This window comes from Mytilus edulis, chromosome 13 (assembly GCF_963676685.1).
Source record: "Mytilus edulis chromosome 13, xbMytEdul2.2, whole genome shotgun sequence".
NCBI lineage: Eukaryota > Metazoa > Mollusca > Bivalvia > Mytilida > Mytilidae > Mytilus > Mytilus edulis.
In genome coordinates, this window is record NC_092356.1 from 50517621 (window position 1) to 50633832 (window position 116212).

At 33.6% G+C, this 116212-nt stretch overlaps 5 protein-coding genes across 5 annotated transcripts; 4 read left to right on the plus strand and 1 right to left on the minus strand.

The window, feature by feature from the left end:
- Nucleotides 1-4291: 4291 nt before the first annotated feature.
- Nucleotides 4292-25318, minus strand: LOC139501547 (uncharacterized). Its single transcript, XM_071290661.1, has 10 exons — nucleotides 25217-25318; nucleotides 21672-21712; nucleotides 16849-16879; nucleotides 13977-14161; nucleotides 13554-13705; nucleotides 11637-11782; nucleotides 10770-10857; nucleotides 8459-8612; nucleotides 5572-5863; nucleotides 4292-5083 (listed from the first exon to the last, which is right to left on the minus strand). The coding sequence occupies exons 1-10, from the start codon at nucleotides 25218-25220 to the stop codon at nucleotides 4476-4478; spliced, it is 1701 nt and encodes a 566-aa protein (XP_071146762.1). The 5' UTR covers nucleotides 25221-25318; the 3' UTR covers nucleotides 4292-4475.
- LOC139501548 (vitelline envelope sperm lysin receptor-like) lies at nucleotides 25259-43902 on the plus strand. Its single transcript, XM_071290662.1, has 10 exons — nucleotides 25259-25402; nucleotides 28087-28135; nucleotides 29323-29359; nucleotides 30031-30218; nucleotides 33738-33889; nucleotides 37145-37290; nucleotides 38094-38178; nucleotides 40312-40465; nucleotides 41791-41974; nucleotides 43568-43902. Exons 2-10 carry the CDS (start codon nucleotides 28097-28099, stop codon nucleotides 43867-43869), a joined length of 1287 nt encoding a protein of 428 aa, XP_071146763.1. The 5' UTR covers nucleotides 25259-25402; nucleotides 28087-28096; the 3' UTR covers nucleotides 43870-43902.
- Nucleotides 43903-49069: 5167 nt separating this feature from the next.
- Nucleotides 49070-89156, plus strand: LOC139501531 (uncharacterized). The gene is made up of 15 exons (XM_071290644.1): nucleotides 49070-49192; nucleotides 55179-55265; nucleotides 69652-69750; nucleotides 71630-71728; nucleotides 72230-72328; nucleotides 73363-73488; nucleotides 73743-73758; nucleotides 77148-77393; nucleotides 78348-79100; nucleotides 80085-80191; nucleotides 81158-82378; nucleotides 83580-83625; nucleotides 83918-84174; nucleotides 84615-84657; nucleotides 88558-89156. Exons 1-15 carry the CDS (start codon nucleotides 49154-49156, stop codon nucleotides 88851-88853), a joined length of 3534 nt encoding a protein of 1177 aa, XP_071146745.1. The 5' UTR covers nucleotides 49070-49153; the 3' UTR covers nucleotides 88854-89156.
- Nucleotides 89157-93747: 4591 nt separating this feature from the next.
- LOC139500650 (tyrosinase-like protein 2) lies at nucleotides 93748-107277 on the plus strand. The gene is made up of 4 exons (XM_071289406.1): nucleotides 93748-93787; nucleotides 95368-95781; nucleotides 104073-104191; nucleotides 106223-107277. The coding sequence occupies exons 2-4, from the start codon at nucleotides 95368-95370 to the stop codon at nucleotides 107151-107153; spliced, it is 1464 nt and encodes a 487-aa protein (XP_071145507.1). The 5' UTR covers nucleotides 93748-93787; the 3' UTR covers nucleotides 107154-107277.
- Nucleotides 107278-112879: 5602 nt separating this feature from the next.
- Nucleotides 112880-115270, plus strand: LOC139501935 (E3 ubiquitin-protein ligase TRIM71-like). Its single transcript, XM_071291240.1, has 2 exons — nucleotides 112880-112936; nucleotides 113222-115270. Exon 2 carries the CDS (start codon nucleotides 113259-113261, stop codon nucleotides 115035-115037), a length of 1779 nt encoding a protein of 592 aa, XP_071147341.1. The 5' UTR covers nucleotides 112880-112936; nucleotides 113222-113258; the 3' UTR covers nucleotides 115038-115270.
- Nucleotides 115271-116212: the final 942 nt, after the last annotated feature.

The window sequence follows — 116212 nt, forward strand, 5'->3', positions numbered from 1 at the left end:
TCGGCAAGAGAACATGTTTAACCTCGCCATATTCTGCATGTATGTGCCTGTTCCAAGTCAGGAGCCTGTTATTCAGTGATTTTCTTTTGTTGATGTGTTACATAAATTATTTGTTTTTCTTTCATTTTTTGAACATAAATTAAGCCGTTAATATTGGGGGGGGGGGGGGGGGCATTATTATTTCATTTATTTTACATTTGTCATTCGGGGAGTCAGGATGACTCGTTTTACATAACAAAATTATCTGACCTTAATGTAATACGTTATTCCGGCCGAAACCACCAGGGACGGATCCAGCAGTTTAAAAAAAGGGGGGGGGGGGTCCAACTAAAATTTATTGTCCTCATTCAAATGCATTGATCTTCCATAAAAAGGGTGCTGTACAGTAATTCAGTTATAATTTTAGGTCAAGAGGGACTGTAATATATACAAGTTATAGCAATATTGGAAAACAATGACCTCAAAATTTTGTTCGCATGAATTTATAGCGCCAGCATATCCTCTTTTTATTCAAAGTATTGAATCGTAAACAAATATCAGTAGTTTTCATACTTCAGACTGAGTCGTGTAATAAAATCTTTTGACCGCATCAATCTAAACTGACCTTATTTGCTCTTTCTTTCTGCAAATCTATATAGCTGTACAGCAATTCAGTTATAATTTTAGGTCAAGAGGGACTGTAATATATACAAGTTATAGCAATATTGGAAAACAATGTCCTCAAAATTTTGTACGCATGAATTTATAGTGCCAGCATGTCCTCTTTTTATTCAAAGTATTGAATCTTAAACAAATATCAGTAGTTTTCATACTTCAGACTGAGTCGTGTAATAAAATCTTTTCACCGCATCAATCTAAACTGACCATATTTGCTCTTTCGTTCTGCAAATCTATATAGCTGTACAGTAATTCAGTTATAATTTTAGGTCAAGAGGGACTGTAATATATACAAGTTATAGCAATATTGGAAAACAATGACCTCAAAATTTTGTTCGCATGAATTTATAGCGCCAGCATATCCTCTTTTTATTCAAAGTATTGAATCGTAAACAAATATCAGTAGTTTTCATACTTCAGACTGAGTCGTGTAATAAAATCTTTTGACCGCATCAATCTAAACTGACCTTATTTGCTCTTTCTTTCTGCAAATCTATATAGCTGTACAGCAATTCAGTTATAATTTTAGGTCAAGAGGGACTGTAATATATACAAGTTATAGCAATATGGGAAAACAATGACCTCAAAATTTTGTACGCATGAATTTATAGTGCCAGCATGTCCTCTTTTTATTCAAAGTATTGAATCGTAAACAAATATCAGTATTTTTCATACTTCAGACAGAGTCGTGTAATAAAATCTTTTGACCGCATCAATCTTAACTGACCATATTTGCTCTATCTTTCTGCAAATCTATATAGCTGTACAGCAATTCAGTTATAATTTTAGGTCAAGAGGGACTGTAATATACAAGTTACAGCAATATTGGAAAACAATGACCTAAAAATTTTGTTCGCATGAATCTATAGTGCCAGCATGTCCTCTTTTTATTCAAAGTATTGAATCGTAAACAAATATCAGTAGTTTTCATACTTCAGACTGAGTCGTATAATAAAATCTTTTGACCCCATCAATCTAAACTGACCTTATTTGCTCTTTCTTTCTGCAAATCTATATAGCTGTACAGTAATTCAGTTATAATTTTAGGTCAAGAGGGACTGTAATATATACAAGTTATAGCAATATTGGATAACAATGACCTCAAAATTTTGTTTGCATGAATTTATAGTGCCAGCATGTCCTCTTTTTATTCAAAGTATTGAATCGTAAACAAATATCAGTAGTTTTCATACTTCAGACTGAGTCGTGTAATAAAATCTTTTGACCGCATCAATCTAAACTGACCTTATTTGCTCTTTCTTTCTGCAAATCTATAAAGCTGCACAGTAATTCAGTTCTAATTTTAGGTCATGAGGGACTGTAATATATACAAGTTATAGCAATATGGGAAAACAATGACCTCAAAATTTTGTACGCATGAATTTATAGTGCCAGCATGTCCTCTTTTTATTCAAAGTATTGAATCGTAAACAAATATCAGTATTTTTCATACTTCAGACAGAGTCGTGTAATAAAATCTTTTGACCGCATCAATCTTAACTGACCATATTTGCTCTATCTTTCTGCAAATCTATATAGCTGTACAGCAATTCAGTTATAATTTTAGGTCAAGAGGGACTGTAATATACAAGTTACAGCAATATTGGAAAACAATGACCTAAAAATTTTGTTCGCATGAATCTATAGTGCCAGCATGTCCTCTTTTTATTCAAAGTATTGAATCGTAAACAAATATCAGTAGTTTTCATACTTCAGACTGAGTCGTATAATAAAATCTTTTGACCGCATCAATCTAAACTGACCTTATTTGCTCTTTCTTTCTGCAAATCTATATAGCTGTACAGTAATTCAGTTATAATTTTAGGTCAAGAGGGACTGTAATATATACAAGTTATAGCAATATTGGATAACAATGACCTCAAAATTTTGTTTGCATGAATTTATAGTGCCAGCATGTCCTCTTTTTATTCAAAGTATTGAATCGTAAACAAATATCAGTAGTTTTCATACTTCAGACTGAGTCGTGTAATAAAATCTTTTGACCGCATCAATCTAAACTGACCTTATTTGCTCTTTCTTTCTGCAAATCTATAAAGCTGCACAGTAATTCAGTTCTAATTTTAGGTCATGAGGGACTGTAATATACAAGTTACAGCAATATTGGAAAACAATGACCTCAAAATTTTGTTCGCATGAATTTATAGTGCCAGTATATCCTCTTTTTATTCACAGTATTGAATCGTAAACAAATATCAGTAGTTTTCATACTTCAGACTGAGTTGTATAATAAAATCTTTTGACCGCATCAACCAAAACTGACCATATTTGCTTTTTTTTTTATGTGAGTCTATATAGTTGAACAGTACTTCAGTTATATTTTTTTTACTGTAGTATATATAAATAACTGCAATATTGGAAATTGAACAAACATGACTAACTTATGTCTATGGGCGCTGATAACACAATAACGACAGAAGACCTGTTACATCCAAACTTAAATTATTAAATAATGAACCGTCACAAAAAGTGACTTTTTATTTAGTCAGTAGTTCATGATGGTTTTTTTTTAAACAGAACTATTTAACGGCATCATCCAACACTCACATCACTGATTCATATACTTTATTTTAAAATGAAAAGTACATGTATGAGAAGTTCTCTTCTTGGAAAGGTATACTGACTATACTGTTAATATAAATTGAAGAAGGAAAATGATTGGTTTTGTTTGTAGCCTTACGTCCAGTGGCAAATATTTCATTCATGTTCAGATCGAGTATATTTTTCTGACGTTCCAGACTCCCAGATATTATTCATTATCGTTATGGATAAGTTTGGCAACGAGATAATGCAAATCTGAGACCTCAGTGCAAATGTACATAGTTTTCTTGCGTTTAACAACACTGTGTTCATTACTATGATATCCCATAATTCATCCACTGTTCAATTTTCGTTTGAGCATTTGTCGAAACAGAATATTAAATCATGAATGTAAATCCAAGGCAAACAATGTAAATTAAGATTAAATTAACTTGAATTAAATGCAGAGTTATATTTACGAAGAGACTGTTAAAAACGGGGAACGAAGAAACGTAAACAATGATGTTTCATTTGCAATCTCATAAAAATATTTCTCCGATGAGTTGGATAACCTCCTATCCACTTCGATATTTGTACATGTAAATTTTGATCAGTAAAAAATATAAAAACATCTGTTATTATATATAGTAAAGTAATTGAAACTGATTTTTTCTTCTAAATTCTAAATTTCCCTTTCTGCAGTGACGTCATTTAGAACTGTTCTACAGTCCTGACTGATTTAGTCAGTTCTGCTGACAGTTCTACGGTTAGAACTGATTTGGTCAGTTCTACCAAGAACAGTTTTAGACAGTTCTACCCTAGAACTGATCCTGACAGTTCTACCTAGAACTGATTTAGTCAGTTCTACCTAGAACTGATCCTGACAGTTCTACCTAGAACAGTTCTAGGGTAGAACTGTTCTAGCTAGAACTGTTCTAGGACAGGTTAGAACAGTTCTATGACAGAATATTCTGACAGTTCTAATGAGAGGTTAGAAGTGATCTCCACTGTATATGTCAGTTGTGTACGTTTGTTCTTTTTATCAATGATGTGTATAATTGTCAAATTAAAATTAAATAAATACATCAAGACAATCTGTATTTTGCTATTTTACCATGCTGTTCTGTTTATTCAAATACAATAAGCGTACATCACCTCACCCGAGAAAATAACTGAAAATTATATCGCTAGTTAACAAAACTTAACAAACGCTCAAACAATAAAACAAATGTAAGAACTGTCTATTGCTATTTAATCTACAGTTCCAAAAATATGCCTTATTATGCAAATATCACTAGTAGAGAAATGATAACTGAAATAGAGAGAGCATGCGCAGTTGGGAAAAATTGTATTGATGAATTTAAATTCTTCAGGCGGCGTTTCATCTCTGTCGATTTAGATTTTTCCGAATTTTGGTCAATATCAAAAACGTTCAAGCGAGATGTTTTGTGAACAAGTGGATCAGCCGGTTTCCCATTATTCGTGTCCTTAGCAGATAATAAAGTTTTGGTCTCTGATGACTCTTTTTGATCTGAAGATGCAAAAGACTGTTTTGAATTAATGTCATTTGTTGCTTGGTCTACTGTTCTCGTTTCTGTTGATGTTATCCTGTTTTTCGGGAATAGGCTGTCTTTGTTCATATTGCTGGGTGTGTTTGATTTAGTTTTTGAATCAGTAGGAATTCCAATGATTACGTCGTTTGTTCCATTTGGAGGTTCAGATTTTTCAGGCGAGTCAGAAAGAGTTACTGTTCTTGTCGATACAGATTCAATAACTCGATTAATTTTAGACATTTCTCCAAGTGGTATTCCAAAATCTTCATCACCAACTACTTGGATATCATTAGAAGTTCCTACATAAGAGTTATCTCCCTTGAATTTACCATTCTCTGTATAATATAAGCAATGTCAAGGTATCATAAACATCTAAACATAAAAGGCATATAAAAGAAGCTCACAAATTGAATCAATTACACTTCTAAACTTGTAATGTATGTTATGATTATAGCGACCAATTTTGACGTCCACGAAATCATCAATTAATAGCTCACTATTGTTTAAAACGTACTCACGTAATTTTCATAATAGTATTTTCAATAACATTTATATAAAAAAAACATTGATAGTGATTTTTTTTAATCCAAATTGTATGCAATTGTTAAACTATAGTCGCATGGATTTAGTGGGAAGATTTTTTTTTATACTAAAGAGACCAAGTTCAATTGTTCAAACATTTTAGAAATCTGTTCATGATGTGAATTTTGGAACGATACTTAGAACATTGGAGAAAAACTGTACAGAAGAAACTGTATGTGAGAAAGTACGTTATTAGAATAATTTACTCAAGTTATGCCCTTGTTTTCAATTTGAAACTTACTGGATGGTATATTTATAATAAGTCCTCCACGTATTAACTTTACGTCTTCTACACTGCTCCTGGAAATGTCATCAAGAAGAACAGGTAATAATTTATCAACATCTATCTTCCCTGTATGGAGCTTCGGTTGGTTTTCCGGCACTTCAATGACGCTCTGGGAATTACGGTATTTGTTTGTATGAGAATCTATATGTCGCCGGTTTTCATTGGCCAATTGTTTATCCTCTAAACTAAATTCCAATTCACCGTCAGCCTCACGTTTGCGTCGTTCACTGCTGACTTGACAGGAATTCTACAACGAAAACGTAGAGACGAATGAGGGTCCGGATATAGTTTACAGAATTGAAAAGAATGGACGGAAACAGGCAAAAAAAAAAGAGGGTATAGAGAATAACGGGCAAAATATATGAAGTATAGAGAATTTCCAACATAGTGTGCATACTTGAATGGAGAGTTGTCTCATTGTCACTCGTACCGCATCTTCTTATATATCTATATTTATCTCAGTATTTTTAAATCTCAGTGTGTAGTAAACAATTCTCAGTTCGTGTTTTTCAATTTATTTCACATCAATGCCTTTTTAAAATCTCGTGTGTATTATTCAGTATTTGGTTTTCTCAGTGTGTTGAATATAAAAATCCCAGGGTGTGATTTCTATTTTTCAGTGTGTTATTATATGTTTTTAAATCTCAAGTGTACAATTTTAAATTCTCGGTACGAATTTTTTTTCTCGAAAGTTTTGACGAGAACTATTTCCATAGTTTGGGCGTTTACTGTTAGAATATTTATGCCCATTAGATAATAATACAGTAGAAGGAACTGTACTATTATACATTGCGTGATTCGTTACATAATACATATAATTGAACAAGATAGGGTGTTTCGTCACATAGACATAGAATTAGATAGGGTGTTTCGTCACATAGACATAGAATTGAACCAGATAGGGTATTCGTCACATAGACATTATCATAGAACTAGATAGGGTATTCGTCACAAAGACATAGCATTGAACAAGATAGGGTTTTCGTCACATAGACATAGAATTGAACAAGATAGGATATTTCGTCACATAGACATAGAATTGAACAAGATAGGGTATTCGTCACATAGACATAGAATTGAACAAGATAGGGTTTTCGTCACAAAGACATAGAATTGAACAAGATAGGGTTTTCGTCACAAAGACATATAATTGAGCCAGATAGGTGTCATGGTTTCTCTCGGGATAAAAAAAGGACAAAGGAGCATATATTTTCAGGTAAATTGATTAGATACCGGAAGCTTTTCTTTCAAATATTTTGTTTAAGAAATAATTCCTTCATGTCATGCTCTTTGCTCATTTTAACATGGGTAGGCATTATATTTGTCGATATTTTACACTGAGCGTTAGCGAGGTGTAAAATGTGGTCAAATATAATGTCTACCCATGTTAAAATGAGCATAGAGCTTGACATGAAGGAATTATTTCGATTCTAATAGGACAAATACAGTATTTTTATAGGTCGAAGCGTACGAAATTACCGTAAAAATGTTTGGCTGTTCCCGTTTCCTCCTCGAGGAGTCTGTGCATTGCATTTCATATTTGATAAGTTTAAAAGCTACGAGCAGGGTAAATATGTGTTGTCTCATAAAAAAATATAATAAAAGTTTATGTTAGCTGCTTAAATGTATATATTTTAAAGGATAACGATGGAAATAACCTTAATATAAACAGTAAGTTCGTGCACATGTGTCAAACATATTTTGTTCTCATTAGAACACGGCTTTGTTTATAAAGCGTAATAAGGTTTCATTTTAGAATTTAATATTTAGAACGGGAACAAGTTAACATTTCTTCTGCCTTTTGTAGAGGACAGTTGAAATGTGGATGAGAAAAACTTTAACTGAAATAAAAGTTCTCAATTAGAAAAATTAAAAGTTAGAAAGATATTTTTACAACAGTTCCCCTAAGAAGAAATTAACATCTAGTTAGACCATTTTAATTCCATATTTTAATAAATTTAGGTTAGATTACATAACTAAATAAAAAAAAAATATATATTAAATCGCAATAAATGATGTATCTATCTTGGGGGCTTTCACTCATTTAATGATATTAAATTCGCTTATTTGGCCATATTAATTTCGGGGAAATTATTTTTTACCCCCAAGTCAATTATACATCAGTATAGTATATATTCTTAATTATCAGTTCCAATTATTATTGTATAAGTAAGCATGGGATTATTTTGCATATCGTGCTGCTGGTATCCACCGCAGCCGATACCCCGCTGCTGGTATCCACCGCAGCCGAAACCCCGCTGCTGGTATCCACCGCAGCCGAAACCCCGCTGCTGGTATCCACCGCAGCCGAAACAATGTTGCAGGTATCCACCGCATCCTATAGTTAATAGTTTATTTTTAGAATAATGTTGCAAATTATTGTTTAGATTAGGTAGATTTTTTATAAAGTGAGTAGCCCCCGAGAAAGCCAAAACATAGATACATTTATTGATTATATTGTTACATTTTTTATATGTTGTCATGTAGTTTTAGCAATTATATAATGGAAGTAGTATAGCTTTTTTTTTTATTAGTCTAGATAATAAATATATATACCACTATGCTATATTATGATGTTTGTTGTTTTGTCGTCTTTAGATATCATGAGAGGTTAAGAAGGGATCGGAATAACTATAGACGATAGCTTTTACTGATTGTCATTTAGAGACATGTGTGCTTATATACAGTCATATAGATTTAACATTTGGGTTGTCGTAATTTGTCTTTGGTTAGTCGTTTTTCAAGTCACTGATACTAGAAAAGTATGATTGTATAAACATCTAGTTAACGTACAAGAGCCGAACTGCACAAAACATCTTTATACTGACTAAAATGCACATACCTCTGGACACTCATCATTACATATGACGAAGCTGCATTTAAATAAAATTCCTTGTGCTCGTTTGATTCGAAACATCTGGAAGCTTGGACTTATAGCGGACAAACCACGTAATGTAAAACCTTGTTTTTTCGTAAATGGATGTCCTGTTCCACATCTAAAATTCAAGCAGCCATTATTATATATCTGATTAGAGAATAACCCGAATAATGTCAGTCGTTATATTTTGCCGATCTCCGTCTAATCTCCGATTGCTACATTAGAGTTATCTCCCTACGATAGGCTATATGCCGCTAGAGGGCGCAGAATTATTCTGAGAACGACCATTAAATCTATAAAAAAAAAAGGGTATGTTTTTTTCTGATAAAAATATTCTAATCTGATTGCCGCCGATATATCGTCCAAGAATTAAAAAATATCTAACATACAAAAAAACATAGCCCCCTTGAAGTTAAATGGTTGCTCTCTTAAGGTACAGATTATGTGTCGATTCTATTTTCTATTCTGACCAATGAAATGACTACCTCCAAATTTTTGAAAGCGTGCACCATGACGACAAACCCTGAGGATCCGGTATTCCCGAACGGTCGTTACAACAGGAAGTTGAATAAAGCCTTTTTAGATCCTTGTAAGGACTGTAAGCGCATACCACATTTTCTTGTATCTTTTAAAAACCGTCTACATTCGTTCACACAAGTCTTTCCCTTTTCACGTACAGGACATGTTCTTTCACAGTCTCTATGAGTAAGAATGTGTTTAATAGGATATTAAATACTTTAAAATTCCAGTTATATTCTTAATGCGTTGTGTTGCTTTCATCTTCTTTGCATGTGCTACATATATAACAAGAGTGCACACACTGAAATGTCTCGCCTTCTTCACTAATCATTAATATAAAGCTTTATCACAACTGTTACATAAACTAAACATTACAAAGAAAACTAAACATTGACCAATGATGAACCATGGAAATGAGGTCAAGGTCAGATGGACCATACCCTGCAGACATGTACAGCTAACAATTCTTCCATACAGCAAATACAGACCAAAACACAAAAACTTAACACTGAACAATGAACCGCGAAAATGAGGTTAAGGTCAATTTAAACCTGCGCAACAGACATATAGATCATAAAATATTTTCATACACCAAATATAGCTGATCTATTGCATATATATATATTATAAGAAAAAAAGACCAAAACTCAAAAACTTAACTTTGACCAATGAACCATGAAATTGAGGTCAAGGTCAGATGAACCATGCCCTGCAGACATGTACAGCTAACAGTTCTTCGATACAGCAAATATAGTTGACCTATTGCTTCTACTTTGAGAAAAACAGACCAAAACACAAAAACTTAACACTGAGCAATGAACCGTGAAAATGAGTTCAAGGTCATTTTAAACCTGCGCAACAGACATATAGATCATAAAATATTTTTTTACACCAAATATAGTAGACCTGTTGCATACAGTATGAGAAAAACAGACCAAAACACAAAAACTTAACTTTAACCACTGAACCATGAAAATGAGGTCAAGGTCAGATGACACCTGCCAGTTGGGCACTGATGGGCACCTTACAGTCCTTCCATACACCGAATATACTAGACCTATTGCTTAAAGTATCTGAGATATGGACTTAACCACCAAAACTTAATCTTGTTCACTGATCAATGAAATGAGGTCGAGGTCAAGTGAAAGCTTTCTGACGGGCATGAGGACCTTGCAAGGTACGCACATACCAAATATAGTTATCCTATTACTTATAATAAGAGAGAATTTAACATTACAAAAAATCTTAACTTTTTTCAAGTAGTCACTGAACCATGAAAATGGGGTCAAGGACATTGAACATGTGACTGACGGAAACTTCGTAATATGAGGCATCTATATACAAAGTATGACGCATCCAGCTCTTCCACCTTCTAAAATATAAAGCTTTTAAGAAGTTAGCTAACACTGCCGCCGGATCACTATCCCTATGTAGAGCTTTCTGCGAAAAAAGTCGCAGGCTCGACAAAAATGTAAGGTTTCAAGCATTTAAGAAAGTCTTGAAAGGGAATCCTTATTTTTTTGTTTAGGTCTTTTTTTTCTTCTTTTCTATATATTTTTTGCCCATTCTTCTCTCTTCTTTATATTTGAGCAGCACTGTAAACTCAGTCTCTTCTTGATTTATTTTTCTTGGGGGGGGGGGGACTTATTTTCTCTTGTTTTTCTGTAGTTTTGCCCGTTTTTTTCAATGGTGTAAACCCCATCCGGATCCTCATTTAACGGTTTATGATATGAAATACATGTCATTAAAGACTTACCCATCAATAAGTACAACTGATGTCGCATTTAAATCTGTTGAGTAGGCGTTGCAGTTTGTAACATGAAATTTGGTTTCATTTACAGTTCCTAAAACATTAAAATACAAAGATCATGTTCAAATTGAAGTATCGTGAGTTTGGCAAAAAATAATTGTGCGATTACTTGGACACCCCCATGAGAGGCCTCAAGGCATTAAAGGTAATGCAGATTTTTCAATCAATTAGTAAATTCGCATTAGAAATACGTTTTTGTTAATATGAATTAAAAGTTGACGTGGTTTGGACAGTAAAACGAATTTGACGCGCATTTCAATTCGAATTAGAATTGACGTTAGGACGTTTCGAATGCGAATTAAACTAATTCGAATTAGTTCATGCTAATCGAATTCGATTTACGTGTGAACTCAGACTTTGTGTTTGAATTATGCGGGTAATGCGTTTTGGATGATAACTTTTTTACTTTTTATTATTACCTTGAGAACTAACTACCTTCAAATTAAACGGTCTGAACTTCACTATTAGCTGGATTGGGTTTACAGAGTAGATTATAATGGACCAAATCTACAGAAAATAGACATACAAAAAAGAATAGAGAAAAATACCGACAAACAAGAATAGATACAAATAAGAAACTAACGTAAAAAGAATTGATTCTAATAAGATTCTAACTTATAAAGAATAGATACTGATAAGATACTAACGTATAAAGACTAGAGAAAAGAGAAAAAAATAGAGAAAAAACATTAATGAGTACTACCGTATAAAGAATAGAGAAAAAAATAGACTATTGGTTTTTTTAAGAATACAGAAATGAAGGACCCCTCATTCAGAACCTATTCAATAACATGGTTGATCAGACATACAGACCTGTCATTGTAGCTTTCAATTTCACAATACGTCCCATACGAATTTTATTGGTAAATGGTCGTTCATTAATTTTTACAATTGAAACAGTAAAATTAGACTCGGCTACGCTTCCAGTATTATTGACGATAATCTCAGGACTCTGTATCCTGGAGAAAAATGAGAAAAAAATAATTAATATTAGTATGTATTGTGGGCGGTAGTTCGAGATTACTCTGACGTCCAACGGCTGATTTTCAAGACAAGCTGGGGCTGGTAAAACAGCCGTTGGGCGTCAGAGTAATCTTGGACTATGACTTGATTTGACTTTTGATGTTTTAACGCCACTTTTAAGCACCGCATTTAGGCTATTTCGTGGCGGTCATTTTTTATTGGTGGAGAAAGCCGGAGTTCCCGGAGAAAACCACCGACCTTCGATAGGAAAACTGGCAATCCTAGTCAAGTAAGATTGGAGTCGAGTGCACCCGCACAAGCGGGGTCAGTCGAACTCACAACACCAGTGTTGACTGGTTAGTGATTACAGTATTAACTCTTTAGACCACTCGGCCACCAAGGCCCCTATTGGACTATGAGGGAGGTAATTAAAACCAAAAAAATTATATGTCAGTACTTTTTATCAGTTATTTACTGTACAACATGATATTATGACCTCTAGGTCTTCATAGCCTAAGAACAGATACGTTAAAAATCCAGCTTAACGTGTCGGTCTTGTACAAAACAGGATTTATATTCATATCGAGTTAATATGTTCTCGTCCTAGAATTCCCTCAAATGCATTTAATTTGTCATCGACCGTTATCATGGTCATACAGACTTTGAGACAAATCTATGAACATTACTTTGACAGCTTTTATTAAACAAAATTAGGACAGGTGTTTACCTGATCCTGGTTCACGACAAAAGAGGGGGGAGCACACAACTTTCGAATGAACATAATATGCTAATTTTCAAACATGTTTACAATAACATCACATTCAAAGGCCAGACAGATTTCTTTTACCTTTACGTTATTGATACTGACACGGAACAACATCATCATCGAATCTTTCAGCTATTAGAATATATATCAAGGACAATAGGGCAATCTCTTAAACCGCATCGTAAACCGCAACTTTTGGCGAAATTTCACATCCGTTATCAGTAATTTAAATGCGAGCTAAGGTTCCGTGTTGAAGACCGTCCTTTGATCTATAATGGGTTTCTTTAACAAATTGTGACTTAATTTGGATGGAGAGTTGTCTAATTAGCACTCATACCACACCTTCTTATATCTACATAATGTAAATTGGTGAAAACTTGCTGATCTGTCGATTCGGAACCTCCGTCTATTTCAACTTACTGATCCGTCAATTCGGAACCTCCCTCTATTTCAACTTACTGACCTGTCAATTCAGCATCTCCCTCTATTTCAACTTACTGATCTGTCGATTCGGAACCTCCCTTTATTTCAACTTACTGATCCGTCAATTCGGAACCTCCCTCTATTTCAACTTACTGACCTGTCAATTCAGCATCTCCCTCTATTTCAACATACTGATCTGTCGATTCGGAACCTCCCTCTATTTCAACTTACTGATCCGTCAATTCGGAACCTCCCTCTATTTCAACTTACCGTTCCGTCAATTCGGCACCTCCCTATATTTCAACTGACTGATCTGTCAATTCGGAACCTCACTCTAGTTCAACTGACTGATCCGTCAATTCGGAACCTCTCCTAGTTTAACTTACTGATCTGTCAATTCGTCACCTCCCTCTATTTCAATTGACTGATCCGTCAATTCGTCACCTCCCTCTATTTCAACTTACTGATCCGCCAATTCGTCACCTCCCTCTTTTCAACTTACTGATCCGTCAATTCGGAACCCCGCTATTTCAACTTACTGATCTGTCAATTCGGCACCTCCCTCTATTTCAACTTACTGATCTGTCAATTCGGAACCTCCCTCTATTTCTTCCGCATACGTCATATAGCTACATTGTATCATAGCCACAACGTCGCCTTCTGATGGAACATATTTAATAGTTTGCCTTCCCTGGATCAATATTTGGTACACTTCCAAATCTGGTGTTTTCTGATTATAGAAGAAAAGAATTTCATGAAAATCCACGTACCAATAAAAAAGAAATTAGTATACAATTGTTTTAAAATTGCTATTGAAAGAACCATTCATTTTAATTTTCCAGAGAAACATAGCACTGTTATGAAATTTATTCACGGGAAATTGGCTATAACTATTGAACGAACCCCTACCCCTTACAATATCATATAATTGAAATTAAGTTTTCAAATGTTTTCGCCTAGTTAACCAAAATTAAGTTAATTCTGCTCGTTGTTTAACTTACATCAAAAGAAGGATCAGTTTCCGAATCTTTTTCTAGTTTTAAAAGCAATGTCCATGAAACGCCCTCACCCAAATTTTCTTCAAATTCAAATTCTTCAGCCTCGCTATTGACAGCATATACGGCCACGGCTTCACCATAGTATACCACTTCGACCAGGTTATCACCATACAAACAATCAGTTTTAACTATGTAGACAAAAAATATAAAATTATCACAATATTTTCGCTGATTTTATTTTTTTTGGTGGCTTTGTTTACATTTTGTATGTTTTGTGAGTGACCAATTTTCTTGTGAAATACCGTCTTTTCTTTGAATGACACACTTTTTATTATAAAGTATTTTCCTTTCTTTGAAGGACTTTTTCCCACATCTGTGGGCACTTTTCATATGTAAATATCGTACGCACAAATTTCATAATAACAGTAATTCCGTCGACACAATTAACTGTGAAATAGTGTCCGGTGGACATAATTTCATGGCGGACAATATTTAATCCTACACTCTGACTACGATAAGATGGGGTCACTACAGTTATGCTTCAGCGATTAATTACATTATCAACCAAATTTTCCTCCACGATAGGGGGGTTCGATCCCTCCAACCCCATTGGTCGACCTATGCTATATACAATACATTATTTAAAATGAATTTAATGCTGTGCCTAAAAACAAGTCCTGCTATCTGGCTAGTTATTCGCTGTTGTTTGGCTTCGTTTGTGCATCTGTATATTTAAAGAGGATTCGGTTATTGAGTGATGATACGGTCTGTTATGCTTCCCAATATTGTTCTTTCCTCTATTTGATGCATGATTAAAGAAACACGCTTAAGAATTTTCTAAAGAATAAAACATGAAAATTAAACATGTTTCTTCCCTTTCCTTCCACTGATGTATTAGTAATTATGATTATCTTTATTTCTTGTTGTTCATCCACAATTAAACTATGTTACCATGATCTGTTTTCTTTTAAAAATTGATTCAATACACCTAATCGCTATTTAAATCTGGAAAAATAAATTCCCCTCCTAACGTGCTGTAAAAAATAGGGTAGGTAGGAAGGCAATATCATTTTATTTTACAAACACTTTTAGCTGGTTACTACTAGGGAATAAGTCTGACTTTAGCAGTGCTTGTTCCAAAATGGAATAAAAAGTGTTATGGTGAGCACTAAAAATTAGGATAGGTAGCATAAGGGTTAGAGAAAACACATGTATTATTTTTTTGCCTATGGAGAGAGTATGAAATTGTTTCCTTTAGGCATATGATCCAGTGGCAAATATTACATCCACATTAGAGCTTATTATTGTGAAATGTACATTAGAGCTTATTATTGTGACATGCACAATAGAGCTTATTATTGTGACATGCACATTAGAGCTTATCATTGTGACATGCACATTGGTATATAATAGCAACTAAGTGTTGTATTGTTAATTTGCAACCTTTAAAAGACATTTATATGACAAAATAATGATTATAACAAAAAAGACAACATAAAAGTCGAGGTAAAAATATTTTGTTTTGTACTTGAATTTCTTATATTGGTCACATCTCAAATACTTCTGATTTGTATGTATGTATTCAAACACAAAGCGATAAAGCGTTAAAACGTTTCTATATTTTCTCTATAAATTAAATCAATATCAAATAAAAAGAATATATTTGTTCAATGTAGATATGAAGTTTTTCATCATGGAAATGTTATAAAAAATAGTAAAAAACCCGTATTCATCGGATGACGATATCAGGTTTTATTCATGTATTGAAGACATTTACAAGAAACTAATCTTTTTTCAAACATGGTATTGTGTAAGGGTAATACGATAGTAACCAGCTTGAAGTCACTAATTCCCGTTTTTTCGAGTCCATAAGCAGTATCAATTGATAATTTCATATTAGTCTGTTTGACAAGCAGTTAAACCTAAACAGTCTTCCATTTGTACTGGTCAAGTTTTTTTTTTATTAAATGTGGGTGGATGTTCTGCAAAGAATCGATGTGAACAAAATAGGTGTGTTTGTCAAAAAGCAGGACAATTATGTAACAGCTGATGTATGTCACCCGAACTTTGCAAAAATAAGTGAATTGTAGTTTTAATATCAGTTCATATTCTTTTGGCAATATTTTCAGTGATTTTGTCAGGGATTATACAAAATCACTGAAACTGTTTATGATAAAATCACTAAGTTATTCCAGGGGCGGGATTTTACAATTCCCTGATTTTACAATTCCCTGATTTCACAAATTCCTTGTAACATATATATATACTAACTGTCTTATTCTGAACAGTTGACATTTAATAGCAATGAGACTAACAATTTCCTGTTCCGACCGTGGTCAGACATCTATCGAGTTACAGAACTAACAATTTCCTGTTCCGACCGTGGTCAGACATCTATCGAGTTACAGAACTAACAATTTCCTGTTCCGACCGTGGCCAGACATCTATCGAGTTACAGAACTAACAATTTCCTGTTCCGACCGTGGCCAGACATCTATCGAGTTACAGAACTAACAATTTCCTGTTCCGACCGTGGCCAGACATCTATCGAGTTACAGAACTAACAATTTCCTGTTCCGACCGTGGTCAGACATCTATCGAGTTACAGAGCTTACACTACCCCATTCAGTTCATTTTGTTATGGCTTTTTTCAGAACATTTTTTTCCCTTCAAAATTTTATTCACATACGACAGTGGAAATTTGCACAGCTGGACAAAACAAGACGTGCCTATCAACTAACCTACATCTAATTCGTATTCTTAACTACCACGGGTAAAGCCAGAGTGTGTGAAAGTCGTCAGATCTGAATGGATAAATTATTGGAATGTTGTTAATACAATTTCAATTTTTGTACGACGAAAACAGGATACTTACTCTCGAATTCAGGAGTTTCGGAATGGCATACCTGCAATTAAAAAAAATGTGCATAGATAATATTTAGCTTTTTTTTTTTGATATAACACGTCGTCTGATTGGCTGAACGTGTTTTTTTTTGTCTATCAGCTCATATAGACATAATTAAGCGGATTATTCTGGGCGAACCACACTTTTGGTGTTAATTCTTTACAGACAGACATTTTTTTTACAGCCATTTCTTAAATAATCAATCTAAATTAAAGATAACTACATGTTATATACAAATGTGTGATAGCATTCTTAGAATCTATAAGTATTACGACAAAATAGTGTAGCGGCTAGCTTCACACTAAGGAAGGTAAAACGTAAGCTCTATATTTTGGCCCTTTGAATTCAAAAATTAATTGACAGTAATATAAAAGTGAAGCGAAAGACACCAGTACGATAATAAACTGACAAGGACATGTACATGACTTAAAAAGATTTGATTTTTAGATTTTTGGTGTTTTAACGCCACTTTTAAGCACCGCATTTAGGCTATTTCGTGGCAGCCAATTTTTATTGGTAGAGGAAGCCGGAGGGCCCGGAGAAAACCACCGACCTTCGATAGGAAAACTGAAATTCCTAGGCAATTAAGATTGGAGTCGAGTGCACCCACACAAGCGGGGTCGAACTCACAACCTAGTAGTAACTACTTAGACCATTCGGCCACCGAGGCCCCGACTTAAAAAGAAATAGACGGCCAGATAAACAAAAGTACACAACACCAACCATAGAAAAACTATAGACTGAGCAACACGAACCTTACCAAAAACTGGTAGTAATCTCAGGTGTTCCGCTAGGGTAACCAGATCCTGCGCAACATGTGGCACTCGTCGTTTTACTCATGTTAGTTCAAACCCGGTAATAAGCCTAATAACGTTGCGCACGCTGTTCCTACAACCCCTAGGATTTGTAACACAATCTTCGAAATTTCCTCCGCAAAACAAAATAAAAATGTTAGCAAACACGAACCACTATAAAACAAATTCAATATATGTTTTAAATTATGTTTTTATAGCTCTTGATCATATACTAAGTAATATCTAGTATATTTGAGGATTAAAATAACAAAGCTATGTGAAAAAAACGGATGTCCAACGTTACATTTATGAAAAACTGTTTTGACTCTTATGTATAGTGATCATATTTCTTATTCTCTGATCTTCCGGATACCGTTGGCAGGAACAGCGGTATGTGTCGGTTCTTTGTGGCGTTAAAGCCGTTATTTTGCCAAATTTCATTGGACTCGGTGGCCGCATATTAAGCTTGAATAAGAAAATAATTCTCAAGCCAAGATTCAAGAAATTGAAGGGGTGTATTTCGACAAATTATGTGCCAAGAAAAATACAATTCTATTCAAATTAATCAGGGTTAAAAATGTTTCGATTTACTTGCAGAGTGTCAGATATATTTGTATTAGGGTTGAATTAAGATATAGAAATTTTACAATAACAGATGATATGCACCATGAAAGTTAAACATCCTATGATAAAAGTTTTGCACATTATTTATGGAAACCGTATACATGTACTTCCGTCCAATTTTTCCTTCCTACATTACTTGCGACAGAAAGCACTGCATTTTTAGGTGAAATAACTTAAAAGGTAAACATTATTAAATCGATTTCCACAACTTGAAGTAATTTATGATAAAATGATATCACAAAAAGAACATAACCAGAATCAACCAACAACATATAAAAAACCGAATAAAACTTGCAAAATTAATCAAAGTCAAAAACCCTCTTTGACGCCGCATTTTTAGTGTAACGTCGTGTTGTAGGAACATCGTGCACAACGTTAACACAGAAGGTCACATTCGGAAAATCGGAAAATGGGGACAGGATTCATACGAAATTAAATCTACCAAATATCATCCTATGACATAAGTTTGTAACAAATTTATTTTATAGTGGATTGGGAAACAGGTTATTGCAACTTATATAATCCCTTTCCACTTTGCGGGTGCGAGTGCTGTTTTGTATCAGCATTAGCCAGCCCTTATTCGAAATCTACAAGGGTGTCTTTTACGTGCTAGAGATATGGGTCTCTTTTAACACGGGTCAGCCATTTGTCATCCCCTTCCGACGGACTATCATCGTTTCTCAAGAACATACTCGCAAATGGTGTCAAGGACATAAGTCTGTAGGACATCATAATTTATATTTCAAAATTGTGTTTTACATATTGGCATTGATTCCGAACTTAATTCTACTTATGAAACTGCAAAAATATCCCCAATAAGAGATTTGATTATCAAAATATTAAGTTATAAGCAAGAGCTTTACCCAACAGACATTTGCTACAAATTATAAATTACAAAGAAATTACTGTGTCAATGTTAAAATGTATGTTTATTTTAATTCAAGAATATAAAAAAGATGTGGTATAATTGCAAATGAGACAACTCTTCACAAGAGCCCAAATGACACAGAAATTAATCTATTTTCAAATGACACACACTGGTAATATTTTACCAAGCAGAAGTATTAGGCATACAAAATGTAAAATAAAAAGGACGGTATGGTATGTTATTTACTCTACTTTTAGTTTCAATAATATCCTATCCTAAAGATTATTTGTAACTTTTCATGTGTCAAAACGACACGAATGGCCCCTTCTCAAAAAGTTGAAAAATCTGCAATTTCAAATAATACATGTGGACACAAACATGATGGTAGTCTCACATATCAAAAATCAGCTGAAAATGTGGAGGCATATATAAAAAAAAGTCTGTATAACCATGATAACTGTAATTTTCAACAATATTAAAAGTTGTAAACCCTTAATTTTGGCAAAAATTAACAGAGCGGAACAAAACTTAAACTTGATCTGTAACTCATCATGTGTAACTTACATTTCAAAAATCAGCCCAATAACTGAAGGCGTTTAGAAAAAAAGTCTGTATAACTCAACAATTTATCAAAGTCCATAACCCGTAATTTTGGCAAAAAAAAGCCTAGCAGAACAAAACTTAAACTTGATCTGTAACTCATCTTGGTTAACTCACATGCCAAAAATTTATTAAAGTCAACAGCCCGTAATTTCAGCAAAAATAAGGGGAGCGGAACGAAACTTAAACTTGATGCATGGTTACCTCGCATACCAAAAATCAGCCCAATATCTGAAGGCGTTTAGAAAAATACTCCGTATAACGGTTTGTTGCGGAATGACGGAATGGCGGAATTTCGGAATTATGGACAAGGGTAAAACTATATGGCACCGACAACTTCGTTGCGGCCTTTGCGGGTCCATAAAAACAAGAATGTGTCCGTAGTACACGAATGCCCCACTCGCACTATTAGTTTCAATGTTCAGTGGACTTCAACTTCATCAAATACTGTCTTGACCAAAAACTTTAACCTGAAGCGGGACAGACGGACGCACGAACGAACGAATGCAGGGACTAGAAAACATAATACCCCGGTCTCTACTATCGTAGGTGGGGCATAACAATCAATAAAAGAAATCAATACATACCTTCCCTTTCTATTGTTTAGATGTAACTGAAACCACACATACTACTTTATTTGTCCTTACCACCGATGACATCAGAATGTGTCAACTATGAAAGCTTTAGGACGAATGGTCTTGGAGTTTGTGTGGATTATTACCATATCCATCGCGCCGCAACCCTAAATACATCTAGAACTACTGACAGGCGGAAACCCATTTGAAATAGAACAAAAGAATTGAAGCTCTTTGTTATAGAGAAGGCGACAAATTCTTACTGTAATGTTTACTATAGAAACACAAAATTTTAAAGTTAATAGAAACAAAAAAATGACCGTTTTCGACTAAAAAGTATTTTATCATAAAAACATCTTTTGCATAAGTTCTCAATTTATCTATTATATAATAAGGCAGAACAATTAGATATCAAGTCGACGACATGGGTGTCTATTAAGTTGGATCTACAACATGCATCACCTCCGATTTTTATTTTGTATTAAAATTACCACGTACGGAGAACTGTTACACATCAATCTATTTGTTCCCTAATTTTCGTTTCTGCCCTCCCATTATGTGACTCAAGAAAAAAATCCCCAAAACATGGGTAATGATTGCATCGAAAAGTGAAAATCGAGTGCACCTTTTTATGATAGGGCGTGTTTGAGTTGAATATTTTGTCTTAAAAACGTAAAATGCAAAAGTATTGGATACATCATCTCGCTTCAGATTCTATCATTTTTATATATCAAGGCTACAAGTTAATTGACTTGATAACATCGACAATTCATGGTTCGAGTGAAATACCTCTGTAATGAATCACAAAAACAGAGTAGGTGTGTTCGAATAGCAAATTTTAACTAAAAGTACATGACGACAGACTTTTAAGTTGGATCTTGAAAATGCATATCTTCGAAACCACTTTATTTTGTGTGTGTGTGTGTGATATCTACGGTTTATAGTCTTCAACCAATGAAAGTTTTTAGTCTGCCTACCACGAAATATTGAATTAAATTTTTTTTTTAAATGTTAATGATTTTTTTTCGAAAATTCCGACTGTCAACCGATCAGACAATAGTTTTAAGTTGACTAAATGCAGACAAGTACATTAACTGATGCGCATTATCTAGTAGATACATTTGTCTTTTAAAATACAACTGGCATATAAGGATCGTATTAGTGCTATGTGGATAAATTAATCGGTTTTCAAGAGCTTAATTAGCAGCGCGTCATCCCTACCAGGGCTTCCATTTTACTATTGTAAAAATGAACTGTCGTAATTGGGAGATAATTTTGACGAAGTAGAATCATGAGTGTGACAAGGTACCTGACTGGCAATACTTCACATACCTGGACCAAGGCACACACTAGGACTGTTACCAATCTCAGATCTACAAAAAAAAAGATTTTTTTATTGATATAACTGACTACCTGGAACTAATCGGAAAATCTTAGTTTACGTTAATTATTTTATATCATTGAAGTAATTGAAAGGAACCTTCCATGCATCCAAAGCAGATTTAAACCGTTAGGTGATATTAAGGTGTAATACCACCATTGATTTCCCCCTATTAGTCTTTGTTAAATTTGCACTTTTCAAAAAAATGTGCAGAATGTATCTTTGATTCAAATAAAGAAATACTTGGCATGAGTAAAGTTTTATCCTGTCCAGTACTATAGAAGAAAATTTCACATATCATTTCATTGCATATAAGAAAATAACCATCACTGGAAGTTAACCAGTCAAATTTCTCCTCTTACTTTATCTGTGTACAAGGTTTAGTCACCATGTAACCTCAAGATTACAAAATATTCTATAGAAGTCCCATATAAAAAATAATGGTGCTTTGAAATACCCAAGACATATCGGGATATGTTTATGACACTGAAATGTTTTACTGCAATAAAATGTAGGATTAATTACCTACAACTGTCAAATTCAAGGGAATATTTTTGCCCTATTTTCGTATACAACCGGATGTGACACCATGATTTGATGGTATTACACCTAAAAGGTTTTTTTCTCAATTCAATACATTGATTGGTGAATTTCTTAAAACGTATTTTGAATATAACATAATAACATAATATTATAAAACAAAAATACAGCTCAATATTTGAGACAAATTGCAAGGTTTAAGCGGTAACCGTCAGAAATATTTTCAGCCATTCATTTGAACATTCAACTTTTCTCTCATACTAATGATAATACCCCTTGTATATCAGTTAATTGAGACCAGACAACTTCGTATGAACCAAACACTAATTGGAAATAGAGTCGTTTCATTTGCACTCATACCACATCTTCTTATACATGTATGTACTAAAAACAAATTAAGACAACATTTACTTCAAAATTCATAGTTCATTTCAGATCATTTCACCAGGTTACTGCCATAAGTAGTACATTTAGCATATTTTGCGTTAAATCAAGTCAAAACAAATATATCTCTATATTGATTATTCATCCCTCTATACACGTATAAACTATGGAAAGCCAACGGGGTCAAAATTCTTAATTCGTAACTTGTCAATTCGTAACTTGTAACTGTGTAATTTCTAAATTGTTAATTCGTAAATTGTTTATTTGTAACTTGTTAGTACTGTGAAATTCATAATGCTGTAACTTGTACCTTTGTAGTTTCAACATTCTTAATCGGTAAATTGTCAGTTTGTTACTTGTAACTGTTCAATTTCATAATGCTTCATTCGTAAATTGTCAATTTGTAACTTGTATCTGTCGTAAACATCATAAAAAGGGTTTGTCGTCAACCTGTTCAAAATGATTAGCAAATTAATCAAATATCGAATGAAACGGCCAAATTCATTAAACAGTCTGCTCGACTTCTCGGTTTATATCTATATCATAAAGAATAAAAGTCATACTAGTAAACTAATATGCGAACTTTAACCTAAAGAGTTAAAAAATCATTTTATTGAGATCAACTATAGACAATGCGTTTATCAATGACCGAGAACTCAGACTTTTAATACGCGTATCATTTGATAAAAACACCGATATTGATTGTATCTTAAATTGCTGTAAACCAAATTTTTTGTATATAGGTATACTGGATTTAGTTTCTGCTATTGGTTTGCATAGGTTGGGACATCCGGCCAAATGTGAAAACTTTGATAGAGTTAGGGAGCTACCATTTGATTTTTATGGGGGGGGGGGGGGGGGGGGGGGGGGGGCTAGGATGAAATTTGAAAAAAATAGGCAGGACAGGAGTTTTGAGTAAAAAAAAAAGGCAGGATGGGACAATTGCCAAAAAGAAAAGTCAGGACAACAATTTAGGTAAAAAAAAGTCAGGATAAACTAAAAAAAAAAAAAAAGCAGGACCAAACAGAGTGAAAAATAAAAAGGCAGGACAGAGATTACAGCAAAAAAAAAAAAAATGCAGGACAAAATTTTTCATCCAAGCCCCCCATAAAAATCAAATGGTAGCTCCCTTAGTAACATTTTTTTTTATTTGAGTCCTTATTTTCTTGTGTTGCATATTTTTTTTTTGGAAAATGGAACAATGTTTTCAACAGTCCTACAGAACCATATTGATCTCATCATTTTAGGTGTTGAATAAGTTACAGAGTAATTAGCAGTGAAAGTTGACACTTTTTAAAAAAAATGTTGATGAATATGTACCAAGAGGCGGATTTAGAGGGGGGCCAGGGAGCCCGACCACCCACCCCCCTTTTTCTGGGAAAAATATGGTTGGTCATATAGGGAATCATTGAAGCATGACCAGAGCGGGCATCTTCTTAGGCAGTCAGTGGTCCCCCAGTTATGAAAATTTATGGATCCGCCACTGGTGCCATTTTAAGTTTGAAGTGTGGATGAAAAATATGATTATTTAAAACACTAGAAGAATATCATTCATCTAGTTGCTTATTTCGGAAATTTTTCTCCTTTGGAAGTTTGCACCAAACCTGTTGAAATTTCCTTAAAAAGTGAAAAGACTTAAACAAGGTATTGTTGAACTACCCCAAGTTAATTATAAGGGTTATATACATATCTTTTTTTTTTCAAAAAGGCTAAAAAAAACATTATTCAAAATGTAATGTTCGCATTCTGTAAAGGATTATATGCAAATTTGATGTTATAATGAAAAACAAAAACAATGGATACACAATCAATAATGAAGCACAACATGCAATGCGTGCAATATTATAATGAAGAAACAGTTTTTATAAATGTAGATACTAGATAAGAAAACACTTGAAAAGTACACCTATTAGGGTGTGCTCGACTTGAAAGACTAAACACTATGACTTAAGTGTTTGTGATTTTAAAGATGGTTTATGAATTACTGTTAAACAACAAACGCAAGCATATCATGATGACGAACAATCAAGTTATCTTTAGTCAGAAAGCAGTGGCGGATCCAGGGGGTCTGGGGATTGGAACCCCCTTTTTGGACGGTCCATGCATTTGAACGGGATCATATAGTTGGAACCCCCCTTTACTGTGGGTTGGGAACCCCCTTTTTAAAATGGCTGGATCCGCCCCTGAAAGTGATAATGAAAATTCATGTTATAAAGTCTTGGTTATCTCTAAAATTGTTATTGACACAAAATCTCACTTTTTTCATAACATGCAATGAAACAATAAAATAGGTTGCTGTGAATGATGTTTCTTAAAGGTATATATATAATATAATTGGGGCATGTGTTTACGATTTTTTTAAGCTTTCAGCCTCAGGGGTCATACACCTCGAGTCGAGATTACCTAAAATCTGAAAATGACTTTATGATACTTACAAATTAACTATATTGTAAGTTAAAATAAATAAAACATCAGAACATATTTTGAAATACTTTGCACATACAATAAAACTAGAATAGAACAATTTAATAACAATACGATAACAATAAAATTGGTTGAAAGTTTTACAAACCCATTTTGGCGGAAGTAAACAGTGTGATGCCACGTGCTGCATGTGGTCTGCTTGAATACTACGCAATTATATTGAGAAATTCCCGCGAGATGATATTTGAGAACCAATCCAGTTGTACCATTCAAAGCCAGAGGTTACCATCTTAGAATATTGTCGGTTGCTTATCTTGTTGAAGTATCTTTTTAGGTAAGTGACATGATATTGCTATTTCTCTTAAGCGAAAATTATAATAATTTTGCACAGTTATATGCTAAGATTGATGAAAGTGAAAACAAAATTAGATTTTATGCAAGTTTAAAAAAGGTTGGTACCGACAAGCCAAATGTTGACAATTGTCCAAATGAGTAAATACTTCAAATGAAGAATATTTTGAAAGTGTTAGAAATGAAAATGCTTTAGCTGAATCTTTTTAGTTAAAAAGAAACAAATGTATTTTAAAGCATAATAGTGTTGTTATAGTTTTTATACTCCCGTCCAAATTTTGACAGGACGTATTATGGTATACAAATGTCCGGTGTCCGTCCGTCCGTCCGTCCGTCTGTCTGTCTGTCTGTCTGTCTGTCTGTCTGTCTGTCTGTCTGTCTGTCTGTCTGTCTGTCTGTCTGTCTGTCTGTCTGTCTGTCTGTCTGTCTGTCTGTCTGTCTGTCTGTCTGTCTGTCTGTCTGTCTGTCTGTCTGTCTGTCTGTCTGTCTGTCTGTCTGTCTGTCTGTCTGTCTGTCTGTCTGTCTGTCTGTCTGTCTGTCTGTCTGTCTGTCTGTCTGTCTGTCTGTCTGTCTGTCTGTCTGTCTGTCTGTCTGTCTGTCTGTCCGTCTGTCCGGCGTAAACATGTCGCACCGTAACTTGAGAACATCTTATCCAAATTTCATGAAACTTAATATAGTTGTTTCTTATGATGGTCAAATGATCTGTATACTTTTTGGTGAAAATAAGATTTAAACTTTTTGAGTTACGGCACTTTATAACTAAAACAGGTGTGTGTTTTTTTTCACATGTCGCACTGTATCTCAAAAACGATTCTTGATTATGACTTAAAACTTTAAACACTTCTTAGTGATATTAATCTCAATATCTGCATACTTTTTGGTGATGATTCAAAATTTCATTTTTTAAATTATTGAGTATTTTGTAAAAAAGGGGGAGGGTTTTTTTTACATGTCGCGCCATATCTCAAAAACTATTTATGATTATTGCTTAAAACTTTACACATGTCTTTGTTATATTAATCTCAATATCTGTATACTTTTTGGTGATGATTCAAAATTTCATTTTTGAGTTATTAGTATTTTGTAAAAAAAGGGGGAGGGTTTTTTTTTTACATGTTGTGCCGTATCTCAGAAATGATTTATGATTATTGCTTAAAACTCTACACACTTCTTTGTTCTATTAATCTCAAGATCTGTATACTTTTTGGTGATTATTCAAAATTTTATTTTCGAGTTATTGAGTATTTTGTAAAACAGGGGAGGGTTTTTTACATGTCGCGCCGTATCTCAAAAATAAGTTACGATTATTGCTTAAAACTTTACACAATTCTTTGATATATTAATCTAAAGATCTGTATACTTTTTGGTTTTGATTCAAAATTTTATTTTGGTAATATTTAGTTTTTGTAAAAAAAAAAAAAACAGGCTGGGGTGTTTCACATGTCCCGCCGTGTCTCTAAAACAATATATGGTTATTGCTTAAAACTTTCTTATAAACTATTTATGATTATTGCATAAGACTTCCACATAAGACGTCGGGCGTATCATGCGCTCATGGCGCAGCTGTTTATTAAAAATTAAAAAGGCCAACTTCAAGAACTTCTTATAAGTACCAAAAGTGACCTATACCCGATTATGATTATTTTTTCGAGTGTGAATTTGTATTGCTGTATAGTAACTTGTGTCAGTAAAAAAAAAAGAGGTGGAATTATATATTTATTTAGGGGGGGGGCTGCAACTGATATGCTAATTTGCAATTTCAAGTATCAACTGTCGACTCAAATATATCTTATTGTAAAACACTTTGAAAGTGATACTTGTTTGACAGATTGAAGGTTTATTACTCATTTTTAAAAGGTTCGTCATAACAGATGGACAAATATGGCCGTATTTTCACCTCTATAACTACTCAGTTAGTGTACAGACTTACCTGTGACGTTTGGAAAGTTTTAAGGCCTGGCATCCACTAGAACAATCATTCAAATTAGTTATATTAACCCATTTTGGATTTTAAAGACCAAATATACATTTACACCGCAAAAAAATTTAGTTTTTGAGAAAAGTATTGAAAATTCAATGTGTTCAGATGAATAGCAGAAATGAGTAACATAAATACAAGGAGATGTAGATGTGGTTCCACAGCACACCGTTCAGAAAACACAGATCATTGTTACGATTTTGATACAGCAAAATAGCTCACGACATAGTCACGATTGTAATCTGATTAGACAAAATCGCCCGAATTTCCCCGCCCAACTAACTGTTGGCTGCTTGGCTCTGTGTCATTTTGGTCTTTTGTGGATAGTTGTCTCATTGGCAATCATACCACATCTTCTTTTTTTATATTTCCTCTTCGGAACCTTTCCGATCCGTAGGAAATATAAAAAAATAAGTTACTAAAGTATATGACTGCGTTCACTGAGACAATGATATAACATTTCAGACCATTCAGGATACTAGTGGTAACCCGACATTTTCACTTTTCACGTCTTAGCGCTGTTTTATCTCAAACGGGAGCCATAACTGGCACTGTATGAACGCCACATTATCAAATAAACAATCTCAGGAAAGATCCATATTTTTATCAAATGTAAACATGGTTTTGATCTTTTTATGATCTTCAAATGTTTTGAGCTTAGAATACATCTTTAAATTTATATATTTTAGGATTGACAGGATGTTCAACTGCTGCCTGCTGCTACTTCTTTTGCTTAAGGTAATTAATTAGTTTGCTAACGTAAAAAAAACAGTACTGTAGACATTTTTTTTTAAAGTTAACCAAGACGGGAATAAACGGTTGTATAAACTAATGCGAAGTCGTGCAGATAGTATTGCAAGTTATGACGAAGGCACGGTGTTCATATTCACCAGTGTTAACGTTACGTGATGTGACGTCGTTTTTCGTAAATTTTGACAGACTTATGTCCGAAATTTTAGAAACATTTGCTTTTTACACGGGTAACATTGCTTATATAAGCACTAACTCATAATTCATAAATATACCAGCTACCCTTAAGTTTTTATATATGAATTGACATCGTTTGGTGCACATATATGTTAATCGTTATATATGATATGTAGATGACATACCCCAAATCAATATACAGTTATCAAACGTAAATGCATTTTAATATAGGATGTCATTAAAAAGGAGGGTCATTTTTATATAAAATCTCGCAAAATTATGACCCATATTTTTGGCACATCCCCGTATACCCAATAATAGGAAGTTACCCCCCCCCCCCGTGGCATATATAGCTGATAAATATATAATACAAGATTTCTGGTTTAGCGTTCCTCAGTCTTTAGTTTTTTATGTTGTGTTTTAAATACAGTTGTCTGTCCTTTGGGTTTTTAATTTTTATTTTGTCATGTCGTTGTCACTTTATTCTCGATTTATGAGTTTGTATGTCCTTTTGGTATCTGTTGCCTTACTTTTATAAGATATCTTATAAAGTTTATACGTTATTTTATGCTCTTTTAAACAATTGTTTTACCGTTGAAAACATATCGCATGATGATAATAAGATATCTGATAAAGAATGCAAATATATATCAATAACATATACACGTACTTTATAAGATATCTTTTAAACTTTAAAATTTAATAAATATAAAAAGTGATTGCCATTTTTTTGTATCTTGTGCCGTGTCTCTTGTAAACCTGACGGAAATGGAGCAACCATTTGATTTTTAGGGGGGAATAGGATTTCGGATTTTCCTGCATTTTTATTACTTTTTTTTTTTTTACATAATTTGACAATTGTTTTCTACTTAACTCATAATTCCTGTTCTTCTTTTTTTCAAATTTCATCCTTGCCCCCTAAAAATAAAATGATAACTCCCTAACCTCAGTTCATGACTGACGAAGTAATCGTTGAAACTTCTTGGTTTTCTTTCCAGATAGCTGATGGTCAGGAAGACGAATATTACATCAATGGTAGGAAATAATTTGTCTTCGCAAGCTTTCGAACATCACTCATTTGGGTTCACTACATACATATAGACAATAACAATCAAAAGCAAGGAGTAAACAAAGACTCATAAAACCAAAGGACATTTACATCAACAGTTATAAATGATAAATAAGAAACAAGTTTAGTATGACGTCCATTATCACTGAACTAGTATACATATTTTTTTAGGGTCCAGCTGAAGGACGCCTCCGGGTGTGGGAGTTTATCGCTACATTGAAGACCCATTGGTGGACTTCGGCTGTTGTCTGCTTTATGGTCGGGTTGTTGTCGCTCTGACACATTCCCCATTTCCATTCTCAATTTTATGTATATCTCCGTGATTCATCGATTTGTTTTAAACACTAAAAAGTTTCGAAAAATAAAACTATGGTGTTTTTATAATCGGAGTGGTTGATGAAAGCAAAATTTCTTCATATACCAACTAAAGCAACCTTTTCAGTTATAACTCTCTTCATTTGAGCTATTAGTCCTTTATTAAGAAAGGTGATAAAATAGTTTACAGAAAACTTCATTTATTTCTGCACCAAATGTTACCGAAACATCAAGCTTATTGTTTTGGAAGATAGGACTGATGAAACAATGAAAACCTGTAAGATACATTTTTGCATTTTAAATATGAACCCTTATTTTTCAGTGGAAGCCAAGTGTCCCGAGTCGATATTGAACCCACCTGCAGTGATAACAGTCACTGCTGATTTACCAAGCTCTAAACCATTTGCTGTATGTGCTAATGGGGAATTCCTTTTTACTATGGATAACTTTGGATCTTATTCATTACCAGTGGTTTTTGAAACCAACGCAACACTAACATGTGCTTTCTATGTAAGTTTGGCTTTATATTACATTTGACACCAATGCAACACTAAACTGTGCTTTCTATGTAAGTTTGACTAAAATGCAACCTTTAAAAAATGTGGTGATGCATCATTTGAAGTAGCCAATATCTTCATTTCTGTTTTCCCTAATTTTTCATGTAATTTCCCCTAATTATTATCTTTTGTACCTATTATTTTCTTCTCTTTTTATTTTTAACTAGATCACACCCGCGAAATCGCGGGCATACACAGTTGTCAACTGTTGTAGTATGAATTTTTATAAAAGATATTATGTCTGGAGAATTTCATAAAAGGTATCGAAAGCTCTCTCCCTTTTTTTTCCAAAGTCCGTTATCTGTTTCCTTTCTGTTAAATTCAATTATTTTCGTGTTTCTGGCCTCAGACCACAATTATTCTTCCGCTTTGCTACAATGCATTTTTTTGTTGTTGTAAAATTCAAATCGAAATAAAAATTTGCACGGCTTCAAACATGAAATTAATGTAACTCCTTACAGACCATTATTATTATTATAAGATATGCTTCTAGGACACTCCATCAGTGCTTTTTCTTTTGAGATCCCTATTAACATGCCAATGGTAGGATTTGAATCTTGTATAAATGCCGAAGGCTAATTTGAGAGGTCACGGGTCGGTGGGGTCCTGATCCCGAAATCCTGGGCTTAAAAACATGACATTCCGTGGTGTCGAATTTAAAGAAATTCATATCCCGACATCCCGAAATTCGAAAAAAATATTCCCGGATCCCGTAAGGATCAATCCCAAAACCCCGAGCTTTAAAACACCCGATCCCGACGTCTCGAAAAAGTCATGCCTCCCTCAAATATCTACCCTATTTTCATTTTGGCCAAATCACTACTTTCACTTTCAATAATAAATATTTATGCTCCATTTATGGGCATTATGTTTTCTAGTCTGTGCGTCCATTCGTTCGTCCGTCCGTCTGTCTGGCTTCAGGTTAAACTTTTGGTTTTTGATGAAGTTGAAGTCCAGTCAACTCGAAGCTTAGTAAATATGTTCATTATGATTTAATCTTTCTAATTTTAATGCCAAAGTAGATATTTTACCTCATCTTTCGGTCCACTGAATATAAAAAATGATAGTGCCGATGTGGCACCCGTGTTCTATGGACACTTTAACAGAAAACAGTAGACAGAATACAGAAAGTCTCTATAAATTATAGTAGTATGATCGTAGTTTACATGTAGATAAACGCGAAAAATAATTGTTCTCTCTAAGGAGGTATAATAGTTGTGGATCTTGCGATCTAAAAACCATGTTATGGAGAACGCTCTGATTGGCGTATTTATTTTTCGTTTTTGTTATCCATCATACGATTGGTTGTAGTTGTGCATGTTTAAAACCGGAAGTCCTATCTATGACTAAAAGTCGGTCTGATGACGGAAACAATATCTGGACACCCTTTTTGTCGTTTTTCTCCAAAAAATAACTCAATCTGAATAATCATAAGAATGGATGACAAATGCGACTATGGATGTTACCTATAGGACACAGAGGTTTGTTGATTAATTTATTGTGGAAGGAAGAGAAGTGACACACCAAATGAGGTCTTCTCGTTTGATAGTATAGATAATACCAAATTATTCTCTATTTATAATACCAAATTATTCTCTATTTATAATACCAAATTATTCTCTATTCCTTATTTGTATTGCTCTTTATTCTGTACTTTCTATCCATCATTCTCTATTCTGTAAACCCCGTGAAGACCCTCTTATCCATCATTCTCCACTCTGTAAACCCCGTGAAGACCCTCTTATCCATCATTCTCCATTCTGTAAACCCCGTGAAGACCCTCTTATCCATCATTCTCTATTCTGTAAACCCCGTGAAGACCCTCTTATCCATCATTCTCCATTCTGTAAACCCCGTGGAGACCCTCTTATCCATCATTCTCTATTCTGTAAACCCCGTGGAGACCCTCTTATCCATCATTCTCTATTCTGTAAACCCCGTGAAGACCCTCCTATCCATCATTCTCCATTCTGTAAACCCCGTGGAGACCCTCCTATCCATCATTCTCCATTCTGTAAACCCCGTGGAGACCCTCTTATCCATCATTCTCTATTCTGTAAACCCGTGGAGACCCTCTTATCCATCATTCTCTATTCTGTAAACCCCGTGGAGACGCTCTTATCCATCATTCTCCATTCTGTAAACCTCGTGGAGACCCTCTTATCCATCATTCTCCATTCTGTAAACCCCGTGGAGACCCTCTTATCCATCATTCTCCATTCTGTAAACCCCGTGGAGACCCTCTTATCCATCATTCTCTATTCTGTAAACCCCGTGAACACCCTCTTATCCCCGTGAACACCTTCTTATCCATCATTCTCTATTCTGTAAACCCCGTGGAGACCCTCTTATCCATCATTCTCTATTCTGAAAACCCCGTGAAGACCCTCTTATCAATCATACGATTCCTGATATTGATTAACGATTTCTGGATTCTAAACTGAGCTAAATGAGCACCTGCTTTAGAAGATGTTGGTGTTTTATAATATTAAAAATGCTATAAGTAGGGCAAATGAAATGTGTTATAACTACAGCACATATAAAACTGAAATATCATAGACATTTATGCAGTGGTTTCTCATACTAATTATACTCCATGTTGACTCAGTAACTCAGTGCAATGGTTTATCATACCAAATATACACCGTAATCACTCAAGTTACTCTGCGGAAAACATGGTTGAGTGAAACTTGTTCTTTTAAACCTTTTTTTTATGTTTCGTAAAAAACAAATAGACCTTTTTGCATCTCCACTCACAAAAAAATAGACTTGGATTCCAAAATCATAGCTCTTCGCGGAGAACATTCAACCATATGCATTATGAGTCGCTGCTTTAAACAAATATTATAACGTAAACTGCAATAGATCAACTGTAGACAGTTTATTCACATAATGTGTTTACCAAGGTAAGCGCAAAAACGATGAACTTAAACACAAATTGAAAAAAAGCGCCGACAAAAAGAATAATTGAAAATTCTGAAAACTAGTTCAAAGGCAGTTAAAACTAATAAATGGATCAAGTTTTCACAGACTAAAAGTATCAATCAGTTCACATCCAACGAATTTAGTAGAGACGTCATAAACAGTCTGACGTAAAAACACATGACCATGCGCAATCTCAAAATGATAAAAGTAAACCGTATAGACAGCATATAGACACTTGTAAGTGTACTCACAACTACATGTGCTTCTTTAAATGGGTAAAATAAGTTTAAAAACTTCGGCTTGACGACCCCGGAAATCAATCCAACAAATGTGTGTACTCAATGCGCAGGAGGAACCATGGTGATAACTGTTGAAAAAGGCATGATCATAATGTTTGATTGATATCTTCTAGCTTTATTCTAAGACTAGCTACTATAACAGTATCGGCTCTATGCTTGGGGATTTCAGAAAAATCATAATTGATCTAGCTTATTTTTAACTGAGCAACAGAAAGAGCTTTATATTTAAATTTTATTCGTAATTTCAGCAAAAGTCGTTAGCAGCAGACGTTTATTCTGTCAGTGTATACATTCCACTATCTGAACGTGTTATAACCATCGACATTCCCGAAAAGATAGTCACGTGTATTTATGACCCAATCGGCGACAAAGAAACGAGTGTGCAGCAGCTTGAGGAAAGGTACAGTTGTCTCTAGCTTTAACACTATTATTTCAGTAACACACATTGTGCCATGTAAATCAAGTTGAACAATAATGTTCACCATCAGACCTTACTGTAAGTCCTATTTATTACTAATTAGAAGATGCCTGCAAAATTGAGGCACAATAAGGCAAATTTTGAAACAAAGAGTTTCAAAATTTCATAGAGAGTACATCTATACTGAGCATGAAAGAAAGCGTATAAGACACAGATCGATAATGGTCTGCGGATTTTGATATTTTCTCCAAAAAAATGGCGTTTTCTGTGGAGAAAAAGATTGCTTTAGTAATCACAGACAAATTTAGGAAGTACAAAACACTACATGTATACAGAACGTCATATCAATAATACAATATAAAGTATTTCCGTCCTTGAATAATTTCAGAGGAGTTGCGGCTCATTGAAATCGGTCTTCCTTAATTATATATACTAGAACACACCCGTGATATCACGGGTCCGTGACTGAATTAAAGTATATAACTATATGCGTACGCCTTATTTTAGTATTGGTATTGTCCTTTGATAACGTCATGCCGATTATAAGATACACAGTTTTCTCTGCTTTCAATTCTTTCTGTTTAACCCGTCGACCTGGAACTCAATTATTGGTAGTATTAATTATTTGGAAAACAAAAGGTCCTAAAATGGATTATTTTTTAATCAAGAAAACAGCATTGTCCTATATTAGATATAAATAAAGTTGAATTCTTTGATTCGCTGTTTTACGTCATGCCCGCTAACAAATTGAAAACTGTACCTATACGCCTTATTTTAAGTCCAGAATTTTAGTATTCGTATTGGTATCTTAGAAAGTCTTACTGATTAAAATACTACAATAGGGAACAATTTGACAATGACTGAATTTAGTAGTGTCAACCCAGTGATTATCACCCGTGTATATAGCAACATCCTAAATACACCGTTTGGTGGTGCGCCTATCAGATGCGGAACGTACAGATAAGGTAATAGGTAACAGGTGCATTTAAGAATTGAATGCTTCTTTTTGTAAATTTATTTGGGTGTAAAAGCGTTGACCGAAGTACATTTTGTATGAAGCGCGGAAGCGCTTCATTCTAAAAATGTACGCACGGTCAACGCTTTTACAACCCTATAAAGTTACAAAAAGAAGCATTCAATACTTATAATTACATTTTTTACCTATGATCATAAAAACACGAATTCTATATATTTTATTATTTAATTCACCTGTGCACTTTATTGTTGGAGCACGTGTTATCATGAATGAAAAGTTGTATTGAGCATTGCAACTGCTTACGGAATAACACGTGATGTGCAATTGGCCAATCAGAATAAAATATTATAATGAAACATACATCTAATGTAATTATATACTATTGGTATCGGTATGGATTCGACCCGGAACTTGTTAATTATTGGCAATATTAATTATGTGGAAAATAAAAGGGTCTGGAATGGTGAAATTTTTAATCTACACATTGTCCTATATTAGCTCTATATAAAGTTGAATTCTTTGATTTGCCGTTTTTAACCCATGACGGCTGACAAATTAGACCTCGTTATTTAAGTATTATAGATCTACTAGAACACAACCGCGAAATCGCGGGCATTCAGAGCGTAGTTTAAAGTATGTAAAGTGTTGTTTGAAGAATTTTGTGAAATATTGAACATGTTGAATGACTGGAGAATTTCAGCAAAAGTATCATAAATCATAGGTTATTGGGGACAGGAAAATGTTTTTTTTAATCCCTCCTCCTTTATTTCCAAAATTCCCAATTTGTGGTTTTCTATCAATTTCAATATGAATATACATTTAGTATGTTATGAACATTTAAGTAAGGAGCCTGTAATTCAGTGGTTGTCGTTTGTTTATGTGTTACATATTTGTTTTTCGTTCATTGTTTGAACATAAATAAGGCCGCTAGTTTTCTCGTTTGAATTGTTTTACATTGTCATTTCGGTGCCTTTTAAAGCTGAGTATGCGGTATGGTCTTTGCTCGTTGTTGAAGGCTGTACGATGACCTATAGTTGTTAATTTCTGTGTCATTTTGGTCTCTTGTGGAGAGTTGTCAACATGGCAATCATACCACATCTTCTTTTTTTTGTAATCAATGAATTTTGTAAAAGATATCAAAAGTGCACATGAATAATTTTAGCGCTTATCTGTATCTATATATATTAAATAAAGTGTATTTACTTTCAATTCTAAGTTTTCTAATCGATCCATGGTGGTCATTGATATAGTATACAGACCCTCTCTATTTAATAAACTCTGTGACCACCGTGGATAGTAAACTTGAAAATGATAGCAGATAGAATTCTAAAAATACACTTTATTCGTAGTATATGTATGTTCAAAGTATACAGAAAAACGCAAACCGGAAGTATAATCTGACTTAAAATTTTGTCCAATGACGGGACAATATCCGGATGCCCTTTTTCTCGTTTTTCTCCCAAAATAACTCAATCTGAATAATCATATGAATGGATGACAAATGCGACTATGCACTGTACCTATAGGACACAGAGGCGTGTTGATTAATTTATTGTGGAAAGATGAGAAGCGACACCCAAAATGAGGTCTTCTCGTTTAATAGTATAGATGAGGGGCGCAATAGGGGGTCCGTTAACATGTTAATAACACCTCGATTTTGGCAAAAAAAACCCAGCTATGAAGGTATTGCCCCCTTCATGTATGAGGCCGGTAAGATCAAGGTCGACGTTCCACTGTCAACGTTCAAAGTTTGTCAAACAGCCGCGAAGACCAACAATGGCTCTTTAACGCAGCGAGAAAATCTCGCACCTACAGACGAGCATCAGCAACAATATGTACTATAGTTCTGTGAAAATGGACGTGATTCTATCAACTGTCTAGTTCGAATTTAAATCCTGTGGCGCCGCCAACATATCTACTGTTTTCAAAACTGAATTAACACAAATACATTGTCGTTTCCCTTAAAAAGTACGAAGCGTCATTATATATACAGCCGGCTTCATGGGAATAATAGATCGCGGATACGCATGCAGATAAAAAAAAAAATAGTTTTAAGTTATAATGGCCAATGTACAGCTGGGTTACGATTGGCAAGCAAGAAGTCTTGAAATCACACATTTGAAAAACTGATTAATCGTAAAACAAACAAAACAGCCGTTGTCTATATATTACTGCCGTTTTTACCATGTGCATGTAAAACCTCTTTCAAGTTCTACCAATCATTTCAAATTTATCGAGAATATTAATTGATGAATTTTCAGTAAGGTCCCAGTTAAACAGATTGAACAGCATTTGGCGGAAACCAGTCAATCTACAATAAATATATGTGTGGCGGATCTCAATAATAACTGTATTACGGGAAATATCCTGATTGGCAAAATTGTAAAATTAAAAGCCGTTCTTGTTGGTAAGTATTCTGTCAACTGCATTACAAAATATAATCATTGGAAATATTATCGTTATTATTAAGTTATTGTTGTCATTTGTTAAGTGTTTTTAACATTATTGTAAGCGAACAGAGACATCATTTAAGAATTGAATGCTTCTTTTTGTAACTTCATTGGGGTGTAAAAGCGTTGACCGAAGTACATTTTGTATGAAGCGCTTCCGCGCTTCATTCTAAAAATGTTCGCACGGTCAACGCTTTTACAACCCTATGAAGTTACAAAAAGAAGCATTCAATACTTATAATTAGATTTGTTAGCTAGTATCATGAAAACACGAATTTTATCAACTTTTTATTTAATTCACCTGTGCACTTTATTGTGGGACCTCGTGTTATCATGAATGAAAAGTTTTATTGAGTAATGCAATTGCTTAAGGAATAACACGTGATGTGCAGTTAGCCAATCAGAATAACGAATTATAGTGAAACATACATCTAATGTTATTATATAACAATGACAGCTGCAATAAATCTGAGTGATTTTGTGAAAACTTAACCATTTGATACGTTAGTTACATGTAATTACTATACGTCAAAAATGTAATGTAAAGAATTGAGAATGAAAATGGGGAATATGTTAAAGAGACAACAACCCGACCAAAGAACAGATAACAGCCGAATGCCACCAATGGGTCTTCAACAAGCGAGATAATTCCGCAGCCGGAGGCGTGCTTCAGCTGACCCCTAAACAAAAATGTATACTTATTCAGTGATAATGCATTGTGTCTATCACAATAATCTTATAACATTGACATATTTAACAGGTAACTCTTCAGATGAGCAGGGTTTTCAGGCATTGTCATGTAGTGCTACAGGAACATCATACAAATATCCGATATTAACAGCAGGGTAAATATATATCTCATGTAGTACAACAGGAACATCGTATAAATATCCTATATTAACAGCAGGGTCAATATATATGTGAAATTTGTATATAAAATCAGGGTAGGTAAATTGTATAACTATTACCAGAAAGGTAAAAATATTTGTATACTGTGTATATTAACAGCACAGCAGGTAAATTGTATCCAGTCAATATCAAAATCAGGGTAGGTAAATTTGTATACTGTGTATATTAACAGCAGGGTAGGTAAATGTGCATACTGAGCATATTTACCTCAGGGTAGGCATATTTGTGTATTGTGTATATTAACAGCAAGTTATATATCTTTGTAAGCTGTATATTTGAACAGCAGGGTGGGAATATTTGTGTACTGTGTATACTAACAGCAGGGTAGGTAAATGTGCATACTGAGCGTATTAACCTCAGGGTAGGCATATTTGTGTATTGTGTATATTAACAGCAAGTTTAATATCTTTGTATGCTGTATATTTGAAAAGCAGGGTGGGAATATTTGTGTACTGTGTATACTAACAGCAGGGTAGGTAAATGTGCATACTGAGCGTATTAACCTCAGGGTAGGCATATTTGTGTATTGTGTATATTAACAGCAATTTATATATCTTTGTATGCTGTATATTTGAACAGCAGGGTGGGAATATTTGTGTACTGTGTAATACTAATAGCAGGGTAGGTAAATTTGTATACTGTGTATTAACACCAGGGTACGTAGGCATAGTTGTGTACTCTGTTATTAACAGCAGGGTAGGTAAATTTGTATGTACAATGTGTGTTTTAACATCAGGGTAGGCATATTTGTGTAATGTGTATATTAACAGCAAGTTATATATCTTAATATATATCTTGTGTATTGTGTATATTGACAGCAAGTTATTATATATATCTTTGTATGCTGTATATTTGAACATCAGGGTGGGAATATTTGTATACTGTGTACACTAACAGCAGGGGATGTAAATGTGCATACTGAGCGTAATAACCTCAGGGTAGGTATCCTGTTAGATATATAAGTTATATAACAGCAAGTTATATATCTTTGTATGCTGTGTATATTAATAGCAGGGTAGGTATATGTGTGTACTGTGTATATTAACAGCAGGGTAGGTATATTTGTGTACTGTGTATATTAACAGCAGGGTAGGTATATTTGTGTACTGTGTATATTAACAGCAGGGTAGGTATATTTGTGTACTGTGTATATTAACAGCAAGGTAGGATATTTGTGTACTGTTTACATTAACAGCAGGGTAGGTATATTTGTGTACGGTGTATATTAATAACAGGGTAGGATATTTGTGTACTGTGTATATTAACAGCAGGATAGGATATTTGTATACTGTGTATATCAAAAGCAGTGCAGGTATATTGTATACTGTGTGTATGAACAGCAGGGTAAATATATCTGAATAGTGTGTTAATTAACAGCTGGGTAAATATATCTGAATAGTGTGTTTATTAACAGCTGGGTAAATATATCTGAATAGTGTGTTAATTAATAGCTGGGTAAATATACTTGGCAGGGACAGTGAACTGTATAAACTGTGTCTATTAAAGTCAGGGTAGGCATATTTGTATAATGTATAATTAGTTTAACAAAGTAATAAAACTATGAATATTAACAGGAGGGTAAGCTTACTGTGAAGATAATTAATATTTATGTCTATTTTTTATAACGTGTTGAAATTTTATTTAGTAGTTTTATGCATATGATAGTGATTGCCGTGTGTATGCGTAGTACACAATGTATGATAGAATGATTTCCGTGTGTATGAGGAGTGTATGAGTAGAAAGTATGAAAGTCTAGGTACTAGAGTGACATATTTTCATGCGAACTGTAACTATGTAAGCTAACACGTTGATACCGATGCAGGGGTTTGGTCCAGTGAAAAGCAGTACATATTCAAACGATAGTAATTATTGCTAGACATTGGCATTATGTTAAATTAAGATTTATTTACCAACCAATCAGTCTTAATTAATTTAGAAGGATTTACATGCATGAAATGACGAACTATCTAAAAACGTAAACCATTCAATGAAATAGTAGTACATCATTGTATTAAAACTATGTATGTACAGGGAAAAGTAGACTTGAATTTTTTATTTCTTTTTTACAGATGTGGACAAGGGTCTCTGTTTAAATCGGATGCAGGCTTTATAACAACTGGTAAAGTTGCTTTAAGTCCTGTATTTGAAATGTTCCGTACTGCTGGTGGGAATACAATGAAATATGATTGCTCATTTGTGGTCTGTCGGACACCGTGTGATGGAGTAAGTAATTTAAACAAGTCCAAGTAGTTTCAAACGGGAGTAAGTAATTTAAACAAGTCTGAGCAGTTTCAAACGGGAGTAAGTAATTTAAACAAGTCCGAGTAGTTTTAAACGGGAGTAAGTAATTTAAACAAGCCCGAGTAGTTTCAAATGCACAATCATAGAACAAAAATTGTAACACGTTATTGCATTTTGTGAAGAATGCTGCTTTTGCCTAAATTAACTGAACTTTTTTTATGAAAGGATATTTTATCATTATACCCCATAGGCGGGTCCAGGGGGTCACTTTCGTGGAAAGATTTGGTTAATTATATAGGAAATCACTGAAGCTTGACTGGAGCCCCCCCCTTTATGAAAAGTTCTGGATCTGCAACTGTACCTCGGCTTTATAAAAGTGGGGGTTTACTGTATACTATTACCTTTTGTCCGTTTATCCATCCATCCGTCCATTTGTCAGTCCATCCGCTCCGTCCCATGAATATTTTTCGTTGGAACAACTAGTCTTCCTGTTAACTTGCAAGTATTTGAGCCGGGATATCATCAGTGATCAGTGGCTTTCAGTTTCACTTGTTTGTACTGGAACATTCAACCATGTCCTTCTACTTCACCCAACCAAATCAAATTGTTGTTAAATGATCTTTGTCCTGAATCTAGATAAAGTTAAAGCCATTTGATGTTGAACAAGAGTCAAGTGACGTATTTTTTTTTATCGAAATAAATTACCGTTACGTATTCGTTTATCTAAAAAAATTACTGTTACGTATTCGTTTATTAAAATGACTTTTACGTATTCGTTTATCTAAATAAATTACCGTTACGACGTATTCGTTTATATAAATAAATGAACGTTACGTATTCGTTTATATAAATAAATTACTGTTACGTATTCGTTTAATATATAAATTAATTACCGTTACATATTTGTTTATATAATTTAATTACTGTGACTAATGTCTTTGTGATTTATGCTATTTTAAATAAGCTTTGAAATAAATGAGGTATTTGCCTAATATAGAAAGGAAGATGTTATATGATTGCCTATGAGACAACTCTTCACAAGAAACCATATGACACAGAAATTAACAACTGAAGCCTTCAACGATGACCAAGCCCATACCACATAGTCGGCTACAAAAAGCCCTGAAAGGATTCATGTAAACATTTCAAACATGAAAACTTGCAGCCTACTTTATATACAAAATAATGAACGAAAAACAAATATGTAATAAAGCATCAATCTACAAATAAATATAAAGTTTACTTTTTCTTTTTATGACACTTCTGTTTATTTCTTTAAAAGCGGACTTCATCTTGTATTTTTGCAGAGTTCGTGTAAAAGCAAATCTACTAGAAAGAAGAGAGACACATATGCCGTGAGAGAGCCTCACTATTCAGAAACAATATACATTCCTAAGGACAAAGTTTTAGAAGCGAAACCCTATTTAGATGGAGATACTTTACAGGGTTTAGAAATACAGGCTTTAGAACAGCAAGATGGTTATATTAAAGGTAAAATGTCTAGTCAAGAAAATAGAATATTGAATTGGAACATTTAAAAGTTTAAACCTGATATTGATAACTTCTTAAATAAGTTAAATTGTGTGTTGGAGTGAATGCCGTTTCCTGAAACCAATTTCTAAGTGTGAGAAAACCTTAGGTAATATTAATCCTTGTCAGGTTTCTGTTCTGTTTATGAACTTTTCGGTATTTTGGCCTCACAACTCTTTAGATATAGGAAGATGTGGTGTGAGTGCCAATGAGACAACTCTCCATACAAATAACAATTTAAAAAGTAAACCATTATAGGTTAAAGTACGGCCTTCAACACGGAGCCTTAGCTCACACCGAACAACAAGCTATAAAGGGCCCCAAAATTACTAGTGTAAAACCATTCAAACGGGAAAACCAACGGTCTAATCTATATAAACAAAACGAGAAACGAGAAACACGTATATATTACATAAACAAACGACAACTACTGTACATCAGATTCCTGACTTAGGACAGGTGCAAACATTTGCAGCGGGATTAAACGTTTTAATGGATCCAAACCTTCTCCCTTTTTCTGAAACAATAGCATACCATCACAACAAAGAAAAACATACGATAAAATATCAATTGGCAGACTTAACTCAATCAAAAAACGTATGATTAAACAATGAACGAATAAATTTGATCTGCGATATCTGAATACAAATGCACAGTTAATTAAATATTAGAGACAAACATTCATGACCAAAAAGCTAACAAACAAATTCAAAAACAGGACATGACTGAGAAATATTTAACCAATCAATGTTCACTTTAGAAAAAAACCGTTTTTTTTATAATCTTGAAGTTTATACAAATGTTGTAAGAATAAGTGAAGATATTACAAATAATCAAAGCTGGTGTACAGACAAGATCCGTATAAATAAAAAATGACAAAAAAGCATTATAAACAGTATCAACAGGTCGAATTAACAAGAAAATACGATTTGAGAGTACTCGCAGTTACTGACAGCTAGTTAAAAGCCAAAACCAATTAATAATAAAAAATCATGCATCAGAGACTAATCTTTGTTTGTTTACATTCAACACCAAGCATAATTTGTATCTGGTTATGGTGAAAGTTATGCAAGAACAAACTGTTTATATGCACACGAAAGTCTTAAAAGAGGGACGAAAGATACCAAAGGGACAGTCAAACTCATAAATCTAAAACAAACTGACAACGCCATGGCTAAATGTAAAAGACAAACAAACAACAGCACAAACGACACAACATAGAAAACTTAAGAATAAACAACACGAACCCCACCAAAAAACTAGGGGTGATCTCAGGTGCTCCGGAAGGGTAAACTTACAGTTTAATGATAACTTCACATGATTATTAAAAGAAGCAAAAGAACAAAATCAAAAACAAACATTAAAACTACCAAAACACAATACATTGGTAGGAATAAAAAACAATTAATTTATTTTGGCCTAGACCTTCTATAACATGTACTCTCTGATCAAATCATACAGAATTGTTCGTGAATTTTATTTCAAGCATTTTACAGTAATTATAATGAATACTCATGCAGTTATACTTTAATTGAATACTTATTTAACTTCTAGATAAATTACCGGGTAATCCAGACAATGGCCATCTTATAAAGAAAGGTAACGAGGAACCAGCATTCAAAGAGGACGAGAGGGTACCAGAGCAAAATGATGTTAGACATCCAACAAAGAAAATACTATCAGAAGAATCCATTTGGTCAAAAGAAATCATAGTTATTTTAATGTTAGCTTTCTTGATCATGTTGTTTATGGCGATCACTGTCAAAGTTCTGTTAGGTCTTAATAGATCCATGGTGTACGTGCAGAATGAGATAGCACGAAAAGAAACGCTGCCTCAACTGAAATTAATTTCATAGGCAGCTTTTGAATTAAAGCGTAGATGGTGCAAACTTGTTAACTTTGTTTTTTTGAGCCCGCTCGAAAAGTCCGGGAAATATCTACCCCTGGCAATAAGTTTGTCTGTCCGACCACATACAGGGTTCTTGAATGTCCCTGGTAGAATAACGTGATTGTTACTCATACTTTTGGTGTTTATCGTTGATGGGATATGTTCGTTTTTCTGTGGTTTGCATGTTGTGTCGAATATAATAAGATTTGATGAATTTTCTTGCATGAGTTTGTGCTGAGTTTTGTCAATTTAGCGTTATTTTTCACAATGTCTTAAAGTGGCAGGTTTGGCCAGCCAAAAAAAAAAACAGGTTCAACCCAGCATTTTTTCTTAAAATATTCAGTACCAAGTCAGGAATATGGCAGTTGTTATCAAATAGTTCGTTTCTATGTAAGCTAGCGTTTGTTTTTGTTGCACCTCAGTGTTCCTGTTGTTCCATTGTTTGCCCCTTATAGTTGATGTGTTTCTCTTGGTTTTAGTTTGTAACCCGGATTTATTTTCTCTCAATAGATTTATGACTTTTGAACACTGGTACACTTTTGCTGCCTTTGTTTGTAAGATATTCCCGTTATTATATAATAATGTCGAGAAATTGTTATAAAATAACTGAAAAGGATAATCACGACGCCTAACAAATGCTTGTTGCGAAAAAAGTATCAGGAAAAGATATTATTTGTTTTGCAGTATATATGGTGTGTCAACAGAAAAGGTTCCCGAACTGAGACAGGCATGTAAACATTAGTCTGGATTGAGTTAGTTTTATTAGACCCAACTATCCCTATTTTGATTAGCGAAAAGTACTCGACGGTACTTACTATAAAAAAGGAGATGCAATATGGCCAATGAGACAACTACCTGCGCAAGTCCAAAGAATGGAACTATATGTCACAGTCAGGCCTTCATCAATAAGCAAAATCAAAAGCGATTTTTTTTTGTTCGCTAAAACTGTTCTATTCAGTTTTATCAAATGATTGTCAATGGTTTTAGAAAAAATGTACCTCAAATGGAATTGCATTTCTACTATGATTTCGGGGATATTTGTGACATTGTTATCCGCTCTTTCGCAATAACTGTATCAGATGAATGCAAAGTAATTCTTCGGTTACACCTCAAAGAGATCATATTTTATCATTTTACCATTTTGCAAATCAAATCTATGGAATATAGTGTTTCCATACCTATGCAGATAATTGAGACGACAGTAAGTCTTATTTTTAGGAAGCAAGGTAGGCCTTTGAATATATGTATATAAAGGTTTTTAAATTGCATGTACTGCGCCGATCTTTAAACGTACAGCGTACAGCGGCGCTTGACTTTAAATCTCGCTAGCTAAAGTATAAAAACATAACTCTTTAATATCTGTTCAAGACCAAAAAGACTCCATTTTAAACTAATGCAAACTGAGAAACAAGTAAAAATGGCCCTGTACTTTAGAGTTAGGGTTCATTTATGGTAATAATTAGGTTAGGGGTTGTTTTAGGTTCGGATTAGGTTTTATGGTTGGGGCTAGTGTTATGGTTAGGATAAGATTTGGGGTTTAGGATAGCTTAGTATAGCTCTATAAGGGTTGGGACCCCTAAAGTAAAAGGTCGTAAAATGACTATCGATATACAGAAAGGTCATGAATTTTGACAGTCGTATTCAATTGATACGTACATATAATTAAAGTTGAAAATTTTATTCGACAGCAGATCTCAACATCGTTCCAAAATATCACAACTGATATCAGACCATATCATCCTGACATACTTTATGACTATATATGGTCATTTTTATTTCCTGTTTATAAAACTTTGAATTTTTCGAAAAACTAAGGATTTTTATCCCATGAATAGATTACCTTAGCCGTATTTGGGACAACTCTTTGAAATTTTGGGTCCTCAACGCTGTTAAACTTTGTACTTGTTTGGCTTTATAACTATTTTGATCTGAGCGTCATTGATGAGTTTAATGTCGACGAAAAGCTCGTCTGGCGTACTAAATTATAATCCTGGTACCTTTGATAACATATTCAGCTTAATACAAATGTATTCCATCTTACATAGTAATTTATCATGCATGCTGAATTCACGTGCTTCAATTTCAGTTGTACACAACTTACATATTTGAAAAAAATTGTTCATACTACACGGATGCCCAAATTCTCACTATCATATTTCTTTGTTCAGTAGACCGTGAAATTGTAGTAAACGCACTATTTTGGCATTCAAATTAGAATGATCCTGTCCATGTCATAAGGGACTTGTGTACTAAGTTTCTAGTTTTTTAGACTTCATCAAAAACTACCTTGACCAAAAAACTATAGCCAAAAACTTTTAACCGGAAGTGGGACGGACGGACGAATGAACGAACAAACAGACGCACATAACGAGATTGGGTGCATAATTTTTTTCATTTTGGTCGATCCTATACAACTGTAATTTAATACTTGTTATACAACCTAATATCCGAATAATATCTAGGATATAAATAGAAACAGCCTGACAATCTGCTTGTGTATCAAGATCAAGATCAAGATTTGCTTGGGTCTCAGAAGAAAAACGTTTGAAAATAATCCCGATAATTACATAGAAATGTAATTGTACCCGACTGTGATTTCAATTTTTTACGTTTAAAGTTTTCTACATGCACAGGACTAAAAAATACCAGGAAAAGAATTTATACAGCATACAACTTGAACCTATTTATATAGCTAATATAGAAAGGTGTTTTATACATGAATTGCATGAAGGTAAAACACATCACGTCACAGAGAAGGGAACCAATTAATTGACGGTGGAGTTTCATAGCTAGCTAAACCTCTCACTTGTATGACAGTCGCATAAAATTCTATTATATTGACAACGATACGTGAACAAAGCAAACGGGCAAATGTTTGCACCTGTCTTAAGTCAGGAATCTGATGTACAGTGTTTGTCTTTTGTTCATGTAATTTATACGTGTTTCTCGTTTCTCGCTATTTATACAGATTAGACCGCTGGTTTTCCCGTTTGCATGGTTTTACACTTGTAATTTTGGGGTCCTTTATAGCTTTTTGTTCGGTGTGAGCCAATGCTCCCTGTTGAAGGCCGTACATTGACCTATACTGATTTACTTTTATAATTTTTTGTTTGGATGGAGAGTTGTCTCATTGGCAATCACACCACATCTTCCTATATCTATAATAGGTAAAAATGACGTCATTAGTAGGAACTTAAGATATATAAGAAGATACAAACGATTAAAAAAAGATAGGGATGACTTTGAACATTCCTTCATTACTGTTCTCCTTATTTGAAGTTGTATTATTCTGTATTTTGACCATACAAATACATTTACTCTATCCCTTTCTTGACATTTTTACCTAATTATTATGCCCGTTTCTTTTGCTCACATATTAATTGTAGTCAATACAATAAGATACTATGAGCCTGTCTATAAGTGAAAGGTTAAGCTATCTATGAAACCAGCTTTAACACACCACTTTTTTTTTCTTCGGAAAATGCTTGTATCAAGTCAGGAATATGGCAGTTTTGTATTTACTTATTCCGTTGGTTGAAAGCGTTAGATTTGATAGATTTTACAAACTTCCCCTTTTTTTAATTATCCATAATAATAAATAATCAACTCTTGTTAAAATACTAACATTTATAAGTTATATTCTTATAAATTGGTTCTTTTAAATGAAAATTCACATTAAATATCTGCATTCCTGCATCAAATTTTGCTAACTTAATAGAAAATCTGGACCTTAGCTTCTCTGTTTTTTACAATCCAAGATGGAGGAAGACACCCATACCCCCTTAAGTACTATTTCTTTACTTTAAAATTATTGTAGTATTTACGTACATGTATTTTACAGTACTTGATTTGTACTTAAAAAATTTGGTTTAGTAATAATACCAAAAGCGATCACAATATTCCATGTTTGAAAATCATAATTTTAAGAGATTTGAAATAGACATACTATCAAAATGCTGAAAATGTAACGTTGTAACCAAAAATATGTAGTACTTAAATTTTCAAGTACAAATCAAGTACTGTAAAATACAGGTACCTAAATATTACAATAACTTTAGAGTAACAAAATAGTACTGAATATTAGAAGTAGATTTCCAGTACTACATATTTTTGGTACAGACATAGTACCTGTGTAAAAGTAGCTGTGTAACTAGCTATAAAACTAGGTTGATGCCACCCTTTTCTATATTAGGGAATGTCAGGATTATGACAGTTGTTTCCTTTTCGTTTTTTGTGTCTGAACATTTGATTCTGCATGCCATTTGATAACCATTTGATAATGGAATTTCCGTTTTGAATATTCCTTGAGATAGATCTTACTTTTAAATGAGGGCCCTCATGGGGTTTTTGATTATGTGATTACTTGGCCGTTTTTTTAATGATTATTTGATTATTAAGCCAAATATTTCATGATTATTTGATTACCTAGGACTGTATTTTTAGTTTATGATTATTTGATTACTAAAGATAAGCAAATATTTAATGATTATGTGATTATATTGGCAAAAAACTGGTGATTATGTGATTACTAGGACCCCCCCCCCCCCATGAGGGGCCTCTTAAATGCTTTTCCTTAAATATTTTTGAAAAGTGCAGTTATGCTTATGTTTTTTTTATCAATTATGAGACCTGAATAATAAAAAATGCAACAAGTTTTTTTAAAGTTTGTTGAGGGACTTTTAATCTAAATGACTACATGTACAAGTTTAAAATTCTATTGAATCTGAATACTTTTAAAAACTTATTCACTGAATATGTGACTGATTTTTTTTGTCTTGTCGAAACAGTAGCACTTTATCAGAACCGTTAACCTTAATGATTTAAAAATAGGTCATTTTTGTATATGATTTTGGCAGAGTACGGTGTCGGGATAACCTTAGACACGTACTTCACAGATAATTAAGCAAGACATGATGCCCTGATCACATCCATTATGATTTGGATTTTAAATATTGTCTTCAGTGTTATCAAGTTTAAAAACTGAGCTTTTTTTTAAATGAACAGCTTATTAATGATATCAAATAATCTGTGTTGTGAATAATGTAATGTGTTTAAATGTTTTCCATTGTTTAATGTATATTGAATTGATCATTTAGAATTGATAAATTCCATGTGAGCACTGTGACAGCTTATCAAATGTCCTAATTTTAGAAAACCATACCTAACATGCATTTACGTATAGAACTCCAAGGTTTAGGGATGGATTGAAATCAGTCCTCTTTTTATGACACGAAGGGGCAAGACATAAAGAAATGTCTATTGCGGCAAGAAAACAGAAGCAACTTAATGAGGTTGGTACAATCTGAATTTTATGATATTATTTTGGGGAAAAATGTATACAACTTTGTACACAATACTATACTACTATGAAATGATAGACAATCCAAATTAGGTTTGGAAGTTTCTTTGTAGTAATATAAATCCTTTTTTTCAATTTATCTTGATTATGTTACTTTGTTGATATATGTTGTCAAGCTGTATCAGATTCCAGCACATATTCTCTAGTAACAGGACATTTTCCCACTCTCGACAGTTTCAATAATTTTAACTGCATGGCAATTATGCTTTAAACTTTAAATTTTAAGTATATGAAAATCTTATCGCACCAAATGCAATTGTAAGAATCTACATTTATCAAACTGCTACAGAAACCCTTAATTTAGCAAATCATATGGCGTGTCAAAAGGTTGACGTGTTACTTTTAATTGTTTTCAGGTGGTATATTAATAGCACGTTCGACAGTCGGAAGTTTTCCCCATTCACATTCAGCTCTGATAAAATCTCAAAAATATTGAACTCCCTAAAAAATTCAAAACGGAAAGTTGTTAATCAAACGGCAAAATCTAAAGCTCAAACACACCAAACGAATAGATTACAACTGTCATATTCCTAACTTGGTACCGGCATTTTCTTATGAAGAAAAAGGGGGATTTAACCTGGTTTTATAGCTAGCTATTCCTCTCAATTGTTTGACAGTTGCATACAATTTCATTATATTGACAAAAATGTGTGAACAAATGATTGATTAATAAATACCCTTCAAAATAAAAACAAATGAAACGAAAAGTTTCAACAGTAGATATATTAACTTTAATTCTTAATGAGAGAACGGAAGAATAACAATTTCTTTAAATGCAGATGTGGCGTGCTGTAAACAAACTATTTTGCTAATTCCTTTGCTTAAACCTACCTCCAATCTTCTTAAGACTAGTAATAATTTATTGCATTTCATGAATACAATAGACGTTTTTTTTTACTGCTGAAAGCTTCCCTTTTTGCAATTAAATAATCAGTATCACACCCAATTTCTGGTAACAAATAAAATTGACTGTCAATTTAGTTCATCCTCAGAGTCAAAGACAGAATCAAGATAGTTTGTTTGAATGATGTGTTCTTCAATGTGTTTCTAAATATTTCGACTTGTCGGAATGTCCTTTTGATATATTTCGCTTCTCTGTTAGACTGCTGATTTGTTGGAGTGCTCATTCAATACCATTAATGTTGTCGTTTCATAGGGTGGACCTATATGTCAAGACGTAAACGCCACTGTAGACTTTCTCATTTCCTTTTGTTTTCATATTCGTCTAAGTCTGAATTTGTTTAGAAATGATTAAAAGGAAATTAAGATAAGCTGTAAGTCTAGTCCAAGTAACCTGTTTACATCTTGAATTCCTGTTTCCCCCAGATTTAAATGCATATTTATTGTAAGTGGGTCTAATCTCAAATTATTTCATTTCAAAATGCATGTTTTTTGTTTTTTTTTTATCAAATTTCAAAAATATTTTGACATATAATAACTAATTATTTTGTACTGCTTTTTATTGGTGAATTCGAATGGCTTTGTTGGTTTACTCTTTGGAAGTCGACGTGAACTGTGGTTCATATTAATATAATAATTCCCTTCTAATGCATATGCTTCCATTATGACAGAAACATATACTGTCAACTTAGTTCTTTAATGGGAAGTATGAGTAGAAACTTAGCATTTAATACACTTTAGACATGCCAATTGTTAATAGACAAGCATATTTCTTTGTATTGATTTAAGCTCCACAATTCATCATATAATACATAAGAATGATTTTCCCAACCCCCTTTTTTAAGATTGTGAGTGATTTTTTAATAGGAATAATGAACAATTCCAAAGAAAGACTTGTAAGAGATGATCCCATCAAGTTTAAGTCCCATGGGAAATGTTAATTAGTTTGACAATGATATTTTTTGTTCAACATTGTTGTAAATATAATAGAATTTGTTGCGACTGTCATACAATTGAAAAGTTTAGAAAGGTATAAAACCAGGTTTAATCCAACATTTTCTGCATAAGGAAAAGTCAGGAATATGACAGTTGTTATCCATTCGTTTGATGTGTTTGAGCTTTTGATTTTTGCCATTCGATTAGGAACTTTCCGTTTTGAATTTTCCTCGAGATTCAGTATTTTGGTTATTTTAACTTAATACATTGACATGTTTAAAATTTCCTTATTTTTTGACGGAATAGAAAATCCTAGCTTGTCGTAATTAGAATTGTCGATTATACAATGTGGTTGTTTTGTTGGTGTGTTTCGTTTTTGTTAACTCTATAGTCCGTCGGAGATAAATAACAATATTTTACAATCCAAACAATTTAAGCCCGGTTTAGATGACAGAAGGTCCATCTGGAAAGTTGTTATAAATCAATATACGAGACTGGATACATGAACGTTCACATACTTTATTTTTCCATCCAACATATATACATTCACAGTTCATAAAGCATATTTACAAAACAGTAATCATGGCAACATACATTTACCCGCCGCTGCTCGTAGATCGAGAGCGGGGCGAACCGGTGCGTCACATGGTTCTCTCTATTTCTATCCTACCCCTTTCGTTTCAAAAGTAACCTTTATAAAACATGATCATAGAAACGTTTTCGACCAATGAAAATAAAAAAAGGTACTTATTAACAAATAGTTTCCAAATAAAATCTCTATCAAAAGCAGATTAAATTTAGACTTGGTGTTAATTGACATTAATCTCTCTTCATACAGTTTGGGTGTTGACAAATAAATTACATTGATGACCATTGTTGTCAAAAAGTATTCTCACGACATAATCTTAATCTAATCCATAAACATTTCCAAGTAACGCTAAAACAACTATCCAGCAGCACCTGCATACGGGGTATATATCTCCCAATTGATACGATATTCCCGTGCTTGCATTTCCTATCATGATTTTCTTGATAGAGGGTTACTGCTCACAAGGAAGCTATTAAACCAAGAGTTCCAAATGGTGAAGTTGAAATCATCCCTTCGTAAATTTTACGGACGCCATCACGAGTTTGTTGACCGTTATGGAATAACCGTTCCACAAATGATGTCGGATATGTTCCTTACGTCGTAACTACAATCCCCTTCCCTTTCATGAATGTGACCTACCGAATTAGACTATTTACCGGATTTGTGATCACATAAGCAACACGACGGGTGCCACATGTGGAGCAGGATCTGCTTACCCTTCCGGAGCACCTGAGATCACCCCTAGTTTTTGGTGGGGTTCGTGTTGTTTATTCTTTAATTTTCTATGTTGTGTCATGTGTACTATTGTTTTTCTGTTTGTCTTTTTCATTTTTAGCCATGGCGTTGTCAGTTTGTTTTAAATTTATGAGTTTGACTGTCCCTTTGGTATCTTTCGTCCCTCTTTTAAATGTCTTTTATAATATTATTAGAAAAATACTTCAAAATCTTGTTTCCAACACAAAATGCACTTCTTGCGGAATAAAAATATTGAAACTAAATTACTCATAAGAAATAATCACTTTTGATATTAAACATGACTTAAAAAGAATCAAATGCACAATTTCACAATTTCATGCATTTTTACAACATGACACATAACAACGATTTGCACTACCCTTTTTTTTAAATATTTTAAGTGATTTTTGAACAGGAATACATGAAAATAAAACAAACGAAATACACTATTCGCAGAAAATAAATACATAGAGGTAAACTCAACATGTCTTAGTTCTATTAAATGTCGAACTCCGAAACAGCGGTTACGTCCTCTTTACTACGCTACGTTGACTTTAATAGTTTAGCGAAGCAACGTCACCACTGTTTCGGAGTTTGATTAAATGTATATTTGTTTGACAATCATACTTTGTCTAGTCAAACATTTCAATAGTGTCATGGCGTCACTGAATTTTATAAAGAATACGTTTATCATAGATAAGGTTAAGATTGTGCTATGACTATTTTGCTTATCAAAATTTTAAATACCGAGGATTGAAATGTCTCTCAGAGATTTTAAATGTTTGAGTTATATTTGAACAAAATTCATTAAAGGTACCCGACTTACAATTTAGTACACAACTCTTTAAGGTCCCACGTCAGCATATAGCTTAAGCGTCAATGTATTTATAAGCTTCTGTACTAAATGCTTAGAAAAAGTATAACAAAAGTGCCGTACTTCAAGGCAAATTCAAATCATATTCTTGACTAGGTACAGATATTTTCCGAAGAAAAGAGTTGATTAAACCTGGATTTATAGTTAGGTGATTTTACGTTTGTGCGTTTCTGTAGAAGGCAATTAAAAAAAATCTACAAATCGCACTTATCCTAAATCATTTTATAGTTCACAAACCCAGACGAAATAGTTGTTGGCCATTCTAGATATTAATAAAGAAACAAATCAAACATGACCGTTCTTACCATGTGGGTGGTTGGGACATCAGCCAAGATATCAATCTTAACAATATTAGATCAGCTAATATTAAATACGATATAATATAAAACAATTATAAGCATATATACAGGCATCACATTGATTATATAACGAATTCACATGGGTGATTATATAACAAATTACATGGCTATGACATTTATGACGGCCTGGCTTTGTGACAACTTCTAGTATTCAACGTTTTTCTTTTAGTGTCAAAAAATGGTTGGTTATTAAATTGCACTGTAAGACCGTACTGCACATGCACTTGATATAACAGATAAATGAATCATATTTAAATTTTCTCACGTATTGCATGTTTCAAATGTGAAGCTATATCTTCACATATTGACGCTGGCCTTGGTGGCCGAAGTAGTCGAACTTCTGTACTACTAGCCAGTCAGCACTAATTTTGTGAGTTCGAATCCCATACGGGGTACGTGCACTCGTCTCAAATCTGACTTAACTAGGATTGTCAGTTTTCCTAAAACTCCTGTTTCCTCCGCCTATAAAAACTGATCGACAGGAAATAGCATTATTGTTTTGGATCAATTAATCAATAAATAAATAAGATATAAACTAAATTACTAGCAAACAGTGCAATATATAAGTAATAACATTAATTTTGTTATCAAAAAGTGACGTATTTTTGTGACGTATATGTTGTCAAAGGTAGTCTTGAAATTCATACAATTAAATGGAACGAGGTACACAAATTCAAAATTATTTTCCAAAAAGCTAGTACAAATAATTACCATGATCATGATGGTCTTGAAAGGCTTTTTTTAGACTAATGCTGTGACGACATTACCAATATTTGGACTAACACAATACTCTATCCATGGAAAATGGAAATAAATAGCCGGCTGTAAGGCACGTGCAAAAACTCATTTAAGATACCAGCTTATGATTTTGTGAAGATGTATGATTGTACCAACCGTTTGTACTAAAACCCTAACAACAAATTAAGTATGATTGTACATGTACTAGCCGTTTATGCGACCATCCGAACAGCTCACAGGACTATTGTCGCCATTTGCGTCTGTTATCTACCTTACAATATTTACAAATATCTGTTCTGAAACTTCTAGACTAAAAAAAATTAGAATCAGACATAAAGATATGAAATTAAAAACAAAAATTGTTTTGACCGATTTTCGTGCTTTCATTCAATCTAGTATATCTGCTTGAAAATAACAGTAGATGCACGTACAGAACCTCTGAATAGTTAAAATGAATACTTTCACAAGATCTTCAAATATGATTTAAAAGTCGGCAACCGACTAACTGCGAGTAAATTATAATGAACAAAATGTATCAGTAAGACAATATTGTGGCCACCACAATTTCAATTCAACACAAATATTCTCGTTGCATTATATCACAATGTTACGCTCACATGCCAAATAACTACACAGACATTTCATTTACTCAGTAGACAATAAAAGGCAAATAAGATGAAAGACCTTATTGAATTTATTTTGTTATATATAAATGTCTCGTTTACTCCTTGGACAATACAAAGCAATGAGATTACAGACCTTATTGATATATCTGTGATTTTTACAGTGTCTGTTATGGGCTGCTGATAAAAATGATACTGAGAAGTTGAGGTATTACTTGAAGGAGGGAGCAACAGTAGACAAGTCTGACCCGGTAAGATCATCATGTCATAGATTGTAGCAGTGTGTAAAATGTTTCTATCTTAGACAAGTCTGACACAGTAAGATCATCATGTCATATATTGTAGCAGTGTGTAAAATGTTTCTATCTTAGACAAGTCTGACCAAGTGAGATCATCATGTCATAGATTGTAGCAGTGTGTAAAATGTTTCTATCTTAGACAAGTCTGACCCAGTAAGATCATTATTTAATAGATTGTAGCAGTGTGTAAAATGTTTCTATCTTAGACAAGTCTGACCCAGTAAGATCATTATTTAATAGATTGTAGCAGTGTGTAAAATGTTTCTATCTTAGACAAGTCTGACCCAGTAAGATCATCATGTCATAGATTGTAGCAGTGTGTAAAATGTTTCTATCTTAGACAAGTCTGATCCGGTAAGATCATCATGTCATAGATTGTAGCAGTGTGTAAAATGTTTCTATCTTAGACAAGTCTGACCCAGTAAGATCATCATGTCATAGATTGTAGCAGTGTGTAAAATGTTTCTATCTTAGACAAGTCTGACCCAGTAAGATCATCATGTCATAGATTGTAGCAGTGTGTAAAATGTTTCTATCTTAGACAAGTCAGACCCAGTAAGATCATCATGTCATAGATTGTAGCAGTGTGTAAAATGTTTCTATCTTAGACAAGTCTGACCCAGTAAGATCATCATGTCATAGATTGTAGCAGTGTGTAAAATGTTTCTATCTTAGACAAGTCTGACCCGGTAAGATCATCATGTCATAGATTGTAGCAGTGTGTAAAATGTTTCTATCTTAGACAAGTCTGATCCGGTAAGATCATCATGTCATATATTGTAGCAGTGTGTAAAATATTTCTATCTTAGACAAGTCTGACCCGGTAAGATCATCATATCATAGATTGTAGCAGTGTGTAAAATGTTTCTATCTTAGACAAGTCTGACCCGGTAAGATCATCATGTCATAGATTATAGCAGTGTGTAAAATGTTTCTATCTTAGACAAGTCTGACCCAGTGAGATCATCATGTCATAGATTGTAGCAGTGTGTAAAATGTTTCTATCTTAGACAAGTCTGACCCAGTAAGATCATCATGTCATAGATTGTAGCAGTGTGTAAAATGTTTCTATCTTAGACAAGTCTGACCCAGTGAGAACATCATGTCATAGATTGTAGCAGTGTGTAAAATGTTTTTATCTTAGACAAGTCTGACCCGGTAAGATCATCATGTCATAGATTGTAGCAGTGTGTAAAATGTTTCTATCTTAGACAAGTCTGATCCGGTAAGATCATCATGTCATATATTGTAGCAGTGTGTAAAATGTTTCTATCTTAGACAAGTCTGACCCAGTAAGATCATCATGTCATAGATTGTAGCAGTGTGTAAAATGTTTCTATCTTAGACAAGTCTGACCCAGTGAGATCATCATGTCATAGATTGTAGCAGTGTGTAAAATGTTTCTATCTTAGACAAGTCTGACCCGGTAAGATCATCATGTCATAGATTGTAGTAGTGTGTAAAATGTTTCTATCTAAGACAAGTCTGACCCAGTAAGATCATCATGTCATAGATTGTAGCAGTGTGTAAAATGTTTCTATCTTAGACAAGTCTGACCCAGTAAGATCATCATGTCATAGATTGTAGCAGTGTGTAAAATGTTTCTATCTTAGACAAGTCTGACCCAGTGAGATCATCATGTCATAGATTGTAGCAGTGTGTAAAATGTTTCTATCTTAGACAAGTCTGACCCAGTAAGATCATCATTTGATAGATTGTAGCAGTGTGTAAAATGTTTCTATCTTAGACAAGTCTGACCAAGTAAGATCATCATGTCATAGATTGTAGCAGTGTGTAAAATGTTTTTATCTTAGACAAGTCTGACCAGGTAAGATCATCATGTCATAGATTGTAGCAGTGTGTAAAATGTTTCTATCTAAGACAAGTCTGACCCGGTAAGATCATCATTTGATAGATTGTAGCAGTGTGTAAAATGTTTCTATCTTAGACAAGTCTGACCAAGTAAGATCATCATGTCATAGATTGTAGCAGTGTGTAAAATGTTTCTATCTTAGACAAGTCTGACCCGGTAAGATCATCATGTCATAGATTGTAGCAGTGTGTAAAATGTTTCTATCTTAGACAAGTCTGACCCAGTAAGATCATTATTTAATAGATTGTAGTAGTGTGTAAAATGTTTCTATCTTAGACAAGTCTGACCCAGTAAGATCATTATTTAATAGATTGTAGCAGTGTGTAAAATGTTTCTATCTTAGACAAGTCTGACCCGGTAAGATCATCATGTCATAGATTGTAGCAGTGTGTAAAATGTTTCTATCTTAGACAAGTCTGACCCAGTAAGATCATTATTTAATAGATTGTAGTAGTGTGTAAAATGTTTCTATCTTAGACAAGTCTGACCCGGTAAGATCATCATGTCATAGATTGTAGCAGTGTGTAAAATATTTCTATCTTAGACAAGTCTGACCCGGTAAGATCATCATGTCATAGATTGTAGCAGTGTGTAAAATGTTTCTATCTTAGACAAGTCTGACCCGGTAAGATCAACATGTCATAGATTGTAGCAGTGTGTAAAATGTTTCTATCTTAGACAAGTCTGACCCAGTAAGATCATCATTTAATTGATTGTAGTAGTGTGTAAAATGTTTCTATCTTAAACAAGTCTGACCAAGTAAGATCATCATGTCATATATTGTAGCAGTGTGTAAAATGTTTCTATCTTAAACAAGTCTGACCCAGTAAGATCATCATGTCATAGATTGTAGTAGTGTGTAAAATGTTTCTATCTTAGTCAAGTCTGACCCAGTAAGATCATCATGTCATAGATTGTAGTAGTGTGTAAAATGTTTCTATCTTAGTCAAGTCTGACCCAGTAAGATCATCATGTCATAGATTGTAGTAGTGTGTAAAATGTTTCTATCTTAGACAAGTCTGACCCAGTAAGATCATCATGTCATATATTGTAGCAGTGTGTAAAATGTTTCTATCTTAAACAAGTCTGACCCAGTAAGATCATTATTTAATAGATTGTAGTAGTGTGTAAAATGTTTCTATCTTAGACAAGTCTGACCCGGTGAGATCATCATGTCATAGATTGTAGCAGTGTGTAAAATGTTTCTATCTTAGACAAGTCTGACCCGGTAAGATCATCATTTGATAGATTGTAGTAGTGTGTAAAATGTTTCTATCTTAGACAAGTCTGACCCAGTAAGATCATTATTTAATAGATTGTAGTAGTGTGTAAAATGTTTTTATCTTAGACAAGTCTGACCCGGTAAGATCATCATGTCATATATTGTAGCAGTGTGTAAAATGTTTCTATCTTAAACAAGTCTGACCCAGTAAGATCATTATTTAATAGATTGTAGTAGTGTGTAAAATGTTTCTATCTTAGACAAGTCTGACCCGGTGAGATCATCATGTCATAGATTGTAGCAGTGTGTAAAATGTTTCTATCTTAGACAAGTCTGACCCGGTAAGATCATCATTTGATAGATTGTAGTAGTGTGTAAAATGTTTCTATCTTAGACAAGTCTGACCCAGTAAGATCATCATGTCATAGATTGTAGCAGTGTGTAAAATGTTTCTATCTTAGACAAGTCTTACCCAGTAAGATCATCATGTCATATATTGTAGTAGTGTGTAAAATGTTTCTATCTTAGACAAGTCTGACCCAGTAAGATCATCATGTCATAGATTGTAGCAGTGTGTAAAATGTTTCTATCTTAGACAAGTCTGACCCGGTGAGATCATCATGTCATAGATTGTAGCAGTGTGTAAAATGTTTCTATCTTAAACACGTCTGACCCAGTAAGATCATCATGTCATAGATTGTAGTAGTGTGTAAAATGTTTCTATCTTAAACAAGTCTGACCCGGTAAGATCATCATGTCATAGATTGTAGCAGTGTGTAAAATGTTTTTATCTTAGACAAGTCTGACCCGGTAAGATCATCATGTCATAGATTGTAGTAGTGTGTAAAATGTTTCTATCTTAGACAAGTCTGACCCAGTAAGATCATCATGTCATATATTGTAGCAGTGTGTAAAATGTTTCTATCTTAAACAAGTCTGACCCAGTAAGATCATTATTTAATAGATTGTAGTAGTGTGTAAAATGTTTCTATCTTAGACAAGTCTGACCCGGTGAGATCATCATGTCATAGATTGTAGCAGTGTGTAAAATGTTTCTATCTTAGACAAGTCTGACCCAGTAAGATCATCATGTCATAGATTGTAGTAGTGTGTAAAATGTTTCTATCTTAGACAAGTCTGACCCGGTAAGATCATCATGTCATAGATTGTAGCAGTGTGTAAAATGTTTCTATCTTAGACAAGTCTGATCCGGTAAGATCATCATGTCATAGATTGTAGCAGTGTGTAAAATGTTTCTATCTTAGACAAGTCTGACCCAGTAAGATCATCATGTCATAGATTGTAGTAGTGTGTAAAATGTTTCTATCTTAGACAAGTCTGACCCGGTAAGATCATCATGTCATAGATTGTAGTAGTGTGTAAAATGTTTCTATCTTAGACAAGTCTGACCCGGTAAGATCATCATGTCATATATTGTAGTAGTGTGTAAAATATTTCTATCTTAGACAAGTCTGACCCGGTAAGATCATCATGTCATAGATTGTAGCAGTGTGTAAAATGTTTTTATCTTAGACAAGTCTGACCCAGTAAGATCATCATGTCATAGATTGTAGCAGTGTGTAAAATGTTTCTATCTTAGACAAGTCTGACCCAGTAAGATCATCATGTCATAGATTGTAGTAGTGTGTAAAATGTTTCTATCTTAAACAAGTCTGACCAAGTAAGATCATTATTTAATAGATTGTAGTAGTGTGTAAAATGTTTCTATCTTAAACAAGTCTGACCCGGTAAGATCATCATGTCATAGATTGTAGTAGTGTGTAAAATGTTTCTATCTTAAACAAGTCTTACCCAGTAAGATCATTATTTAATAGATTGTAGCAGTGTGTAAAATGTTTTTATCTTAGACAAGTCTTACCCAGTAAGATCATTATTTAATAGATTGTAGCAGTGTGTAAAATGTTTTTATCTTAGACAAGTCTTACCCAGTAAGATCATCATGTCATAGATTGTAGCAGTGTGTAAAATGTTTCTATCTTAAACAAGTCTGACCCATTAAGAGCATCATTTAATAGATTGTAGCAGTGTGTAAAATGTTTCTATCTTAGACAAGTCTGACCCAGTAAGATCATCATGTCATATATTGTAGCAGTGTGTAAAATGTTTCTATCTTAAACAAGTCTGACCCAGTAAGATCATTATTTAATAGATTGTAGTAGTGTGTAAAATGTTTCTATCTTAGACAAGTCTGACCCGGTGAGATCATCATGTCATAGATTGTAGCAGTGTGTAAAATGTTTCTATCTTAGACAAGTCTGACCCGGTAAGATCATCATTTAATAGATTGTAGTAGTGTGTAAAATGTTTCTATATTAGACAAGTCTGACCCAGTAAGATCATCATGTCATAGATTGTAGCAGTGTGTAAAATGTTTCTATCTTAGACAAGTCTGACCCAGTGAGATCATCATGTCATATATTGTAGCAGTGTGTAAAATGTTTCTATCTTAAACAAGTCTGACCCAGTAAGATCATCATTTGATAGATTGTAGCAGTGTGTAAAATGTTTCTATCTTAGACAAGTCTGACCCAGTAAGATCATCATGTCATAGATTGTAGCAGTGTGCAAAATGTTTCTATCTTAGACAAGTCTGACCCAGTAAGATCATCATGTCATATATTGCAGCAGTGTGTAAAATGTTTCTATCTTAAACAAGTCTGACCCAGTAAGATCATCATGTCATATATTGCAGCAGTGTGTAAAATGTTTCTATCTTAAACAAGTCTGACCCAGTAAGATCATCATGTCATATATTGCAGCAGTGTGTAAAATGTTTCTATCTTAAACAAGTCTGACCCAGTAAGATCATTATTTGATAGATTGTAGCAGTGTGTAAAATGTTTCTATCTTAGACAAGTCTGACCCAGTAAGATCATTATGTCATAGATTGTAGCAGTGTGTAAAATGTTTCTATCTTAGTCAAGTCTGACCCAGTAAGATCATCATGTCATATATTGCAGCAGTGTGTAAAATGTTTCTATCTTAGACAAGTCTGACCCAGTAAGATCATTATTTGATAAATTGTAGAAGTGTGTAAAATGTTTCTATCTTAGACAAGTCTGACCCAGTAAGATCATTATTTAATAGATTGTAGTAGTGTGTAAAATGTTTCTATCTTAGACAAGTCTGACCCAGTAAGATCATTATTTAATAGATTGTAGTAGTGTGTAAAATGTTTCTATCTTAGTCAAGTCTGACCAAGTAAGATCATTATTTAATAGATTGTAGCAGTGTGTAAAATGTTTCTATCTTAAACAAGTCTGACCCAGTAAGATCATCATGTCATAGATTGTAGCAGTGTGTAAAATGTTTCTATCTTAGTCAAGTCTGACCAAGTAAGATCATTATTTAATAGATTGTAGTAGTGTGTAAAATGTTTCTATCTTAGACAAGTCTGACCCGGTAAGATTATTATGTCATAGATTGTAGCAGTGTGTTAAATGTTTCTATCTTAGACAAGTCTGACCCAGTAAGATCATTATTTAATAGATTGTAGCAGTGTGTAAAATGTTTCTATCTTAGACAAGTCTGACCCAGTAAGATCATTATTTAATAGATTGTAGTAGTGTGTAAAATGTTTCTATCTTAGTCAAGTCTGACCAAGTAAGATCATTATTTAATAGATTGTAGTAGTGTGTAAAATGTTTCTATCTTAGACAAGTCTGACACAGTAAGATCATTATTTAATAGATTGTAGTAGTGTGTAAAATGTTTCTATCTTAGACAAGTCTGACACAGTAAGATCATCATGTCATAGATTGTAGTAGTGTGTAAAATGTTTCTATCTTAGACAAGTCTGACCCAGTAAGATCATCATTTGATAGATTGTAGCAGTGTGTAAAATGTTTCTATCTTAGACAAGTCTGACCCAGTAAGATCATCATGTCATATATTGCAGCAGTGTGTAAAATGTTTCTATCTTAAACAAGTCTGACCCAGTAAGATCATCATGTCATAGATTGTAGTAGTGTGTAAAATGTTTCTATCTTAGTCAAGTCTGACCCAGTAAGATCATTATTTGATAGATTGTAGTAGTGTGTAAAATGTTTCTATCTTAGACAAGTCTGACCCAGTAAGATCATTATGTCATAGATTGTAGCAGTGTGTAAAATGTTTCTATCTTAGTCAAGTCTGACCCAGTAAGATCATCATGTCATATATTGCAGCAGTGTGTAAAATGTTTCTATCTTGGACAAGTCTGACCCAGTAAGATCATTATTTGATAAATTGTAGAAGTGTGTAAAATGTTTCTATCTTAGACAAGTCTGACCCAGTAAGATCATTATTTAATAGATTGTAGTAGTGTGTAAAATGTTTCTATCTTAGACAAGTCTGACCCAGTAAGATCATTATTTAATAGATTGTAGTAGTGTGTAAAATGTTTCTATCTTAGTCAAGTCTGACCAAGTAAGATCATTATTTAATAGATTGTAGCAGTGTGTAAAATGTTTCTATCTTAAACAAGTCTGACCCAGTAAGATCATCATGTCATAGATTGTAGCAGTGTGTAAAATGTTTCTATCTTAGTCAAGTCTGACCAAGTAAGATCATTATTTAATAGATTGTAGTAGTGTGTAAAATGTTTCTATCTTAGACAAGTCTGACCCGGTAAGATTATTATGTCATAGATTGTAGCAGTGTGTTAAATGTTTCTATCTTAGACAAGTCTGACCCAGTAAGATCATTATTTAATAGATTGTAGCAGTGTGTAAAATGTTTCTATCTTAGACAAGTCTGACCCAGTAAGATCATTATTTAATAGATTGTAGTAGTGTGTAAAATGTTTCTATCTTAGTCAAGTCTGACCAAGTAAGATCATTATTTAATAGATTGTAGTAGTGTGTAAAATGTTTCTATCTTAGACAAGTCTGACACAGTAAGATCATTATTTAATAGATTGTAGTAGTGTGTAAAATGTTTCTATCTTAGACAAGTCTGACACAGTAAGATCATCATGTCATAGATTGTAGTAGTGTGTAAAATGTTTCTATCTTAGACAAGTCTGACCCAGTAAGATCATCATTTGATAGATTGTAGCAGTGTGTAAAATGTTTCTATCTTAGACAAGTCTGACCCAGTAAGATCATCATGTCATAGATTGTAGCAGTGTGTAAAATGTTTCTATCTTAGACAAGTCTGACCCGGTAAGATCATCATGTCATAGATTGTAGTAGTGTGTAAAATGTTTCTATCTTAGTCAAGTCTGACCCAGTAAGATCATCATTTGATAGATTGTAGTAGTGTGTAAAATGTTTCTATCTTAAACAAGTCTGACCCGGTAAGATCATCATGTCATAGATTGTAGCAGTGTGTAAAATGTTTCTATCTTAGACAAGTCTGACCCGGTAAGATCATCATGTCATAGATTGTAGTAGTGTGTAAAATGTTTCTATCTTAGTCAAGTCTGACCCAGTAAGATCATCATTTGATAGATTGTAGTAGTGTGTAAAATGTTTCTATCTTAAACAAGTCTGACCCGGTAAGATCATCATGTCATAGATTGTAGCAGTGTGTAAAATGTTTCTATCTTAGACAAGTCTGACCCAGTAAGATCATCATTTGATAGATTGTAGCAGTGTGTAAAATGTTTCTATCTTAGACAAGTCTGACCCGGTAAGATCATCATGTCATAGATTGTAGCAGTGTGTAAAATGTTTCTATCTTAGACAAGTCTGACCCAGTAAGATCATCATTTAATAGATTGTAGTAGTGTGTAAAATGTTTCTATCTTAGACAAGTCTGACCCAGTAAGATCATCATGTCATAGATTGTAGCAGTGTGTAAAATGTTTCTATCTTAGACAAGTCTGACCCAGTAAGATCATTATTTAATAGATTGTAGCAGTGTGTAAAATGTTTCTATCTTAGACAAGTCTGACCCAGTAAGATCATCATGTCATATATTGTAGCAGTGTGTAAAATGTTTCTATCTTAGTCAAGTCTGACCCAGTAAGATCATTATTTAATAGATTGTAGCAGTGTGTAAAATGTTTCTATCTTAGACAAGTCTGACCCAGTAAGATCATCATGTCATAGATTGTAGCAGTGTGTAAAATGTTTCTATCTTAAACAAGTCTGACCCGGTAAGATCATCATGTCATAGATTGTAGTAGTGTGTAAAATGTTTCTATCTTAGACAAGTCTGACCCGGTAAGATCATCATTTAATAGATTGTAGTAGTGTGTAAAATGTTTCTATCTTAGACAAGTCTGACCCGGTAAGATCATCATTTGATAGATTGTAGCAGTGTGTAAAATGTTTCTATCTTAGACAAGTCTGACCCAGTAAGATCATCATTTGATAGATTGTAGCAGTGTGTAAAATGTTTCTATCTTAGACAAGTCTGACCCAGTAAGATCATCATTTAATAGATTGTAGCAGTGTGTAAAATGTTTCTATCTTAGACAAGTCTGACCCGGTAAGATCATCATGTCATAGATTGTAGCAGTGTATGAAATGTTTTTATCTTAGACAAGTCTGACCAAGTGAGATCATCATGTCATAGATTGTAGCAGTGTGTAAAATGTTTCTATCTTAGTCAAGTCTGACCAAGTAAGATCATTATTTAATAGATTGTAGTAGTGTGTAAAATGTTTCTATCTTAGTCAAGTCTGACCAAGTAAGATCATTATTTAATAGATTGTAGTAGTGTGTAAAATGTTTCTATCTTAGACAAGTCTTACCCAGTGAGATCATCATGTCATAGATTGTAGCAGTGTGTAAAATGTTTCTATCTTAAACAAGTCTGACCCAGTAAGATCATCATTTAATAGATTGTAGCAGTGTGTAAAATGTTTCTATCTTAGACAAGTCTGACCCAGTAAGATCATCATTTGATAGATTGTAGCAGTGTGTAAAATGTTTCTATCTTAGTCAAGTCTGACCCAGTAAGATCATTATTTAATAGATTGTAGTAGTGTGTAAAATGTTTCTATCTTAGACAAGTCTGACCCAGTAAGATCATTATTTAATAGATTGTAGTAGTGTGTAAAATGTTTCTATCTTAGACAAGTCTGACCCAGTAAGATCATCATTTAATAGATTGTAGCAGTGTGTAAAATGTTTCTATCTTAGACAAGTCTGACCCAGTAAGATCATCATTTGATAGATTGTAGCAGTGTGTAAAATGTTTCTATCTTAGTCAAGTCTGACCCAGTAAGATCATTATTTAATAGATTGTAGTAGTGTGTTAAATGTTTCTATCTTAGACAAGTCTGACCCAGTAAGATCATTATTTAATAGATTGTAGTAGTGTGTAAAATGTTTCTATCTTAGACAAGTCTGACCCGGTGAGATCATCATGTCATAGATTGTAGCAGTGTGTAAAATGTTTCTATCTTAGACAAGTCTGACCCAGTAAGATCATTATTTAATAGATTGTAGTAGTGTGTAAAATGTTTCTATCTTAGTCAAGTCTGACCAAGTAAGATCATTATTTAATAGATTGTAGTAGTGTGTAAAATGTTTCTATCTTAGACAAGTCTGACCCGGTGAGATCATCATGTCATAGATTGTAGCAGTGTGTAAAATGTTTCTATCTTAGTCAAGTCTGACCAAGTAAGATCATTATTTAATAGATTGTAGTAGTGTGTAAAATGTTTCTATCTTAGTCAAGTCTGACCAAGTAAGATCATTATTTAATAGATTGTAGTAGTGTGTAAAATGTTTCTATCTTAGACAAGTCTGACCCAGTAAGATCATCATGTCATATATTGTAGCAGTGTGTAAAATGTTTCTATCTTCGACAAGTCTGACCCGGTAAGATCATCATGTCATAGATTGTAGAAGTGTGTAAAATGTTTCTATCTTCGACAAGTCTGACCCAGTAAGATCATCATTTGATAAATTGTAGAAGTGTGTAAAATGTTTTTATCTTAGACAAGTCTGACCCAGTGAGATCATCATTTGATAGATTGTAGCAGTGTGTAAAATGTTTCTATCTTAAACAAGTCTGACCCAGTAAGATCATCATTTAATAGATTGTAGCAGTGTGTAAAATGTTTCTATCTTAGACAAGTCTGACCCAGTAAGATCATCATTTGATAGATTGTAGCAGTGTGTAAAATGTTTCTATCTTAGTCAAGTCTGACCCAGTAAGATCATTATTTAATAGATTGTAGTAGTGTGTAAAATGTTTCTATCTTAGACAAGTCTGACCCAGTAAGATCATTATTTAATAGATTGTAGTAGTGTGTAAAATGTTTCTATCTTAGACAAGTCTGACCCGGTAAGATCATCATTTGATAGATTGTAGTAGTGTGTAAAATGTTTCTATCTTAGTCAAGTCTGACCCAGTAAGATCATCATTTAATAGATGGTAGAAGTGTGTAAAATGTTTCTATCTTAGACAAGTCTGACCCAGTAAGATCATCATTTGATAAATTGTAGCAGTGTGTAAAATGTTTCTATCTTAAACAAGTCTGACCCAGTAAGATCATCATTTAATAGATTGTAGCAGTGTGTAAAATGTTTCTATCTTAGACAAGTCTGACCCAGTAAGATCATCATTTGATAGATTGTAGAAGTCTGTTTGGACGAGGCGCTTTTTTGACGTAATGAATTTAAAACCTGATGCCTTTTGTTATCTTTGTTCGTGTGTTTCTAATACGTTCTCCTATTTGTTTGTATTGTGGTCCTGTATTATTATGTTGTCATTTTGATGTTATATTTAATAAAAATAAAATTAACGGTACCAATTTTCTTGCACCAGATGCGCATTTCGACAATACATGTCTCTTCAGTGATGCTCGTGGCCAAAATATTTGAAATCCAAAGCTTATATAAAAGATAAAGAGCTATAATCCAAAAGGTCCAAAAAGTATAGCCAAATCCGTGAAAGGAATCAGAGCTTTGCATGAGGGAGATACATTCCTTAATTTATAATAATTTCTATCATTTTGTAACAGTAAATTTTAATAACACAAAAAATCCGTATTTTCATGCCAATAACGAAGTACTACTGGTGATGATACCCTCGGGGACTAATAGTCCAGCAGCAGAGGCATCGACCCAGTGGTAGTAATAAAATTAACGGTACCAATTTTCTTGCACCAGATGCAATGCCATCAAAGTGCGAGGTTTGGCATGCCACAAAACCAGGTTCAACCCACCATTTTTTTCTTTAAAAATGTCCTGTACCAAGTCAGGAAAATGGCCATTGTTATATCATAGTTCGTTTCTGTGTGTGTAACATTTTTACGTTGTGTTTCTATTGTGCCGTTTGTTTCCCCCTATATTTGAGTGTACTATAAGACGTGTCACGGTACTTTTCTATCCCAAATTCATGTATTTGGTTTTGATGTTATATTGGTTATTCTCATCGGGTTTTGTCTAATGCTTTGTCCGTTGCTGCGTGTGTTACATTTTAATGTTGTGTCGTTGTTCCCCTCTAATATTTAATGCGTTTCCCTCAGTTTTAGTTTGTTACCCCGATTTTGTTTTTTGTCCATAGATTTATGAGTTTTGAACAGCGATATACTACTGTTGCCTTTATGTAGCAGTGTGTAAAATGTTCATATGCTTATTTTCTGATGCGGTGTCTCTAACGATTTATAGGCTGTTTATAGTAACTTCCAAAAATAATCGGTTTTGATCTTGACTGCCCTGTATGCTAACATTCCCAGGAAAATTTTAAAATTGTTTGTACGAACATTGAACGACAAATTTATGTGACGTATAAAATTTTCTGACGTCAGACACTCAATAAGTGTGTTCGTAGATAGTAGATGTTTTTGTGTTCTGTTAAATTGTTCCTTTTAAAATTGTTAAACGATGATGACTGATGTACCCATATTTTGACTATTATATTTATTGTGTCTGTTTATTTAACGCATTAATGTAAAAATATCGGAAATTGATGAGACTGTCATTAAAGTGAGAGGGTTAGCGCTATAGAACAAGGTTTAATCCACCATTTTCTACATTTGAAAATGCCTGTACCAAGTCAGGAATATGACAGTTTTTGTCCATTCGTTTTTGATGCGTTTTGTTATTTGATTTTGCCATGTGATTATGGACTTTCCCAATTGATCTTCCTCTAAGTTCAGATTAAATCTTACCGTGTAGAAGTGAGTTAATATTGTATAGATAACCTCATCATAGTTATCAGGAGAAAAATTTTGAACACACCAGACTTTCATTCTTCTTAAAAAAAAACTCACAAGTGACGCTAGAACTAAAAAAGTTAAAAAAAAAACCAACAAATAAAGAACAACTATAGTGCCTAACGACAGACCGCGTTGCACTGAGGTTTATTGACAAATTATTTGTATTAAAAAGTAAAATCACAAAAATACTGAACTCAGAGGAAAATCAATTCGGAAAGTCCATAATCACATGGCAAAATCAAATAAAAAAAACGCATCAAAAACGAATGGACAAGAACTGTCATATTCCTGACTTGGTACAGGCATTTTCAAATTTAGAAAATGGTGGATTGGACCTGGTTTTATAGCTAGCTAAACCTCTCACTTGTATGACAGTCCCATCAAATTACATTATATTTCACCGATGCGTGAACAAAACAAACAGACACAATAGTTAAAAATGTCAAAAATAGGGGTACAGCAGTCAACATTGTGTTATCATCTTAATAACTATAAAAACAACAAATGTAACGAAGAAGCACAAAAAGGCATACATCAAATTAACATCCTCATTTTGATTATATTATACGATTTTATTCGTCTATGTAAAAAGCACCCATCAAGGAAGAAGCGTTTTGAGTACTGGTGTAAAATTGTGCGTTTGAAATTCGCACAGAAATGGTAGGGTAAATATGAATTCTGGGAAGGATTGTAAAGACTAGAACAGATATAGCTACATCCAGATTTATAGCCTGGTCTTTTGTATCAATAAAGGCAACAGTAGTGTACCGCTGTTCGAAAGTCATAAATCGATTGAGAGAAAACAAATCCGGGTTACAAACTAAAATCGAGGGAAACATATCACATATAAGAGGAAAACAACGAAATAACAGGACCACTAAAGTGCAAAAAAAAAAAAAATGCAAACAACAATGTTATACACACAGAAACGAACGAATGAACTGCCATATTTCTGACTTGGTACAGGAAATTTTAACAAAAAAATGATGGGTTGAACCTTGTTTTGTGGCTAGCTAAACCTCGCACTTTTATGGCAATGTTAAATATAACATTATATAACAAAATTACATGACAGGACTACAACTATATGATGAATATTCAATTTTCTCTCAAACAGTACAGAAGAACAAGTTTAATCAAAGTCACACAGTATGGTAACTTGGATTCTTTTGAAATTTTGATTAGTCATGGTGCTTCAGTGGACAAAGCTGATGTTGTAAGGTTTTTTTAAATGAACATAAGTATAAATTAAAGAAAAATAAGATTGCCATTATGAAAAGTATCCGCTTGAGTTCATATGACGTGATTTGAAGTAACTATAGGTCATCGTACGGCCTACGAATACGAACAAATCACATAAAATATATTTAGCTCACCGTATGGTCTACGAATACGAACAAATCACATAAAATATATTTAGCTCACCGTATGGTCTACGAATACGAACAAATCACATACCATATATTCAGCTATAGGTCAACGTACGGCCTACGAATACGAACAAATCACATACCATATATTCAGCTATAGGTCACCATACGGCCTACGAATACGAACAAATCACATACCATATATTCAGCTATAGGTCACCGTACGGCCTACGAATACGAACAAATCACATACCATATTCAGCTATAGGTCACCGTACGGCCTACGAATACGAACAAATCACATACCATATATTCAGCTATAGGTCAACGTACGGCCTACGAATACGAACAAATCACATACCATATATTCAGCTATAGGTCACCGTACGGCCTACGAATACGAACAAATCACATACCATATTCAGCTATAGGTCACCGTACGGCCTACGAATACGAACAAATCACATACCATATATTCAGGTCACCGTACGGCCTACGAAAACGAACAAATCACATACCATATTCAGCTATAGGTCACCGTACGGCCTACGAATACGAACAAATCACATACCATATATTCAGGTCACCGTACGGCCTACGAATACGAACAAATCACATACCATATTCAGCTATAGGTCACCGTACGGCCTACGAATACGAACAAATCACATACCATATATTCAGGTCACCGTACGGCCTACGAATACGAAAAAATCACATACCATTTATTTAGCTATAGATCACCGTACAGCCTACGAATACGAACAAATCACATACCAACTATAGGTCACCGTACGGCCTACGAATAAGAACAAATCACATACCAACTATAGGTCACCGTACGGCCTACGAATAAGAACAAATCACATACCAACTATAGATCACCGTACGGCCTACGAATAAGAACAAATCACATACCAACTATAGGTCACCGTACGGCCTACGAATAAGAACAAATCACATACCAACTATAGGTCACCGTACGGCCTACGAATAAGAACAAATCACATACCAACTATAGGTCACCGTACGGCCTACGAATACGAACAAATCACATACCAACTATAGGTCACCGTACGGCCTACGAATACGAACAAATCACATACCAACTATAGGTCACCGCACGGCCTACGAATACGAACAAATCACATACCAACTATAGGTCACCGTACGGCCTACGAATACGAACAAATCACATACCAACTATAGGTCACCGTACGGCCTACGAAAACGAACAAATCACATACCAACTATAGGTAACCATACGGCCTACGAATAAGAACAAATCACATACCAACTATAGGTCACCGTACGGCCTACGAATAAGAACAAATCACATACCATATATTTAGCTTATATGTACTGAATAAATTAAAACAACGTTGTCTTATTTTGTAAAACATTAAAATTCAACTGACGGTTTTAAATTTATACAATACTCAAGACAAAATACGCTGCGTCGTTCAAATCCGAAAAATGAAAAAAAAGCTATCATGCAACAAATATCAAACTTTTCTATATCGTTCATGTTCTCTTCATTACATCTATGAAAGTATCAATTTGAGATGGAAATCGACAAATTGTCATTATAGTAACTTACTCAATAATAAGATAACCAGACGCCAGCTTCGTCCACAAAAGACTTATCAATGGCACTGCAATAAAAAAAAATTCAAAGGGTCGTCAATTAACAGTTAATGTCTTACAATAGCGTGATTCTTACAGGATGGCGAGACAGCACTAACTCATGCCTCCTACAAAGGTTGCTTCGATATCCTGTGCCGTCTGGTAGAACTTGGAGCAGATGTCAATCACAAAAATAAAGTGAGCAATAGTTTTTTTAAGAAATGCATACAATTTTTTATAACGTTTTTCTAATGACAGTAGTGTTTAACTTGTTGCACACGCAAAAAGTTATGGTTATGCAGTGAACGTGAAATTTACAAACTTGACATATTTTTTTCTTATGCAAAATGTGTTGCTAGCCTATTATAATGTTTTTCTTTCAGATCACATGAATTTAATTATAGTAATTTAACTAATAACATTATTTGTTTTTTATGCGATGCAACTAGAATATTTGCGTGGAATTGAAATTGAGGTGGCCAAAATCATATCTTTCTTATAATTTTTGGTTCCTATCCATTATAATATTCATCAAGATTTATTTGACGGATAAACGATATAATGATCCAATGCTTAATTCAAACAAATTGTAAAATAGATTAATACAAAATGGCATCGCAACATACATAATAATAATTATCCATAATGCATTTCATTCTGGACAAGAAATGGTAAGTTTGTAACTTTTTTCTTCCATAGAATGACGAAACACCATTATACATTGCCAGTAAATATGGTCACTACGACTGTGTACGTAGACTTGTAATGGTTGATGGAGACTATACTGTACAAAGCAAGGTATGTACAATTTGTTTGCCATGCCGTATAATGTTGAGTAAAATGAATTTCGACAAAAGAACAACATAAGCCTATGAAGTTTTGTACACGTTCTCTTTACATCAATGTTGATGGTGGTATTTAACTATATTGACTGGATATTCAGCCCATGCACGATCTGTCACTTTTCCTCTATTGTGAACTCCCTAATTGCGACTTATCATCCATTTTCTCTAACTTTTCCGTGAATAACGGTTACCCCTTTCAAAACAGGAACTCCTTCAATCTGGGAGCATGGTTTGTTTTGCTCATTCTTGATTTATTTCTATGCGTTTTCTCATTTCGTTGTTTTTCTTTTTGGCTCGAGTCTTGTCTTTTTTATTTTAAATAAATTAAATTTGCGTTTCACCCTTTCGTTTGTCCAATAAGTACAAGTTCGATAGATATATCTGTAAATCGCGAATTTGCATACAATAGTATACAATGTTTAACTCGACAAAAAAACAAGGTTAAGTGAAAACTATTTGTGTACAACTTCCATAATGTAATTATAATTCTTATATTTCTGTAAGAAAACACTAAAGATGCAACAAGTCAGACAGGAACTCCATACCCTTCCGTTGTACCTGCTTTCACAAACAGATCCTATAAAAAGTAAAATCACAAAAATACTGAACTCCGAGGAAAATTCAAAACGGAAAGTCCCTAAGCAAGGGAATCAAATGGTCATCATATAATATGCAATGAAATGTTATGTGAAATATTTACTTCAGAAATGGACAGAATAAAACAACTCATGTTTTTTTTTTTAATTTTTAAAACCCGATAACTTTTGCACAATATTTTGAAAAATACAAATTTAACAAAGAGTAATAGAGGAAACAGTGATGGTATCACTTCTTGGTTCCCTTTGATCATAGAATAAAGCTGAAATGCACTTAATCAATAAGATATGTGTATTATTTGCCACAATACTGTTTGGCTTCTAGAATATATGATATAGGTGTATATGTATTTTTAATAAAAAAAAATATGTTCTGATATTATAAATACAGTTTAGAAAAACAGCATTGGATGTCGCTATTGAATCTTTATGTAAAACGAAAAAACTGAAAAAAGAAGAGAAATGCAAACAGTTGGAAAGAATTGTAGAACTACTGAGCGATTCTGATGAAATACAGGTACCATGTATGACTATTGTATTCTTTTAAATTACAATATTCTGTTAAAAATACAACATTAGATAAATAGACAGGGCATACAATTGTATATGTTTACAATATTGGAAAAAAGAATCCTTATAAAGATAATAATATTTATAAAATTAATTTTTTTATGAAAAGTTTTGTATAGGCATGATGGAAGGACAATATTGTCATAACAAAAAATATATTTACATGCATGCTTAGGTGAAATATTTTTTGTGTGCATACAGGCCCTTCGGAAGCAAGGTTTGTATATGTTGTGGTTTTTTTTCATTCACAAGTGGCAAATAAAAGGAGTGACTGTTTTTTTTAAATATCTAAAACAATAACGATCTCCTCTCTTTTGTGTGAAATAACAAAACAAAAAAATCTTTAACATTATTGAACAACACATAGTATGACACTGCTACTTGAACCTGAGACTTGCTCTCTTTATTCATTTAAACAGAATAATAAATTCAACTATTATTTGTCAATTGAATTTCGTGAAAATTGAAATATGAAAGTCTGATAAATTAATCAATGACATAAAATAACCTTCCTTAGATATTCACAATACGACAAGTTCACAGGTGTGAGACGATATTTTTTGAACATATGTATATTTATAGATTATCGTTGATCATCTCAACGAGATTGATTTTCTCGCTTGAGCTGGTACAGCGAAAGTGAGAAAAGCAATCGAGTTGAGATGACCAATGATAATCTGTTTATCGCTATTTTACCTATGACGACGTTGTCAATTTCATGTCAATTTGGTTAGCAACGCCACGTGGCCTCCTAGTTTCTAGCGATAATTTTTCCATCTCAAGCGAGAAGCATGATATGAAAATTATCACAAAAAAAGATCAAAGGAAAAATGCACAAAATAGCGATAAATACTGAATACATTAAAAGTAACATATATATTAAACAGGTTTCATCTCGTACCTTTGGATAGCCTGTTATATATAAGTATCTTTTAATTCTTTTCTTGTCCAAATGCGTGTTTACAACTTTATGGAAATAAAATGCGATCTTTTTATTAGTATATAGTTATGCAGCATCCCTTTGCAAAGATATACATTTTTCATGATGTTTTATGCAATTGATTTTGGTATGATTAAACCGTTTTTTACGGGTCAGGTTGTTTGTGGTATCTGATTTGCTTAAAACATATACTATAACAATATAAAGTCCAATGTGTATTGTGTGGTGTTTTTACAAAGTTGGAGGGCAATTTTTATAATCTTTCATTTTGACTAATGTGCTTTGTCTATGTGCCTTTTTGCGTTTCTTTGTTACATATTTATTTGTTTTATAGTGATTAAGGTTATAACACAATGTTGACTACAATACCCCAATTTTTGACATTTGTACCTATTATGTCTGTTTGTTTTGTTCACACATCGTTGTCAATAGAATAGAATTCTATGCGACTGTTATACAAGTGAGAGATTAAGCTAGCTATAAAACCAGATTTAATCCACCATTTTCTACACAAATAATTAGTTTGATTTGTTTAAGCTTTTGATTTTGCCATTTGATTAGGGACTTTTCGATTTGAATTTTGCTCGGCGTTCGGTATTTTTTTCAATTATTTTATTTTTTTCTGCTAGCCAAAAAAAATCAGTGGAAAACCTCAAATGTTCGTGTGCAAATATTTGAAATCAAACAGCAGTATCGTGCACCGCCTTTCGAATGTCATTGCGAATTATTAACAAATATTATAACAACCTTAAAGTGTCCAGACTTGTCAATATACACGCATCAATAACATTCATATTACTTTTGAAATTTTTTAACCAAATACTTTCTTGAATACACGTGTATGTTGTTAATGAAGAATATAATATGATGAAACTTTCCCTTTTTTTGTTTATGAGAATGGCTTGCATAACTATTTATTTGATAAACAAAGATCACACCACAAATCTTATTGTGTGGTTTGAACATTATAATTGTTTACATGTTTTCGCATCAAAATGCAAAAACAACAAGTAATTGATATGTATTATTAGGTTCATCTTTAGTGCAAATAAATAACGAATGTTTGTTCACAAAAGTCAACATTAATAAAAAAAAAAAAAAAAGATTCGTAAAGTTGAAGAGTTAATGCTTTTTGTTACATCATTTGTAACGGCGATGTGCATGTTCAAACGGCCCGGGATCGTATAATCTATACAAACTTACCATTAATCAGTCGATATCAGTTGACTCTACGGTCTATGGGCTTTACTCATTGATGAAGGTCGTACGGTGACCTATAGCTGTTAATGTCTGTGTTATTAGGATACTTGTGGAGATTTGTCTCATTGGCAATCATACCACATCTTTATTTTATAGAGGGAAACAGAGTATAACAAACATACCGGACACTAAGGTAACTTCAAAATGGGGAAGTCCATAAAAACTGACGAAATTAAAAGCATTCAAATAAAGGCAACAGTAGTATACCGCTGTTCAAACTCATAAATCCATAGACAAAAAACAAAATCGGGGTAACAAACTAAAACTGAGGGAAACGCATTAAATATAAGAGGAGAACAACGACACAACACTACAATGTAACGGAACAAGCAATAATATTTATCTTTCCTAACCAACTGATTGTTAAAAGTAAAGTCGGTTTAATATTCACATCTTTAGTATTCATATATCATTTAATATTTACAAGGCATACAACGACTAATCAACTAATCATTATCTTTAAAAAACTTGCATGTATTCTAATAGTAGTTGATACTCTTACTTAAACTTATTGATGTTAAAAAAACTATAACTATATGCTAAAACTAATTAGTTTAAACATTTTCAGGAATTTTTTTTATCATAAATATCTGAAATCTATTTTACCTAAAACATTTATGTTTACCGAATAATTTAATAAACATATCCGTGTTATTGCAACTATACATTGTTCCATTTAGCTGTCATTATTAAAAGAGATGAACTATCATTAAAAAAGTATAAATGAAAATAACGATTTCCAAGTCAAATTATAAAGGGGGACAAAATAAAACGTTAAGACTATATCAACCAACAAAACGAATTGAAAACCGTATTCCTGACTTGGTACAGGTATTTTCCACAAAAAAAATGTGGGTTGAAATTTGTTTTATAGCTACATAAACCATTTGTATGACAATTATTTATAGCTCTGTTAAATTGACAAAATTTGCGAGCAATCTAGGTAGACATAATTAAACTGGCCATCTACAGTTTCGTGAAATTGACCACGCGACATGCACGTGCAAAATATCGTTGAACAAAGTAAAAACGCACATTTTTCGCCAACCTTTGGTTGAATTATACATTTCAAAATGATTAAAAAATGTTTAAACATTTTTACATTTTATTCATCTTTGACATTTGTTTTCCTTTCTAAAATATGAAACGACATTAATGATGTTTTATCAAGTAGCCAACGAAAGACCATCTACAGTGAAGTAGCGTACCTTGCCTTTCAGCGTACTTTCATATTAGCAGGTTAATTACTTTGCGCATTTGTTGATACAGTAAAACTAAGTAGACCATAAAAAACGCAGCAGAATAAAGATAAAATGTTTCAAATCTTGAACAATATATGAATGAATTAGTTAAATTAAAAACAAGATTCATCTTATTAATATGTTTACTTATTGATTTCTCTACAGAGAAGATGTTTACCTTAACACCAGAAGAATTCCGTATCTGCCTCGAACGAAGCGAATACCGTCCATCTGATGTTAGCGTACGTGTGATTGGATTAAATGACCATTCTACCATGGTTGTTACACGTGCTCTCATTCGCCAGTCAACTTATTCTGATAAAGATGTAGACATTGAAAATGGGATAAATATCTATAATGGAATGTGTGAACTGAATATTGAAAGTGGAGAATGGATAACACATGAAAAAAGTATTTGAAATTGATTTCTTTATCACTTGATATTATTAAATGCCCATATTTGCAGAAGTTTCTGTGAAATTTAGACTTACCGTGAATTCGCATGGTGGGTAATAAATTCATAGCAGGAGATACTTACTTGTTGAAACATTCAGCAATTCCCATTGCATTTAATTGTTACCTCTATATGTCTCTTTTTAATGGATTTACGAGATTTGAACAAATTACTCACACCTTAATTCACTTTTAGTAAAATGTTTTACTTACATAGACAATAGCTATTTGGTGTCTTTAAATGTCAGCTGTATTTGCACGAGGCTAAGAAACATGTTCTTGCTTCGATATCAGTACAAATACAGCTGATATGTAAAGACACTAAACAGTTATTGTCTTTAACCTGAAATTTTATTTGTAATTTTATTTTATTTTTCAATAATTGAATTTGTTTTGAAAGAAATCGACATGACTAAAAAAGGGAAGCAAAGAGGACCTCAAATTTAACTGTGACGTAAACAGTAATTTCACATAATCGTTCGCTCTTCACAGAAGCATGATATCATAAAACAATATACATCTAGTATACGTACATCGCTTCATGTTATATGTGTACTTGTATTGGTATAGTTGAAAGGACGATTGCAGGATATACGTACATATGTTTTACCCTATAATCTAGTGCATTGCTTTATTCTCAAATCGTTCTTACTTCAAAATACGTATTAAACCAATTTCTGCTAAAATTGTTTAATATGGATACACCAGAACCCTTAATATCTAATTCAGTTTTACTTCACAGTAGCATTATTTTATTGAAACGTAATATCAAATTTGCTTTCAATGCTATAAAAAATTACCCCGTTATATACTGGTTAATAGAACGACACATTTCAAAGTAAATTATATTTAATTGTGACTACTCTGGAAATTTATCGAATGTTCTATAATGATTCATAATATCATTCTCAGTTGCAGATGAGGATTTAGTTCACAGACACATGGGAGAGGTCGTACGACACTATGTCAACACAAATGATTTCAAAACAGAAGTCGAGAACGAAGCATCCCTTAACAGTAATAAACAGTCGCTACTATTTAGAAGCAACACTGTCTTTGAACCAGAACTGCCGCTAAAACCATTCAGTCTTAGTCCCCATTCAAATGGTCTACGTAAGAGTAGTAGCAGTAACTTACTATTGCCGAGGTCGGCAACATCAACTAGTTTATATTCACTTAAATCAGTAAGGAGCGTCGTATCATTAGGTGATATGGATATCAAAATGGCATCAGGTAGTACTGGGAATTTTCCCAATGTGGATGAACATGTTTCTAGTGATGGAGCTCAAGTTAGATTTAAGCAATTTGTATCAAACACTAGGAAAAATTTTGTAAAAGCAGCCCAAACAATACAACAGAAAATGGATACGCTAATACATGGAGAAATGTCAGATACTGGAAATCTAGATCCTAAAGGTGCATTAGTGAAAAACAGGAAGCATGTTTATGAAACATTTGAACATGTCAAGCGTTTAATGGATACAGACAATAGTAACCTAGCATCAATTTCTGTGTGCTCACTATCAACAAAACTTGAGTTCGCAGCGGCGCATAAGTTTTTGTTCACGTCAAGTGCTATATATATTGTTGTTCTGGATTTAGATATCGAAATAGATGGATTTTGTTCTGTTTTGTCTGATATGACTCCTCCTGTAACCAATAAAGGTGAGTTTTACACAGGAATATTTTTCACGACAAAGTAACATGTCTTAATTTATTATTATATACTGCAGCTGTGCTATTTGAGCAGACAAATTGCATTGACCGTATATTCATATGTGATATACAGTCACTGACCGTATATCACCTTGTTTAGGACGTTGACAATGTGTTTCCGTAGAGTTTTATTTCTGACGTCAATAAAACATACAGGTTCGCAGAAATTTTACGTCTTCCGCTCAAAACTAAGAAATGATGGTTTTTACCCTAAATACTTCATTTAGAACAGTAATAAGAGTTGCAGTATATAAAGAGTAACCATACATTGTCTCGAAATATCAATGTTATTTGTACTCGGCTCGGAACAGGTAGAAATGCTCGGCACAGCCTCGCTTTCTACCTGTTTCTAAGCCTTGTACAAATAACATTGATATTTCGAGACAATGTATGGTTATTCTATATATATTATCTTTGGCAAAAAAAAATGATTTCAAACAAAAACCTTTTTTTAGATTATTTTTGAACTCTTGTTAACATTTCACATAACACTGGTTCTGGTAAAATTCACATTTTTGTTTTAGGGCCAGCTTAAGTCGGTGCGGGATTTTGCGTTGAAGACCCATTGATGGCCTTCGGCTGTTTTATTTTTTACTCTTTGTGCGGGTTGGAAAGCTGACAATTATCCGCACCTTTTCAATGATTAATTATTTGAAAAAAGTTAAACTTGTAGATAGTCTTAATATGTAACGAATTGTAAAGATTATTGCAAATTTACGCAGCTTTGGTATTTAGGTTTAGCAAAAAACTAATTTTGTTGGAAATTGGGGTACAATGTATAGGTATAGTTTTTTTCTATAAAAGTTTTAAGTCTGAAACTGAACGTTATCAAATGATATACTGTTAAGTCCTTTGAAAACTGTTAATAATTCCAATTCAGATTAAAATTGAATCTCTAGTTTAAGTGGTAAGAAATGCTTTTTTTTATTACAGATTACATAAAATACTTGATGAATGCAGTTACTAGACGCAATGAAGATTCATCGGACCAGTTTTCTAAAATGATTTTTGTTGTTCTGAATTCTGGATCAAATGAAGAGGTATATTTTCGATTTGTTGTATATATGTGGTAACATGTTAAACAATCTATGCAATCTTAGTGAAAAGTGAAATAACAAAAATACCGAAATTCCAGGAAAATTCAAAATGGAAAGTCAGCAATCAAAAGGCATAATCAAAAACTCAAACACATCAAACGAATGGATAACAACTGTCATATTCCTGACTTGGAACAGTCATTTTCTTATGTAGAAAATGGTGGATTAAACCTGGTTTTATAACTAGCTAAATCGCTCACTTTTATGACAGTTGCATAAAATTCCATTATATTGACAACGATTTGTGAACAAAATAAATCGACTTAAAGGGTAAAATATCCAAAATAAGGGTACAGCAATCAACATTGTATTATAATCTTAATCTACCCTCCATAAGAACTACGCCAATGAAATTGTTATTATAAAGAAGGGTCAAATGCGTCTAGATATAAGAAAACCAGATTACTCACATCATATCTTTCTAGGGTACTTTTAAATTAGTATTTAGTGAATACTAGTAACAAGACACCAACAAATATCTTCTATTAGAGAATGTGTATGTTGGCGTAGATTTATTCTGTTTTATTGTTTCGGATCAAAGGTGGCTTCAAATACAATTGTATAATAATTACGTTAAAGTTAAATTTGAAGGGGGATTGATTTATATGTGTCACATTCACAGCAATGTTTTAAATTGAAAGAATACACTGACTGAATAATGACTTATATATGTCAATTTGATTATTTATGTCGTTGGGTTAACAACATCTTCTTTATGTATTTGATATTAATTTAGATTTCAATATTATTACGTAACCCATGATAAAACGTTTTAATGATTTCACATTAGAGGATTTATATACTGATAAAATCATGAAACTCATTACATAACTCAAAGATAAAACATTTGAAAAATAGTTATAATGTTTTCATGTGTTTTCATTTTCATGAGTTTTCCCTGATTTTTAGAGGGCATCTCAAGATGTTTCTGAATTGCTGCAGACTATGACAGACATTGCAGATAACACAAACAAGTGTGATTTTGTTATAATAGACAATGAGCTAGAGTTCACATTAGAGGATTTATATACTGATAAAATCATGAAACTCACCCGACATATTTCCTCTATAGCATGTAAAACTATTGAGTCACGGGAACCTGTGCCAGCAACATGGCTTTCTTTACAAGAAGTTATTTTTTCAACAAGGAAAAATAGTGCTGAAATCATCAGTCAAAAAGGTGTAGTAGAACTCTGCATAAATCAAGCCAAGCATATTACAATGCCAACAAAGTCAGATGTAGAAAAATTCCTAAAATATCAAACTAGTAATGGAAATTTACTTAGTCTACCATCAGACGGCGCTCTTAACAACCTTTGTGTAGATATTTCTATTCTTTATAAATTAGATATATTTTTCAATCACGTGTCAATTATGTTAAGTAATGATAAATACGAATGTGCGCCTCTTTATGAGAAACTGCTGCTTGTAAGTGAGGGTCACGTCGATAAAAGTATCACCAAATGTTACATTTCAGCTAATGATCCACTGTTTCGTATAACATGTTCTCTCTGTCTAGCATCAACAAATTCATTTAGACTACAGTCAGGTTCGCATCACATTGAACTGTTCCTGTCATCATACATGAAAGAGCTGGCACCCGATGGACTTGCATTGCAGTTTAGAAAATTTGATCAAAGTGCGTGTCTTGCATATAGACTAAGAAATTGTATTCAAGTTTCGTTAATTTTCAAACAATTAGCATGTGCATTGTTTGATGTATTCCCTTTCAAGCGCATTCATGGCAAGCCGATTGTATTTAAGAACTTTGTTGCATTTACTATAGACCCATTATATTGCTTAAGTATAAGTAAGGATGCTGACAGAATCATTTTACACGTAACTAGAAATACTTCAGATAATCAAACACAATGTTCTTCAAAAGCTGAAATCTGCAGTAGCATTTACGAACAAACGGCATACACCATTAAACAAATAATAAATGTATTTACAACTAAGAGTGATTTGAAGAGAGAAGAATTTTCTGTGGAATTTGAAACCTGTAATCGTACACCTCCATGTTTTGTTGCCTCTACAAAACTCCAGCAAATCGATTCTTATACATGTACAAAGCATGGGACGTTTGTGGATCCACAAGAAATACTACGTGTATGGAACCTTACACTTCAGGTACATTATACTTGTGTAAAATATTCCCAACGTAATCTGTTTCTTAACTCTTATCGTTTTTAAATTTCTCGATGTTGTTCCCTTAAAATATATCGTCTTCTTTTAAAGTGCATATGAAACACGAAGAAAATCACTTGCCAGCTTTATCAAATATAAGCATTTAAGTGATCTATGTTTTTATATATTACTTTATTAAGCACGACCATTTCTTTTAATCTTTGTATGTTGCAATAATGATATGATAATCGTCGTTCACAAACTAGTCATATTTCATGTAACCACTTTATCGAGATAGATAAAATTCTATCGGCAACATATTGTGTTTTTATATTAATTTTCGAAAAAGCCGTGTCTAAATTTCAGATAATTTGGTAATGACACATCACGCACAAATAATTTAATCATGATAGTATTTATTCGAAACGAGAGGCGAAAGATATGAAAGGGATGTTGAATCTCATAAGTAGAATAAAACTGACAATGTCATGGCTTAAAAAATAAAAAATTAAAGTAAAAGCATCATCATGATAATCAAAAACAAAAAGTCGACTATAAATATACAAAACCATGTTTATCATAAAAAGACGAAACAAAGGAACAGCAGCCATCAAATAATACACAGAAAACGTCACTGATGAGTCTTATGTAGACGAAACGCGCGTCTGGCGTACTAAATTATAATCCTGGTACCTTTGATAACTATTTACACCACTGGGTCGATGTCACTGCTGGTGGACGTTTCGTCCCCGAGGGTATCACCAGCCCAGTAGTCAACACTTCGGTGTTGACATGAATATCAATAATGTGGTCATTTTAATAAATTTCCTGTTACAAAACTTTGAATTATCGAAAAACTAAGGATTTTCTTATCCCAGGCATAGATTACCTTAGCCGTATTTGGCACAACTTTTTGGAATTTTGGATCCTCAATGCTCTTCAACTTTGTACTTGTTTGGCTTTATGAATATTTTGATATAAGCGTCACTGATGAGTCTTATGTAGACGAAACGCGCGTCTGGCGTACTAAATTATAATCCTGGTACATTTGATAACTATTTCCTATCCAGTAGAACATCAATATATTTTGTTTTGATATTGCAGTCATGGAATACACGTTGATTTAAAAACTAGTTGATCTGGCTTAGCTAAGAATATAGACACTATATAATGACTAAAATGGGTCATGCAATTTATTTTAAAGGCTTGTCCAATGTTAGATGTAGAAAAATGCAGCCATTCATGTGAAGGTATGTTTATTTTTAGAAATAAAAGGAAAGCAGTGCTGCATTTGAAAAAAAAAATATGTTACCATCCTTCTGATGGAACAATGTCGGGTTTAGTAGTGAATTTGTAAAGTGTCATCTTGACTTATCATGTTTCGGTCTTCGTATCGTATGGCGTAAACAATTGCAATCCTGGTATCTATGATGAGTTTATTTTTCCATACTTTGACATTTGTTAAAATAATCTATAAAATGAAACCTTAACTTCGAATGAAAAAAAAATCAAAAACTAAATTTGATTTATATTGTTCAATAGGCTTGAGTGCTCAGTCTTTGACAGAAACAGCCACCGATTCAGATCTCTGCAGAATTATAAGAAGATTGCCACCAGGTTCTAGACGAAAAATCTTGAATTCAGTGAGAGCAGAGCTTATAGAGCATACCAGTTCTAACATAGATATTCAGTTACTATTAGTCCTGATCGGTTGGAGAAATACGGCAAAACAATTAACATTGAAGGATCTACAGAAAAGACTGATCAATTGTGGTGAACAAAAACATAGTTTGTGCATGGTAAGGAAACTATTTGATGACCTCTTTCATGTAAAAATTAAATCTGATCGTCAGAGCATACATACATTTTATGAACTTTCCGCTTTTTGAGAGAACCTTTAAGTTTGACATTTTTTATATAAACCTTTTCTAAGTGTGTTTATAACGATAAGCTTTTTTTGAAAAATTATTGAAAGATTTATAAAGAAAACAACAACAAAAAACACAAAAAAAACTTATGCTGAACAAGACGAACTCTTTCAATATCGAGTGATTACAACTGCTCTGAAAGGGTAAGCATATACTGCTTCATTAGTTACATCCTTCATTTTGCTTAAGTAGAACATAATGGTTGTACAAGTTTTCCTTCATTGGTTTTGTTAACGTTGAAACGTCAGGATACGACACACAAATCAACGAAAATTTAATATTTACCCACGTGTTGTGATTTTGTCTTTCAGATATATAGACATTCAAACAATGACCATGGGCTCATTAATTCAGGTAACATTTAATTATATTTTTACCATGACATGGATAATTAAGATAATACTATAGCAAGTTTCGTAATCTCATAAAGCAGTGTAGTAAGTTTTAAAGTGCATGTCGATTTACGTATTCCTGGTTCTATGTATATACACCTTAAGGGGTCCAGCGTTTCACACAAGGCAACTTGACAATTGGATATTTTAAGAATATATCAGATGAATGAAGCAAATCAAAGGTCTTTTTGAGTATAACGAAAGATTCATAGTTAAAGTAAACAAATGAGTATGTGGTTCTCGAATTATTTCCATATTACTATTTTGTACAACTAAATAAATGCTATGATTACTTTAGCGTTATGAAAATCGGCGAGTTTTATTTTTATTTTTGCAATTTTGCCTGAATTAATCATAAGAGGAACACCAAACGCAAAGATTTATATAAGTTTGAATGTCTAATAGACGGAAACTACATTATTAAAAAAAAAGAGTGCGTGTAAAATTAACGAACTTTGTAATTGAAATTTATAAATAAATTTTATAGGAAAGAGAAGCCAATTAATAAGCTATCATTTAAGCAGATTGACTGCGATTCGTTATTATTTTTCTGTTGATTTACACTTGTAAGCACGTATAAAACATTAGGTGTGAATTTTCTGTTTTGTTATTCCAATATTTATTGGTGATGGACGACTTATGAATCAAATATATACATTTATTGGATAACAGAGTTAATTATGCATAAAATAGAATGAACAAATTAAATCTAATTCAGTCATATATACAAATGACACGTTCATTGAACAAAACTTAAAACGTGTTGATTTATAATATCATTTGATTATTTTTCCAGTGATTAGAATTAAATTTGATATACTACTACTATAATTTTCTCAATCCACTTTTTCATTGGTCCATTTTTAACCAATTAGGTAATTGAAAATTACAAAACATTGATAAAAGATAAGGTGTATGTATACTATTAATGAACTTAATACACCGTATATACACATTATAATAGGTGTTAAACGTTAACTAATGAAGAATAACAGATTACTCTTTGACCCGATACCAATCATAAAAAAAGATGTTTTCATGATTGATGTAAAATTTATCAATTCATCATAGAAAAGGATGAATATGATATCTTCTGTTAAATGGTATACATTACCGCGCCGGTGGTCTCTTGTGGTGTGTGAGTCGAGTGCGCGAGGTAGTAATCAAATTTCTGACCAAGTAATCCAAAAACTTAAAATCGGCTCTTGCTGCAAAAATGTATTTTTTTTCCATTTTTTTTACTAAAAACTAAAGAATTCGTTAGAACCCTTCTGAAGATGGCATATAAATCCATTTGTACGTACGATGGTCAGTACATAATTTCTGGAAATACAATTTTTTTTAAAGCTGTGGATAGTTTTTAGAAAAAAATCTGGCAATCTGTCACGCATATGTTGATCTGCATTTTTTGGGGGGGGGGGGGAGGGGGTTGCAAAACTAAGGGACGACAACAATGAGGGATAAAACAAACTTAATTCAAATAGTTTGGGTGGGTTGGGTCAAAATTGCTGCAAGTTGTGTTTAATTAACATCGATTATATATATATATATCCCTATTGGTCAATAATTGTTCCCAAATTAAGTTAAGAGGGGGTAGAGGGGTCAGTGAAAAAAACTTTGTGAATTAAGTTTTTGTTATCCTACATTGAACTTTTCATGTCGTCCCTAATTTAGGAAAAAAAACAAAATGTATTGTCAATAAATCACACAGATTTTGAGAAACAGATTTTCCAAAAGACTGATTCGGACTTGAACACACCTTTGTAAAGCTGTGCTTTATATATAAATGAGAATATTTGTTATACATTTAAAAAACCCGTGGATTAATAAATTCTTCTAACCACGGATATCCGATAACATAAAGTACAATCGTTTATCTAAACTAGTCAAATCAAATTGGATGTAATCACAATCCTGTTCATTTTTCCTCGATTGCTAGAATACTGAATGTGATTAATATTAGGGATTTACACTTGCAACTCGCCACAGTAGACCATGAACTGTTTAGTGCTTACCCTTCCGAGTACCGATCGCGAGTTTACCATTAGAATCGTTTAATTTAGTTTGTATGCAGTTGTTGGTTTATCTTCGACTCATTATTTGTCATTTACCTTATGCATCTTGTTAAGGAAATCACAAAACATCTTCCTATTTGAACCGATGCGCAGGTTTGCAAAATTGCTCGCAGGATTATTTTGTGTGCTGTTTTTTAATCTTGCGAACATGGTCACAGTAACACAAGTTCTTGAATAACCATAACCATGTTTTAGACTATTTACCGGATTTGTAATCACATAAGCAACACGACGGGTGCCACATGTGGAGCAGGATCTGCTTACCCTTCCGGAGCACCTGAGATCACCCCTAGTTTTTGGTGGGGTTCGTGTTGTTTATTCTTTAGTTTTCTATGTTGTGTCATGTGTACTATTGTTTTTCTGTTTGTTTTTTTCATTTTTAGCCATGGCGTTGTCAGTTTGTTTTAGATGTATGAGTTTGACTGTCCCTTTGGTATCTTTCGTCCCTCTTTTATTGTTCTTGTTGTGACATGTACATAATAGCGTATTTATGGTGAAAATAGTAAAATAAAAAACATACCGTACTCCGATGAAAATTCAAAACGGAAAGTCACTAATCAATTGGCAAAATCAAAAGCTCAAACACATCAAACGAATGGCTAACCACTGTCATATTCCTGAATTGGTACAGACATTTTCTTATGCAGAAAATTGGTGAATTAATCCGGGTTTTATTGCTAGTTAAACCTCTCACTTGCATAACAGTCGCATTATTTTAAAAAACAACGTGCGAACAAAACAATCTGGTGAATTTTCCCTGATTTGTTTCTTATAAGATTATACATATATCTCTTAATGAATTTATACAAAATTGAAGTTAAAACTTAAAAGGAAAAGTGGTTACTGGTTTAAATTAAGGCAGCAGTAGTTTACCAATCTACAAATCTCTTAAATCGATTAAATGATGACGTCATAGATAAAAGGAGATGAATCAAGGTAACAAAACATCACAAAAATACTGAACTCCGAGGAATGTTCCTAATCAAATGGCGAAATTAACAGCTGAAATATATCACCTGTTATATTCCTGACTTGACACAGGCATTTTCTTATGTAGAAAATGGGAGATTTAACCTGGTTTATAGCTAGCTAAACCTCTCACTTGTATGACAGTCGCATAAAATTCCATTATATTGACAACGGTGTGTGAACAAAACAAACGTTTAGGAAATCGCATGAACTCTATAAGGGGCGGGACCGTTGTCTCGACACGGTAGGCGTATCAGGCTTATTTATTTATTGCAAACTCACTAAATACACTAAATACTGTATCTTAACATTTACTTCTCGTGTTTTGTATCTACTTCAGAAAACAGCTTGATGTTATCTTCACAACCAACGCATTTGGTTTACGTATGTCATACATTGCACTAATTCGTATCGCATAAACGTTTCAACGCTTGTCAAAGTTAATGAAGATGTTTTCCTTTACAGTTTATTATCGCTTTAAGCTGTAACAGGGGTCTACATATCTTTACAGTGGAAGAATAACCACAACTTACTATCGTATGAAAATAGTATAAAAGTGAACAACGATGCTCCAATTTAAAGATCGCTATAATGTTCGAAAGATTTATGACAAATATTTTCCTTCTGACATAAGATTATTATCATTGGTCTAACACCAACTACTGCATATTCTTCGTAAAAACAATATCCCAACAATGATAGATCTGCAAATTCACGGTAGCAATTTCTTTCTTTCCGGAATAAGAATAACTACATGTTCAATAAAATTTCCTTTGTGGTACATTTGATATTCATCATGATCTTTTTTCATTTTTCAGATAAGGCTGACAGGTCACGGGAGGTAGCTTTATACCCTCTTTTGATAAACCAGATGGCTGTAAGGCTGTTGACAAGGAGCTTGTTTCTGGCCCTTGAACTTGGATTGGATGTTGTGGAATACAACCAAATTCTACAACAAAACAGAGACAATCCAGTGAAAACAACTCGTGAAATACTATTACTTTGTCAACACAAAACATTAGATAATATTCTAAGCATCTTCCAAGAAATAGGAATAAAGGGACATAGTTTAGACGAAATAATTTCACTACTATCAAACACGAGCCATCTATAGGTCTTAACTTTTTTTAACCATATCATCTGAAGTTAACATATATGGTTTCAGACTAACCGCATGCTTTGACGCTCATTATTGCAACACATCCTTTTTTGGCGTTTGGAGTTCAGGAAACCGTCATCATCAAAACAAGTTCTACGCATTCCCTATTATCAACAGTATTTGATAATCGTAATAAATAGAAACATAATTCACCGTCTACGAAATTTGACATTCAATCATCTTCAGAAGCATTTTAAAGATCTGCTAAAAGAATATACTCTTGGTTAATAAATTGAATAAAAAGTCACAAATTAAAAAGTTTTGTAAAAAAGAAAATAACGCCATATAGTATTTTAATAAATTCAAATTTGAAAGAATCTCATATTGGTTGTAAAAAAGAATGAGTTGTGAAAGACAACGGCTATTCATATAGACAAACGATAAACCACAAAAACAGGAGAATATATAAAGGTCCGATCTTAAAAGCTAAACGTGGACAGAAAAGCTGAGAATAAATTTTAAAGAAACGACAAATTCTGCCTTCAAATACACACAACGACGGTCAATCTGAAAGTTTTGATGAATTAAACGTAGCGAGCGTTTTTTTCTTCTTCATAAAGGCGAAAATAAACGTTGCAAATGTACCAAACTTGAAATATGAAAACACGAAAAGAAAGATCATCACAAAAATAAATGAACCCTAAGAAATGGCTGATAGCAAAATAAAGTACCTACGAAAATAAGTTGGTTTAATTATGGTATTCATAATTTGGTATTTAGAATTTAAAAAAAGTTTTGAAGGTCACTTCACTTACTAAAACTCTCCAAGTTTCTGAACCATAGATTTTACATTGCTGTTGTAGATTCGCAGTTTGGTCCACAAACTGTACTGGTTGGACTTCCAGATTGTATGAAGATTTGCAAATGTTGCACGTACCTTTTATAAATAAAGGCAACAGTATTATACCGCTGTTCGAAAGTCACAAATCGATTGAGAGAAAACAAAGCTGATTTTCAAACTGAAACTGAGGCAAACACATCAGTTATAGTGGATAACAACGAAACAACAGCAACACTGAAGTGCAACAAAAACCAAAACGACAATGCAACACACACAGAAACGAACTATAAGATAACAACTGCCATTTTCCTGACTTGGTACAGGAATTGGTTTTGAGGCTAGCCAAACCTCGCGCTTTTTATGGCAATGTTAAATATAACACTAAAATGACAACAATACATGACAGGACTACAGTACAAATAAATGCAAGAACATTTAGGACAGAGAAATACACAAATAAACATTACAACAGAAAATTTCGACATGCTAATAGTTATCAAAGGTACCAGGCTTATAATATAATATACTACACGTGCGTTTCAGCTACATCATAGTTATCAAAGGTACCAGGATTATAATTTAATTAATTCAAATTGGCAGAACATTGATTGTAATTGGTGTAGTATTTGGCACTATAAACACCCCACCCCGTTTAATGTTTTTTTGAAAAGTTGAAATGTTTGAATTATGGTTACTAAAGAGATAATACTTGCTTTTCGTCGTGATCGATCGCGCAAATGGATATATACATAATAAAAAGCAAAGAAAAATTGCAGTGCTTTGAAGCCAAAGCTGAGGCAACCAATGTCCATCTACATACAACTATAGGAAGAGACTGATATCATTGAGCCGCAACTCCTCTAAAACCAAACAAAAAAGTCGGAAATATCTGAGATACGACGTTTAAATGTAGTTTTTTTTATATACTAAGTCTTCCTAAATTTGTCATCGAAACAATCTTTTTCCCACAGAAAACGCCATTTTTTTTAAAAATACCTTCTAGTAAAAATAAAGTGAGTAAAGTGCTATATGACTGTTCTTGTTATCATATATATAAGTGCATGTTTGTTTACTTACATGCTCCCTGAAGAAATTTGTTGATAACATTTTCACAGACAACTGTACTAAGAAACCTCTTTTTATGTACGGAAATATGTTGCTTTTCTGATGCATATTAAAGTGCAAACACATAATTGAATAATTATGTACTATTAATCGAATACTTGTCATGGGGTTGAATGGCATTGTTCTGAAAATTAATACTTTTTACAAGTTAAAATGCCGCCACAACAATTTTAACTCCTTGTATTAATCAAAGGATTTTTTATACATATTTTAATTATGAAATATTCATGTTATTTCTTGGTTTTCTTTTACTGTCGTACAACTATCAATTACATGTTTAAATAATTTGATGAATTAATTTAACATCCCGACATGGACGTTTGTTAAATGTCTGCAAAATCCCACATCTTCGCACACCCCTCTTCTAAATCGATAATAATCCTTGCAATCAAAATCAATCCTAATTCATACAGGAAAAGAAAATGACATTTCCGTATGTCATATTTACTATGTCCTTACAAATTTTTAAAGAATGCAATTGAGGATTTGTAACTTTCATTGATTAATTGCAAAGATAATAAGATTTGCAAAGTACACACAGAAAAATAATTTGTTTGATTTCTTCAAGAATTGTCTCCCTTTAATTATTTTTGTCAAAGTTATCGTTCTTGTAAACAGGTGCAGTGTATCATGTCATTCTTTTCTAGCTACTGATGTTATATACGAAGAGACATATTAACCTTGTGATGAAATTAAATTCATAAAATGTAGTGTCTTTGATTTGTGCCTCAAGTGTGATTATGAAATAATATGAAAAAATTTTGATTTATAGAAAAAAGCAGCCTAAAATAAACTCCTTCAATCTTGTAAAAAGTAAAACAACAAAATTCCGAAATCCTAGGAAAATCTAAAACGTCCCTTTTCAGATGGCATAATCAAAAGCTCATACACATCATAACAACTGCCATATTCCTGCCTTAGTACAGGTTTTCTCTTATGTAGAAAACGTTGTACTAAAACTGGTTTTATAGCTAGCTAAACCACTCACTTGTATCAACAACGATGGGTAAAAACAGAAATAATCGGTAAAAATGTCAAAAATAGAGGAACAGCAGTCAACATTGTGTTATAATCTTAATCACTATAAAAACAAACAAAAATGTAACAAAAAAAAAAACACACAAAAAGGCATATAAACCAAGCACATTAGCAAAAATGAAAGAAAAAATTTACCATTTCACAAGATCACAATTTCAGTTTTTTATGACAGAGCCACGTCAAATGGATACTACCAAAAACGAAGTTGAAACAAAAAAGTTTTTTTAACAATTTTTTCTAATATCTGAATTATAATTACAAAACTGAAGAACACCATGCAACATCGGGATTCAGATTTATCAGGGTTTATCGTGCTGTCTTGCTCTAACAATGTACGAGTTTTCGTGCTCCTCGTCACTGATGTTTGTCACATACGATATCTTAGATAATCCAAACGTCAGTTCTTTGTCTCATAAAATACAATCTTTGCTGTGAATAAAGGGTGTAGTTATATATGCCAGGCTTAGAATTTTTTGTCAGATGTTCGGATCCCTTGGAATTTTTCATACGGTACAGGGTAAAACATTTTGCCCCATATAACAGTTAATAAAACAGAACATAGAAAATTAAAGACTGAGCAACACGAACCCCACTAAAATCTGGGATTATCTAAGGTGCTCCGGACACATGGTTCCCATCCTCCGAAACAGATATTGCATAACAGGCAACCTACTCGTGGTGGCGTTCGTAAACTTTACGTAAGGATGATTTCCACTTCCACCACAACTCTTGATATGAAAGCTTCCTTTCGAAAAGCAACCCTCTATCAAAGGAATCATGATAGGAAATACAAGCCCTGTCGTATTGACTGGGAGATTATACTCCATATGCAGCTACATAGAAATGAAAAGTTAACAATTGGGAAGCAGAAATTTTATAAAGTTCCCAAACAAATTTGCACAATATCCCATGGGATCTACACATACCTACAATAAAACATGAAATATAGACACAATGTATTTCTGACCTTCACATGCACATGTACATCACTATGTAGAGTGATTAGACTAATGTGACATAATAATCATTTGAGTGACAGTTTCATTTGATCAATAGGAACAAATTAATTAAATTAAATGAATACATATATAGACAATATAAAAAAAAAAAAAACATTTTTGCTCATAAAGTCGATAAACTAAAAAAAATCACAATAGAAGGTATCGTATTATGGATTTACCCAGATATTAAAAGAATGCTACAATTTGTATTTCCTTTAATAGCAATATATGGCTGTCTATTCTTTAAGTGATGGGATTGAATTTATATTTAATGAAGAAAGAAGGAACAAAGCATTTACGGTTCAAAGCAGGTAGACTACACCTTTTTCATTTCATATAAAATAAAAGATAATTATAATGTTTTATTCAAAAAATTTAATATATTTGTAATTGTTGTTATTTTAATTGCAAATTTATAATTACATCCCTTCTATTTGTTTGCTTAATCAAGTTCAAATATAAGTTTTTGTAAACTTTTATTTTCTGCGCGTGTCACTTTCAACAACAATAGTTCAAAAAGTCGCAAGCTCATAAAGATGCCCTTCATATGTTATGACACATTGGAAGGTAGACTCGTCCCATAAATACTATCACCCGATGGTACCTGATACGACTCCAGACAATAAAACATAAAACCGAGAGAAGATATCGAGCCCCGCAGATGACTTGCCCGTCAATAACACATCAGCCAATTGTTAGGTAATTAAATTCACAAACTGTCAAATTAATATACAAATGTATAATTGTTATTAATAAATATCATTAAATCATTTCATACACACCAATCCGTGACAGATATACGAGGAAAAGATGTATCTATTAACGGATTTGATAGCAAACTATGGTTCCTGAATTTATTTAAGGTAAGCCTTTATATAATTCTGTACTCCCAGTTTGAATCAGAAGCATTCTCGTTAATAGCTCGCCTCGTATCACCTTTTAAAGTAAGATATATGAACGTGTAAAAGCAATTATAAATATGATCTGTCAATGTGTTCGTTGTGAACAATGACCTTTGTGTTCGTTTAGTTAAAAAGGGTTACTCATATGTAAACAAATGCTATATTTAGCTAGAATTTTTCTTTTTTCATAGAAAATGAACAGTGATCGATAAACACGTATAAATGTACGGTTCATTCGTTGTTATATACTTGACGTCCAGCTGGAAATATCTCAAACATCCCTCAGACGAGGATAGTCAAAATTCCGTTAGATACTGGATCGGATCTTAGAATTTTCCCAAGGGGCGTGATTCCATAAAACTAAAGATATTTTTTGGATGTTTCTACGCCCCCTACTCACACTGAAATGGGTTCTGCGGGCTAAAAATTAGAACTATAACTACAAAGAGATGGCTAGATTGGTAGGGGTAAATACTTAGCCTTGCAATACGCATACGAACCCACTTAAGAACTTTTAAATGTTTCTTAAACTACATACTAGTAGTCTAAGAGCTTGTTAATCTCTTGTCTGCGTATTTTTATATATCACCTTATTAAACGGAATTTTCCCTCGGCACGGGTCTTGTAGTAAAACAAGAGAAATCAAGTTGATAGAACACAAATCTACATATACTGCCCAAACTCAGTCAAGCTTTAGTGTAATATCTACCCGAAAAAATTAAGACAAATCAAGCAAATTAATAATTCTGCTGAGCAGGGAAAACTTTAAGAAAAAAAATGGTTCTACACAAGATGTAAACCAGTATATCAGTATAACCTAAGTTATATCAAAACTGACTTTCTAATAAGGAAGATGTTAAAGTTTGGTTTAAAATAAACTATACTGTTTGTACGGTATGGCTTTGCTCTATGTTAGGGGCCTTGCAGTGACCTATAGTTGCTTACTTGTACGTTATTTGGTCTCCTGTAAAGAGTTGTTTCATTTGCAATTATAGTACATTTTTGTACTTTTATATTTATTAAAACAACCTGTTGGATAAAACGACCGATTTTGTAATCTTACCAAGTATTGTATTTAATCTAATCAAGACACGACTATTTCAAGTACTCATTATTTCCAACATCTATCATAGCCTGGGATAAACTATCGCACTCAACAGTGAACGCTCCTACTATAATAGCTTGGATAAACTATCGCACTCAACAGTGAACGCTCCCACTATGATAGCCTGGGATAAACTATCGCACTCAACAGTGAACGCTCCCACTATAATAGCCTGGGATAAACTATCGCACTCAACAGTGAACGCTCCCACTATAATAGCCTGGGATAAACTATCGCACTCAACAGTGAACGCTCCCACTATGGAAGCTTGCAAGACACTGACTACGTAGATGATTGAATGTTTTTATCCTGCACCACCTGTACAGCATGCATCGCTTTTTTAAATTTTGTATTACATTCATTGTAAATACAAAATTCTAAAGGTATGCTATTAATTGCTTAAAGTTACCAATAACAATTTGATTCTATACATCTATCAATCAAACAGGAGTTAATTTTTCATCAAAGGCTCATTTTATTTCAACTTGTACTTTTACATAAATATATCTACTTTCAGATGAAACAAACACTTTATATGCTGCTGACTTTGATATTATTCATGGTGAATCTCTATTGTTCGAATGCATCTTCAAGTGACATTTCAGACTGTTTTGACCTTTGGTCAGATGCAGGTATCATTGGGGAACAATCCTCTCGAAAAATGCAAAACAAATGTGTTAATTCATTTTTACTCGGCACAAAGTCAGCCTTAAAAACAGATAAAAATACAATGAATTACTTAAACTCGTTACTACGAAAAAGACTTGGAGAAAGCAACAAACGAACACACCGGAGTAAACGACAAACGATACAACAACCAACTAAAACCCCAGTAACACCAGATAAACTCCGACATGAAGTGAGAACACCCAATTATAAAATGGTATGGGAAAGATTTGCCAACAGAACTAAACGACTGGCTAATTATACTGTAAGTATATCTGAGACGACTGGCTAATTATACTGTAAGTATATCTGAGACTACTATAACACAACAGAACTAAACGACTGGCTAATTATACTGTAAGTATATCTGAGACTACTATAACACAACAGAACTAAACGACTGGCTAATTATACTGTAAGTATATCTGAGACTACTATAACACACGGTGGGTATGGTTGTCCTGCGAGAGAACGTACTGTGCTGGTGAATTGGTCCTGACGGGTGCTGGTGGGTCCTGATTCTGTGCTGGTGGGTTTGTTTACATTGTATCAGAACGGCAATAAAACGACTGTTTTGTTGCTTAATTTTTCTCTGATGTGTCATAAGTACCATGCAAAGTATATTACAACAATATTATATTGCAAAAGTCGTGCAAGTTCGTTAAACGGAATTGTCCTGACGCTGTGCTGGTGATAAGAAAAACGGTCCTGGTTCTGTGCTCCTATGTCCTGGTTCTGTGCTTTTATATTTTAGTTAAAAGTGGCATATATTCAAGAGCATTGATGCTGTACTGTTGTTGACTAATTAGCTGTTGTCTGCTTTCTTGAAATTGACATTGTTGTGAATCTGTTTACTGTTATTATGAGAGAAAAAATACCCCTATTTAAAAAAAAAAAAAAATGAAATTAACTGTAATCTTATTTATTGGCCTGTTAATGGAACCCTTCTTGCCCCCTTTTAAGATAAGAAAATATGTTTACGATTTTCGGGATTACGATCATTTTGCAAGATCACCAAAATACGTTGTATTTTATACAATACTTAATATAATGTAGATGATGTGGTATGTTTGTTGTCAATGGACAAATTTCCATAAGAAACCAAAGGAAGTATGTGTTAACAACCATACGTCATCGTACGACCTTCAACAATAACCCATAAAATAAAAATGTGAAAGGTTTTGCATAAATATAGAACAAAGGACTGTCTGAGCGTTTGAATCATGTCTTTAGCAGCTTAAAACACATTTGTTTGTGAACAATTGAGTGTTGACTATAAGAATGACAATAGTATTGCGGGTTTGTTTGTTTGGTGTTTTTTTGGGGGAGGGTGGGGGAGGGAGGGGGATAAGTTAGAGCGAGGTTACAGTGAAAGCTTGGAATAGTTTCCCGTAAAATTTTATAGGTGGATTGTAAAAGAAAAATGTATCTTATATTAGCCTTGGTCACACCTTACCGGATAGCTCGAACGGACGCCTAACGGATAACTTTTTCTCAATCCGTTCATGTCCGTTGGACGTCCGTTCTTATCCATTAGGCGTCCGTCCATATCCGTTGCATGTCCGTTAAGCGTCTGTTTTATCCGTTGACGTCCGTTCTGTCCGGTGGAAAATTTTGAGCATGTTCAAACTTTGAACGGACGTCCAACGGATAAAATGTCCGTTGAACGTCCGTTAGGCATCCGTTTTGTACGGTACTCGTCCGTTTTGTATCCGTTACGTATCCGTTATGCATCCGTTGGAGATCCGGTAGACCAATTCACCAACGGATGTCTACCGGACGCCTAACGGATAAAACGGATGTAAAACGGATATTAACGGAAGGATAACGAATAAAACGGATGACTACCGGATGTAAAATGGACAAATGCCAATTGAAATTTCTCATGGTTTATTGCCTTTAATTTTTAGATGGTTTATTGCCTTTAATTTTCAGATTATTTTGTTCATCCGTTTTATCCGTTACGCTTCCATAGCGGTGTCTGTTTTATCCGGTACTCGTCCGTTGGATGTACGTTCGACGTCCATTCTGTCCGGTACGTATCCGTTTCACGTACGTTCAGTGTCCGTTGTGTGTCCGTTTGGCATTCGTTACATGTTCGTTAGTACACCAACGGACTCCCAACAGATACAAATTTTGTCAACGGATAACTTTTTTTTTATCCGTTAGGCGTCCGTTCGAGCTATCCGGTAAGGTGTGACCGAGGCTATAGCTATTAAGAATCACTTGCTGTAAGATTTTCCAACATATTTTTTTTTGTCTAAGCGGTTATCAGGTATTTGTTTTTCGAAAATTCGATAAAACACTAAAAAAATCACTATTTTATGAAAGGGCAAGCTAGAATATGTCAGAGAATGAAGACGAGATAACCTAGAAAACACTAAAAAACCTAAGATTTCTTAGCTTTTTCATTTCAAAATAAATATTTTTGATAAAGAATTACGGGGGAGGAAGTGAACAATGTGTCCTACTTTTCTATATTTAAATATATATTTTTCATGAATAAAAATCAAATGTGCCTTGATTATAATTGAAAATGAGTAAATGGAAAAAATACCCAACTAAAATACACTTTTATTTTAATATTTGGTAATATCACTAAGCTTTTAAGTTTTGTGTGTCAAACACACCATCTCTGTAGTTATGACTCCTTACTAAGATATTTCACTTCATTCATTTTTTTTCTGCATTTTTTTATATTGTGAATTCATAGAATTATTATATTAAAATGTAGCCTTAATTTATATTTAAAAAACATAAACACGCCTGGAAAGTAAAATGCGTACTCGGCTGTCTGTAATCGACCATTTTTAGACACCCGGGCTCCTAAAAAACAAGCCGGGGTGGGGGTTCAAAGATGCAAATTAAGTACTTATATCAATATTTTATCTTTTCGTGTACGGTTTATGACAATGTCAATTACGAAATGTGCATATATCAAGGGGAAACTTCTTGCAAAGCATTATTATTTATTATAGTTCATTATTGTTATTTAGTAGAAAAAAGAGAATTTAGTGAAAATAAAATCACTATTTTTGTAGAAAATTCACAGACCTTTGTACAGAGATTTTTGTTATGTTTGCCATGGGATCAACACAAGGGTTCATTACCGAGTAAACAAATCAAAATGTCTATCTACCTTGCACATTTCAGAAAATTCGGATCAGATAACGAAACTAGGTCCAGCAACATTTATAAGCAATTTAAGATTTTGACCCTCACAGTTTCCATTCACCACAAATATTCTCGTTACAACGAATCATTTTAAATACAAAAATACCAGTTGCAGCCTTTCGTTTATCTATTAATATATGTATACGGATGAAGTTATGAAAGTCAGCAGGGTCATCAGGGTGAGGAGTCCATGTCATCTGAAATAAATGCTAAGCATAGATCTAGAAAGCGACAGATAATCATGACATTAACTTAAACTCTCTTCTTTTCGACTTTTTTCAAACAAATTGACACATAAAATGAATTATATAGTATTGTGGAATTTTTAACTTATTTTAGATACTATATATTGTTATCTGATATTGGACGAAAGATGTTGCCCTTTTATGTTATTATGTAATACAAGTTAAGATAATTTGAAAACACATATTAAACAGCCAAATGGATGCACAAGAGCTAAAATAGGAGTCATAGATCCTGTTGGCAACAATTATCTGCCCAATTTTATTGATTTTGTAACATTTGTTTCAAATATGACCAACTTCTTATCCAAAATCACCAGCACCGTATCAGGACCCACCAGCACAATGACAGGACCCACCAGCACAGTATCAGGACATGCATAAATTGAGAAAATGCTAAATTTTAAGAAATTGCAATGTTTTTTCACACAATTGTTTTGTCGTGTGGATTGCGGTATAGAAAGCGGACTCTATGAGCATTTTTGTTTTATTTTTTCAGTTCTAGATTTTCTGAAAATGAGCATTTTTGTGTTACGCTTACTGAAACAGTTTAGAGGGTCAATTTTTTAATGGTTTATATATGAACCCATAAGAAACGAAATTGAAAAATCTCAACTGTTTTCTTTCATTTTTTATGAGTGAAAACGTCAAAAATCATCATTTTCGTCTTTGTTTACATTTTTTCATTGATCACCAGCACCCGTCAGGACCGAATCACCAGCACAGTACGTTCTCTCGCAGGACAACCATACCCACCGTGTAACACAACAGAACTAAACGACTGGCTAATTATACTGTAAGTATATCTGAGACTACTATAACACAACAGAACTAAACGACTGGCTAATTATACTGTAAGTACATCTGAGACTAAACGACTGGCTAATTATACTGTAAGTATATCTGAGACTACTATAACACAACAGAACTAAACGACTGGCTAATTATACTGTAAGTATATCTGAGACTACTATAACACAACAGAACTAAACGACTGGCTAATTATACTGTAAGTACATCTGAGACTAAACGACTGGCTAATTATACTGTAAGTATATCTGAGACTACTATAACACAACAGAACTAAACGACTGGCTAATTATACTGTAAGTACATCTGAGACTACTATAACACAACAGAACTAAACGACTGGCTAATTATACTGTAAGTACATCTGAGACTACTATAACACAACAGAACTAAACGACTGGCTAATTATACTGTAAGTACATCTGAGACTACTATAACACAACAGAACTAAACGACTGGCTAATTATACTGTAAGTACATCTGAGACTACTATAACACAACAGAACTAAACGACTGGCTAATTATACTGTAAGTACATCTGAGACTAACTAAACGACTGGCTAATTATACTGTAAGTACATCTGAGACTACTATAACACAACAGAACTAAACGACTGGCTAATTATACTGTAAGTATATCTGAGACTACTATAACACAACAGAACTAAACGACTGGCTAATTATACTGTAAGTATATCTGAGACTACTATAACACAACAGAACTAAACGACTGGCTAATTATACTGTAAGTACATCTGAGACTACTATAACACAACAGAACTAAACGACTGGCTAATTATACTGTAAGTACATCTGAGACTACTATAACACAACAGAACTAAACGACTGGCTAATTATACTGTAAGTATATCTGAGACTACTATAACACAAATTAATAGTACACAAGACACAATAGAGAAAACTAAACGACTGGCTAATTATACTGTTAGTACATCTGAGACTACTATAACACAACAGAACTAAACGACTGGCTAATTATACTGTAAGTATATCTGAGCCTACTATAACACAACAGAACTAAACGACTGGCTAATTATACTGTAAGTACATCTGAGACTACTATAACACAACAGAACTAAACGACTGGCTAATTATACTGTAAGTACATCTGAGACTACTATAACACAACAGAACTAAACGACTGGCTAATTATACTGTAAGTACATCTAAGACTACTATAACACAACAGAACTAAACGACTGGCTAATTATACTGTAAGTACATCTGAGACTACTATAACACAACAGAACTAAACGACTGGCTAATTATACTGTAAGTACATCTGAGACTACTATAACACAACAGAACTAAACGACTGGCTAATTATACTGTAAGTATATCTGAGACTACTACAACACAAATTAATAGTACACAAGACACAACAGAACTAAACGACTGGCTAATTATACTGTAAGTATATCTGAGACTACTATAACACAACAGAACTAAACGACTGGCTAATTATACTGTAAGTTCATCTGAGACTACTATAACACAACAGAACTAAACGACTGGCTAATTATACTGTAAGTACATCTGAGACTACTATAACACAACAGAACTAAACGACTGGCTAATTATACTGTAAGTACATCTGAGACTACTATAACACAACAGAACTAAACGACTGGCTAATTATACTGTAAGTACATCTAAGACTACTATAACACAACAGAACTAAACGACTGGCTAATTATACTGTAAGTACATCTGAGACTACTATAACACAACAGAACTAAACGACTGGCTAATTATACTGTAAGTACATCTGAGACTACTATAACACAACAGAACTAAACGACTGGCTAATTATACTGTAAGTATATCTGAGACTACTATAACACAACAGAACTAAACGACTGGCTAATTATACTGTAAGTACATCTGAGACTACTATAACACAACAGAACTAAACGACTGGCTAATTATACTGTAAGTACATCTGAGACTACTATAACACAACAGAACTAAACGACTGGCTAATTATACTGTAAGTACATCTAAGACTACTATAACACAACAGAACTAAACGACTGGCTAATTATACTGTAAGTACATCTGAGACTACTATAACACAACAGAACTAAACGACTGGCTAATTATACTGTAAGTACATCTGAGACTACTATAACACAACAGAACTAAACGACTGGCTAATTATACTGTAAGTATATCTGAGACTACTACAACACAAATTAATAGTACACAAGACACAACAGAACTAAACGACTGGCTAATTATACTGTAAGTATATCTGAGACTACTATAACACAACAGAACTAAACGACTGGCTAATTATACTGTAAGTACATCTAAGACTACTATAACACAACAGAACTAAACGACTGGCTAATTATACTGTAAGTATATCTGAGACTAACTAAACGACTGGCTAATTATACTGTAAGTACATCTGAGACTAACTAAACGACTGGCTAATTATACTGTAAGTACATCTGAGACTAACTAAACGACTGGCTAATTATACTGTAAGTATAACTGAGACTACTATAACACAACAGAACTAAACGACTGGCTAATTATACTGTAAGTACATCTGAGACTACTATAACACAACAGAACTAAACGACTGGCTAATTATACTGTAAGTACATCTGAGACTACTATAACACAACAGAACTAAACGACTGGCTAATTATACTGTTAGTATATCTGAGACTACTATAACACAACAGAACTAAACGACTGGCTAATTATACTGTAAGTACATCTGAGACTACTATAACACAACAGAACTAAACGACTGGCTAATTATACTGTAAGTACATCTGAGACTACTATAACACAACAGAACTAAACGACTGGCTAATTATACTGTAAGTATATCTGAGACTACTATAACACAAAATAATAGTACACAAGACACAATAGAGATAACTAAACGACTGGCTAATTATACTGTAAGTATATCTGAGACTACTATAACACAAATTAATAGTACACAAGACACAATAGAGAAAACTAAAGACTAAGCAATACGAACCCCATCAAAAACTTGGGGTGATATAAGGTGCTCCGGAAGGGGTAAGCAGATTCTGCTTCACATGTAGCACCCGTCGTGATGCTCACGTTATCAAAACCCGGTAAATAGTCTTATTCGGTAGGTCACATTCATGAAAAGGGAACAGAATTATTCGATGATAATTATTTGCAAATTTGGATCGAATTCATTTACTTTTTTGATTTACCGTAATTCATTAGGAACTCTCAAACCAAAGATTATACGCTAAGGATTTATAAATACCTGAAAAGCAAAAAAGTTGACATTAAAAAGCAAAATTTCGCTAAAACAAACTTGGACTGATGAATTCGTTAATTTATCCAAAAGGAAAAATTAAGAAAATTAGAATTAAATCAGTACCAATTCATCGAGAGCTGCAAATCAGGATTTCATTTAAAAAAAACCTCTCTTTCGCTTTAATCGTTCTGACAATGAGTGAAATATTTGCCACTGGCCGTAAAACACAAAAACTTGTGCTGTATAGAAAGCATGTACGTTTATTATATTCACATGTAAACTGTACAGTTTATATGTAGTCGGTATCATCAGCTAAGAATATATACTTTTATTTATTTTCATGTTTAGAAACATTGCCCTTACTGTTCCTTCTTTTTTTCCTTGAAAATGACTCAACAATAGCTATTTAAAAAAGTGCAGTTAATTAAAAGGAAAACAATACACAAGCTAAAATTCTTTATATCTCGTTCCTGTTTTAAGACATGTTATGAGACATACGTATGTAAATACTTCCTTTTCGATGTCATATAATTAACAAGAATGTAATGCAGTATGATATAAACCACGTCCTACTACTCACTCGTCTTCCCTGTAGACTATATTAGTACATTTCCACTGGTATATGATTGTATTTTATATTATTCTGGTTCTCAAATATGAAACAGTACAGTATTTTCACGAAGAAGGCAGATTAGTATGCTTTATCGTTCAGTGGCGGATCCAGAGGGGGGTTACGGGGGTTGGAACCCCCCCTTTTTTTGGGCCGATCAATGCATTTGAATGGGAGCATATAGTTGGAACCCCCCCCTTTACGCTGGGTTGGGACCCCCCCCCCTTTTTAAAATGACTGGATCCGCGCCTGTCGTTAGTATTTATATAAATTTGTACATGTATATTGTGAATGTATCACTATGATATTGTATGTACATTATGAATATGATTTTATCATTTTTGATGACTCTCCGGAAGATTAGTTTTAACTAATGGGATTATCCTATAAAGATTATTTCATTTTTTTTTATTATTTAATTTTCTATCTTTTTTTTTCAGAGTGTCCGCAATGGAATTACTGACTATGCCGTTTTAGCATCGCTTCACGCAGGAACAGCTCTAGAATCTGTATATGGTGGCCCAGCTTATTTGGCATGGCAACGTATTTACCTTCTCTTGTAAGTTGTACATCCTTGTCTTTTCCTCGGGTTGATTTGAAAGATAATTTGACGAGTGTGTCTAAAATTTCAATATAAAGTTAATCATAAAATTTAATTCAAGAGACCAGCAAACGAGAAATTTAATATGAATGCTGTCGAGAGTCATTTTGTCTGGACAACAAAATATAAGTACTGACAATTTTGAAATCAAAAGTCTGCTTGCTGGGTTTTATTTACAGTTATTTCCATAATTTAGATCTATAGATTTCCCTGTTTTGTAAAAATATATGAAATATACCTAAGACACGTAATGGGTGCATCTAAAGAGGATAAACCTATTGAAGGATAAAGCTATTGAAGGATAAAGCTATTGGAGGATAAAGCTATTGAAGGATAAAGCTATTGAAGGATAAAGTGAAGGATGTTTCTTTTCAATGTGAATTACATGATATGTTGAATATTTGACAATAAGACAGCAACCAAATAATACGAACAAACAAAGTATATTTAGCATACAGACAGGTTCCAACACGATGTGCCAAATAACAAAGATTTTTACCAACGGTTATTCATTTGTGTCAAAAATTTGGGCCCTACAATTTTTTTTAATTTTAATGCATTTATTTGTTGTATCAGCAGGTGATACGGAAATTATTACTAGAATAATAAACACGAGTTTAAATTACGAAACGCAGGGAATTTTCAATACAACCAAACTTTTTACCTCGGTCCACTTCTCAAAGACATTAACGTATCTGGCCAAGGTTTTATATATGTCTTAACTTATTCTAGACCTCCATGCATGATATTACACGAGATTGTGCATGCTTCTGAGAGTTCATTTTGAAAGTTCATCTGACAAAGTGTTTTCAACCTTTTGAGTGTGAAACCTGTTAGAGAATTTCGAATAAAATAAAAGGAGAAAAATTATTTATGAACTTTAACTACATATAAAGGTTTACTATTACAATTTGTATTGTAATTTGGACGGATAGTTGTCTCATTGACACTCATGTCACATCTTCTTGTATCTATTTCACATTCTGCCAAATTTCTTAAATTTCAAATTCAATTGAAGATGAACAGGTGTTTTCAATTGTTTTAATTCAATTTTTTTTTTATACTTTTTTATTTTCACATAAAAGTCAAAGCGTACAAAAATACACATTTATTGCTATTTTATATTCTCCTTAACATATTTCGTGTAAAAATATAATTGTTTAGTGGTTTGATTTAGTTCCATAAATGCCTTGCATACTGCAATAAATCATATTTTGTTTTACACGAAAAGAACACTCTGGGTCACACGAAAGTAGTTCCATGTAATAAACAAATAACTACGCTTCAACTTGATCTTGGTATTCGCTTTGTTATTGTTATTTCTGCTTTGTTTGTTGCTTTTAGGTATACCATTTATAATTTGGAAGATATGAGGGTTAATCAATGATACGTCTTAAATGATAAAAAATCGTCAAAATGATATATCTAATAAATATCTCAACAATAGAAGAGGGCCAAAAGATACCGAAGGACATTACCAATAAAAGAGGGCCAAAAGATACCAGAGGACCTCAATAATAAATGAGGGCCAAAAGATACCAGAGGACCTCAACAATAAAAGAGGGCAAAAAGATACCAGAGGACAGTTAAATTCATAGATCGACAACGCCATGGCTAACAAAAAAAAAAAAAACACCCAGACAAATAATAGTACATACTAGTTAGACACAATATAGAAAACTAAAGACTAAGCAACACAAATCCCACTAAAAACTGGGGTAATCTCAGGTGCTCCGAAAGGGTAAACAAATCCTGCTCCACATGTGGCACCCGCCGTGTTGCTCGTGTTTCAGATTTAATTGAAGATGAACACGAAACGTCCGCAGAACCGTTTTAAAAAATCAAAACTACACAACTAAAATAATCTTTATATCCGTCGAAAAATTGGCATAAATCGCCTTTCGCGAATTTATTTTAAAGGTCGACGTCAAAAAAATAAAGTTAGTCAATCACCCTTTGATATTTCATTGTTTAAATTATCCATTTCAGATTTGAAGCCGCCATTGGAGTTCCCGTTCCGTACTGGGACTGTTCACTTGATTTTCATATGCGTGATCCTACAAGATCTAACGTATGGAGTCCGAAATACTTTGGAAATGGATTCGGCGAACTAACAACTGGTCCTTTCAAAGATTTTAGGACACCTAGTGGTGCGCTTATTTTCCGGAATGTTGGGGCCGATGGAACATTGTTATCAAAACAATCAATAGAATTAATTATGTCGAAAACTAACCATTCCGAAATAACTGAGCCGCTTGATGATCCACGATATAGTCTTGAAGGGCACGCGCTAGGAGTGCACGTCTGGGTGGATGGTACTTTCTCGCGGTTAAATATAGCAGCATACGACCCAATCTACTTTGTGTATCATTCATTTATTGATATGTTGTGGGAGCGGTTCCGAGAACAAATGATATCTTTGTACCAGCAAGATCCGGCTTGGGATTATCCTATAAAAGGAAAAATCGAACACAGACCTCAAAATTTAATGAAATTTGAACCGCGGTATGGATTTATTCCACAATTCAGAAATGTTCAAGGTTATTCTGAGTCTGTTGCTAATATGATTCACTTTGCTCCGGCACCAGACTGTCCCGTCTGTCTCAACACAACAGAACTCTATTGTAGTCCTCAAGATATATGTATTGCAAGAGAAGTACAGGAAAACTCACTCGTCCCTATCCCAAAGTCAAGACAGAAAGATGGTGAACAGTTATCGTCCTTTGCTAGGGGATCTATACAAGGGGCTAATCCAAAAGAAGCCCCAAAAGAGGAGGAGGATGCGCCTGGTAGAACTCTGGCTGCACTTGCCGCTGGGTTTAGGATAGATATTGGACCGAAATTTAAATGTCCGTTTAGAGATGTTCGTACTAGAGGTGATCCAATTTCTGCAGAACCGAACAGTTCTCCAAAAGGATAATCTTTGGGCAAAAGGATCATCTTTGGGCAAAAGCATAATCGTTGGGCAAAAGCATAATCTTTGGGTAAAGCATATACAGTTTGTTCGTCACTTTACAGTAAAGGAATAAAATAACTTATTTATATGTGTTATTAACTTATTTTCAATATATTTGGACTGAAAAATTAGCAAGACTTTAAAACAAAAGAAGATTTTAGCAGCCTGGGTTAAATAGTCACTGGTACCTGCGACTTTCACTACGAACAACTGCATTTGATGTTTTCAGAGATGCAACTATGTAAATTATATAGCTTAACCTTGTACAAACCTTCAATATCAAAAATATAACCCTCTCATTTTTAGAATGTACAGTCGTGTTTGAAAAGTTAATGCTCAAACGTATTGGGAAATCTTAAACATTGCTGCTACAAATGTTGTTTTTGAAGAAGTTTCATCATATTCTATTAAAACGGTATTTCAAAAGTTACGAATAGCTTTTGTCTCATAGCTTTATTCAAGTTTATCGTTTATTGCTGTATAAATTTAATATAACTGTTTAAATCAGACTCATGGTTTTCATTATTTCATATATTTTGTTATCCCGTGGCATTTCACCTTATATATACTATACGGTTTGGGTTTTATTTATTGTTGATGGTCGTACGGTGACATGTAATGGTTCACATCCTTGTTCTTAGATATTGGTGGATGGTTTGTTGTGTCATTTACAATCATATATGTACCTCATCTCCTCATTTTTTATAGTGACCAAATTCCATCTCGTAAAATGTGAGATGATCGTGCATTTTTTACGACATATTTCTTTTGGCTATTTTTTTCGTTAGGTTTCAAGTTATTTGAGGCTAAGGCTTAAAAAGTCTTTAGCAATGTAATATAGTCCTTTGTTATGCATTTCTTAACTCATTCGGTATTCAAGAGGTTACAGCTGCTACTCAGACGTTATGAAACGTCACCAGTGTTTGACAAAGGTTGATGAACCAGTGATACGTCAAAGAGCGTCTCGTCCTTTTTCTAAAAATATTCAGAGGAAGATGCCAACTGAAGGCTTAGTTGATGAATTTTCCGTATCAACTTTAAAAAAATAATGCATGACGGTCTTTAAGTGTAGATTCAAGGTACAGTAACTGACGTTGTTTATCATCTTAATTACGTGTTTTAGTTTTCTTTTATTTGTCTTCGAAAATTATTAAAATTTACTGTTTAGTCTATTTTTGGTATATCCTTTTGGCGTGGCTCGGTACTTATGTATCCCGCTAATGTGTTGTCATGCTGTGATCATTTTTTGTATTCTTGTAATCTATTTTTGCTTATGTGCTCTGTCTATATATCATTTAGTTTTTTTAATTGTGTTGATATATTTGTTTTATATAAGATTATATTACGATCATGCCAGCTGTACCTTTATTTATGACAGTTTTACCTGATACGTTTGTTTTTATTCAAACATTGTTTCAATATAATGGAATTGTATAAATCCAACTGTCATACAAGTGAAAGGTTTATCTAACTATGCTTGCTTAATCCTGTTGCCCCTTGGTGGAGCATAGGCCACTAACGATATTTCTCCACCTTGTTCTGTTCTTTGCTAGCCTCTCCAGATCGTTCCACTTGTACCCTTCTTTCTCCATCTCGGCTGCAACATTCCTTCTCCAGGTGTATCTTGGTCTGCCCCTGCTACGCTTTCCTTGTGGGTTCCACTGTAAGGCTTGCCTTGTAATGTTAGTTTTTGGCTTCCTCAGAGTGTGTCCTATCCATCGCCATTTTCTCTTTTTTAACTCTTCATCAACTGGGGATTGGTTGGTCTTTTCTCAAAGATCTTTGTTTGATATCTTCTCAGGCCATCTGATGTTAAGGGTGCGCCTGAGGCAGTTGTTAATGAAGACTTGAAGTTTATGAAGCAGGTTTTTTGTTGTTTTCCAAGTCTCAGCTCCATAAAAGAGAATGGTTTTTACGTTTGAATTGAACAAGCGTATTTTGGTCTTAAGCGTGATATTTCGTGCTTTCCAGATTGACCCCATCATGTTAAATGCAGTCTTGGCTTTGCCCATTCTGATCTTTACATCTTTATCTGAGCCACCAAGATTATCCACTACGCTTCCAAGGTATGTAAAGGATTCCACTTCTTCTAATGCTTGGGTGTTAACCATCAGACTGGCTTGGGACTTTGTGTTTGACTTTAACACTTTGGTCTTGTTATGATTGATGGAAAGGCCCGTTTCTGCTGCTCTCTTTTCAACCTGCTCTAGTTTGTCCTGCATTTGTTGGTGGTTGTGGGATAGCAATACAATGTCATCGGCAAAGTCTAGGTCATCCAGCTGAGTGAACATGGTCAATTGGATACCATTTCGTCTGCCATCTGTGGCTTGCTTCATGATCCAATCAACTGCCAGGAGGAATATCATAGGTGAAAGGAGACAGCCTTGTCTTACCCCAGTTGTTATATCAAAGGCCTCTGTTAATTAACCTTCATGTATAACCTTACTCTGCATTCCTGTATAGGTGTTTCTGATGATGGTAATAAATTTTTCAGGAATGCCATAGTGTCTCATCAACTGCCACAACACATCTCTATCTAAGCTGTCAAAGGCTTTGGCAAAGTCGACAAAAACAGAATAGAGTGATTGTTCCAGGATGATACGTAAGGTTGCTATTTGGTCTGCACATGATCGGTTTTGTCTAAATCCAGCTTGGTTGTCACGAAGCTTTTCATCTATTGCATTTTTGAGTCGGTTTAACATAACTCTATTTAAAAATTTCCCTGGAACTGATAGTAGCATTATTTCTCTATAGTTGTCACAAATGCTTAAATTGCCCTTCTTTGTGTCCTTCTTTCCATTCTAGCGGGACCTCTTCTTCTTCCCAGATCTTTCCAAACAGCTCATATAGCATTTGAGTTGATGTTTCAATGTCTGCTTTCAGTGCTTCTGCAGGTATGTTGTCAGGACCTGGAGCTTTGTTGTTCTTTGGCATTTTTATGGCTTTCTTTATTTCTCCTGTTGATGGTCTTTTACAGTCTACTGCCAAAAGCTCTTCCGAGGGTGGGATGTCAGCTTTTCTTACTGGTGGGTCCTGGTTTAGCGCATCCTTGAAATGCTCAACCCATCTTTTCATTTGCTCTTCATGTGTGTTGAGTGTTTTCCCTTCTTTGCTTTTGACTGGTCTACTTCCTTTCTGGTATTTCCCTGTTAGCAGTTTTATGTTGTCATACAGAGCTTTGATGTAGTTTGCTCTGGCTGCTTCTTCTGCTTCTACTGTCAGTTTGTCTACAAATGCCCTCTTATCTCTCCTTGCACTGTTCCTGACATCCTTGTTAGCTATCGTATACTCTCTTGAGGCTGATTGTTTTGCTGATCTTGTTTTGCTGTTGGTCAGGATATTTTTTTATATTTTTCCTTTTTTCTACTTTTACAAGTGTTTCTGGCGTTATCCATTCCTGATGTTTCCTATTTTTTAAACCAACTGATGTTTCGCAAGCTGTCGTGAAAGCATTTTTAATCTCTTGCCAGTGATCTTCTATTGAAATTATTTCCTCTGCTGCATTCTGAAATGTTGAGAAGCGATTTTTTAGCTCTATCTGGAATTCTGATTTCTTTGTTTTGTTTTCCAACATTGATATGTTAAATCGTTTTCCTGCTGATTCAATATTTTGATGTTTCTTCAGCTTCAATTTGACATTAGCTACAATAAGGTGTAGGTCAGTGGCAGCGTCAGCTCCTCTTTTAACTCGGACATCTTGTAAACTTCTCCTAAACTTCTTGGAGATGCAGACATGATCTATTTGGTTTTCAGTGTTCATGTCTGGAGGTACCCATGTTGCTAGATGACATTTTTTGTGTGGGAAAACTGTTCCACCGATGACCAGATTGTGATTTGCACAGTGGTTGGCAAAGAGCTCTCCATTCTCATTCATTTCTCCTAGCCCATGTCTTCCCATCACTTGGTCATAACCGGTGTTGTCGCTTCCTACCTTAGCATTTAGGTCTCCCATTAAGATTGTGATGTCTTTGGAGCTACATTTCCTGGTGGTTTCTTCCAGCAATTGATAGAATTCTTCCTTGAAATTACCCTCTGCACCATTTGTAGGTGCATAGCATTGGATGATGTTTAATGATATCCTTTTATTTGTGGTCTTGAATTTTGCCATGATGATTCTTGCACTTATTGGCTCCCATCCAATTAATGTTTTCTGAGCTTCTTTTGACAGCATAATGGCAACTCCTTCAGAATGTTGAGCGTTCTCCTCCATATGTCCAGAGTATATAATCATTTCTCCTGATGTTAGTTTTGATTGTCCTGCATCATTCCATCTTGCTTCCGCTATTCCTAGTATGCCTATTTCATATGCCTTCATTTCATTGGCGATGGTTTGCGCTTTTCCTGGAATGTACATAGATCTCACATTCCATGTTCCTATCTTTGTTGCGGATTTAGAGTTCAGAAGTCTCAGGTGTGTAGCTTCCTTTCGGTTTTGGCCATCCAACGTCATTATCTTCTATGTAAAGGTCTTTTTTTCTCTTTCATCAAAGGTTTGTAAATTTTCGTTTCGTGTTTCTGTAATCCGTTTTAATCTCTGAGCGGGGGATTAGCCTACCTAAAGGTTCCAGGTGGTTTTGTAAAGGCATCTGGAATGTAGCCTTCCCCATACGGGTCACTGGCCGGTGGGGCATTATTTGCCCTCATACGCCCTTTGCCGTTGTCGCTTGGCAGCAATCTTCCGCCGGGGCAGTGATCTCCCCACTTTTTGTCCAATAGCTGGAGTGGTTGTCTTGAAAGGACTAACGGTTACCACCAACCGGGATTTGAAATCAGAGTTTTCCTTCTCCTAGACAGGCTGCCTTCCTAGGCTCACGAGACCCATCTTCCCGTCCACTAATTATCTAACTATAAATCAGGTTTAATCTACCATGTTCTACTTAAGGAAATGTCTGTACCTACTCAGGAACGTTGACAGTTGTTTTACATTGGTTTGATGTGTTAGGGCTTATGATTTTGCCAATTGATAAGGCCTTTTCGATTTGAATTTTCCTTTGCGTTTGGTATTTTTGCTATTTTAATACTCCTCCGGTACGGGGTTTTCTCGATGCGTGCAAAACCCTATTTCCCTCTTGCAAACTTTCAGGATTGAACATGAAGCATTGAGTTAAGACCTATACGCTACGATGATATCACTAATTTATATATCACATGCATAAGTATGTTGTAAGTCTTTAGGTTTCTTTCTTTATCTTAATTTTACTGCTCATGCATCCTCAGGGACACATGCTTTATTCATACAAGCCGAATTTCAAAAACCAATTCGAAATATAAACATAAAAGTTTTGTGCTGCATGCATATCTAAAAGAAATGTGTGTAGTTGTTATCATGTCTTAACATTTCCAAGTCCAAAAATTATATTTATATCTAATACTATCTTGATTCGGATATTTAAAGGGTGTGTGCCTTTGTCTTAACTTATCACGAATTCAGAATAAAAAAAAAACACACTAAGAAAAAAACAATATTCAAGTTTTAAGCCAATGAAAGTAAGATATTTTTTTCATATCTGAAAATCGAAACGAGCAACGTTCATTGAATAACTAAGAACATATAAAAATCATTTGTTTTAGGTTAATGAATGAAATTCCTTTGTTTAGGTTAATGCATAAAACCTAAAACGTTTAAATGAACACAGCTGACTTTCCATTTCACTAAAATTTATACGTAACCGAACCATGAATGATTCTTTTGCTAAAGAAACAATGGAAATAATTTGATCTAGTCAACACAAACTTTCATGAAGAAGGTAAGAATTTGTTTGGTGTAAAACTTTTCATTAAATTTTATATCAAATAACAAAAACTAACTTGTGTATAAATTATAAAAGTAATCTGAAGTATTAATTCAACATGGAACTGCTTCCGTGTTTTTTTTTTATAAGTGTTAGTCAAAAAATGAAACATATACAATTTCAATCCCCAAATATTTTTTTAATGAACATGTGCGTATTGAATTTCGTTTTTTTTAATTGGTTGAATGACTTATAGTTATTTACACTGACGTTCATGTTTAAATTTTATCTTTGTTTCAGTTAAATTGACAGTAAATACTTATAGATTGCATTATACATGGCTTTGACAATGACCTCACGAAGAGGCAAAAAAACGCCTCGTACACCGGTTTCAACGAACTGCGGATATTGTCCACTGCGGGAACAGCCAGCTGAACTATGGTGTACTCTTTGTAAACAAGGATTATGTTCCGATTGTAAAGTCCATCATAGATCTGTAGGCAGTACCAAGAAACACGAGGTGCTTCCGATAGAAGAATACCACAAGTTACTCAATTTTGTTTCAAATATGAAGGAATTTTGTGGTTTGCATGGAAAGAAGTTTGATTATTACTGTGTTAATCATAACTGTGCGTGTTGCTCTGGTTGTCTAGCTTCTAAACACGCAAAATGTAATAGTACACATTTTATCGACGATAACTTAACCCAGCTCAAAACACCAAGAATGTTAACTGAATTAGAAAAAAGAAGCAAAGAGCTTGCCTCCGATATACATTCAATTCGTGATAATCGTAAAGAGAATATTAAAAATATTGAACAACAAAGACAGAAAATCCAGAAGGAGATAGTAAATGCCAGAAAAACTATCAATCAATTTCTGGATAAGATTGAGCATGATACACTTGTTAACTTGACCATGGCTGAGGAAAAACAGATTGGTGAATTAGATGACGTCATGTTAGAGTTTGTAACCATTGAGAAGAATATAAAACATATAAACAAGTATGTTAGCAATATTAAGAATTTCGGGTCAGATTCAAAGACATTTCTAGCCACGTGCGAAATGGAAGCAAAACTTGAAAAAGAGGAAAAATCGCTACACAAAATGTACGAGGATGAACGATTGAAACAACGCGATATGGAACTTAAATTCAATCCAACTTTTGCATCCTTGTATAATGAAGTAAAATCATTCGGGGACATAATAGTAAAAAAGAATCCTGTCAGAATCATTTCTGCCAGAAGCCGTCAGAGCAACAACAGCAGAAATCAAAACGAGGGTGCTTCAGTTACAGTTTTTGGTGTCCGTAAACCAACCTGTCTGTTAACACTTAAGAGAAGCATTTCGATCAAAAAGGGAAAGCGCGATAATTACATAACTAGTTGCACTGTGTTACCAAATGGTAAATTTATTTTCGTTGATTGTAGCGACAAGCGTCTTATCGTCTGTCACGAAGATGGTAGCCATAACCGTGACATACCACTTCCGAATCAACCTTGGGATTTGACTGTAGTCGGAAGACAAAGAGTTGCAGTGACTGTGCCTTTGGAACATGCCATTCTTATCATCGATGTGGCAAGTGGATTAACCATTCAACGGTTTGATGTCGAAAGTCAGTGCTATGGAATTGACTTTTCTGATGGGAAACTAGTGGTAATTTCTCATCGAGACGGCATCAAATTCATAAATCTTGAAGGGAACGTGGAAGAATCTTTATCACTGAGTGTTTCGAATGTGTGGTACGTTGCAGTATGTAACGATCAAATCGTTTATTCCGAATGGAATACGCATACTATTCATTGCTGTGATCGTGACGGGAAACCGCTTTGGAAATTTAAGGATGAAAACCTACGTAACCCTCGAGCTATCACGTATGACGAAGAGGGACACGTCTACGTTACCGGTCGTTGGTCTAACAACGTCGTTGCGATATCACCAGATGGGAAACAGAGTAAGGTGTTATTAAGCAAAGCCGATGGACTTGATTGCCCAACGGGAGTATTCTATGAAAAGGACAAGAGGCGCTTACTTCTATGCAGCAGTTTTCAAGGATCAGTTTCTTATTACGAAGTAACAATCGCAGGACAAAAGTCGTCGGCATGTTCTATATCCTAATTATCAGCATATTGAAATTTAATTTCTTTACTTTTGTTTATTCTTACACACTAAAATTTTTTTGTGTTATATTTCACTAATATCTTATTTCGTAATCAGTAGTATTGATGTAACAAAATGACTCGTGTGTTGTTGTTGTTTGTATTTTTCATCTCGGTCAAATATCCGATAACGTCTAAAATCGTAACATCAGCACGCCTCGGAAACAATAAAATGTTTTTTACTTCCGAGTATTTTTTGTCTGTGATTCTTGTTCAGACTTTTGGCTTGAGTTACACTTTACTAATATGGACTGCTCTGACAATTGATAACATTGCATCATATGAAAATTAAATGATGTGGTATGATTGCAAAGGAGAAAGCTATCAATAAAAGTTAAAATGAAGTGGTAGTAAGCAATTATAAACCATGGTACGGCCTTGAGAAAAACGTATACCGTATAGTCGCCAATAAAAGACACCGAAATGAAAATGTGAAAATACAATTCGAACGAGAAAACTAACGGACTAATTTAAAACAAAACTTACGAAAATCAAATATGACAGAAATGAACAAAAGATAACCACTATACTACAGGTTCATGACTTTGGACGATGATAAAGAATACGGTTGGGTTTAAGAACCCGTCTTTTATAATCTGATTGGAATGAGATCGGATTATGAGTCTTTTCGTATATTCAGTTTATGTGTATCTATGCATGTTCTCTGTTTCTGAGGGGCCTTGGTGACCGAGTGGTATAAGAAGTCGAACTTCTGTATCACGGTCATCGAAAGAAAAAGGAACTACTGTATCACTAGCCTGTCAACACCAAGGTTATTATTTCGAATTCAGCTAGACGAGTACATTCGACTCAAATCTTAATTGAAAATAAAGGATTACCAGTGTTCTTACAGAAAGTCGGTATGAGTCTGACATAAAAAAATAAAATTGAACAAGTAATTTGGTAGGAATTTATTATTTTGTATTTTTTCAACAACATTATATATACAAATGTGTTTATATAAAAATATAAATGTAACAATTGGATAAAAATTCAACAAAAGGAACAAATGCAGTAAAGGAACAATAATGTAAATACAGGTATACTCAAACTCCCCAACTGTAAGGTGTAGATCGGATAGAACTTTGGCGGGAAATACAAGGACTCACTCAAACTATGAAAAACAATGATAAT

Excerpts from the sequence above, each read along its gene's own strand:
- LOC139501547 (XM_071290661.1), bottom strand. Across the intron at positions 11,783-13,553 it reads GGTTCCGAATTGACAGATCA|GATACAGAGTCCTGAGATTA; the intron begins GTAAGTTGAAAT and ends ATTTTTCTCCAG. Across the intron at positions 10,858-11,636 it reads ATTGAAAGCTACAATGACAG|GAACTGTAAATGAAACCAAA; the intron begins GTCTGTATGTCT and ends TTAATGTTTTAG.
- LOC139500650 (XM_071289406.1), top strand. The coding sequence starts at position 95,368 with ATGAAACAAACACTTTATATGCTGCTGACTTTGATATTATTCATGGTG. Across the intron at positions 95,782-104,072 it reads AACGACTGGCTAATTATACT|AGTGTCCGCAATGGAATTAC; the intron begins GTAAGTATATCT and ends TTTTTTTTTCAG. Across the intron at positions 104,192-106,222 it reads CAACGTATTTACCTTCTCTT|ATTTGAAGCCGCCATTGGAG; the intron begins GTAAGTTGTACA and ends TATCCATTTCAG.
- LOC139501548 (XM_071290662.1), top strand. The coding sequence starts at position 28,097 with ATGTTCAACTGCTGCCTGCTGCTACTTCTTTTGCTTAAG. Across the intron at positions 30,219-33,737 it reads CACTAACATGTGCTTTCTAT|CAAAAGTCGTTAGCAGCAGA; the intron begins GTAAGTTTGGCT and ends TCGTAATTTCAG. Across the intron at positions 38,179-40,311 it reads TATCCGATATTAACAGCAGG|ATGTGGACAAGGGTCTCTGT; the intron begins GTAAATATATAT and ends TCTTTTTTACAG.
- LOC139501935 (XM_071291240.1), top strand. The coding sequence starts at position 113,259 with ATGGCTTTGACAATGACCTCACGAAGAGGCAAAAAAACGCCTCGTACA.
- LOC139501531 (XM_071290644.1), top strand. The coding sequence starts at position 49,154 with ATGTCTATTGCGGCAAGAAAACAGAAGCAACTTAATGAG. Across the intron at positions 49,193-55,178 it reads AACAGAAGCAACTTAATGAG|TGTCTGTTATGGGCTGCTGA; the intron begins GTTGGTACAATC and ends TGATTTTTACAG. Across the intron at positions 84,175-84,614 it reads AAAAACATAGTTTGTGCATG|ATATATAGACATTCAAACAA; the intron begins GTAAGGAAACTA and ends TTTGTCTTTCAG.